At 41.1% G+C, this 144,179-nt stretch overlaps 1 protein-coding gene across 2 annotated transcripts; it reads left to right on the top strand.

The window, feature by feature from the left end:
- The first annotated feature begins 40,161 nt into the window (after positions 1-40,161).
- On the top strand, positions 40,162-115,550 carry LOC124612560. 2 transcript variants are annotated; one of them, XR_006979547.1, is made up of 6 exons: positions 40,162-40,340; positions 58,105-58,998; positions 78,298-78,474; positions 106,898-107,026; positions 113,859-115,150; positions 115,266-115,550. XR_006979547.1 is itself a non-coding variant. In XM_047140835.1 (5 exons), exons 2-5 carry the CDS (start codon positions 58,127-58,129, stop codon positions 114,022-114,024), a joined length of 1,344 nt encoding a protein of 447 aa, XP_046996791.1. In that variant the 5' UTR covers positions 40,162-40,340; positions 58,105-58,126; the 3' UTR covers positions 114,025-115,245. The 2 variants fall into 2 exon arrangements, 1 of the variants encoding a protein (XP_046996791.1); XM_047140835.1 differs by lacking the exon at positions 115,266-115,550 and having other exon boundaries at positions 113,859-115,245.
- Positions 115,551-144,179: the final 28,629 nt, after the last annotated feature.

The raw sequence follows: 144,179 nt of genomic DNA, 5'->3' as shown, positions 1-144,179 counted from the left end.
ACGCCAGTCAACTGCTGTTTGTGTATGAGAAATCGGTTGGAAACTTTCCTTATGTCAGCACGTATATATATATATATATATATATATATATATATATATATATATGTGTGTGTGTGTGTGTGTGTGTGTGTGTGTAAGTGTGTCCAGACAGCCAAGGAGCAATGTGGGACTACTGGTCTTGCCAATGCAGCACGTACTAGTCTGCCGTTTCATGGTGGTTACTCTGGACCAAGCCTGCTGTCTGGAAGAGCTTGATTGGCTATGGTAGAATCCTGACTGCATGAAGGCGACTTTTCATGGACTTCTATTACAGTGTTCTACAAGAATGTTCCTTATTGCCACACTCTCCACCATGGCAGACGATGTTGAGTCGTTCCAAAGCCCATATCACAACACTCAAACGCTGCCACCTCGAGGCAGCGATTGTCAGGGAATACACTGAAGACTGAGTAGCTCATGTGGGACCGTCACTGTATCATATCATTGCAGAAAGACAATACCAGCGACGAGCCTTGATCTACATCACTATGATAGATGATGGATGGCGCCTAGATACTCAGTGTGATATAGGAAACGCCCTTAATGCAAACTACACTAGGCTGTATTCAGAGCATTGTCATCCCCAGAGGCGATCGCAGAGATCTCACAGCTAACTTTTGGAAGATCTAAGGTCCTTGAGGAGATACAGATGGGATCCACTCATAAGTCGACAGGGCCCAACGGCCTCCCTCTGGAGTTCTACTGGGCTTTCGAACAATTGCTGGCGCTGACCTGAGCGTCATCTGCCATGATCTACTGTCTCCTATAGTGTAGCTCCTGGGGCCTTCCTTGAAGGATTGTTGTACCCATACATAAACCATGAGACAGTTCCAGGTTCTGCTATTATCACCCCTTGACCTTACTTAATAGTGACATGATGATTTTCGCTTTACTGCTGGCAGCACGTCTCAACTGGACAGTTCTTATGTCATTTCACAGTACCAGGCATCGTTAGGAGGTAATAACATCCGCACTGCACTCCATCGGTATCGTGATATGATTGCTCCCGCCAAGGCTCGCCAAATGCCTGGCGTCTTGGCCTTCATCGACTTCAGTCAGACCTTTAATAGGGTGGAGAACGCGTTTTTGGCGGCGTTACTACGACAAACTGGGGCCTGTGACACTATTGTAGAGATCGTGATGGGTCTTCTTTTTTGGGCAATGTCGAGGGTGTTGTGTAACAGGTATGTCATGCAGCTGATCCTGATCCAGTGCTCGGTGAGACAGGGCTGGCTGCGATGTTGTACGCCTTCACCTTGCAGACGCTCCTCTGTGCCTCCAATGACCTCCAACAGCGCTTGGCGTGGATAACAATCGACGCACACTCTTTTTGTTCCACTGCCTCTGTACTCTTCTTTTATGGCGGCGATGATGTCCATGCGGCATTGGCTTGGGTGGCGACCGACGGCGCGGCATCGGGTATAGTCCAAAAATCTCATGCTCCGTGTTTAGATAAGGGGCTGCCCGATGCGTATGTCGCCCCTCTACGAGTAAGTTACGCAGTATGTTGCTTGAACACTGATTTCGTAATTGACCTGTGGCACTCGATAGCCCTCAATTGCAGACGTCTGTTAAACCAAATAATAGCAGGGGTATGTGCTCACTGTCTGCAGCAGCTAGGCATCCTGCAACGAAAGCGATATGCCATTGTCTATTTGGGGTTGTGCATTCCCCATATTGTACAGAAGCTTCCGATGCCGCCGTTTCTGGCTTGCCACAAGCTGGCGGCTTGGGGATCCTTTGTTAGTATGAGGATACTGTTGAAGATCCGCTACGAGTCCCTCACCGTCCTGAGGTACAGGGGGGAGGGGGGTGGCTTAGGCCTTTTTTAGTTCAGGACAAAGCAAAGGCCCTATTTATAAGCTGTCACATGACGATGTGGCTATAATGTCCGACAGGTCTTTCACAGGCTTGCTACTGGAGACTTTAGTGCCGATCTCAGTCTCTCTCTTCCACAGTGCTGCTATTGTACATTCCAGCGTCACAGTGTTGCATTCTTCTCTCAGTATCATATCTCCCATCTCATATTCATCTCTGTCCTCTTCCACTTCTATAATATTGTGTTCATGTTCATCTCCCTTGTATAGACTCTCTACATACTCCTTCCAGCTTTCACTTTCTCTTCTTTTCTTAGAACTAGTTTGTTTCTGTCTTGGCTACAATAATGTTTTCATTATGTTGTTTACAGTAGCTCACCAACACTCGCATTTTCTTATTCATTATTAAACTTACTCCCCCATTACCACTATTTGATTTTGTACTTATAACCCCCTATTCACCTGGCCAGAAGTCCTGTTCCTCCTGCCACCGAACTCGCTAATTCTCAATATCTTTAGCTACACATTTCTCTTTTTAAATTTTCTAACCTACCTGTGTGATTAAGGGATCTCCGATCTGTAGAAGGCCCGATTTGTTTCTCCTGATGATGACGTCTTTCTGAGTAGCCCCTGACCAGAGGCCTGAGTGGGGGACTATTTTACCTTCAGAATATTTTAGCCAAGATTATGCATTCATCATTTAACCATACAGTAGAGCTGCAAGCTCTCAGGATAAGTCATGGCCTTTTTTTTCATTGTTTTCAGCCATTCACAGCACCAGCTCAGTAAATCCGTTTTGGTTGATATTACAAGGCCAGATCAGTCAGTTACCCATACTCTTGCAATTACTGAAAAGGATACAGCTCCTCTTCAGGAACCACATGTTTGTCTAGCTTCTCAACAGATATCCCTCCATTGCAGTTGATTCTGCAGAACAGCTATCTGTGTAGCTGTGGTATGCAAGCTACCCTACCAATGGCAAGGTCCTTAGTTCATGGAGGGTTCAAAGTTTCAAAAACGTTAATTATCCTTTAAAGTTACATCTTCGTCTTTCATCAGTAACTGGCAGATATTTAAGCATTTAACATTATTAAGAAACCAAAGCTTCATTACAAAATTATACACAAGATTATTTAATTAACTTATTATTATAAAATTTGCTTATGTCTTGAACATCATTTTTCCTGCAAATGTCAACTTAAGCTTTCTGTAAGTCTTTGTTGCTGGCTCATTGCACCAATGAGTCATGCTACCTTTGTTTACTGGCTGGGTGACTACAGTAGTCTTTGGTGAGTCCTGGTAGAGGGTACAGGTGATAAAGCAAGTCTGCGGTTTGCTGTCATGTAAGATGGATGTAACTTTTATTTTGTGAACTGAATAATGTGAAAAAGTTCGTATTTTCAGTTTTTAACTTATTTATGTCATCAACTATGTGAAACAGTTTGGAAACCAGTGTTTATTTTCAAAAGTTAACCATCTGCATCCAGTTTATTGTACAATAACAATGAGAAATGAATTATTGTCTGTGAAGAAGCTATAATAAAAGCTATGACAATTTATTCTTTAACAACTTGATATCTTTTTAGAAACTTACCAGGCTTGTGCCTCAAATGGATCATGCCCCAACAAATTAGTGGATGACTTCTGAAGCACATGTTCTACAAGAAAATCATGATGAGTATCTCCATTGTTTTATACTTCATATAAGAACCGTTTTAAACTGAATCTCTGCAGTGCCGTTACCCATCAAATGTCATAGACTTATGTGTCAGATTGTACTAACAAACATATGTTACAAAAGTTACACTTCATGATTTTTATTATCTGACTGTTAATTACATTAATGGGATGGGGTGTATAAATGTGTGATGTTGTGCTGGGAGCACTTTGTTGTTGTGAAAGCACTAACGCCGATTTGTATCAGATAATAAGAAAAAATATATTGCAAAGTTATATTTACTAAAAAATGAGATTCCACCATGAAAAAAAACGTAAAAACTCTCAACTGGAAGTACATTATTGTAAACAATGCTGGTTTCAAGAATAATGGATAATGATGAATGAAAAAAAGGATAACAGAGGACTTGCAAACAATGAACTGGAACAGAAACTAAAATAAATACTTTGTTGTTGTGAAAGCACTAACGCCGTTTTGTATCAGATAATAAGAAAAAAAATATTGCAAAGTTATATTTACTAAAAAATGAGATTCCACCATGAAAAAAAACGTAAAAACTCTCAACTGGAAGTACATTATTGTAAACAATGCTGGTTTCAAGAATAATGGATAATGATGAATGAAAAAAAGGGTAACAGAGGACTTGCAAACAATGAACTGGAACAGAAACTAAAATAAATATACTAAAATCAAAACATTTCAGTGTTGGGTCAAATAGTTTGTGATTACATTACCAAAAATGATAAAAAGTGAACTGTTGAATGCAATTTCATCTCAATTAGATGACATAAAGACTACATTGAAACTCGGTTATGACTGTTTAGAAGGTAGTTTGTAGAGGTTAGAATCGACAGTGAAAACTAACAGTGACTCTTTAAAATCGGAATTGAATTAGAGTCTAGAATAGTAGTCAGTTATAACTCTAGGATATGAGATGAAAAAGTGTAGTGAGCTAACAAGCACCAACTAATAGAAACAAATACTTCTTTGAATAGGATAACAGAAGGGACTAATTCTAAAATCAGTCCTGTCGTACAAGAGGAACGTGTGATTGAAACATACAGTAGTGCTTTTGCTGTATAGGAATCCTGTGTGAGCACAATCCCATTATCGATGAGTGTATACATGGTTGAATGAAATAATTCTTTATACCATAATAATAAATTTAGCAAAAGAAGCAAAATCAGAGGAAAAAGTGAAGTAAAAGCGGAACTGTATTTGGCAAATGTTTGTAGGACAATTGAAGTCTGTATCTTTAAGCTGACAAACACATTAGTAAGACTTCATCTATAGCAGGTTACAGTGAGAATTTTGATTTGGATAATATTTGGAGAAACTTGAAAGTTGGAAAATGGGATTTTGCATATATTGCCAGTGCTGTTAATACTATGATTTGCTACATATTTTGAACAAATGCTGAAAGAAGAAAGCTTAAGTATTGTTATAGGCAACATGTGATCAAAGTATTTAACAGTAATGTGATGCAAATAGGGCTTGCAAATGAATCAGTGACAATATTTGAAAGAAAAGGTAACCAGGAAATACCTGATGTAGAACTGAAGCAATGATACTCCCAATGTGTCAGAAGCTATTTTTGTGACATAGGGACAACAAATCCATAGCTTCATTGCTTGTGCAGAATTATTTCAGAAATTATGTTTTATTGATGGCATATTTTCCTCCAGTTCATCAATTTTTCACAATTATCTTCCACTGTCATCCTATTTTCTTCTATTTTGTAGAAAAATTACGTTATGAATGCTTAGATGTCTTAGGATACAAATAAAAATAATCTTACGGTACCAGAAAATACTATTTTAAAATACAGATGCTAAAACCAAAAACGTTTTCATGTTATAGTGAAAGAAACAATATTTATTACTTTTAACGTTAGAAATTATTTTAATCCATGGACAGCCACGCTGACTTCTGTGACGCCACTGGTGCCTGATTCAACGGCATGTAAGGCAATGCTTTCATTGCGCGCCTGCCACGCCCACTTCAATCTTCTGATGGCCGGGTCCCAAGCCATGCTTAGCTGTCTTCAGGGCCCCAACAACAATTCGGCAACTCATGAGGCCTGTGAAAAACAATGTAGAGCTCAGAACGCCGGTAGTATATAGAATAACACATGTTGTGGACAGTTCTATGTTGGACACACTGTAGAACAGGAGAGATGCTTTCGCCTTCTGTACTCTGAGAAATTAGTGGTAGCGGAGTATACTGGTTCAAATGGCTCTGAGCACTATGGGACTTAATATCTATGGTCATCAGTCCCCTAGAACTCAGAACTATTTAAACCTAACTAACCTAAGGACATCACACAACACCCAGTCATCACGAGGCAGAGAAAATCCCTGACCCCGCTGGGAATCAAACCCGGGCGCGGGAAGCGAGAACGCTACCTCAGGACCACGAGCTGCGGACGCGGAGTATACTCTAGAAAAAGGATACTGTATTGCTTTTGAAGAGACATCAGTTATTATGAGGACTAGTAGTTTCTGGGATAGCATAATTAAAGAAGCGATTGAGACAAAAATCTGTGACAACACCCTCAATAAAAGACAGTGGCCTACAGCTAAGCATGGCTTGTGACACAGTCATCACAACGTCGAAGTGGACGCACAACGAAGACATTACCATATATACCATTGAAATGGGCACCAGTAGCGACACAGATTGCAGTGCGAGTATGTGAGGATGGGAGCAATAACCAAAAAATAGTCACCACTTGACAATGGCCGAGGAGTGCTCAGCCCAAAGCTCATGGATTTTAAACCACTTGACACAGCTAGAAGCTCAAAAGAATTTTATCAGAATTTACTTCTTATCAGTGCTATTAAAACGAAGTTATAGTGTGCTGTATTTTTGCTGTCTTGAAAGAGTAAAGATAAGCAGCTATGAAATACCAATATTTCGGGAATGGGAAGTCAGACTCGAAAACGATTTTTCTTGTTGTATAGTAATTATAACCAGCAACTGTTACCAATAAAATTAAAATATCTAAAATTGTAGTGAGTGGAAGATGATGGTGGGAAATGAAAATAGTGAAACTACACTCCTGGAAATGGAAAAAAGAACACATTGACACCGGTGTGTCAGACCCACCATACTTGCTCCGGACACTGCGAGAGGGCTGTACAAGCAATGATCACACACACGGCCGCGACAGCGTGGACGTGAACCGTATGTGCAGTTGACGGACTTTGAGCGAGGGCGTATAGTGGACATGCGGGAGGCCAGGTGGACGTACCGCCGAATTGCTCAACACGTGGGGCGTGAGGTCTCCACAGTACATCGATGTTGTCGCCAGTGGTCGGCGGAAGGTGCACGTGCCCGTCGACCTGGGACCGGACCGCAGCGACGCACGGATGCACGCCAAGACCGTAGGATCCTACACAGTGCCGTAGGGGACCGCACCGCCACTTCCCAGCAAATTAGGGACACTGTTGCTCCTGGGTATCGGCGAGGACCATTCGCAACCGTCTCCATGAAGCTGGGCTACGGTCCCGCACACCGTTAGGCCATCTTCCGCTCACGCCCCAACATCGTGCAGCCCGCCTCCAGTGGTGTCGCGACAGGCGTGAATGGAGGGACGAATGGGGACGTGTCGTCTTCAGCGATGAGAGTCGCTTCTGCCTTGGTGCCAATGATGGTCGTATGCGTGTTTGGCGCCGTGCAGGTGAGCGCCACAATCAGGACTGCATATGACCGAGGCACACAGGGCCAACACCCGGCATCATGGTGTGGGGAGCGATCTCCTACACTGGCCGTACACCACTGGTGATCGTCGAGGGGACACTGAATAGTGCACAGTACATCCAAACCGTCATCGAACCCATCGTTCTACCATTCCTAGACCGGCAAGGGAACTTGCTGTTCCAACAGGACAATGCACGTCCGCATGTATCCCGTGCCACCCAACGTGCTCTAGAAGGTGTAAGTCAACTACCCTGGCCAGCAAGATCTCCGGATCTGTCCCCCATTGAGCATGTTTGGGACTGGATGAAGCGTCGTCTCACGCGGTCTGCACGTCCAGCACGAACGCTGGTCCAACTGAGGCGCCAGGTGGAAATGGCATGGCAAGCCGTTCCACAGGACTACATCCAGCATCTCTACGATCGTCTCCATGGGAGAATAGCAGCCTGCATTGCTGCGAAGGGTGGATATACACTGTACTAGTGCCGACATTGTGCACGCTCTGTTGCCTGTGTCTATGTGCCTGTGGTTCTGTCAGTGTGATCATGTGATGTATCTGACCCCAGGAATGTGTCAATAAAGTTTCCCCTTCCTGGGACAATGAATTCACGGTGTTCTTATTTCAATTTCCAGGTGTGTATTTTCTTAAAACATATCCATTGTGTGCCTATTTACATCATTGAGATAGGAAAATGTTACTTGAGAAGAAGGTTTTATAAAATCATAAAAGCAAAATGAATTATGAAACCTGGAAGTTATATAATTATGACATATTGCTTGATAGGTCAGTTACTGTGTACATTTTATCTTGGTTCGGAACAAGTACTGTGTTTCGTGGGTGAGGTATATGAATTATATTCAGAGCCAATTTTTAATTAGGGGTAATGCAATGATTTTTAGGGTACTGTGGAGATATAACTCGTGAAATTGTTTTGTGACATCAGATACTGGTCGCTCCACATTGGGCGCCAAAAATGTAGTGATCAACTCGGAAAATTATTTTGTAGTAGTAGTAGTGGTAGTAGTAGTAGCTTTATTCATCCGTAGATCTCTTTTTGCAAGGATATAGGACATGTCAAAGTATTTACAAATTTAGATCAATTTAAAGTAAGCTGATTCGTATACACATATATTTACAGACTTCTAGCTAGAGACAATCATTAGATTTACTCCTGGTATAGATCAATTCATGTGACATCAGATACCGGTCGCCCCAGTTGGGCGCCAAAACTGTAGTGAATTCGAGAAATTAAATGAAATCAAACACAAAGGGCGCAAAATTAAAGGGTTCCTGTACGAATATAAGAAATGTATTTATTTTCGTGCTGTTTACACATAACAGAACAAAATTATAAATCTCAGGGCCGATTTCACTGCACGTGGACACGACTCAGTTATTAAGGGGAAGGAGGAGGGAACGAATCGTCTCACCATTCTTGTAATCGTCCATCGTTACTGCTGTCGGCGGCAGGCTCTGCGTCGGTGCGGCGCGACGCGTCGGAGCTGTGCTGCACGGGTTGACTGCCATCAGCAATCGCGGCTTTGCGGCGGGGCCTCCGCGTTGTCTGCCCACCGTCGGTTGCGTGGCAGAAGCTGTGCTGTCACGGTGTCGGAAGGCGGATGTTCGCGCTGTGTGGAAGAGCGCCCATGTCCTCTCGCTTCCGCGGTGTCTCCACCACTCCCCCTTTCACTTCTCATCCATCTCGCAGCTCAACTCCTCTTCGAAACAGTATTCCTTTCGGCGTTGTCATTGGCGGACGAAATCTTCAATGTAGCCCAATGACAGATCGCCATTTCATCGCCACGCCTCTCCATGCAGGGTGGAAATTATCTATCTGGCGTGTGCCTCGTCAATTGGCATCCTTCTCTCGATTTCACCATTCTTAAGATGTTTTCCTGCATTCCGAGGCTGTTGGGAGAGCAGCTACACAGCACTCCTTTATCACCGCTCTCTCTGCGTGAGCTCTGGACAGACTCATGTTTGGGCTCCATTTCAAAATCTGCCGGCGTCTGTCAAATGGTTCAAATGGCTCTGAGCACTATGGGACTCAACTGCTGAGGTCATTAGTCCCATAGAACTTAGAACTAGTTAAACCTAACTAACCTAAGGACATCACAAACATCCATGCCCGAGGCAGGATTCGAACCTGCGACCGTAGCGGTCTTGCGGTTCCAGACTGCAGCGCCTTTAACCGCACGGCCACTTCGGCCGGCCCCGGCGTCTGTCATTTGTAAGGAAACATCTTCTTAAGAATGCTGGTTTCTTTCACTCGCCTACCTGCGCCGATTCCCCGCGCTTTTCTTCATGCTGCTCCCTGTATCCGTGGGGTGCTGGAATTGTCGGCACATCCCTGTTTTCTAGGGCAGGTACAATGACTGCCGCAAGGCCAGAAGAACTCAGATGCTTTCGCGCTTGCATTCTTGGCGTTCCATCCTAATAGCTGCAGATGTCCATCAGCTCTCGGCATGCTTCACGTTGTCAGACGGGCCCTTCGCATCGTGTCCCTTCTTGAGTGAGGCGAGGATGTCGGCCCGGCTTCCCGCTGTGTCCTCGCAGAATGACTGCACCTGGTGGCTCGCCCCAAGGAGTCCGGCCCCTTCCTTCTCCACGGTTGCTCGCTGTGACTTGGCGAAAGCGGCTGCGGTATTACACTAGAGATATTAAGATGAAGTTTTGTGAAGTATTCTGTGATGATTATACTGATGTTACGAAGGAGGTATATAGAGGACTTATTTGTGCCTGGTATGAAATTTATTTTACTCTTGTTTATGTCAGTATGAACCATGGACCTTGCCGTTAGTGTGGAGGCTTGCGTGCCTCAGCGATACAGATGGCCGTACCGTAGGTGCAACCACAACGAAGGGGTATCTGTTGAGAGGCCAGACAAACGTGTGGTTCCTGAAGAGGGGCAGCAGCCTTTTCAGTAGTTGTAGGGGCAACAGTGTGGATGATTGACTGACATTAACCAAAACGGCCTTGCTGTGCTGGTACTGCGAATGGCTGAAAGTAAGGGGAAACTACGGCCGTAATTTTTCCTGAGGGCATGCAGCTTTACTGTATGGATAAATGATGATGGCGTCCTCTTGGGTAAAATATTCCGGAGGTAAAATAGTCCCCCATTCGGATCTCCGGGAGGGGACTACTCAGGAGGACGTCGTTATCAGGAAAAAGAAAACTGGCGTTCTACGGATCGGAGCGTGGAATGTCATATCCCTTAACCGGGCAGGTAGGTTAGAAAATTTAAAAAGGGAAATGGATAGGTTAAAGTTAGATATAGTGGGAATTAGTGAAGTTCGGTGGCAGGAGGAACAAGACTTCTCGTCAGGTGACTACAGGGTTATAAACACAAAACCAAATAGGGGTAGTGCAGGAGTAGGTTTAATAATGAATAAAAAAATAGGAGTGCAGGTAAGCTACTACAAACAGCATAGTGAACGCATTCTTGTGGCCAAGATAGACACGAAGCCCACGCCTACTACAGTAGTACAAGTTTATATGCCAACTAGCTCTGCAGATGATGAAGAAATTAAAGAAATGTATGATGAGGTAAAAGAAATTATTCAGGTAGTGAAGGGAGACGAAAATTTAATAGTCATGGGTGACTGGAATTCGAGAGTAGGAAAAGGGAGAGAAGGAAACATAGTAGGTGAATATGGATTGGGGCTAAGAAATGAAAGAGGAAGCCACCTGGTAGAGTTTTGCACAGAGCATAACTCAATCATAGCTAACACTTGATTCAAGAATCATCAAAGAAGGTTGTATACATGGAAGAATCCTAGAGATACTAGAAGGTATCAGATAGATTATATAATGGTAAGACAGAGATTTAGGAACCAGGTTTTAAATTGTAAGACATTTCCAGGGGCAGATGTGGACTCTGACCACAATCTATTGGTTATGAACTGTAGATTGAAACTGAAGAAACTGTAAAAAGTTGGGAGTTTAAGGAGATGGGACCTGGATAAACTGAAAGAACCAGAGGTTGCACAGAGTTTCAGGGAGAGCATAAGGGAACAATTGACAAGAATGGGGGAAAGAAGTACAGTAGAAGAAGTAGTGAAGGCAGCAGTGGATCAAGTAGGTATAAAGACGAGGGCTAGTAGAACTCCTTGGGTAACAGAAGAAATATTGCACTTAATTTACGAAATGAGAAAATACAAAAATGCAGTAAATGAAGTAGGCAAAATGGAATACAGACGTCTCAAAAATAAGATCGACAGGAAGTGCAAAATGGCTAAGCAGGGATGGCTATAGGACAAATGTAAGGATGTAGAGGCTTGTCTCACTAGGGCTAAGATAGATATTGCCAACAGGAAAATTAAAGAGACCTTTGGAGAAAAGAGAACCACTTGTATGAATATCAAGAGCTCAGATGGAAACACAGTTCTAAGCAAAGAAGGGAAAGCAGAAAGGTGGAAGGAGTATATAGAGGGTCTATACAAGGGCGATGTACTTGAGGACAATATTATGGAAATGGAAGAGGATGTAGATAAAGATGAAATTGGAGATACGATACTGCGTGAACAGTTTGACAGAGCACTGAAAGACCTGAGTCGAAACAAGGCCCGGGGAGTAGACAACATTCCATTAGAACTACTGATGGCCTTGGGAGAGCCAGTCCTGACAAAACTCTACCATCTGGTGAGCAAGATGTATTAGACAGGCGAAATACCCTCAGACTTCAAGAAGAATATAATAATTCCAATTCCAAAGAAAACAGGTGTTGACAGATGTGAAAATTACCGAACTATCAGTTTAATAAGTCACAGCTGCAAAATACTAACGCGAATTCTTTACAGATGAATGGAAAAACTAGTAGAAGCCGACCTCGGGGAAGATCAGTTTGGATTCCGTAGAAATATTGGAACACGTGAGGCAATACTGACCTTACGACTTATCTTAGAAGAAAGATTAAGGAAAGGCAAACCTACGTTTCTAGCATTTGTAGACTTAGAGAAAGCTTTTGACAATGTTGACTGAAATACTCTCTTTCAAATTCTAAAGGTGGCAGGGGTAAAATACAGGGAGCGAAAGGCTATTTACAATGTGTACAGAAACAAGATGGCAGTTATAAGAGTCGAGGCACATGAATGGGAAGCAGTGGTTCGGAAGGGAGTGAGACAGGGTTGTATCCTGTCCCCGATGTTATTCAGTCTGTATATTGAGCAAGCAGTAAAGGAAACAAAAGAAAAATTCGGAGTAGGTATTAAAATCCATGGAGAAGAAATAAAAACTTTGGGGTTCGCCGATGACATTGTAATTCTATCAGAGACAGCTAAGGACTTGGAAGAGCAGTTGAACGGAATGGACAGTGTCTTGAAAGGAGGATATAAGATGAACATCAACAAAAGCAAAACGAGGATAATGGAATGTAGTCGAATTAAGTCAGGTGATGCTGAGGGAATTAGATTAGGAAAAGAGATACTTAAAGTAGTAAAGGAGTTTTGCTATTTGGGGAGCAAAATAACTGATGATGGTCGAAGTAGAGAAGATATAAAATGTATACTGGCAATGGCAAGGAAATCGTTTTTGAAGAAGAGAAATTTGTTAACATCGAGTATAGATTTAAGTGTCAGGAAGTCGTTTCTAAAAGTATTTGTATGGAGTGTAGCCATGTATGGAAGTGAAACATGGACGATAAATAGTTTGGACAAGAAGAGAACAGAAGCTTTCGAAATGTGGTGCTACAGAAGAATGCTGAAGATTAGATGGGTGGATCACTTAACTAATGATGAAGTATTGAATAGAATTGGGGAGAAGAGGAGTATGTGGCACAACTTGACAAAAAGAAGGGACCGGTTAGTAGGACATGTTCTGAGGCATCAAGGTATCACCAGTTTAGCATTGGAGGGCAGCGTGGAGGGTAAAAATCGTAGAGGGAGACCAAGAGATGAATACACTAAGAAGATTCAGAAGGATGTGGGTTGCAGTAAGTACTGGGAGTTGAAGGAGCTTGCACAGGATAGGGTAGCATGGAGAGCTGCATCAACCCAGTCTCAGGACTGAAGACCACAACAACAACAACATGTCAGTATGCAGTGTATGGTTTTGAGAATAGGGTAAAGTGAGTTTATACTATCCGTTGAAGTAATTTTTGATCTAGGATCATGTTGAGGAATGATTGAAAATCTTGCTGTGGGTCTGACGTACTTTTGGTATGTAAATTTTGAATGCTAACCTTATTGTGATGGCATAATATTAAAATGATGGAAATAACTGGAATGATTCGTATGAGAAGTTGAACATAATGGGTAAAAAATTAACACCAAAGGATAAACTTTAGAATCTGTCAGACTTATTAAATGCACAACTGAAAATAAATAAAAATTAAGTGTTTTTGAGTATTCAGGTACTATACGCAGTTGATGTATAACAGAAATACTGCAGTTTGGATAAACACGTTTTATTAACGATGGATTATAGAACAGAGTAAAAGCACGCACATACTAAGTCAGTCAAGAAAGAATTGTCCAAAGACAGCCAACCTCTGAGAGATCACTCGAGTTAGCGACGTAGATAGTCGATCCACTGTCGATTGCAGCCAGAGAGTCCCTCCCCCCCCCCCCCCCCCCCCCGTAGCGCAGAGCACATGGGAAATGATGTGTACAACTGGGGCCAGAGTGAGGCCACATAAGTCGTAATGGCGTCGGCGAGGTGGCGAGGCATGTTTGCCTGACCAGCCGTGATTCCTTCAGAAGGCATAAAAAAGAAAGGACCGAATGGCATTGCTGGCCGAGAGGCCCCATCCCGGGAAGTTCGGCTGCCGAGTGTGAGTCTTATTGCAGTCAACGCCACATTGGGCAACTCGCGTGCTGGTGATGAGGATGAAATGATGATGAGGACAACACAACACCCAGTCCACAAGTGGAGAAAATCTCCAACCCGGCCGGGAACTGAATCCGGGGCCGCTGCATAGTAGGCAAGTGCGTTACCATCAGCTAAACAGGCGGACACAGAAGGCACAGCTGGACCATTTTTCGATACATCAGTGTGCCTGTAACCTGTCATGCTGGGACTGGCACTTGCTTGAGAAATGACTGGACCATTTCTCGGAGACTGGAGGTTGTCTGATGTGTGTGTATCCGCCAGGACAAAATCATGCAGCCAAACAGGTGGGCGTAAACGTTGGCCCACACGAGAGCATGAGAGGCCCATCGAGGTACTTCATTTCTGTGCAGTAGCCCATGATGGGACGGTGACATGAAGGTAGCTGTCCTTAGTGAAGTGGGCTGCGATGCTACCATCATCCTGGTATTTAGGAAGCCGGCGGGAGTCAGTGGTCTAAAGGCACTTGTGTAGCTCCACACCCTGGAGGGGGGTGTCACTCTTAGAGGCGATCTCGACTCATAAACCAGAAAGGGTATCACTAGTAGAGTAGTGGCACACAAGTTCGCATTATCATTGGCCATCCCCTCCAGAGCAGTGTCTGTGCCTAGAGGCCGTTCATCATCCAATGTCCATGCAAGTTTAATTCTACTGAGTGAGATAGTTTGACGCTTTCTGTTTAGAAGAATGTTTAAGGCGTTGGCTGAACGGCTGAGAACCTTGTAGAGACCTGAAGACGGAGGTTGAACGACCAACTGAATGGTGTCGTCGCAAAACATAATGTATTCGCAATGCACTAAGTCACTGTGAGCAAACAGTCGTGTGAGCATTTGTGCACGTGGGGCTGAGGTACCAATGTTTGAAATGTGAGAACAAATGCATTTGACTAGCTCAGGATGGGCATCTTGAGGTAGAATAGGGGTCTCTTAGATGAATTTGGCGGAAAAAACGAACGACTCGCCATAGACTACTTCTGCGAGGAAAGCCTTTAAATCATCTTTACGGGCTGCGTGAAGTCCCATTAGGACTCAGGGCAAACCCTCTAAACATGAACGTCTCTGGCACATTAGGGCTCCTTTAAGTGTACAATGCTATTTTTCAACTAGCCTGTTGCTTTGTTGGTGATAAGCCATGGTATGGAATCTGTCCACGCCACATGAAGTGCACAACTTGGAGAACAGTAGAGATTCAAATTGAATCTCCATCGTAATGGAAGAGGGACAGCCAAAGTGTGCAATCCACACAGAAACAAAGGCTTGGGCGACTAAGTCTGCAGGAATGTCAGCCAGAGGAGCTGCTTCAACACATCTGGTAGTATGATCAATCACAGAAAGAATATATTTTTACCCATCTGAAAGGGGAAGGGGCTTCATTAAATCGAAATAAAGTTTTGTAAGCAGGCCTTCGTGGTGTGAAAAGCGCACAATGGTGGTTTTATGTGTAGTCTGGCATGACTATGTTGGCATGGAATGCAAGCACTATCCCAAAACCGACAGTCCTTCTGTACTCCAGGCCAAACAGAATGTTTGGCAACCAGCTGTGTAGTGGCCTTGAAGTCCGGGTGTGCGAGGTCATGTAGGGCTAAACAACAGTCTGGCATAGGAGGCTGGGACGAATGAGTAGAGTTTATCAGTGGAGCCAGCCGCGGTGGTCGTGCAGTTCTAGCGCTGCAGTTCGGAACCACGGGCCTGCTACAGTCGCAGGTTCGAATCCTGCCTCGGGCATGGATGTGTGTGATGTCCTTAGGTTAGTTAGGTTGAAGTAGTTCTAAGTTCTAGGGGACTGATGACCACAGATGTTAAGTCCCATAGTGCTCAGAGCCATTTGAACCATTTTTATCAGTGGAGGAATTGCACCACACAGGGGAGGGCGAACCGGGAAGCTGACGAGACATGAAGTGTAATACTGAATTGGCAAATCGGCGCAAATTTTGTAGTTCGTCGTCGTCAGCTTGTAATTTAACCATCTCATCCAGGTCGAGTGAGCCAGTGATTGCATTGGTCCTGGAGAGATAATCCGCTACCACGTTGGCTGCCCCACATATATGTTTGACGTCCATAGAGTATTGACAGATAAGGTCTATAGGGCAAAAATTTCCTTAGAGGAAGGGCCTGCACTGGGTTTTCGATTACATTGACGAGTGACTTATGATCTGTATAAATGGTAACAGCATGTGGTTCAAATGGCTCTGAGCACTATGGGACTTAACATCTGTGGTCATCAGTCCCCTAGAACTTAGAACTAATTAAACCTAACTAACCTAATGACATCACACACATCCATGCCCGAGGCAGGATTCGAACCTGCGACCGTAGCAGTCGCGCGGTTCCTGACTGAGCGCCTAGAACCGCGAGACCACCGCAGCCGGCGTAACAGCCTGTCCCTCAATATCATCGCGGAAGTATCTCACTGCTTCATATACTGCAAGTGATTCTCTGCCAAATGCTGACTACTGATGTTGATAGGAGGTAAGTTTCTCCAAAAAGAACCTAAAGGGTTAAGTAGAGTCTCCCACATGTTGTGGAAGTACAGCGGTGATCGACATGTCGCTCACGTCGGCTGTGATGGAAATGAAGCAACTCGTATCAGGTATGCAAGCATGATGGTGTTTGCTAGTGCCATTTTCAGACTGCCTAATGCCTGAACAGTTTCCTCTGACTGTAGAACCTTACACTTCTTGAAGTGTTCTGGCCCACCTGAATGGAGACAGTGAGTGGTAGGTGCTTACTACGTCAAATCCGAGATTTGTCAGTGTTTATTTCGTCGCTGTTGGCAGATAGGGCAGCTCATTCCTGATTGACATGTTGTTTATTATGTCAATTGAGGAAGAAACTGTAAGGATGTCCTCAAGATACGCCATCAATGCGAGTATCCCAACAAGATGGAATCAATGAAGTGTTGCCGGGTTTGGGCCACATTCTTGAGACCGTGTGGCATAAAACAGAATTCAGTAGGCCTGAGCAGAGTAATGATTGCTGTTTTGGGAATGTCATTGCTAAACATGGAGATCTGTAAGTATACCTTCCGACAATACAGTACGCTGCACACTTGTGCCCCGTGAAGGAGATCCATGAAATCCTAAATATGAGAGGTAGGATAATTGTGAAAGATAGTGTGGGCATTCAACTGGCAATAGACCACACACAAATGGAATGAATCATCTTACTTAGGCATAAGTGAATAGGCGAAGACCAGCTACTGTCTAATGGTTGCACAATCCCAGCAGATATAAAATCTGTTAACAATAGCTTTTGGGTGGAGCACAGAAGACCCTCCATAGTGTTTATCCTATGGCAGGTACTGTCAGTGATCGCTCCTACCTATACATCCATCACACACATGGAGCAATACGTTTTCGCTAGGGGCTACCTATCGATCAGACGGGAGTGGGAGAGGAAATGTCACAAACCTTTGTGCCCAGTGGCTGAGATTCCATCACTGTGCATAAATAGTAGTCAGTGAGGTGATGCCATGTGGAGGGTGAGCCACTGAGATTGCATACTGTCCGGCACCCCCATGTCAGGTTAACCGTCATGGTGTTGATCATCTCTGTGAGTTCGCCATTTTGAGCTCACAGGGTGTAGACCTCCAGTAGCTTGCGGGAGAGCTCGACAAGTAAGAAACCCAAGCAATGATTCAAAGAGAGCACTCAGAAAGCACGGACAGGAATGTGTCACAAAGAGAAGGAACAGTTTTGAAGGGTGGCCAAAAGATCCAATATATGTGAACTGGTATCATGGTATAGTAAAGTAACAGTTTATAGGTCTGAATTCGATGCCTATGACCAGTTCTTTAATGTTGGCCACATGGAATGTCTGCTGAAACATTTTGTCAAGCGTGAAGCAACACGAACCCCAATAGCGCCAAGCACATTGATGAGGGACATATTGGCAGCACATAATAACAGTTTAGTGGGGAGAGGTTGTGAGGGTGCAAGATGAGGTAGAATAACACTTGCATCTGCTCCAGTATCAATAAGGAAGTGCCTGCTAGATACAAGGTCCTGAAAAAAAGTCGTCGAGTGGGTCTGATGGATGTATTAGCTGACTGTTAATGACGATGATACTATAAGGAGTGTGGAGTGTACCTGCAGTATTGTCCTCCTCACATCTCCTAGCAGTCATGACGCTTTTGGGTGTCTGCTCGTGTGGAGTCAGTGGCAGTCAGGGTTCTGGTGCTGGTAGCGCGAGCTGGTGGCCACCAAGTGGCAGCACGCTGTGTTGTTGTTGTGCAGCTGACCTTACAAAAGTCCTGCTGCTGAATCAAGGAAGCAGAGGGTCAGGATGCACATCGTTAACAACCATGTTCCCACCCTTGAAGCGATAGCCAGTAGAAGGTGCCTGTGTCTTATAATTCTCAGGGCCTGGTCAGTCAAGCAGAGCTTTTCTCGTCAGGCTCGAATGCATGTGATAAGAGCTGGAGTTGCAGCTCATGAGAGATCTTAAAACCACAAAGCTCACAGGGCTATGTCTGGCATGTGTTCAGGATCAATGAGGGAATGGAGGTGTCACTGAAGTTTGGATCCGAGGCGCTCGTTCTGGATGATATGCTTGATGGCTTCAGCCAGAGGCGCAACACCAAGGAAGAGCTATGCATCATAAACCAAAGTTGGTAGGCGTGTTTCTACATCTGAAACATGATATCTATTAAACTTTCACCCCAGCCCCATAAGAGTGAGTGGCGCTAATAGCTCATAAGAGTGAGTGGTGCTAATAGCGCCATTATGAGAATGCAAATCAGGTTTGCTTAGAAAACATGCTCTAACGGTCGTGAGCGTTTGTTACCTTTGAGGATGGACGTGGTGAGTTGATGGTAATCAAGAATGACTTTAAAATGACAAAGACGTCATTGTCAATACCTCACTGAGTTTGAACGTGGTCTTGTAATAGTGCTACAAGAAGCTGGATGTTCCTTCTGCTACACTGCAGAAAGACTTGGCAAAATGTAACCACTGTACGTGACTGCTGGCAGCAGTGGTCCGAGAATGTACAGTCGCAAGAAGACTGGGCTCTGGATGGCCATGTGGCACTACCAAAATTGAAGACCACCGTGTTTGGCATATGGCTCTGGCACATCATACTGCATCTGCAGCAGCAATTTGAGCAGCAGTTGGCATCACAGAGACACAACGAACTATTACAAATCCGTTGCTTCCAGGACAGACTCGAGCCAGTCACCCTGTAGCATGTATTCCGCTGCCCCCAAACCACCGCCATTTGCGACTTCAATGGTGTCATGCGAGAACTCATTGGAGGCCAAGATGGAGGTCTGTTGTGTTTTCTGGTGAAAGCCAATTCTGTCTCAGTGCCAGTCATGGCTGTATGTTGGTTTGATTTTGTATGACAGCAGGAGCACTCTCGTGCTTATGCCATGCACACTGACTGAAAATTTGTACTCCAGTCTGGTGATTCGACCTGTTGTGTTGCCATTCACGAACAGAGTTTCAGGGAGTGTTTTCCAACTGCATAACTCGCCCACATACCGCTGCTGAAACCCAACACACTCCACAGAGTATCGATATTTTGCTTTGACCTGCTTGATCATTAGATCTGTCTCCATTCGAGCACATATGGGTCATCATTGGTCGAAACTCCAATGTCATTCACAAACAGCATTAACCATTCCTGTAATGACCGACCAAGTGCAAGAAGCGTGGAACTCCATCCTACAAACTGACCTCCAGCAACTGTACAACACATGCTCATCTGAATGGTTGCGTTCAACATTCTGGCAGTCACATTGGTTATTAGTGTACCGGCATTTCTCAGTTGCAAAAGTTCATTTCGCACTTACATTAACCTGTGATCTTGCAATATTAATCATTTCAATATGTCACCTAGACAAATGTAATCCCGAAATTTCATTAGTCTACTTTAATTATTTTTTGATGCTGCAATTTTTTTCCTTATTTTATATAGCTTCTAGCTTGTTTTTCTTGGCCTTTGTACTTTGGTAACGATTTTTGCCACAACCACCTCACAGTCGCTGATACGAGGGACATTTGAAAAGTCCGTGTTTGGGGTAAGCATTCTTTTATTTTTGACATAGTCTCCTTATAGACTTATGCACTTCGTCCAACGATGTTCAATTTTGTTGATCCCTTCCGAATAATAGGAATCGTCCAAGTGTGCAAAATAGCTATTAGTTGCTGCAATCACCTCCTCGTCTGAATAAAATATTTGTCCCGCAAGCCATTTCTTCAAATTGGGGAACAAATAGTAGTCCGAGGGAGCCAAGTCTGAAGAATAGGAGGGATGTGAAACGAGTTGGAACCCTATTTCCATTAATTTTGCGACCACAACTGCTGAGGTGTGTGCTGGTGCATTGTTGTGATGGAATAGGACAATTTTGCGGTCCAATCGCCGGTGTTTTTCTTGTAACTCGGTTTTCAAACGGTCCAATAACGACGAATAATAGGCACCTATAATAGTTTTACCCTTTCCCAGATAGTCAATGAGGATTATCCCTTGCAAATACCAAAAGACAGTCGCCATAACCTTTCCGGCCAAAGGAATGGTCTTCGCCTTTTTTGGTGCAGATTCTCCCTTGGTAACCCATTGTTTAGACTGTTCTTTGGTCTCAGGAGTATAGTAATGTATCCATGTTTCATTCACAGTGACGAAACGACGCTTAAAATCCTGCGGATTCTTCCTGAACAGCTGCAGACCATCCTTGCAACACTTCACACGATTCCGTTTTTGGTCAAGCGTGAGCAATAGCGGAACCCCTCTTGCGGATAGCTTTCTCATGTCCAAATGTTTCTGCAAAATATTATGTAATTGGTCATTCGAGATGCCCACAGCACTAGCAATCTCACACATCTTGACTCTTCTGTCATCCATCACCATATCATGTATTTTATCAATGATATCTGGAGTCGTAACCTCCACAGGGCGTCCAGAATGTTCAGCATCACTTGTGCCGATATGGCCACTCCGAAAATTTTGAAACCACTTATAAACTATTATAACCGAAGGTGCAAAGTCACTGTAATGTTTATCAAGCTTCTCTTTAGACTCCTGAGGCGTTTTGCCTTTCATAAAGTAATGTTTAATCACCACAAGAAATTCTTTTTCGTCCATTTTTTTGACAATCACTCGACCTCCTTCATTCCCGCGAATGCCAAACGCAAAGAACTAGACCAATATTGCTGAAACTTGGAGTGAGTTCTTTCCAAAGATGCTACTGACTAAACATGACCTCGATACGCACCGGTGATGCCATCTCTCGGACTTTGCACGGACTTTTTAAACGCCCCTCGTACAAGTTTTGAAGAGGACATCCTCAAAGAGGTCAGCTCTGTATGTTGCCATTAGATCTAATACACTGAGATGAGAAAAGTCATAGGAAACCTCCAAAAAAATATCGTGTCCGACCTCCTTTTCCTCTCACATATACCGAGCGAGGTGGTGCAGTGGTTAGACACAGGACTCGCATTCGGGAGGACGACGGTTCAATCCTGCGTCCGGCCATCCTGATTTAGGTTTTCTGTGATTTCCCTAAATCGCTCCAGGCAAATGCCGGGATGGGTCCTTTCAAAGGGCATGGCCTACTTCCTTCCCCGTCCTTCCCTAATCCGATGAGATCGATGACCTTGCTGTCTGGTCTCCTTCCCCAAACCAACCAACCAACCAACCAACCTCTCACATAGTGCAGCAACTTGAAGTGCCATGGGCTCAACAAGTCGTCCCCTGCACAAATATTGAGCCACGCAGTCCCTGTAACTGTCCATAACTGCGATACTGTGTTACCAGTGCAGGATTTTGTACATGAACTGATCTCTCTATTACGTCCAATAAAAGTTCGATGGGATTCATGTTGGGTGATCTGAGTAGTCAAATAATTCACTCTAATTTTCAGAATGTTCTTCAAACCAGTTGTGAACAATTGTGGCCCAGTGACATAGCACATTGTCATCCACAAAAATTTTATTGTAGTTTCGGGACGTGAAGTCCGTTAATGGCCACAAATGGTCTCCAAGCAGCCGAATATAGCCAGTCAATGATCGGCTCATTTGGACCAGAGGACCCTGTCCAGTTCATGTCAACACAGCCCACACCATTATGGAGCCACCGCTAGACTGCACAGTTTCTACTTGACAACTTGGCTCCATGGCTTCATGGGTTCCGTGCCACACTCGAACACTAACATCAGCTTTTACCAAATGAAATTGGGACTCATCTGACCCGACCATGGTTTTCCGGTCGTCTATGGTTAAACCAATATGGTCACGAACCCAGGAGAGGCGCTGCAGGGGATACGATGCTGTTACAAAAAGGCACTCTCGTCGGTCGTCTGCTGCCATAGCCCATTAACGCCAAATTTCACCACACTGTCCTAACAGATTCTTTCGTCATACGTCCCACATTGATTTCACGCAGTTTTTCTTGTATGTGAGCACTGACAACTCTACACAAACGCTGCTGCTCTTGGTCGTTAAGTGAATGGGGTCGTGGTGAGAGGTAATGCCTGAAGTGTGGTATTCTTGGCACAGTATTGACAAATAGGATCTCGGAATGTTGCATTCCCTCACGATATCTGAACTGGAAAGTCCCATGTGTCTAGCTCTAACTACCACTTTCTTCTCAAAGTCTGTTAATTACTGTTGTGCGATCATAATCACGTCGACAACCTGGACATGCTAATGGGAAATTGAGGTGATGCCTAATATCGTGTAGGGCCATGTGAGCATGCAGAAGTGCCTCAACACGAGATTACGTGGACTCGACCAATATCTGAAGTACTGCTGGAGGGAACTGACACCACGAATCCTGCAGGGTTGTCCGCAAATCCATGAATACGAAGGCATGGAGACTTCTGAACAGCACATTCAAGGCATCCAATTTAAGCTCGATAATTTTCATGTCTGGGGATTGGGTGGCCAGCGGAAGCGTTTAAACTCAGAAGAGTGTTTCTGGAGCTACTCTGTAGCAATTTTGGACGTGTTGGGTGTCGCATTGTCATGCTGGAATTGCCCAATTCCATTGGAATGCACAAAGGACATGAATGGATGCAGGCGATCAGACAGGATGCTTACGTTCATGTTATCTGTCAGAGTCGTATCTAGAGGTATCAGGGATCCCAAATCACTCCAACTGCACGTACCCCACACCATTACAGAGCCTCCTCCAGCCTGAGTAGTACCCTGCTGACATGCAGGGGCCATGGATTCAGGAAGTTGTCTCGATACCCGTACACGTCCATCCGCTCGATACAATTTGAAACGACTCTCGTCTGACTAGGCAACATGTTTCTGTCATCAACAGCCCAATATCGGTGTTGACGGACAAGACTGGCGTAAAACTTTGTGTCGTGCAGTCATCAAGGGTACATGAGTGGGCCTTTGGCTCCGAAAGCACATGTCGATAGTATTTTGTTGAATGCTTCACATGCTGACACTTCTTGATGGACCAGCATTGAAATCTGCAGCAAGTTGCGGAAGGATTGCACTTCTGTCACGTTGAACGAATCTCTTCAGCCGTCGTTGGTCCCATTCTTGCAGGATCTTTTTACAGCCGCAGCGATGTCTGAGATTGTATGTTTTACCGGATTCCTGATATTCACGGTGCACTCATGAAATGGTGGTACGGGAAAATCCCCACTTCACCCCTACCTCAGAGATGCTGTGTCCCATCGCTCGTGCGCCAACTATAACACTACAGTCAAACTCATTTAAATCTTGATATCCTGCTATTATACCAGCAGTAACTGATCTAACAACTGCGCCAGACACTTTTTGTCTTGTCGACCGCAGCGCCGTATTTTGCCTGTTTACGCAACTCTCTATCTGAATACGCATGCCTACACCAGTTTCCTTTGGCTTCAGTGTATATTTCCATCGTAAGTGGGTTTCGAACTATCTGTTCTAAGTGGTTCTCAGAGAAGGCGCTTAGTAATGTTTAACAGGATGTCTTGTCACAGTCTACCACTAAACACTAGGAACAGAAAGCTGGTTAAAACCTGAAGCTGATAGCAGTGAGAATTTTGGGAACATTTTAAGTGTATATCGAATGGACATGCTAATGGAAAATTGAGGTGATGTATTTTTCACAGTAGACAAGAAACTCAAATCCACTGACATAGAAATTGAAGCTGCATATGAGTTTGTTTGGGCAAGACTTGGTGCCAAGAGTGGGCATAAAATTCTAACTGGCTCCTTCTACCGACCACTAGACACACCTACTGATGTAACTTGTACATAAGGTACAGTATGATTGTGACATACTGTAATCACCCAATAATAAATTGGGACAGTTACAGTTTTGTTAAGTCTACATCTACAACTACATCTATATTTACATTTATACTCCGCAAGCCACCCAACGGTGCGTGGCGGAGGGCACTTTACATGCCACTGTCATTACCTCCCTTTCCTGTTCCATTCGCGTATGGTTCGCGGGAAGAACGACTGTCTGAAAGCCTCCGTGCGCGCTCTAATCTCTCTAATTTTACATTCGTGATCTCCTCGGGAGGTATAAGTAGGGGGAAGCAATATATTCGATACCTCATCCAGAAACGCACCCTCTCGAAACCTGGCGAGCAAGCTACACCGCGATGCAGAGCGCCTCTCTTGCAGAGTCTGCCACTTGAGTTTGTTAAACATCTCCGTAACGCTATCACGGTTACCAAATAACCCTGTGACGAAACGCGCCGCTCTTCTTTGGATCTTCTCTATCTCCTCCGTCAACCCAATCTGGTACGGATCCCACACTGATGAGCAATACTCAAGTATAGGTCGAACGAGTGTTTTGTAAGCCACCTCCTTTGTTGATGGACTACATTTTCTAAGCACTCTCCCAATGAATCTCAACCTGGTACTCGCCTTACCAACAATTAATTTTATATGATCATTCCACTTCAAATCGTTCCGCACGCATACTCCCAGATATTTTACTGAAGTAACTGCTACCAGTGTTTGTTCCACTATCATATAATCATACAATAAAGGATCCTTCTTTCTATGTATTCGCAATACATTACATTTGTCTATGTTAAGGGTCAGTTGCCACTCCCTGCACCAAGTGCCTATCCGCTGCAGATCTTCCTGCATTTTGCTACAATTTTCTAATGCTGCAACTTCTGTGTTTACTACAGCATCATCCGCGAAAAGCCGCATGAAACTTCCGACACTAGCTTGAATTCCTTACACATACATCCTTCCACCACTACACTTACATGCACGCTAGCATTTCGACATGTCGAAGTTGGAAACACTACTTACGCGGCTTTCGGTATGGCGACAAGCGAAATTATTGGTGCAGTAATTTAGCAAAAGGGAGTTATCTGCTGAGGACGAGTAAAAGCAATTTTGAAATCTTTTTGAGCCATATTTTTGGCTCTGAACAAAAGTCTAATACACTTATGCAAGATGCCATGCCAACTCACATTAATTTACAAGTAACATTAAAATATCTAGCAACTTGAGTCAAAGTAATATATATAACGCACATTGAAGACCATGGTTCCTAAATTTTTATTTTTTGTACAGTACACTGAAGGTACATAAAAGTAAGGTTTTTGTCTGAACAGTTTAGTTTGGTTTTTATTTCTGGGTTAGTCCAGGTTTTGACAGGTCACAGGTGTTGGAAATATAGGTTTGTTTCACCAGCGCATTACTTAATTTTGCAACCAAGCTTCATACCACTGTGTAGAAAAGTCGTTACTCAATGACAGCGCCAATATGGACACTATTATGTTTGCATAGGGCTTCAATGAAGATCAAGACTAGTTTTAAATCTCCAAAGACACAAATAAATTTTCATTTCTACATGATTTTCACACTCAATGACTAAAGAAAAAAATAATTATCATTATACTGAAATTAAAAAAATACCTTTACAGTATTGACTGTTCTGTAGTATTATGAACCTCAGTAAGTTCATAATCTCAGTTACAATACTTTCTAATCCATTTCATCAGTTCAAATAGTGTTGTGTTATTATGTTAGGAATGAGTGATTATAAAGAGTTGCTTAATGTAAGAAAGATGTTCCTAACGCATTGTTTAGGGACACTTTGCCACTTTTACTTAGTTGAAGACTAAAGCCAGGTTCACACACTCAACAGAAGTGTCGCCACGACTAGTGGCATATTGCAGTTGCATTGCACTTGCATGTGTTGTAACTAAGTAAAATTAAAATAACATACTATTATGCTACTTCTTAAATGTCTTGTGTGGTGGGAGACTGTAGATATTGCTGTCAGTGAACTAGCAACAATGAAGTTTATGAGGGAAACTGCCCAAAAGTGGACACCTGTTTGGTTTTGATTTTTTAGAAAATAGAAAATAGTAAAATATTATGTTTTAAAAGTATGTAATACTTACTTTATAATGTTATGTACCACTTATTCTTTTATGTGTAAATATGATGTCTGGGTATCCTAAAACTGACAAGAACAGATACAACACGGGATCTAGCAGTATCCCCACCACACTCTCTGAGCTCTAACGAAGCGATCAATGAAAAGTCAGAACTGTAAGACAAATCGAAAAGCGCCATATTTCGTCAGGATGCAGGTTTATATTCATTCTATTACTAAAGCTGTTTTTGTAACACTGAAGTTTTATCACAGATGTGTCACACTTGGTAGGATTTCTTACAGTTAAATATGACTTGACAATGCATCGGTGGTAAAAGTCATCAGGAGATCCTAGCATGAGCTACAACTTTCTTACAATCCCACACTGTTCGGTGTGGCCATGTGGTTAAAAGAATCATACTTCCATGTCAAAAGAAACAGGTTCAAGGTTGCAGGCTCATACTTTATTTTTTTCATTTTCACATTAGTGACAGAGTCTGAGACTAGCAATGATTTTTGTGTTGTCACAAATATTTGAAGGCTTTTTCCTACTATGTCGAGATTTCCATGGGTGTGGTGAGGCAAGAATCTAAGAGTACTGCTTAAATTACCGTGAGTGAACGAGCAGCAATTAAATTTATGAGGGAAAGTGCCTAAAAGCAGACGCCTATTTCGTTGTTACAATAGTAAATTGTAAAATAGTACGTTCTAAAAGCATGTAATTTTACTTTACAATGTCATGCACCATTTATATTTTAGTAAAAGAAAGTGTACCAAAAAGTTATTACGAAAAATTATTTTAAAAAAGAACTTTACATTTAGTGAGCTTAGTAAAGACTGTCAAAACTAGACGCCTTGTAAAAGTAATCAAAATAACAGTAAACAAAATTAGAAGAAAGGTATTAAATCAGAGAAAACATTATCTAGTTTCAAAGTAGGTATAATACAACATCTACCAGAAGGTTATAAAATTCCTCTGCCTTTTCCTTCCTGAACCGGAGAGCCCTGCTACATGCTGAGACCAAGAGTTCTGCTGTGTTATGTAACTGTAGAAGTCCTTCCTGACGTTTTGGTTTTGTAACTGATGCAAATTTTCCCAGTAATTTCGTCTTCTGAAGGGAGTTCTGTCATTTCTCTCTTCTGAGTCATTGCGAGTAAGCATAAAGAAAGAAGCTTCCATAGCATGACAATACCAAACAAACTCTTCTTCACGATCTTGCCCCAAAGTTGAAGGAGTCTCTCTTTTTGTTGTTGCTGCTTGCTTAGGTGTACTGTACTTCATATTGGACACCCTTATAAGAGTTGATTTTGGAACATTAAACTGTTTATTGACCTCCTTCCAACTTACCTGTATTTGAACTGCATCAACAGCTTTAGTCATTTTAAATAGACTTTTTTGAGCAATTCTCCCTGCTTTCCTCTTGAAATCAGCAAGAGAATTCCGAGAGAATAAGAGTGTGCTCTAATACCAGCAGACTTTAAACATGAAAAATTAATGGATCCAATTTAAACAATTTCAGGGGGGTCAAGTTTACGTGACTAAAGCCTACATTTTCTAACGGAATAATTACTAAACAAAACATCTACATCAAATGGCTTAATCATAACCATTAAACATAGACCTTACTGTTAAAGGATAGATATATGCTGAAATGTTTACCCATTAGTATCTAGTAGAAACGGCGAAAAACGTAGAATATTGAAAAACTTTTCCATAGACAGAATGTGCACTGGCGAACTGATAAGCACAGCTTAAATGACATTTATATTCTTCTTTGTCACAAATATTTAGCTGTTTGTTGCAGATATCTTGCGATTCACAAGATCCACTCATTCAAGTTGTTTCACTCTTTTATTCATCCACGATGTTATCACTAAAATTAATCATGCTAAATTAGATGCGAGACACAACAGGAAAAATCAAAGAGAGAATACAAAGCTTGTGTAACTTTGTTTAAAATATAAACCTGTAAGTGAGTGAAGTATGCGCTTTTCGATGGCCTTCCCACTCAGACTTTTCATTGGTCACTTGGTTAGAGCTCTGACAGTATGGTGGAGATACTGCTAAACCCTGTGCTGTTTCCATTCTTACTTAAAGCTTAACGAAATAAAAAATACATAACAGTTCTGAGTAGTAATCATTGTTTTCATACTGTATTTCTATACATAGAATTATGAAAGTTATGGACTTTTATTCCTAATAGGTCAACCCCAAGCTAAAGCTGAGGAAACTTGTTATGTGGTATTTCTTTGAAATTATCGAATGAACAATCACGGTGTCTCCTGCACTAACTCTATGGGACTTTTTTAATGTCATTTCGAAGAGATGCAGATCCTGTTTTGCTGATAAAATTCACTCACTGATTGTTGGTGAAGCCAACTACAACTTTCTACTACATCAGCTTCAATTATTCCTGAAGGTCATTTTTACTAATTATTTGAAAATGTGACATGACTCAGGATATCCAAATAATGCACATGACTCTTAATAACATTTTGCTTTGAAATTATATCTTCAACTTCAATATACTTACATGAACCAGCAATGAGCAATAAGAATAGCAATCTCAGTAGGAACTGAAAGAAGAATGGATGTTTTTAGTTGTTATGTTGTTTCATCACATTTACACTTTTACAAATTAAACCATTTGCACCTAGTTCACTTACAGTTCTTTTCTCTGTAACTTTACTGTCTCATGCACCTTACCCCTTCATTAATTATGATTTCTTCTTCATAGGAAAGAAAACATGAATAAAAATACAAAAAAATAACAAATCTAGAAAAGAGACGCCACACAGCCCCCTTGAATGATGAAAGCACGAGTGTGAAACACCTTGCTTTCAACATTCTTAATCCAAAATTAATTATGTACTGCATTTTTAAGATTACTAATCAATAGTTATTTAAAATTGGATGACTAAGGTTGTTTAAGTTTGGTAATTATTGTCTTTCCATACAAATTATGCTTTCCTACATAATTTTCAGTTTCTTTAATCAAATGATGCATTAAGTTCTAAAGATTTGTGTTGCAAACTGTTTTATTTAATAACCTGCATGATATTTAAATATCACTGTCTTACCACACAATCACCACAATGAAAGTGTTTATTATTGTTGTAAAGCGTTAATGTGTAGACTTTTAATAATTCGGTGTTTTTGAACGAAGGAAAACTTGTATTATTCCTCAATAATCAAACAGGTTATGGGCCCAGTGTGCTATTGCATAATTTAAAGTGAACTGAAGAAACGTAAGTAGTAAATTTCATACACAAACGAAGCATAAATTTTGAAATTAGCTTATTGCGACTTTTGTATGTTGGACTAACTTCTAGAGTCAGTTTGTGAATTTCGACTATGGAACTGACAAAAATGTTAAGGATTGGTTTAATGGGAGGACAGTCAAATTGGAATACATCGAAATACAAAGTAAATAGTGCTTGATGTTATTGAAGGGCGGTTGGTTAAACCTTTAGAAACTGTGGAAGATGCTACTGTTTGAGTAAAAGAGGCATATATGAACAAACTAAATAATTATCTTAAGGCTGGCAGCAAAGCTTTAATTGTATTTTAATACAATCACAGAGGAAACTTGAAGAGAATAGTTCATATTCATACATCATGAGAAGTATGAGCAGAATTGCAGAAATTATTTTACAGCTTTTCTGAAGATAAAGGTTATAAGTCTTTGTTTAAGATTTTTTAGATTTATAAAATAATCTACTATTAAAGCAAGAAATGGCCAAAGAGGGAGAAAATAATCCAGAATTACCCAATTTATTTTTAATTTGTAAAATTTTAGGTCACTACCAGATGGGTATTTTTCATTCGAATCAAGTTAAATGCTTATGTCAAAAAGTGATAGGATTGTTGATAACTTGACAACTCAACTTTGTGCCTATGAGAAAGCTTTGTCGAGTAAAGGAGGAGATTCTACATCTCAAGAGGCACTTGTAAGTAACTCATTTATTAACCACAGTGGAGAAATAAAATTGTAGTCATTATTGTAAGAAGCCAAATCATGTGATCAAGAAATGCCAAATGTGGATTGTGAAGCCTCAGAAAAGTGATGTGCTGGAAGCTGCTGAAATTTCAGATATGGAAATAGTTCTCTTTGCTAAAATGTTGGTTGCTTTGTCATCTGAGTGTGATACTGGCAGTTGCTTTGTAGGTAATGGTGCAACGAGTCACATCACAATACAAACTTTTTTCAAGACATTTGAACCATTTACATCAACACATACAGTTATATCAGCAGATGCTGATAGTATTGAGACTGTTGGCAAGGGCACCTTAGAAATCGAAGCAGAAGTAAACGGAAAGTTGGACAAAATCACTTTGAGGGACATATGGAATGTACCAAAAATTAAAAAGAATCTATTTTCTGTTTTAGTGGCATAAGATAAAAACCCAAAAAGTACAATTTTATCCACAACAGGTAGGGGTTATTTTAAAAATGGTGAAGTCACAAAACTAGCTGCAGTCTTGATCGTTATGGAAGACTATATAAATTGAGGATGAGAATCATCAAACCTCCTGTTCCTGCTGAAGCAAATGAAATCAGTCGAGAAAACTTAACTAAAGATGTATCATGGATTAATATTTGCACATCAAAGTAACAGACATGCCAAGATGTTAATCTACAAGATCTTAGGCATAAACTTGGAATTGTACCCTGGACACTGTGAAGGCTACATGTATCATAAAGCACACCAACTTCCATTTGGCACCTGGAAGAGAGATTCTGAACTGGGAGAGCTGATTCATTCAGATGTCAGTGGTCGTTTTGAAAGTCTAAGTCAGGATATCGTTGCTTTGTTTTGTTCAAAGATGGTTGCAGTAAATTTCGAGATGTTTACTTAATCGTGGAAAAGTCAGAAGTTCTTAATAAAATAAGTCAATTTATAATCAAAATAAGGACTTCTGGGCGTGTAACTACAAGTGTCTTAAGCAAAAATGGAGGATAGTTCATAAACAGAAAAGGATGGTACTACAGAAGGAGGGCATAAAAAATCCAGCATTTCACTATGTCATACACTCTGCAGTCAAATGGATGGAATGAAAGAGAAACTCACACTGAGTCTGATGATGACAGGACTGATCCATAGCTATGTGAACATTTAACACTAAAAAGGACTTTGAGGCTAATGACATTTGAGGAATCAGAATCTTACTGTGACCCCATGAATATGAGTTAATGAGATGACTGGAAAGCAGCAATGGTCTAAGAAATCGTGGCATATCAAGAAAATGTAACTTGGACTCATCGCCTGGAAAAAGGGGAATTGACATGCGCAGAAAAATGGGCTAACCCTCTAATGTAAAAACTTAGAGATAAGGGCTGCCATCTTATGCTGGATACAGGAACTATCAAAACCGACATTGGTCTCACTCCTAAATATAACATTAGGGTGTAACATAGTGCAGAGAATTTCTTACGTTTCACTTGATATGATTTCTATAATGTCCAAAACTGGCTAACCATCCACTGTACTCTGGCTTACCTTCAGTGGAAAGAACCTGAATAGCTAAGAAGCGGGATGGCCAGTACTGCGCCATATAATAAACGGGCAACAGATAATTGACTGTAATTTGAAAAGGTTTGGGGGCTGAGGTAGATTACATTGGAATTAATAAAAGTGTAAACATGACATATATAATCCTTCTCTAATATGTAATATTAATCGCTTTATGAACCTAGTTTAGAGTTTTTGGACTGTTCAGTTGGCTCATTCAGTACAGAATACAAATACCGGTAATGAAAATTGTGGATATAGAAATGGGAAAAGTTGACAAAAGTGTGAAAAATATACGGAAATTATCGAAAGAGGAAGCGTAATCCACAGAGCTGGTGCAAAGAAGTTGAGATAAACAAGGAAACAATGATAAAGAATAAACTTATTATAAGGGTATAGCGGAAAAGCAGATTGAACCTATACGAGAAAAGGCTTCGATAATGTATTTATTAGCACATGGGAGAAGTTACGTTGTGATTTCCCAAATCTAAATAACAATCATCTTGAAAATTCTTATATATTTGGATGTAGAAATATGAATCGAGTCAAGCTGAGATATACTGAAGACGCAGAGAAGTGTAGATGGCATACAATCAACATTTACAATGTTACTGTAGGTGAAGCAGACGTTCAGATTTGTGTGAAATTCTTTCTAGCAGTATTCAGTACAAGCAACAGAGACCTATCCCATGTGAGTCAACAAAAGAAAAATCTGAAACTCTTGAAGTTAGTTGCTGTGTATCATCAAGCAACAAAACACTAGGTGTACTTTCACAACAGTAGATTTATCTGTAACATGACATTAAAAGCTAAATATTTTATATAAGGTGGATAAGTGGGGAGACGTAACACTTGCCCAAATAAATGTGGCAAGAAGGACCAGGAATTTGCATGGACTCGTGTACAACTAAATAGTTCTCCTACGCAGTCAAGTCACTACTCCAGGAAGAAGAATCTCAACACGACGTATCTGTGTGCAGATCGAAACATTAGCAAGATGTACGGTCTTTATCAAGATAAGTGCAAAGACAGCAACAAGGTACCTCTTAGTGTTGGCATGTATTGTAAAATATTTTATCATTTTTTCATTACTGGCTTTATAGAACCACGTAGTGGCAGAGACTCAAATTTCATGTGAGAAAAACGGTCAGAAAAAGAAACAACTAGACGAAAAACTGAACTTCCATTTTATGCAGGCTATCACTGCCTATGAAAATCTGAAAATTGACTCAGAATATTTAAAAACTTGTAAATCTGTTATAGTCATTGCTTTCATCAATGGGTGCCATTTTTTGTGACATCAGACTATGATAGTGGCCATTGGCTAGATCTTCTTCAGCCATACGAGATGTTTTATCGCCAATTTTCCCTCTTACAGGACTCTTTACTACAGTGGCTGCGGCTGTGAATGCTTGATAAGGTACAAAACAAATCTTTAGATATTATTGTTCTTCATTGTTAATTATTATTTTTCGTGTTTCTTTCTAATATAAAGCATGTGACATATTAGAAACAGTAACTGGTCCACACTATAGAATTTCCGTTAAAAAGTAAGAATAAAATAGTTTGGTATATTTTTTCTAGCCTCATTTACACAATCACATTTTTCTCCATTTCTAAATACGAGGTGCATTCAAGTTCTAAGGCCTCCAATTTTTTTTCTCCGGACTGGAAAGAGTTAGAAACATGCGCATCGTTTTAAAATGAGGCCGCGTTCATTGTCAATACGTCCCAGAGATGGCAGCACCATACGGCAGATGGAATTTTACCGCCAGCGGCGAGAATGAGAACTGTTTTAAATACTTAATACGGCGACGTTTTCCTTACTTGAACAGCGTGCAATCATTCGTTTTCTGAATTTGCATGGTGCGAAACCAATTGAAATTCATCGACAGTTGAAGGAGACATGTGGTGATCGAGTTATGGATGTGTCGAAAGTTCGTTCGTGGGTGCTGCAGTTTAATGAAGGCAGAACATCGTGTGACAACAAACCGAAACAACCTCGGGCTCGCACAAGCCGGTCTGACGACATGATCGAGAAAGTGGAGAGAATTGTTTTGGGGGATCGCTGAATGACTGTTGAACAGATCGCCTCCAGAGTTGATATTTCTGTGGGTTCTGTGCACACAATCCTGCATGACGACCTGAAAATGCGAAAAGTGTCATCCAGGTGGGTGCCACGAATGCTGACGGACGACCACATGGCTGCCCGTGTGGCATGTTGCCAAGCAATGTTGACGCGCAACGACAGCATGAATGGGACTTTCTTTTCGTCGGTTGTGACAATGGATGAGATGTGAATGCCATTTTTCAATCCAGAAACAAAGCGCCAGTCAGCTCAATGGAAGCATACAGATTCACCGCCAACAAAACAATTTCGGGTAACTGCCAGTGCTGAAAAAATGATGGTGTCCATGTTCTAAGACAGCGAGGGCGTAATCCTTACCCACTGCGCTCCGAAGGGCACTACGGTAACAGGTGCATCCTACAAAAATGTTTTGAAGAACAAATTCCTTCCTGCACTGCAACAAAAACGTCCGGGAAGGGCTGCGCGTGTGCTGTTTCACCAAGACAACGCACCCGCACATCGAGCTAACGTTACGCAACAGTTTCTTCGTGATAACAACTTTGAAGTGATTCCTCATGCTCCCTACTCACCTGACCTGGCTCCTAGTGACTTTTGGCTTTTTCCAACAATGAATGACACTCTCCGTGGCCGCACATTCACCAGCTGTGCTGCTATTGCCTCAGCGACTTTCCAGTGGTCAAAACAGACTCCTAAAGAAGCCTTCGCCGCTGCCATGGAATCATGGTGTCAGCGTTGTGAAAAATGTGTACGTCTGCAGGGCGATTACGTCGAGAAGTAACGCCAGTTTCATCGATTTCGGGTGAGTAGTTAATTAGAAAAAAAATCGGAGGCCTTAGGACTTGAATGCACCTCGTACTGTGGGTCAGCCAGTTTTTCCGCGAATGTCTTCGATTTGCATAAGTGGATCTACAAACTGAAGAAAATGCTGATGAATTGGTTGACAGATTCAAATAAAGTTTAATCATCAAAGAATTTGCTCCAAAGAAAGGGATTGATTACAAACAAACTTTCAGCTCTATGGCGAGATGTCGACTATTCAGACGTTACTCATCGTTGCCACCAAGGAGAAGATGAACATTGCACAAACTGATGTGACTACTGCTTTTATTTATGGTGTCCTGAAGGAAACGATATTATGACACAGTCCATGGGTTATAATGACGGCTCTAGGAAGGCATATCAATTAATGAAAAACTTATATGGCCTGCAACAGGCACCCCATTGCTGAAATGAGAGATTCACTAATTACATTATGGAATTATGATTTTAGAGAAGTGAAGCTGATCCCTTACTTTTTATGAGACAGAAAAAATTTATTTAAGATCTTGAAAGAGAACTCAAAATAAAAACAAACTTGGCGTTGTATTTCCTAGGATTGAAAACTGATAGAAAAGAAGATGGATCCATTCAAATCAGTCAGAGTCACTACACAAAGAAGATTTTGAAGCACTTTGGCATGAGTAATTTTGGAACTGTTATAAATGCAATGATCAAAGATAATGGCATGGAATAAATCCCTATCAACAATGAATATCCTTACAGTGAGCAGCTGGATTCCTGACATGCTCCACACCTACAAGAATCATCTCATTTTTGGGTCTATGGAACGAAAATTGAATCTAATATACCTGATATCTGGGACAAGACCAGACATAGCATACACTGTTGTAGTAGAATCTAAAAGCCTTGAGAATCTGCAACACATGATTTTATAAGAGTAAAAAGAATCCTTCACAATGGGGCATATCATATGGCTATGGACTTTTTTTTGCAAAAGTGGCGAAGACAAAGGCATTCTTGAATGTTACAGTGGTGTCAGTCTTAAAGGTGATTTAGGGATTGGATGATCTACCTCCACTATACTCTGGTTCCCCTGTCAGTAGGACAGTGACAGAGTTTTGGTGGCAATCTCTACTACAGAAGTTGAAGTTGTAGTGGCTGGTGAAGCAGCACAAGAAATTGATTGGATCAAGAGACTAGTGACTGAACTTTACCAACTATGGGATTCGAAACCTTGCCTAGGTGTGGACAATGAAGTTGCTGTTTGACTCGCACAAAATCCTAAATTTCACCAGCGTACAAAATATATTGAGGGTTAGTTATAGTAGGTGAAATTAGTATTTCAAGACTAAGTTTAGAGAATCAGTTTGTCTATATATTAACTAAACCATTATTTGCTGCCTGACTGTGATAGCTGTGCAATAACATGAGAGTATTTAAGTTATTAAATAAGGGAGAGTACTAAAGTTTTGTGTTGTGAACTGTTTTATTTAGTAACTTGAGTACCATTTAAATATCTCCGACTTACCAGTCATAGATTGTCTTGAGCTCTTTGCCGCAATACAAGTGTTGTATTGTATTGTATTGTATTTTATTGTTCCAGGCAATCATAGTACTGTACAGTTGCACATATGATATTGGACAGGTCAAGAGAGCATATTTACAAGTAATTTTTACAAATTGATTTTTACGTTATTTTGTAGCAAGGAAATTATCTATCTTAAACGAAACAGTCAATACAAATCATAGAATTGTACGGTGGTACATATGATATTGCACAGGTCAAGAGAACTGTAGGCGCCCCGGTGGTCCTAGTCGCCTACAGTGGACTGGATGGCCGAGCGGTGACCTCTCCAGTTGTCAGGATGCTAGGAAATGACTGTGGACGCGTCAGAAACGCCAAAGAAACATTATTAATTCATAACACCTTTATTCCTGCCGAGTACAATGTGGCCCACGTAACACAGGCTGGCTGAGCTTGGTGATATCAACGACCTTCCCCGAGTCCTCGCTGGCTCGTAGCGATGACACCAGCTCCAGGCCGCACAGTCTTGCTAGTGCATCGTCGCGTGTTGTGACGTAGTGAAGGAATGTCCTTACTTCGTACTTCGGCCGCGCGTGGCTGGTGGCACCCGGCTGGCCAGCCGGATTGGCTGCTGACAGCAAGCCGCTGCACATGGGGAGCTCCGGGTTGGAGTACTGGCACTATTGGCATGAGAGGCGTTCTCATAGTGCTGAGTGTACTCTATCCCACCCCGTCTTCTTCCCTGCTCCTCCTGGTGGTTGGTCCGTGGTGGACGGGCGGAACGGGCTGCAGTCCCCCAGCATCGTCAGCTCACCCGGTTGTGACGGCGGATGCACAGGGCCTAGGCCCCGCACAATCTCGACGACGGCTCACTCATGTGGTCAGCATTGGCAGCGAGCGAGTCTGCCGCGATGTCTGCTAATCCTGGGTTGATGATTGACAGCGGCAGCAGAGAGGACCTGAGCTGGTACTGTCCCCTCACTTCTGCTGCTGGATGGGCTGGCCTTACTGCAACATCTCTTTAATAAAGATTAACATGTTGATCACCAAGCTGAGCGCTACGCAGCGACCCAGTACACATATAATTGCAAGTCTAACTGCGAGTGCGCTGTTGCTAATAAAGCTGGCGTATTTAAGGAAGCATTAGCGACGTCCTGACGTCATGCTCGTTTGTAATGAACGCATTCGTTCCACTTATACTGCTGATTCGTCTGTCGTATTCGCCCCTTAGGTGTCCTTGCGACAGAGTTACGTGTTGTTACGGCAGACTTATGCGAAGTTGTGAAATGCAGTACAGCTGACACTATACCTCTGTCTTACACTCTACGAAAGTCTCTGTCTAACACAAACCCGCGTGCTAAGCAATTCACTCTCGCCTGCTGTGTGTAACCAGGTCATTGCCCCTGCGTGACGACACATTCCATACATGTGCAATCCTTTTACCTCTTGGCTAACCTACTGCCTCTGGCTCTCGGCATAGGCAAGAGATATTTTTTTAACTGATGTGTGAAGGCTCATGGGTTCTTTGTTGCTTTGATTTCATTTGGTAATTATTATATATTTGTATCCCAACATTTAAAACACTTTTTTGGTAGCAGGTAGTTCTGGACTGAATCATATGTAGGTCAGATTGCCGCCTTGTTGCATAGTTATGAATATCTCCATTGAATTTTAATGTGCAGTCATTGCTTAACAGGTATGACTTGACAAATGACACGATATTATAAATGTAAGCAGAGGGCAGTGTCATAAAGCCATTTGTTTTGAAATTCGTTATGTCTTAGGTTACATATTGCCTTTTTTTGCATTTTGAAAATATATCTACAAAATATGATTCCATACTGTAATGTAGAGTGGAAGTAAGCATAATATACATGTATGAGAACAGATTTTGTGACTGATTTTATGAGTATCCTTAAAATGTGTATAATCGTTGTTAAGTGTTAATGTGTAGGCTTTTAATTAGCCAATATTTTTGAATGAATAGTAGTTTGTGTTATACCTAAGTAACTGAACATTATCCATGCATAATTAACATAAGTGTCAAAAGCGCCATATGAACTTTTAATTGAACAACATAACCAGAAACTAAAAGAAAATAGAATTATGCTTATGGACGCTCATGGAAAAAAAATCTTATTTTATGCAATTTAATGAAAATTCAATCAAAATGTAATACAAAGTCAATTTTCTTGATGTAGTATTCTCTTTTAAACAGAACTTATCTGAAAATAAAAATTTCGATGAATAACTGATTATGTATGTCATTGTAAAGTAAATGTGAACTATAAGTCTTGCAACTCTGTCCAGGTCTTTAGCTCAGGTTTCTCCAGGAACCTTTCCCAAATGGAGGTGCTTGTTTTTCGATAGATTTTTTCCCCCTACCCTTCAAGATACATAGTGCAATGTAGCCAAACATAGAAGTATAAATATCATAAGGCGTATTTACCCATCTAAAAGTTTTGAGAAGTGAAGGGGTACATACCTGAACAAACATTGAACTTTGAAACAAAGTGAACTAGTGAACTGAATCCATAAGCTAAACTTTACCAGAGGATGCTGCAGACAAAACCGGTTCACAACAATGTACAATAACATTCTTGATGCATAACAAAAGCTGACTATTCATGCAAGTGTATAATAGTAAATATCATGTGATTAAGAGAAACTGAACATTAAGGTGGGTGCACACATGCAACTAATGTGACACTATAGCTTGTGGTTATCTGTAGAGGCACCATGAACCAACATCCACACAGGACACTACAAATTCTACATTGTTGCACATCTTTCAGCATGGTGTGAACTGGTCAGCTGAAATCATATGGGCAGGTAAAATGCAGTTTATGGTATTAGAGCCGTGACAAGAGTAAAATACCAGGGAAACTAAACCAAAATGTTAGATTAGAAAATAGATTTCACTCAAGGATAAATCGGGGATCAGAAACACATTTACAAAAAAGTAACACTCGAAGACGAAAATGCTGTCTGCTATGGCAGATTAACCAACAGCTGACATGTAAATCTAATCTACAGACAAGCCACTCTTCTAAGATTTTAGAATCTTATTGTATTCTTTGCTCGAGGCGTTTCGAATAACTAATTCTTCGTTTAACAGCTGCCACAACATAGTCGAGGGCTATAACCCCATTTAATCAACAATTTATATAGTGCTTGGTTCACAACTCACCAAGTTTTACGAGTCGCTTTTTTAGTTACTTATTAAGTATATTTATTTATTTATCCAAAAATGTTTCAAGATTGCGGGGTGGGCCTACATCATCAGGTTGCAAATATTGGGCACACACACACACACACACACACACACTGTTACAGAAAATTAAAAACTGGTTTTAGAGTGTCTTTCTTGCCGTTCCAGAAGCTGCGAAAGTGTATGTTTTGATCTTCTTAGTAATAAAATGAAAACACATACTAATCGAGTAGGTACAGCAGCAATTACACCAAGATAACTGAGACAGAATACTCGTGTTTCGGCATAGAGCTACTAGGGAGGAGTCGAGGATGGAAAACGGCGTAATAAAGTAAAGCCAAGTCGCACTTTACAGCGACATGACAGAAATTGCGTTTCGTGATTTGCGCCACTGAACACTGGGAGTTCACACATGCAACTGCAGCATGCAATTAACTGTAGGTGACACTTTAGTTGCGTGTATGAACTCGACTTTACGACCAAATATAATGGGTCCATAATGTGTGTGTGGGAAGGCAGTCATTGATGAAACTTTTTTATTCATCAAGTTTTAAATAATTAACCTTTAGCGCTTTTGAACTTTAGCAACGCAAATTGCGTATTTACTTTTTTATCATTTTATTTGGCCCTCGTACACACTTCCGTATTTACTGATTCACATCGGAATGTAAAATCTTTGTATACAGCTTTTATCAAAGATTAGAACAAGGAGCAGACTGACTTCTTTCGCGCCAAATTGGAGTTGAGAAATCGGACCATAAACAAAGTGAATTACGTCAAACAGTATCCTTATAATATGTAATAATATTTACGACGTGGTGTCTTGTGCAGCAGTACACGTGAATTGTTGATATATTCTGCAGGTAACTGTAGACCTTATTAATTTTATGACATCTAGGGCTAATGTAGTAGTACTGCCAGAAGTTCTTAAGGTAATTGTTTTGCAGGTTTTTTTCTGTGGTGTTTCGTGTGAGTCTTTAATTTTACACTTGAAATATTTGACTTGTTCTTCATAATGACGTCGTTACCTCTAATATCCCATTGTGTATAGCACTTCTGTTACTGTAGTCGAGTCCCCTGAACTAATGTTTTGATAACGACATTGCAGCATCACAAACGAATCTGCAGAAAGTCATTATATGACCGCCGTAAATTATAGATATAATAAATTGTCCATTGGGAGAAATCAGAATAAGACTAAAAATTATAATTTTGTGGCACAGTTAGTCGTTTTATAAAATCTGTTAGTACGCTAATGTAAAGTTTGCGACTACACATTGATATCACGTGCGATCAGATACAACATTCGTGGTACAATACGACAGACATGACACAAAACATCAGTAAGGATTCATTGTGCCATTATTGTTTGTTTACATACTATCTACTTGTGGCACATCAGTACCTTTCTTGACGTCGTTCGTAAGATCCCACTGCATGGGAGAGCTAATTACCATCGTCGTTTGAACTCATGACACTTTTATGGCAATTGATAACATACTGGAACAAATGTTTCTGAGTTGTACAGAAATGGATAACTTAAAACATTTTGCAGCATAGATGGAAGAAGTGTAGTTAAGTTAGGATGCATTTAGGCATTACCATATAGGAAACTGCTACTGTACGGAGACAAGGAATAATTAGTAAAGAGCAAAGAAGTATGAAGTAAGAAACTAGCGTTATAAAGGCATTTTTATCCTTTCAGCATTATCCCGGAATTGACCATAGTGTGTGGCAATTACATTATATTAGCTTAAGTTATGTGACAGACATAAGTATTGATGAGTGTAAAATGAACTATGTAGTAATAGTTTTTATTTGTGTAAGGATGCAGAAATGCTACCATAACGAAGTAAATCTGCAAAACTGAAGAATAATTGTAAGTTGTGTAACAACAAAAGGAATTTTTTAGTGGTACTTCCACTGGTACAGTGTTCCTTTATAAACACAAGCAAAAAATCTCATTACAAGCAAACTAGTATTTTATGCATTTCAGTATCAGTGACAGAAAACTTAATATTCATAGCATCTATTAAGTACTTCGTCTTGCCACAGTTCACAGGTGACTGTTAATTACTGGTAGGTGGGAACAGTAGAAATTTGTTCCGAAATGCTGTAAGACTTGTAGGTGATCAGTGTTTAGTTAGACTATTATTGAACCAGAAGAACCAGCAGAGATCAATATAGCATGTTGGGTGACAGTAGCAAAATGAAAGAGAAAAGCAGAGAACAGGTATAGAAGCAGATTATTGAGGAATTCAAGGCTCATCAAGGGCTACAATGGCAAAGAAGAATATGGTCCACATAATTATGATTGATTACATGTTATTGTCAGTCACATTAGGTGAATGAGTATTGATTACCTCAGAGGTTACTCATAATCCAAAACAGTTTGACTGTTTTTATGTTTTGCAGAAACTTCTAATATCACAAATAATAATTTTACTGGAATAATTATGATAAGTCATTATCTTAAAAATTGTTGTAGATATATTTAAATGAGTATTAGTTTAATATATCGTAATATTCTTACATTTGTTTAGTGTTATACTGTTAGGCCTGTACCGTCCGTAGATAATGGCACTGATGCTTACCTGAAAGAAAAGGCATTGAGCAACAGGCAGGTGCATTTAAAACTATACACAGCTGGAAAATAGTTAGAGGGAAGGATGATCAGGGTTTTATGTCCTGTTGACATCTAAGTTGTTAGAGGTGGTGCAGAACTGTTTCAGGGACAGGGAATGATATCGGCCGCGTCTTTTCAAAGTAACTGCCTTCCCATTTGCCTGGAGCGATTGAGGGAAATCACGGAGAATCTAAATTGGTACGGCTGAACAAAGATTTGAACCATCATTCTCCCAAATGTGAGTCCAGTGTGCTAACCACTTCACCACATTGTGCATTGTACGGAGGGAGACTGACACACAGGAGAGAGAGAGAGATATTCATACACATGCAACTTGCGCACGCGCCCACACACACACACACACACACACACACACACACACACACACACGGCATAGAGTATAACATTATTGGAAAAGAGGGGAAGGTGATATTTTGTTGAGAGTTGGCAAAGCTAACGAATGTGAATGTTATAAATAAAGGTTGTGGTAATAGACTGACCTGTTGCATGGCTTAATTTGTGGGTGCGCACGCCATATTTGAACACACTGTGCATCACGAAAAATGAAGCATCAAGGTAAATTCAGAAAACATACAATACTCTAGTATTACGATGTGTGTTATGCACATGTACTTCCCATAAACTACATAAAATGCAAGGAGTTCCACTACATAACTTTTGCGAATTCATGTGACTACATAACTTTAACGAATTCACGTGACATTAAGGGAATTACACAAGACCTAATCAACACAGTTAAGTTCGGTTATATTTGAACCATGCTCCCAACAAATGAGGCTGTGCCATGGCAAGACCCTGGCTTCATATTTGAGTCGTCCTTCCATCCACATTTAGGTTTTCTGTAATATTCCTAAATCATTTAAAGTGGATGATGAAATAATTCTTTTGAAAGGCCATGACTGAGGTCCTCACAAATCCTAAAATATTAATATTTTCTGGTTGGTTTTAATTTAAAGTATTGGTATGTTTAGCATACTTTTTTTGTGTAAAGACTGCCTATACCAGTACCACCGTCATGGAAGTCCCAATTCTCACTCTCTATTTCTCTATCGGGTCACCCTTCTGTTTCTAAGAGACCATATGCGCCAAATGTGCAGCTTTCATTGTGAGGCGAATCACTACTCTGTTCATAGAATGCTTATCAGAGGTGTTAGGAACAAATAGGAAGTTTGGGAAAAAGTATGGGTAGTGGATAAAAGGGATGACATACATAAATAAGTAATGCCTTATGATGAAAACATCAAAACTGTGTGTTTAGAGGTTCTATACAGAATAGGAGGACAGTCTTAAATAGTTAGTTTTCAGTTCACACCAAAAGATCTAGTTTGTCGCTCATGTTTTTCTGTTTTATTGAAAACCCATTGTAAATGGATGCTGTTGAATTGTGCACACTTTACTTTACAAAACTTAAGGAAGTGTTTACCAAATGCAGTTTTTTTGTCTAGTGTTCACTGAATAAATGCTGCTGTTTCCGTCTGTATAATTCCATATCATTAAGCACAAGTCCAGTGGGGAGAATATGGTCTCAGGGATGCAGATTTAAATATGAAGGTTTTGAGAACAACTGGCAAGTTCATGAACGGGCACCAATATCTTTCAGATCCATTATTTTGTGAGCTAAGTGTGTTGTTGGTGAATATAATGAGTTGCCCCATGATGCTTTAAGACAGAAGAGAGCGGAAATAAGCAAAGTACAAAAGTTTTCATGATTCTGTAATAGAGGAGCCCTGTGCAGCACCAGCTATTTTTTGAGTATAGTCCTGAATATGGCACTTGCAAAATATTTTTCATTTAATTTCTGCTTAAAGAATTTAAATTTTCTAATTATTGTTTGATAATTCTACAGTAATCTAATTTCAGTTTTGTGGGAATTTGGTGAAAGAAATTGTATCCACTGTATTATGTTGCAGCAAATTCACAAATTATATCTGTTAGTAATTCATTCATCCAAGTATAATTTTATAATGGTATATGATTTGTCAGCTTGTTACATGGAAAACTATGTCATATAAGATATGTCCAAAAAGTCAATCCTGTTTTGCGAAAGTACCTCATAAAACCAAAATTTCTGAAACTGCTAGTAGGCGACAAGGTGTCCATACCTCACCACAGAATGTGGATGTCAGAGGCCTACCTATTCTGGAAAGCAAGAAAGATGGTAATCTGATGCGACCAAATCCATGCTACACAGAAATGTTGATATACTGCATTCCAAAGATGAATCACGTTATTAAACCGACGGTCTTAATATACCCTGATGCACCGTGAAGGAATTTATCCAAATTGTATGGAAATCTGTAGATGTAACTTACATGCACAGGCACAGACAAACAAATTATTACAATTTCAGAAAAACTGGATGATTTATTCAAGTGAAAGAGCTTTATGAATCGAGCAATTCAATAACGTGTTGGTCCACCTCTGGCCCTTACGCAGGCAGTCATCTAGCTTGGCACTGATTGACAGAGTTGTTGGATGTTCTCCTGAGGGATATTGTGCCAAATTTTGTCCAACTGGCACATCAGAACATCAAAATCCCAAGGTGGTTGAGAGACTTACCCATAATGCTCTAAACATTCTCAATGGGGAAAGCTCTGGCAATCTTGCTGGCCAAGGTAGGGTTTTGCAAGCACAAAGGGAAGCAGTAGAAACTCTTACCTTGTGTGTGTGCAGGCATTATCTTGCTGAAATATAAGCCCAGGATGGCTTGCCATGAGGGTCAACAAAACGAGGCATAGAATATCGTTGACGTGCCACTGTGCTGTAAGGGTGCTGTGGAGGATGACAACGAAAAGAGTTTGCTATGAAATGAAATGCCACCCAAGACCATCACTCCTGGTTGTTGAGCTGTTAGATCAAGTGATAGTCAGGTTGGTATCCCACCACCGTCCAGGCCGTCTCCAGGCACATCTTGGCTGGTCATCAGGGCCTGGAATCTCATTGACAGGAGTGGAATTGTCTTCAGGGATGAGTCCCACTGCGAACCGAGCAACAAAGACATGTCTGGAGACAACCATAGGCGGCAATGGAATACCAGTGTGACTGTTACCCCCTTTGTGACCTGACAACGAGGAGTGATGATCTGGGGTGCCATTTCAGTTCACAGTAGGACCCGTTTGGTTGTCAAACACAGCACCCATACAGCACAGCAGTAAGTTGACATTATTCTATACCCCATTTTGTTCCCCCTTGTGGCCCCAGGGGTTAGAATTGGCCTAAGGTATTCCTGCCTGTTGTAAGAGGTGACTAAAAGGAGTCTCATACCTTTCGGTCTTTATGTGATGGTCCCCTGTTGGGTTTGACCTCCATCTTTGTAAATTTTCCCAAAGAACAAGCCAATTGGGGAAGGGCACCTTACATGGTGCATCGTGTCCATCGTGCATTGAGATATTTAGCCCACTTTCTCGTCATCGTATTGCAGTCCCGCTCATTCTACATATCTTGGGCAAGGACACCTTCCTGGGTGCGTTTTCCACCATTCACTGTGCAGTGTCGCTTTTTGTGCCAGTGATGACCATGGACTTCTCAGCACCTCATATCCAGCACGGTAGCCAGTCCGTTGTTGTGGGGCTGCCATGTACCCTGTTGGTTGTAGCCCCCTGACAACACAGGGATAACTCCGCTGATGCCTGTGCCGTTAACTCCCCACGTATTCCATGGAGTAGATGCCCATCTCCCTGGGGCATTGGGACTCCCGGCAATGGCCATCCCGCCAGGTGATGCTTGCCGAGTCTGGGTGTCACCCGTGGGGGGGGGGGGTCCCTGGTCAGAGTGGGTGGCATCAGGGCAGATTACACGCCATGAAGCATAGTGCATCATATCTTACTGGTGGTCTGCCGCCACCCGTCTCAGGGTGTATACACTCCAGGACAACTGGGAAAAATGGGGAATGTTTTCATCCGAGAGAAAACAGGGAAAAACCCTGGAGTTTTTAAGACTTCTGGGGAATTTCTCGTTGTTTTAGCTTTCAGTTAAATTTTTGTAGTTTTGACTGGCAAGAACTGAGACCTAATAAAGAATTTTACTTTAGCCCATTACTGCATTGTAATATTGCAGCAATAAAACATAAACGAGGAAAAAAAATAAAATTTAAGTTGTAAAGGAAATAAGTCATTTACAGCAACAATACACAGCGTGTGCACAAGCATCTGCCAACAGCAAAATGTGTCGAAGGCTTTAGGGCGAAGACTATGCAATACTTCATAACAACAAACTGCTTCCGATGGGCGTGACGTCACAACGGTTAACATTAGGTTTGTTTGAGCAGTTGCCAGTGGGCTTACGCGCATTCGCAGTTGAGTCGTGTGTGAGCAACACCTCTCCCACTTCTGGCTACTTGAAATGCGGCTGTTAGCTGTATCCTAGGTAACTAGACACGAGCTGTATCAGCAGTAGCTACAAGCAGCCAGATCCTACGCAGAAACATTTTTCTGGTGTAAATGATGACTAACTGACAACCTCAGCTGCCGACAGGTGGTGTTGATATACCTCGATGTGGACAGCTGAAAATGTGTGCCCCAACCGGGACTCGAACCTGGGATCTCCTGCTTACATGGCAGATGCTCCATCCATCTGAGCCACCGAGGACACAGATGAATAGCGCGATTGCAGGAACTTATCCCTTGCACGCTTCCCGTGAGACTCACATTCCCAACTGTCCACAATTCTACATACGAATTGTACCTTATAGACATTTGCCCACCCACTCATTACTCGCGCACGCTTTGGCGATTCCCGTAAGAGTTCGGGCAACCTGTGCGCATACGCACAGACGAAGGTCAATGGCTGGGTAGACTTTAACTATATATACGAAGACAGTAACTTGTTATTGAAAGAACAGTTACTGTTGATGACCGTGCACGGTCCGCATACAAACCCAGAGTCTTTAAGCGGGCAAAGTCTAAATTCAGTGCTAAGAAATATGACCCCAAATCATTCCCCTTCCTGGCCACATAATGGGAGGAACGCCAGGCTAAGGATGGCAGTGAAGCTTATTCGCCCCGGCACCTTGTATGTACGCGAGTTGATGGGGAATCTTTCATGCCCATGAAGCCTCAGTTTTTTGTGGAGCATTTAGAAGACACGTTTGGGGAGGCGGAGGGCATGTCCAAGAGGCGCTCTGGGTCAGTCTTGATGAAAACAGCCCAGCCATGGGCATTACTCATTGTGACACATTGGGGGATGTTTCTGTTACCATCACGCCCCATAAGAGCGTAATATAGTGCAGGGTATTATATTCGACAGGGACCTTCTTTTGCAGTCTGACAACGAGCTGCATGCCAATTTAGAGTGGTGAGGTGTTCGTTTCATCTGGCGCGTCCATCGGGGTCCGAGGGATAATCAGGTTGCCACTGGTGCCTTCATCTGCGCCTTCGAGGGTGACTCATTGCCCGAGAAGGTCAAGGTGATGGTCTACCGCTGTGAGGTCAAGGCATATATATATATATGTGCCCTGCCTCCCATCTGTTTCAGCTGCTAAGAGCATCATTCATTTTGCTTGCCAGACAGCAGGATTTTACAGAAACAGAGAAAAATCATGTAGTATAATACCCTGGGCTGACTGACCTGCACTGAGGCTAAGAGGAAATTTGAGCACCTATATCCTGTGGCTATGACCTCCTCTTACGCTGCCGCTACAAGAACAGTTGTCGCCCCATCAGTTCCTCGCATTCCTGTCACCTCTCGGAACCAGCAGACCACACCTGCCCCCTTGATGGTGGGGGCACTTCCTCCCTGTTGCTCCCGCACCATCTACTTCAGGAGCATAAACCCCCCCCCCCCCCCCAACCATCGGGGATATCAGTCCCCACTTCTGAGCCGGAGAAGCATAAGTCTTCCTTGGCTCCTCTCGCTAGAAAGGGGTCCCTTGAGTCATTCCGCCAGTGGCTGAAGAGCCCAAAAGCAGCTGGTCGTAGGGCTTCACACTCATCCTCAGTCCCAGAGACTGAATCAGTAAAGTCCTCCCAGCCGGGGAATCCAGGGACCAGCAAGAGAAATCCAAAAAGAAAGTCCCCAAGACCAAGGGATTTGCGGTGACACCCACACCACTGCTACCTACAAGCTCTTCATCTGTGGATGAGGTGGAGATTCTGGCGTCCACTGAGGAACTTGAGCTCATCAGACCCTCAGACGATGGATATAGACTGCTCAGGCAATAAGTCGGTGGCAGCAGATCACCCTGAGGCGTAAACTGCCTCATTGAATGTTCCATGCCTTCCCAGCCTTACGATGACATCATCCTCCAGTGGTATTAGCCTGACTGAGCTAAGGCAACTGTTAAGCTTTACATCTGCCCTCTGCATTGCCGTCCAGGAAACATGGTTCCTGACTATGTCCTAAACTCAGTCCATAGTGAAACTGAACCCCTTCCAACCCCTCTTGAAGCTGTGTCTGTCAGAATAAGGATGACACAGGAAATAACTGTCTGCAATGTGTATCTTCCTCCAAATGGTGCAGTATCCCTGAATGAATTAACTGCACTAATTGATCAACACCCTAAACCTTTCCAACTTTTGGGAGATTTTAACGCCCATAACCCCTTGTGGGGTGGCATTGTGCTTACTGGCCGAGGCAGATATGTTGAAACTTTCCTGTCTCAGGTCGACCTCTGCCTCTTAAATATTGGGACTGCCACACATTTCAGTGTGGCTCATGCTAGTTACTCGGTCATTGATTTATCAGTTTGCAACCCAGGACATCTCCCATCTATCCATTGGAGAGCATATGATGACCTGTGTGGTAGTGACCACTTTCCCATCTTCCTGTCACAGCTCCGGCGTCAGGCCCACGGACGCCTGCCCAGACGGGGTTTAAAGAAGGTGGATTGGGAAACTTTCACCTCTACTATCACTGTTGAATCTCCCCCAGGCGGCAACATTGATGTGATGGTTGAGCAGGTGACTACAAAAATTGTTTTTGTGGCGGAAAACAGGATCCCTCGCTCTTTAGGGTGCCCCGGTGAAAGGCAGTCCCTTGGTGGTCGCCAGAAGTTGCTGAAGCAATTAAGGAGTGTCAGTGATCTCTACAGTGGCATAAGTGGCACCCTTCCCTGGAGCACACCAGAGCCTGTAAAAGGCTCTATGCTCATGTTCACCAACTTATCAAACGTCGGAAGCAGGAGTGTTGGTCGAGATATGTCTCGACCATTGAGTGCTTAATGTCACCTTCCCAAGTCTGGGCAAAGAGCAAACGTGTTTTCGGGTACCAGACCTCAACAGGCGTTCCTGGTGTTAATATAAATGGCCTGTTATGTACCAATGCAAACTTGATTGCCGACCAATTTGCTGAACACTATGCTTGAGCCTTTGCATCGGAGAATTACCCCCCCAGCCTTTCGCACACTCAAATGGCGGCTGGAAGGGAAAGTCCTCTCGTTCATTATACGCCACAGTGAATCCTGCAACGCCCCATTTACAGAGTGAGAGTTCCTCAGTGCCCTTGCACATTGCCCTGACATAGCTCCTGGGCCAGATTGGACCGACAGTCAGTTGATTAAACATCTCTCATCTGACTACAAGCAACATCGTCATCTTCAACTGGATCTGGTGTGATGGTGTCTTTCCATCGCAATGGCGGGAGAGCACCATCATTCTGGTACTCAAACCCGGTAAAAACCCGCTTGGTGTGGATAGGTATCGGCCCATCAGCCTCACCAACATTCTTTGTAAGCTGCTGGAACATATGGTGTGTCGGCGGTTGGGTTGGGTCCTGGAGTACGTGGCCTACTGGCTCGGCTCCATGTCAGGCGGCTTCCGCCAGGTTCGCTGTACCGCTGATAAGCTTGTTTCCCTTGAGTCTGCCATCCAAACAGCTTTTTCCAGACACCAACACCTGGTTGCCATCTTTTTTGATTTACGAAAAGCATGTGACACGACTTGGCGCCATCATATCCTTGCCACATTATACGAGTGGGGTCTCTGAGGCCCCACTCCTGATTTTTATCCAAAATTTCCTGTTGCTTCGTACTTTCCATGTCCAAGTAGGTGCCTCCTATAGTTCCCACCATATACGGGAGAATGGGGTCCTGCACAGCTCTGTATTGAGTGTCTCTCTATTTTTAGTGGCAGTTAATGGTCTACCAGCAGCTGTAGGGCCGTCCGTGTCACCTACTCTGTATGCAGACGACTTCTGCATTTCATACTGCTGCACCACTACTGGTGTTTCTGAGTGGCGCCTACAAGGAGCCACCCACAAGGCGCAGTCATGGGTTCTAGTCCATGGTTTCCAGTTTTCAGCCACAAAGTCATGTTATGCATTTCTGTCGTCTTCCTACTGTTCATCCAGAACCAGAACTTTACCTTAATGACGATCCACTCACTGTAGTGGAGACACATCGATTCTTAGGATTGGTTTTTGACACCCAATTGACTTGGCTTCCTCACCTTCGTGGGCTTAAGCAGAAGTGCTGGCAGAACCTCAATGCCCTCCACTGCCTGAGCAACACCAACTGGGCTGCAGATCACTCTACACTGCTGTTGCTCTACAGACCCCTTGTTCAATCCCGTCTTTACTATGGGTGTCTGGTTTATGGTTTGGTGGCACCCTCAGTGTTGCGTTTACTCGACCCATTGCACCGATGTGGAGTTTGCCTAGCAACAGGAGCTTTTGGGACGAGTCTGGTGACAGCTTAGGGGTCCACAAATGCTGCCCAGCTACGTTGCACATGTTCTTAGTTCTCCTGCGCATCCGAATCACCATCTCCTTTTCCCACACAAGGCAGTTCATCTTCCACATCGGCGACCCAGGTCTGGACTTCCAGTTGCAGTTCGTATCCGATCCCTTCTTTCCGAACTGGAGACCTTGACTTTACCACCTATACTGGAGGTTCATTCATGTACACCTCCATGGTGTAAATCTAGGCCGCAGCTTCGCCTGGACCTTTCACATGGCCCTGAGGACTCAGGTAACCCCAAGGCCCTACACTGCCACTTCGTCTCGATTTTTGACATGTACCGAGGCCACAAAGTGTTGTGCACCTATGGCTCGATGGCAGACGGTCATGTTGGTTTTGCATATGTCCATGGAGGACATATTGAACAGCATTCCTTGCGCGCTGGCTGCAGTATTTTCACTGTTAAGCTGGTGGCTATATCTTATGCTTCTGAGCACATCCGTTCATGGCCTGGGGAGTCATTTCTTCTGTGTATTACTGACCCCATGAGCAGCCTACAAGCTATCGACCAGTGCTACCCTTGTCATCCTTTGGTAGCGACTATCCAGGAGTCCCATCTATGCCCTGGAATGGTCCAGTCGTTCAGTGGTGTTTGTCAGGATCCCAGGTAACATTGGAATCCCAAGTAATGAACTTGCCGACAGGCTACGCTGAAACCACTTATGGAGATCGGTTTCTCTGCAACTGACCTGCGTTCAGTACTACGCCACATGGTTTTTCAGCTTTGGGAGACGAAGTGACATAACCTCAGCACACACAACAAGCTGCATGCCATTAATGAAACTGTGAATTTGTGGCAGTCCTCCATGCGGGCCTCTTGCAGGGACTCTGTGGTTCTCTGCCGGCTCTGCATTGGCCACACTTGGGTGACACACGGCTATGATGACCCACCTCAGTGCAGGTACGGCACCTGGCTGGAGGTGGCCCATATCTTTGTGAGATGTCCTTCTTTGTGTGCCCTGCGATGGACTCCTCAGTTACTGGACTCGTTGCCATTAATTTTAGCTGACAACACGTCATTGGCTAATTTAGTTGTACATTTTATATGTGATGGTGGGTTTTATCAAGTTTTAGCGCATGTCCTTTGCCCCTTTGTGTTCTCCACTCTAATTCTTTTAGGGGGGATGTTTTAATGTGTTGCGGAGTGGCTGGCTTTTCCTTTTTATTCTCGTGGTCGGCCAGCCGTGGTCATCTGCTCTCTTGGTTTTACTCTTCTGCCAGTTTCTTGCTTCTCTCTGTGGTTTTCTTTTCCTGTTTTGTCCATAGTATTGTTGGTTGTCGTTCTGTCATTCTTCTGGTTCTTCCATTTTCCTTTTTTCTCTTTTTTCCCATGTATGATTACTTTACTGGGAACACGGCACCAATGACTTCGCAGTTTGGTCCCTTCCCCCACCCTCTTTATACCAACCAACCCATTTAGTTGCCCTTCTTGCCAAGACATCTCGAGTTCTAATTTCTGCAAAATAATGCCCGCCTGCACATTGTAAGGGTTTCTATTGCTTGTCTTCGTGCTTGTGAAACCCCACCTTAGCCAGCAACATTGCCGGTATTCTCCCCAACTGAGAATGTTTAGAGCATTATGGGCAGGTCCCTTCAACTATCTTAGGATTTTGACGATCTGACGCACCAATTGGACGAATTTGGCATGTTATCCCTCAGGAGGACATCCAACAACTCTATCAATCGGTTTGAAGTTGGCTACTGCTTGCATAAAGGCCAGAGGTAGACCAACACATTATTGACTTGCTCGATTTGTGAAGCACTTTCTATTGAATAAATCATCCAATTTTTCTGAAATCATAATCATTTGTTTGTCTTTACGTGTATGTCACATCTATCGATTTACATCCTGTTCAGATAATTCCTCCGTGTTGCATCACTTTTTTGTCTTTGAGCGTATTTGGCTCATCAGGGCACGAGTATAATGTGCAAAGGACAGGGTACTTAATTGTTTACCTACACAAAATCCTTTCAGTAAAATTGAAACTGCTGGCGGTATGTAAATTTACCAATAATTGTCCAAACTCTATAAATTTCTCTTATAGTTTTACATTTTGCTATTTTCTAATTTGTCTGTAAACAGTTCACTTTGAAGAATACATTGTACATGTGACAGTGCAGAAGTTATTCATAAGTATATTCGGAGGACAAATTAATATTGGTTTGATTATCGGTTGTATTACACAGCTCTAGTGGTACTTGACTAATAATTATATTTACCCTCAAAAGTAGACACATTTAGTTCCTGGAAGTTACAACAAAAAAATTGTTACAAACTGAGCTTTCGGCCAGAATCAGTCTCAGAAAAGAAAGGAATCCTATCTTGCTGCTCAGGAAACTGATGACTCCTCACACATTTCACCCAACAGTTTCTGCCCACTCTTTTCTCTCACCTCCTCCCATTTCACATCCCCTCACTCTCATTGTGCACTGCTCTCTGCCACACACCCACCAGTCTTTTGCCCTCTCTGCTCCTCTCCTTCCCTGCTCCCTCCCCCCTCTGCCCCTCTCCCCCAACACCTGCCGACACTGTGCCTGGCAGTCTTCTCCTGCCTCCCAGTTCCTGCACGCTCCGCCAGACGTTGCTCTTCTCCCCACCCGTACCCTGGTATCTCTCCCCCTTCCCTGCCCCACTCAGGATTTCGCAGCCTGGCCAGAGGAGCAGGAGATAGGGATTCCTTTCTTTTCTGAGGAATGCATTGGCCGAAAGCGTGGTGTGAACAGTCTTTTCATTGTGCCTGTCTACAACTCACTGTGTCATTTTTATAGTGACTAGCAATTGTTGATATTCCAACCAGGACTTTCCATTGTTTGATTTTACCCACAAAAAAAGAGGTGTGTGGAACAGTAACTTTCTACACTGATATATCTTTCACAACTGACAACATAGCTTAGTGGAAGGTTATTTACAACTTTTACGGAAACCAGACTGCAGTTATAACAATCGAAAGACTTAAAAGGGAAGCAGAAGTTGAGACAGTTTTGTTGCCTATACCCAGTGTTGTTCAATCTGTACCTTGAACAAGCTGTGGAGAAAAACGAGGAGAAATTAGGAAAGGGAATTAAAATATAGGGACATTGTTATTGTCAGAGACGACAAAAAACTTAATAGAGCAGCTGAATGGAATGGAAATTATCTTGAAAAGAGGTTACAAGATGAACATCAACAATAGTAATGAAATGTAGTGGAATTCAATCTTGTACTGGTTAAGGAATTAAGAATAGGAAATGGGAGACACAGAAAGTGATAGATGAGTTTTGCTATTTGGACGGCAAAGTAACTGATGATGCTCAAACTATAGGGGACAGCACTTCTGAAAAAGAGGAATTTCAAACATTTAATATAAATTTAGGGATTAGAAATCATTTTCTGAGGTTATTTGTCTGGAGTAAGGCCTTGTACAGAAGTGGAACATGGACGACATTTCAGATAAGTAGACATATAATCTTTGTGAAACTACAGAAGAATGCTGAAGGTGAGATGGTTAGATCAAGTAATGAATGAGGATGCATCCAATCAAATTGGGATAAAATGAAATTTATGGCACAGATTGACTAAGAGAAGGGTACGTGTGTAGGACACCTCTTGAGGTGCAAAGGAATCGTATTGGTAATGGAGGGAAGTGTTCAGAGTAAAAATTGTGGGGAGAGGTCAAGGGGTGATTACAGTAAGCAGTTTCAAGTGGAAGTAGGTTACAGTTGTTAACCAGAGATGAAGGCTTGCGCGCGACCCATAAGAAGAGCTGCATCAAACCAGTCTTTGAACTCAAGACCACAGCAACCACATTAATACAGCATTTACCATATTGGGACATGACTGATGTTATTCCTAATGTTATTCTTTCCCATTAATATTTGTGCCTCATGATCTGGCAAATCATTGCTAATTTTTCTCTATATGCACTTCACCTGAAAAAAAAAAGAAAAACTTTCTTGAGCATCTCTTTGGGTGATCCCAGTAGCTGCCTTTCCTGTTCTCCTTATGTTTGTTTTTAAATTAGATTTCTATGTTAAACTAATTGTGTTTATCTCATAGTGTATATGTTGTTTTTAACATGTAAGTGGTGGAACTTAATATTGCATTTTTCACGGTTTTATTGATTCTAAGCAACTGGATATCCTTTCACATTTGTTACCCATTTAATCCATTAATGGAAGCACTTTTTTGACAGCAGAAAATTTGTTCCAAGTCTGAAATATTTACTATGTGTAGTGTAATGCTATGATGGTATGTAAGGGATAATCATTTTACAGGATTTAGTGCAGTACTCTAAAAAGTAATCATCTGATGTGTATGATTACAGAGTCCAGTGGAATAATTGAAATCGAGAACAGAACAGCTGTTAGACCAGGAGGTTGGATGTGTGTTACTTGGCTGTTTAGTAAAAATATTGATATGGTTAAAATGTTGGTTTTATTGTGCTGTTTTATTTAATCTACAGCAGGTATGAAAAGAACAGATAAAAGTTCTCACAATTTTTGTGAAGATATTTTTTACCCTCAGGATAGTGTATTGGGTCTACTTCCGTTCTTAATATATGTCAACGACTTTCCAGGGAGTTATAATAAACAGGGGAAAAGTTCTTTTTACTGATGACAGTAACACCATAGTCACTGTTAAAATACCAGAACTCCTATGAGGAAAAGCAAATAAAACCCTCAAGGATGTTCATGATGGGCAGCATGTAATAAATTAACATTGAACACTAAGAAAACAAACCGTATGCACTTCGGCATGAAAAGGGAAAACAGTTCTACTGCAATAGGCATACATGATAAACCTCTAGGTTGTGTGACAAACATAAAGCTTTTAAAGATGAATATTGTCAGTTAATAAGGAATGAACAAACAAATGTACTGGCAAAAATAATGTCATCACTGTGTTTTGCTCCTAGCATTCTATCATAAGTTTGTAACAGCCAATATTCCTACATACACTCAGTTCTAAGTTGTGAAAGTCTCTTCCGGGCACTGAAGGCACAAAACACACACAATTTTTTAATGACACAAACGCGCAATAAAAACATCAGTTGACTCTTGTCAAGTTATAACAACAGCTCCACTCACTGCCACTGCCTGCCATCATGGTATGAGGTCTGAAGAATTTCAAAAACTGACCGAAGCTGGTTACCACAAAGTAAATGTTTTTTGTGGCCGAGACTGTCCTCATTTTTAATTTACTTTTTGCCAGGCTGTTGTTCTCCACAAGAAGTGTTCTCAAAAATTTCTTACAATAAACTACCCAAGGAGATGAAAAAAGTTACTAGAATACATGTGTTTAAAAATACGGCTAAAATATTCTTTGTAAGTAATGCATACTACCAAGTTAAAGACTACTTAGAGGACTCAGAGTATTTGTTAGTAATGAAAGGATATAACTACAACACCTTGTCACATTATGCTTTATGATAACTGTTTACTGCTTTCACAAGAAAATCATGTGCCATGATGAATAGTGCATGATAGTAATCCCTTGTAATTCTCCTGAGTTCACCGTCTCTCTCATCAGGGGGATGCTGACTCAAACATTCAGATTGATGGAGGGGAGGACGTGAACACGTGCAGAGGGATGGAATCAGTTTTCTAAGCAGAGTAGAATTAGTTCATGTGGCATGTCTCAGGACTCACCCGTGGGTGTTCGGTAATGAAGAGCAAAACTGTGTTTCATGTTATAAGTTGTCTCGAGCAGGTTGTGTGTAAATCAAAGAACATTGTACTGTAGATTCCTACCAAATGAAGCAATGACTTCATATTTGTGAGGTTGGCATTTACACTGTCTGGCCATCCTGATTTAGGTTTTCTGTGGTTTTCGTAAATCATGCCAGACAAATGCTAGGACAGTTCCATCATAAAGGCCGACCATCTGTCCTATCTTTACAAAGCATATTTATATATACTGTATGTATGCATGTTCTTCAGTTATTAATTTTCATTGTATTACAGTGTCTCCAGTATCATTGTAAGATGATCCCTGGATGAATAAATAAACAAATGGGAATAGCCTGTCATTATTCACTACTTAATATGTCATTTAACGGTCTTCAACTTCACTGTCCATTTGCATCATGTATGAAACAGTCTGAGACATAGAAATAAAGTCACTCTTTTTTTGCCATTTGGTGGGCAGTTGGGATGAAATTCCATAGATCTTCTCAGGATTATGTCATCGGGTCTTGTTATTATTCTTGCACCATCTATTTATCTTGATCCATTCATTTTCGGTGGGATAAAAAAATAGGGCTAGAGTGTAGTTTGTTGCCATTCTTTTCAGTTTTGGTACATTTCTTAGATATTTTTGCAGAAAGTTCCAACACCAACATGAACAAGTTACAATCACTTTGATCATAAGAGATTGAGTGCTTTAATGTAGTATATTGATTAATAAAAAAAATATATATGTACTTTGATATCACAGTTGATTCAAGAGTTTAAATGGTTAAATAGCAACAAAATTACACGCCCTTCTGCATACTATCATTTGCTAAAAAACCTTGCTTTGACATCTTGCACTGTTAGTGAACCGGAAGAGGTGTTGAGTCTTACTTGACTCACTATCTACGCACACATTTAATACTGATCCACTCATTCTGGAAATTAGTTGAAATAACTGCTGTATAATCAAATAATCATTACCACATATGCTGTGAGATGTTAATTGGATGTCATCGTATCCAGTGGTTGTGTTTGATGCAGATGTGTAAGAACATCATAGATGTGCAGTTGTGTAATCAGAAGGAAGTTTATCTTTGTACACAAAAAGGGATGAGAGGTACTGTAACCTGTAGTCAAGATGGCACTATCGAAAGCTTGGATGTTGAACATACAGCTGTAGGCCACTAGCAACAGACAAATTACCACACACACTTGCCACCTCAGTTCAGTATCTGTAGAATAGTGACAGGCAAATTATGTGTAATATTCAAGAACTGTTACCTCTTCTTGGTGCCCCATTATAAATTTGCTGTATTGGACTGGACTTCAATTGGGGCAGCAATATTCTCTGGCCTATTTTTGTGGCATTAAGTGTACTTTTGACAGTATCTGTCACATGGTCTGGGAGATTGCTGAAGTTAAATAAAAATTTGATATTCATTTACCACTTAAGTTACTTTTTAAAATAACAACACTCACCTACATGTTAATAACTGTAATTGTGTTTCATTTTAAGATACATTGGGAGATACGTTCTCCTGATAAGTATGTATTGTGATCATTATGGACTTTTAAAGTCTTTATCATTCTACCTGTTCAGTCTGTAATGAAAGTATTGTGTTATGCTTGAAGAATTTTGATTTATCTTTCTTTTCAGAAACAGTCATTCACCTCCAGAAATGGCCAAAGAATATATTACAGGCAAAAGCTGGGTTGAGTTAATGGAGGAAGAGGAAGAAACCTCAGGAGAAGAACTACAATCTCGGGATAAAGAATTATCCGAGGAAGAGAGGCTTCTAGCTGAGGACGACTTGGATACCATGGGAGAAAGGCTAGAAGCTAAAAAAGAAAATTTTGATGCTGATGAGGTGACTAAGAAAAGTGAAGAACAAAAGCTACATGAAGAAAGCTGTTTGGATGTACAAGAGCATTCCAGAACTGAATTGAAGGGAAAACTTGAAGTTTCTGATATTAAAGTGAAAACAGAAATGGAAGCTTCTTCAACCCATGAGTTGTCTACAAAAGCTATTTTGCCAAATGATAAAATCAAGACTGAGCCAGGCACTCACACTAGATGCAATGGGGATGCTTTAGTTGCTGGTATCAAGCAAGAGACAAATGTGTGTACTATAAAGATAAAAAGTGAAGTTGAGGAAATTGATGATGATAATGATCGAATTTCAAAAGAACTGGATCTCATGGAAAATGAGCTGTTTAATGTACAAGAGGAAAACAGTGATTCCGTAAAAGACAGGGTTAGTGATTTTGTAAAAGTTGGCATTAGTGATTCTGTAAAAGATAATGTTGTTATGAAATGTAAAGACAGTCTCATTGTAGAGAGCAGTGCAAATAGTGTAGCTAAGGAAACTGAAACACACACATTTGTACACCCAGAAACAATGGTTAATGGTGATCATAAAGCTTCTGATAAGATGGATGATACGAGACATGTTTCAACTAGCACACAGACTTCACCAAGGAAAAATAGAAATACTCGTAAAAGGAAAAGTTCGTCCAATGTAGGAAACAACAGGAGGAAATATTCTTGCAGGTTGGTGGTAATAATTTCTTTGGTTAAATTTAGTTACTTTTATTAATAATTTCCTGTTAAATATGTTCCACATCCATATATTATGCTAAAAACTATTCAAAAGTAACAGCACCATTTACGTACCCAAAAAAAAAAAAAAGTTTAAGGCATTAGGGGCCTAGTGCCTAAAAGGTTTTGAGTGCTTTCAAATACTTTTCAGTTATGACTGAACGCGTGTAACACATTAAGTAAAATTTTTGAACACTTACTAATCAGGAACACAGATACCACTTCATCATGTTATAGTCCATTTCCAGTATTGGGGAGGGGACCCTCTGAAATATTTCATGATTCTGGCTGTAAAAATTTAATTCTAAGAACAGTTGGTAGAGCCCTTCTCTTCAGGCCCCAATTACCCATAAAGTAGTCAGTTTGTAGCACTGCTTAGTGGGGAATAAATATAGATGGACTGCTCATTAATCAACCATATAGATCATAGTGTGGTGAGTCAGTGTCTGCAACATTTTAAGCATGATATGCTGACACACTGCTAAGTGACAGTATTAACAGAGGTCTATGCTATCAAGTGATAAACAAGAAAATTGATAGTATCGATCCTATGCTGTGACATTTACAAGAATTCGTTTTTGATAGAGATTGCTGTGAGCTTAGCCCAGACAGGGTTTAGTGCTGTTCACATTTCTCACCAAACACTAGGAACCATGGTAGAGAAGTGCATCTTGTCATTGGCCCTCCTTCCATTTGCTAGTTCCTGTGAAATTTGGATTCCACCCCAAGAGAAAATTTATTGAGATTCGGAGACTGAAACTTCAGTAGTGCCTTAGAAGCCGTTAGGCACTCCCAACAATTACCACACCCTCCTCGCTGTTCTTAAGTTTGGCTGAATAAACAATAACTTGACTCCTAGAAATGCACCTTGGAATGTAGTATAGTTATAATTATTGAGGGAATAGTAGAGCAGAATGTAATTAAAATTAGATCTTTTTTATTACAAAAGAACTGAACAAGGAGGAAACTAATGTGCAGGCTATATTGTATTTGAAGAAAACTAAAATTATTGTCACATATATGGAAGGAATCTTCAACATAATAACAGGACTTGTTTAAAGACTGAATAAATGATATTCTAAGGAATTAATTCAGGTCAATGCAACAAGATGTTATAATTCTGATAATGTAGTTACAGGAACTGGTAAATAACAGCCGATCCCATTGCGAGACAATAAAGGGGTTTTCGAGTACAGTAACGGAACAAAAACTAAAGAATGATTCCTCATTGGAAAAAAAGGTGTGAAAACAGAAATGATGCTATTTTCCCAAGATCACAGAATTTGCCATGAAGGGCATGTTTTACTTTAACAAACAAGAGAGTCTCACTGACATGATACATAATTTGGGGTTGACATCATTTTTCTTTCTGGCAGAATCTTCTCACGAAATTTCAGTCATCATCTTTCTCCTCCGAATGTGAAAATATTTTGTTGACACCGACCTATACAGGGAGAAGCAATCATCATAATAAAATAAGGGAAATCGGAGGTTACACAGAAAGATACAGGTGTTCGTTTTATTCGTGCGCTGTTCGAGATTGAAATAATTGAGAATTACTGTGAGGCTGTTTCAGTGAACATTCTTCCAGGCACCTAAGTGTGATTTGCAGAGTATCCATGTAGATATAGAAATTGTTCTAGAAGAAAAAAAATAGACTTGGCAAACACAGACACCTAAATAAGCAACTGATTTTATCACACAATAAAGAAGTATTACAGGATGGTCCTAAACTACTTTCAAATTGCAGATTAGATTAGATTAATACTTGTTCGATAGATCATGAATACGACACTTCGTAATGATGTGGAACGTGTCAGGTTAATAAAAGATGTCTGTACAAGATATTACATTACACAAAATATTGCATGACATAAATTTTTAAGTTGGTTTTTTTCCCCCTCCCTTAATTTATATCTAAAAATTCAGCCAATGAGTAGAAGGAGTTATCATCTAGAAATTCTTTTAATTTATTTTTAAATGTTGGTTGACTATCTGTCAGACTTTTGATGCTGTTTGGTAGGTGACCAAAGACTTTTGTGGCAGCATAATTTACCCCTTTCTGTGCCAAAGTCAGATTTAACCCTGCATAGTGAAGATCATCCTTTCTCCTGGTGTTATAGCTATGCACACTGCTATTCCTTTTGAACTGGGTTGGATTATTAACAACAAATTTCATAAGTGAATATATATACTGTGATGTTACTGTGAGGATCCCTAGATCCTTAAATAGATGTCTGCAGGATCACCGTGGGTGGCTCCAGCAATTATTCTGATTACACGTTTTTGAGCAATGAATACTTTTCTACTCAACGATGAATTGCCCCAGAATATGCCGCCATACGAAAGTAGTGAGTGAAAGTAGGCATAGTAAGCTAATTTACTGAGATTCTTATCACCAGAATTTGCAATAACCCTAATAGCATACGTAGCTGAACTCAGCCGTTTCAGCAGACCATCAATGTGGTGCTTCCAGTTTAACCTCTCATCAATGGACACACCTAAAAATTTTGAAAATTCTACCTTAGCTACAGACTTCTGTTCAAAGTCTTATATTTATTACTGGAGTTGTGCCATTTACTGTATGGAACTGTATATACTGTGTTTTATCAAAATTTAAAGAGAGTCCGTTTGCTGAGAACCACTTAATAATTTTGTGAAAAACATCATTTACAATTAAATCACTTGGTTCTTGGTTTTTGTATGTTATTACTATACTTGTATCATCAGCAAAAAGAACTAACTTTGAATCTTCATCAATGTGGAATGGTAAGTCATTAATGTATATCAAGAACAGTAAAAGACCTAAGACCGAACCCTGTGGGACCCCGTACTTGATAGCCCTCTAGTTTGAGGAATCAGCTGTTGTTTTAACATTACATGAACCACTTATTTCAACTTTCTGCATTCTTCCAGTTAAGTATGAATTAAACCATTTGTGCACTGCCCCCCTCAAACCATAATGATTTAGCTTATCTAAAAGAATTCCATGATTTACACAATCAAAGGCCTTTGAGAGATCACAAAAAATACCAATGGGTGATGATGTCAGGTTATTCAGAGCATTTAATATTTGATCAGTGAAAGCGTATATAGCATTTTCTGTTGAAAAGCCTTTCTGAAAACCAAATTGACATTCTGTTAGCACTTTATTTTTACAAATATGGGAGGCTACTCTTGAATACATTACTTTCTCAAAATATTTCGATAGAGCTGTCAGGAGAGAGATTGGGCGATAGTTGTTGACATCCGACATATCCCCCTTTTTATGCAGTGGTTTTACAATGGCATATTTCAGTCTATCGGGGAAAACACCCTGCTCCAAAGAGCTATTACATACGTGGCTGAGAATCCTACTTATCTGTGGGGAACAAGCTTTAAGTATCTTGCTGGAAATGCCATCAATTCCGTAAGAGCTTTTACTTTTCAGTGAGTTTATTATTTTACTGATTTCAGAGGGGGAGGTTGGTGGAAATACAGTTGTTTCAAACTGCACAGGTATGGCCTCTTCTATTAGAAGCCTTGCCTCTTCTAGTGAAGATCTAGAACCTATTTTCTCCAGAACATTTAAAAAATGATTATTGAAAATATTTTCAATTTCTGATTGTTTGTTAGTACACTTATCATTCAGTTTTATGGCACTAAAGTCTTCCTGTGCTCTTGGTTGCCCTGTTTCCCTTTCAATAATATTCCAAATTGCTTTAATTTTACTATCAGAGTTTCTGATCTCAGACATGATACACATGCTTCTGGACTTTTTAATAACTTTTCTTAGTACCGCACAATATTGAACAATTTCGGGGACAGTACTCCCTCTTGCTGTTAGATACAATTCTCTTTTACGGTTGCAAGATATTCTTATTCCTTTAGTTAGCCAAGGTCTTTTATATGTTTTCTTGGAATTATGTTTAATCATTTTCTTGGGAAAACAATTTTCAAATACCCTTAAAAATGTATCGTGAAATAAGTTGTATTTCAAGTTTGCATCGGGTTCCTTATACACTTCATCCCAGTCTAGCTGCTTTAGGCTTTCCCTAAAGTTTGCAATATTTATATTGTTAATTGAACGCACTGCTTTGAAATTCTGATTTGATATATTGCATGGAGCTATGTCATGTACTGTAACTAGCTGTGCACCATGATCTGAAAGACCATTGTCCTTAAACTTATCTTGGTCTATAAAAAAAGTTATCTATCAATGTCCTGCTGTTCTTTGTTATCCGATTAGGAAAATCAATGACAGAGCTCAAATTGAAAGAACTGAGTAATACTACAAGGTCATTCTTCCTATTACACTCTTTCAGGGAATCAACATTGAAATCCCCACAAATGATAATTTGCTTCCCCCTGTCTGACAGATAGCACAACAAAGCATCCAAGTGTTCTAGAAATAGCTGGAAATTCCCTGAGGGGGACCTATACACTGTTAAAATTATGAAAGTGCCGTCATTTAGTTTTAGTTCAGTGGCACATGCTTCCATATGTTGCTCTACACAAAATTTTTTAGTTTCTAAATTTTTTACACTGTGGAAGCTTTTGACATATATGGCAACTCCTCCTCTCATCATATTATCTCTACTTACATGTGCAGCTAATTGGTACCCATTGATGCTAACCTTTTGCGTATCAGTGACAATGTGATGCTCAGACAGGCATAGTACATCTATTACATTCTCAGTTTCTATATCTTCTAAACAAAGCAGAAGCTCATCAATTTTATTCTTCAATCCCCCAATATTTTGATGAAATATATTAATGTTATTTTTCACTTTACTTTTGTGAGTATCTTGAACTTTTTTAACATCTTTAGTACTTGCCTGGCTGAGTTTCCCACTGGACACTGATCTTACACTAAAAAAGAGGTTCCACCATGAGATGTAGTTCCTCCCCCCTTTAAATTTCCTGCTATCAGCCCAGCCAGTTTACCCTTCCCTTTCTTGTTGAGGTGTAGGCCATGTCTAGTATAGTCCCACCTACAGAGTGAATCAACAGGAACCACACCAATGTGTGACCCTGCACCAGATCCAAGTAGCCATTCCAACTCCAAATTAACTCTCCTGACAGAAGAGCTCAAATGAGGTTGGTCGTGGCACTCCAGAACCGACACAAACCCAACACTGGTATGACTCGATGTTAATGCAATCTTTGCCAGGTCACACTCTATGCTGTACCCCGGATCTCTGTCAATACTGTTGCCCGGCCCACCCACAATAACCACGGTATCTTCCTTAGTAAAGCCTCTACATAGTGAACCTAAATCCTCTGTAACCTGCCCCAGTCCAGCACTAGGTTTGAAAAAAACTTGTGACCTGGTATTCTGACCCTAATTCATCCTGCAGAAGTTGGCCCACACCCCTAGCATGCGAACTACCTAGCAACAAGACTTTCTTTCTCTTTGCAGACTTCCCTACCTTCTTATTCAATTTGCTGCTGAAAGCTTGTTGAGCCCTGTCTACATCTACTTCTGTGAGAGGCTCATCAGTTTCTGACTGAGGCAACAGGTCAAACCTATTTTGTGCATTAATAACAAAGCTGTCAGAAGAATTTCTTGGCCTGTTCCTTATGCCTGTTGCCACTTCCCACCCCTGTTTACCCTTCTCCCCCCTTAACCTGCCCAGTTCTCGCCTAGCTTTGTCTAACTCAGCCTGAAGGGCAGCAATTTTCCCCTCCTGTTCCACAATCTTTCTATCTCTACTGCATAGCCTACAGAACCACTGATGAGTCTCGCTCATTTTCCCAATTCCCACGCCACTACAATCGCCCCAATGAAAAAAGTTACTACATCCATCACACCAGACCCTGGAGCTAACGATTCTATGGCATGTCAGGCACTTTACACTCATGGTACAAATCGATTTTAGTGACAGAAAGACAATTAAGTTACCAGAAAACAATGAAAATACGTGTACGAAAAATTAGGCCTATTTGCGACAATGTAAACAATGGTTCAGAAGTTTATTACTGGAAATTACTTAAGAGATGATGATACTCTACAGATATAAAGGGGCAGCAAACGTATTTAGCACACTAAACTATCAGTAAATGCACTTAAAATTGCGGTATGAAGTTCCATCTGAAAGCTCAAAAGTTTGGCCTGGCCGCGATATGTAAACAAAACGAACTTTATGTAATTACTGTGAAAATACGCAAGTAAGACAAAAACCTTTAATGGTACGCTTGAAGAGCACTATAATTAACGTAATAAATTAGTTTAAAGTGTTAAGAACAGTTTATTACTACTTAAATTACTTATCTCGTACGAGAGCTGTGACTCAGACGTCCGTATAGCAGGCACAGGGCTACCAACTGTGACCACTGACAAGTAACAGACAGAAAGAAAGATATAAAGTTGGGAAAGGAATGAATTTGTGAGACCAGAATTCATATATGTTAATTGTAAGACTTTAGTAAATAGTTAGGGAGATTTATAGATACTTGTGTATACAAAAACATCACATGATTGGAGATCTCCATTGAGTTAGGTAACTATTAAAGAAGTGAGGAGAGTTTTCATCAAAACAGAACAGGGTCATAATTGAAATTGTTGAATTGAACAAAACTATTCATAACTGCCTGTTAGAGGATGTAAGAAGATAAAATGAAGATTTGTTTAGAAAAACAGTTGAAAAATAAATAGGTGCTACAGGATTATTCCTTTGTCTCTTTAGCTGATGCATTGCAGAAATAAAGAATGTGTGTTCAGATTCGACATTGGCTACAAGCTTATTCCGGAAGACCAGTTTTAAAGATTATCTTAACAGATGCGTCAGACCATACAATAAAATAGCTCAAAAAATTGGCACTTGAGAGAATTGCCACAAAGTACGGCTGGAAAATATGAAATCTTAACACTTATGTCACATTCTGCAGTACTGTGCAAAGATAACACTACAGTGTTGCAGTTTTTTTTCCACGCAGCCCCCCTGTGGGCCCTGAGGTTAGAATAGGCTCAAGGTATTCCTGGCTGTCATAAGAGGCGACTAAAACGAGTCTCTCACCTTTCGGCCGTTATATGATGGTCCTCTGTGGGGTTTGACCCCCATTTTTCAAAATTTTCCCAAAGAACGAGCCAATTGGGGAAGGGTGCCTTACATGTGCTTCGTGTCCGTCATGCATTGAGATCTTTACCCCAGATTTCTCATTGAGGCATTGCAGTTCTGCTCATCCTCGCATCTTATGCGCAAGGACACCTTCCTGGGTGTGTTTTACTCCACCCACTATCCAGTGTCTTTTCTGCGCTGACGATGACCATGGAATTCTTTGCACCTCATATCCAGCACGGCAGCCAGTCTGTTGCGTTGGGGCCTCCATGTACCCTGGTTGGTTTGTAGCTGCCTGACTACACAGGGATCGCTCTGCTGATGCCTGCACCGTTAACTCCCACATATGCTATGGAGTAGATGCCCGTCACCCTGGGGCATCGGGACTCCCAGCAATGGCCATCCTGCCAGGTGGCCTTTGCTGCAGCTGGGTGGTGCCCGTGGAGAGAGCCCCTGGTCGGAATGGGTGGCATCAGAGCAGATGACACGCCATGAAGTGTAGTACATCATCTCTTGCTAGTGGTCCGGTGCCAGCAGTCTCTAAGTGGGCAAAGTCTAACTTCAATGCTAAGAAATGACCCCAAATCGTTTACCTCCCTGGCCACACCATGGGAGGAGCGCCAGGCTAAGGATGGCAGTGAAGCTTATTCACCCCGGTACCTTGTATGTACGAGAGTTGATGGGGGATCTTTCCTGTCCATGAAGCCTCAGTTTTTTGTGGAGCATTTAGAAGACAAGTTTGGGGAGGTGGAGGGCTTGTCCAAAATGCGCTCTGGGTCAGTCTTGATAAAAACAGCATCCTCTGTCCAGTCACGGGCATTACTGGCTTGTGACAAGTTGGGGGATGTTTCTGTTACCATCACACCCCATAAGAGCTTAAATATGGTCCGGGGTATTATATTCCACAGGGATCTGCGCGCCAATTTAGAGCGGTGAGGTGTTAATTTCATTCGGTGTGTCCATCGGGGTCCGAGGGGTAATCAGGTTGCCACTGGTGCCTTCATCTTGGCCTTCGAGGGTGACACATTGTCAAAGAAGGTCAAGGTGATGGTCTACCGCTGTGACATCAAGTCACATATACCTCCTCCGATGCGGTGCTTTAAGTGTTGGAAGTTCGGCCATGTGTCTTCCCGCTGTACTTCCAGCTTCACATGTTGAGATTGTGGACGTCCACCACATCCCAATACTCCACGTGCGCCACCTCCCATCTGTGTTATGTGCGGAGAGCATCATTCACATTGTTCACCAGACTGCAGGATTTTACAGAAAGATAGGAAAATCATGGAATATAAGATTGTGGACCAACTGACCTACACAGGCTAAGAGGAAATTTGAGCACCTACATCCTGTGGCTATGACAACCACTGCTGCTGCTACGAGAACAGTTGTCGCCCCTTTGGTTCCTCGTATTCCTGTCTCCTCTCAGAACCAGAAGACGTACACCCACCCCTTTGATGGTGGGTGGCACTTCCCTCCCTGTTTCTCCCGCGCCACCTACATCAGGAGCAACCCCTCCCCCCCTTCCCCCCCCCCCCCCCCCCCCCAACTATCAGGGATATCAGTTCCCACTTTTGAGCCGGAGAAGCATAAGTCTTCTTTGGCTCCTCTCGCTAGAAATGGGTCCCTTAAGTCATTCCCTTCCCTGGTTTCTGCTAGTGGGAGAGATGACACCCGCCAGTGGCTGAAGAGCCCAAAAGCAGCTGGTCATAGGGCTTCACAGTCATTCTCAGTCCCAGAGACTGAATCAGTGAAGTCCTCCCAGCCAGGGAAACCCAGGGAGCAGCAAGAGAAATCCAAAAATAATGTCCCCAAGATCAAGGCAATTGCACTGGCACCCACACCACCGCTACCTACAACCTCTTCGTCTGCAGATGAGGTGGAGATTCTGGCGTCCACTTAGGGCTTGGATATCTCCGGACCCTCAGACACAATGGATATATACTGCTCAGGCAATAAGTCGGTGGCAGCAGGTGACCCTGAGGTGTAAACTGCCACATTGAATGTTCCATGCCTTCCCAGTCACACGATTACGTCATCCTCCAGTGGAATTGCGACACTGATTGATCATCACCCTAAACCTTTCCAACTTTTGGGAGATTTTAATGCCCATAACACCTTTTGAGGTGGCACCGTGCTTACTGGCCGAGGCAGAGATGTTGAAACTTTACTGTCTCAGTTCGACCTCTGCCTCTTAAATACTGGTGTCGCCACACATTTCAGTATGGCTCATGGTAGTTACTTGGCCACTGATTTATCAGTTTGCAGCCCAGGACTTCTCCCATCTATCCACCAGAGAGCACGTGATGACCTGTGTGGTAGTGACCACTTCCCCATCTTCCTGTCACTGCTCACAGACGCCTGCCCAGATGGGCTTTAAACAAGGCAGACTGGGAAACTTTCACATCTGCACCCCGCCCCCCCCCCCCCCGGTGAAAGGCAGTCCCATGGTGCTCGCTGGAAGTCACTGAACCAATTACAGAATGTCGGTGAGCACTACAGTGGCACCCTTCCCTGGAACACCTCATAGCCTTTAAACAGCTCTGTGCCCGCGTTTACCACCTTCTCAAACATCAGAAGCAGGAGCGTTGGGAGAGAGATGTGTTGACCATTGTGTGCCATAAGTCACCTTCCCAAGCTTGGGCAAAGATCAGACGTGTTTTTGGGTACCGGACCCAAACAGGTATTCCCAGTGCTAACGTAAATGGCATGTTATGTACCGATGCCAAAGCAATTGCGAAGCACTTGGCTGAGCACCAACATCCTTGGTAAGCTGCTGGAACGTATGGTTTGTCGGCGGTTGGGTTTGGTCCTGGAGTCACGTGGCCTACTGGCTCCATGTCAGAGCAGCTTCCGCCAGGGTCGCTCTACCAGCGATAATCTTGTGTCCCTTGAGTCTGTCATCTGAACAGCCTTTTCCAGACGCCAACACCTGGTTGCTGTCTTTTTTTATTTATGAAAAGGATATGACACGACCTGGCGACATTATACGAGTGGGGTCTCCAAGGCTCACTCCCGATTTTTATCCAAAATTTCCTGTTGCTTCGTACTGTCCGTGTACAAGTCGGTGCCTCCCATAGTTCCTGCCATAACCAGGAGAATGGCGTCCTGCAGGTCTCTGTATTGGTTGTATCTCTATTCTTATTGGCTATTAATGGTCTAGCAACAGCTGTAGGGCCTTCCGTCTCACCTTCTCTGTGTGCAGACAACTGCATTTCATACTGCTCCACCAGTACTGGTGTTGCTGAGCGGCACCTATAGAGAGCCATCCACAAGGTGCAGTCATGCACTCTAGCCCCTAGTTCCCAGTTTTCGGCCACAAAGTCGTGTGTTATGCACTTCTGTTGGCGTCTTACCGCTCATCCAGAACCAGAACTTTCCCTGAATGACGATCCACTCACTGTAGTGGAGATTTATCGATTTTTAGGACTGGTTTTCGACACCTGATTGACTTTGCTTCCTCACCGTCAGCTTAAGCGAAAGTGCTGGCAGCACCTCAATGCTCTCTGCTGCCTAAGCAACACCAACTGGGGTACAGATCGCTCTATGCTGCTGCAGCTCTGCAGGGCACTTGTTCAATCCCACCTTGACTATGGGAGTCATGTTTATGGTTAGGCGGCGCCCTCAGCGTTGCGTTTACTCGGCCCAGTGAACCACTGTGGCGTTCACCTAGCAGCAGGAGCTTTTGGGATAAGTCTGGTGAACAGCGGCCTTGTGGAGGCCAGAGTTCCTCTGTTGCAGGTTAGGCGTGCACAAATGCTGGCCAATTATGTTGCTCATGTTCGTAGATCTCCTGCGCATCCGAATCACCGTCTCCTTTTCCCACACCAGGCAGTTCATCTTCGGCATCGGCGACCCAGGTCTGGGCTTCCAAATTCAGTTAGTGTCCGATCCCTTTTTTCCGAACTGGAGACCTTGACTTTACCACCTATACTTGAGGTCCATTCACGTACAACTCCATGGTGTACATCAAGACCATGGCTTCCCCTGGACCTTTCACATGACCCTAAGGAATCCGTTAACTCCAAGGTTCTCCGCTGCCACTTCCTCTCTATTCTTGATATGTACCAAGGCCACAAAGTGGTTTACACCAGTGAGTAGATGCCTGATGCTCACGTCAGCTTCGTGTATGTCCATGGAGGACATATTAAACGGCATTCCTTGCCTGCTGGCTGCAGTGTTTTCGTTGCTAAGCTGGTGGATATATCTCGTGCTCTTGAGCACATCCGTTCATGCCCTGGGGAGTAATTTCTTCTGTGTACTGACTCCTTGAGCAGCCTACAAGCTATCAGCCAGTGCTACCCTCGTCATCCTTTGGTAGCGACCATCCAGGAGTCCATCTATGCCCTGAAACAGTCCAGTCGTTCAGTGGTGCTTGTCTGGACCCCAGGTAACATCGGAATCCAGCCAATGCACTTGCTGACAGGCTGGCCAAACAGGCTACACAGAAACCGCTTGTGGAGATCGGCTTCTCTGCAATTGACCTGCGTTCAGCACTATGCTGCAGGGTTTTGCGGCTTTGGGAGACAAAGTGGCATAACCTCAGCACGCACAACAAACTGCGTGCCATTAAGGAGACTGCAAATTTGTGGCAGTCCTCCATGCGGGCCTCTTGCAGGGACGCTGTGGTTCTCTGCATTGGCCACACTTGCGTGACACATGGCTATGATGACCCACCTCAGTGTAGGTACCGCACCTGGCTGACAGTGGCCCTTATCTTGGTGAATTGTCCTCCTTTGTCTGTCCTGTGGCGGACTCTTCAGTTACAGGACTCGTTGCCATTAATTTTAGCTGACAAAGCCTCATCGGCTATTTTAGATGTACGTTCTATACATGACGGTGGGTATTATCATTCTATATAAGTTTTAGTTCATGTCCTTTGTCCCTTTGTGTTCTCCACTCTAATTATTTTAGGGGGGATAATTTAATGTGTCGCAGAGTGGCTGGATTTTCCTTTTTATTCTCGTGTTCATCTGCTCTCTTGTTTTTACCCCGTCTACTTGTTTCTTTTCCTGTACATTGTCCATAGTATTGTTGGTTGTCCTGTCATTCTTCTGGTTCTTCCTTTCTCCTGTTATTGTACTGTACATCTCCTTCTTTTCTCTTCTTTCCCTTGTGTAATTATTTTACCGGGAACAAGAGATTGATGACCTTGCAGTTTGGTCGTGTCCCCCCCCCCTGCCCCCCCCCCCCCTTTCTGCTCTTTTAAACCGACCAATCCACACCGTATATGCTGCGAGACTTTCCCAACTGAGACAAACAGCAATTGTAGGACTGTAAGTACGCACACAGAAATTGTTTTAAATGGAAGGTGGGCCTTTTGGCATATTACTTCCTGTATTTGGTGGGAATGTGTTTCATTGTTCAGCAGATGACAGGCTGCTGGTGGCCATGTGTGTTTCATTGTGTTCTATGTTGTTATATTGTAAGGTGCATTATGTGCAGTGATGGCTGTTGGCCCTTTAAGAAAGTACATTGAAATTCAGAGGTGGCTAGTGACCTGCCCTGACTTCACTGGGGTAGCACTAAATATCTACGGCCAGATGATTTGTTTGTAATAAGTGGTGATATACATAAACCTTCCTTATGAATCAGTCTATCTGTTAATGAAAACCATATCAAAATCCCTACAGTAATACCTGAGGTTATTCATAATTTGGAAACAAAATCAGGTGGGGGCTTTAATTTACACTACTGGCCATTAAAATTGCTACACCAAGAAGAAATGCAGATGATAAACGGATATTCATTGGATAAATAAATTATACTATAACTGACATGTGATTACATTTTCACGCAATTTGGGTGCTTAGATCGTGAGAAATCAGTACCTTGATACGCCTGGGCATTGAGTCAAAAAGAGCCTGGATGGCGTGTATAGGTACAGCTGCCCATGCAGCTTCAACATGATACCACAGTTCATCAAGAGTAGTTGACTGGCGTATTGTGACGAGCCAGTTGCTCGGCCACCACTGACGAGACGTTTTCAATTGGTAAAAAAATTGGTGAGAGATCTGGAGAATGTGCTGGCCAGGGCAGCAGTCGAACATTTTCTGTATCCAGAAAGGACCGTACATGACCTGCAACATGCGGTCGTGCATTATCCTGCTGAAATGTAGGGTTTTGCAGGGATCGAATGAAGGGTAGAGCCACAGGTCGTAACACATCTAAAATGTAACGTCCACTGTTCAGTGTGCCGTTAATGCGAACAAGAGGTGACAGACGTGTAACCAGTGGCACCCCATACCATCACGCCGGATGATACGCCAGTATGGCGATGACGAATACACGCTTCCAATGTGCGTTCACCGCGGTGTCGCTAAACACAGATGCGACCATCATGATGATGTAAACAGAACCTGGATTCATCTGAAAAAATGGCATTTTGCCATCCGTGCACCCATGTTCGTCATCAAGTACACCATCGCAGGCGCTCCTGTCTGTGATGCAGCGTCAAGGGTAACTGCAGCCATGGTCTGAGCTGATAGTCAATGCTGCTGCAAACGTCGTCGAACTGTTCGTGCAAATGGTTGTTGTCTTGCGAACATCCCAATCTGTTGACTCAGGGATTGAGACGTGGCTGCACGATCCGTTACAGCCATGGGGATTAGATGCCTGTCATCTTGACTGCTAGTGATACAAGGCCGTTGGGATCCAGCACGGTGTTTTGTATTACCCTCCTTAACCCACCGATTCCATATTCTGCTAACAGTCATTGGATCTTGACCAAAGCGAGCAGCAGTGTCGTGATACGATAAACCGCAATCGCGATAGGCCACAATCCGACCTTTATCAAAGTCGGAAACGTGATGATATGCATTTCTCCTCCTTACACGAGGCATCACAACAACGTTTCACCAGGCAACGCCAGTCAACTGCTGTTTGTGTATGAGAAATCGGTTGGGAACTTTCGTCATGTCAGCACGTTGTAGGTGTCGCCACTGGCGTCAGCCTTGTGTGAATGCTCTGAAAAGCTAATCATTTGCATATCACAGCATCTTCTTCATGTCGGTTAAAGTTCGCGTCTGCAGCACGTCATCTCCGTGGTGTAGCAGTTTTAATGGCCAGTAGTGTATAACATGTACAGATAACAAAAAAAAGAAAAGTAATATGGAAGTCTGCTTTCGAAGATTATTTGAACAATAATTTGAGATGCAGTGGCTTGAGTTCTAACTATGTGCTTGACTTAATAGAAACTAAGAATAAAAAGTCTCTGCGAAGTATATCGAAGAATAAAATAAGGCTCAAAGCAGACAACCATAAGAAACAGCCTACAAATTTATGTAAAGTGCATGTAAAAACTGTGGACAAATATTCGTGCTTTGCTGACTTACAGCATAATAGTTGAGGAGTCTGCCATCAGATCAACTGAAAAAGATGACATAGGTGGAACAGCTCAACAGACTACTAGAAATTGAAATGGAGGGGGAAGCAAACTATTCACATTTGATAGCAAGACATCATTTGTAGTGGTTTGTGCCATTCCCAAATTTGTAATGTCCGATGTTAATCTATTATCATTTTTTGTTGAAGTTTTGAAAACAATTTTTTGTCTAAAATAAAATTATGCAATGAAAGCCATTCAACCTTCAAATGCCTGTTTAAGAACATTCCTTAAGTATTTTGCAGTTTCAGGAATAACCACTGAAATGCATTTGTTTTAAAATGTGAAATAAATAGCTCAAATGGGTATGACAGTTGCTGGTTATTAGATAACAGAATATTATTGCCTTCCTTGTAGCTGCAGACAATACATTAAGCATAGCAGCCTTGCATAACAATCAAACAGAGATACTCTCACTGTTTTCGAAGCACAAAGTCAAAATCTTGCCACAATATTCTTCTGAAATTTGCAAATAAAAAACATTGCTGTCACTTTATATTTCTCGCACATAGTACCTCTTTTATTGAGAAACTATTTTATTCACAGCCACTTCCGTCTTTTTCTGTCACATTTCATCACAATCAACACACCACAAATTGCCAAACAAAGAAGTGGTTGCGTAGCAGACTGTGTGAACAGTGAGGCAATGTGTTCACAAGTGCTGTTGTTCCAATGAGTTTATGCTTGCATACGAGGAAGAAGGCATCATATAGATATACTTGAAATGGAAGAGATAGACAGTGCGAGAAATTATAAGAGAAGTGACTTGATTTTATTCCCTAAAAACAAAACATTTGCACAAGTATAAAGCTTGCCTAAGCAATGTCTATAAATGCACATGCAAAAATAAACAATGAATACATATATCATTAGTCTAACAATATTTTGAAAAGGATAGATTGCAACTCACGACATAGAGGAGACATTCAGTCACCCAACGGAAAGGCTGCTATACATTTAAGCTTTCGGCCAAAAGGCCTCCTTCTGAAGTAGAACACACACAAAGACATATGCAGCGATCAGACACAGTGCCCCTATGAATGTGAGTGGTGCTTGTGTGAATGTGTGTATTTTCTATTTCAGAAGAAGGCCTTTTGGCCAAAAGCTTAAATATGTAGCAATCTTTCTGTTGTGACTGTCTGCAACTTGTCTCCTCTACATGGTGGGTATCAATCTATCTATAATACACATTGTTGTACTTCATCCTGGCTTCCAGTTGTAATATAATTAATCTGTAATTAAAAACTATGCTTATAGAATACTTCCAGGATACAAAAACAGTTTTGGATTAATGAATTCCTTGCACATTTCCTAAAATTCCTCAGCTCCATACTCTTAACTGAGTGTGACACATCTATTTTATAATAATAATAATAATATTATTTATTCAACATCGAATAATCAAATACAATCCCTAGAAATAATACAGTTTCAGGACATAATACAGATTATTCTTCTGAATAGGTTTTGCATTTCAACAAGGCTTGGATATTTCCCTTAAATGTGAAAGGTGCAAGGGGTAAAGAATCAAGGTCAACTTTTTAATATTTTCTAGCAGTGTCATGTGTTATTGGGTCCTGTTAATTAACAGTGAAAAGTCAAGGCACACGTTTGTAAACAAAACAACCACAGTCTATTTACTTTATGGAATGTATTACATTATACATAGCTATTTGTCATAGAAAAATGTAAACACCACCAATAACGTAGGGCTCCTGGGAGCCATTGTAAGTGGTGTGACTGTTGTGGTTCTAGAAAAAGTTCTGGCAACTTCCGTTTCTCATATTTATCTTACCTTCATTGGACATTTCTTTCTGTATTCTTTACTTGAACCTGTCTTGGAAACATTCGATGACATTGAAGGGGCTTGGTTTTATGCAGCATCTTTTCATTTGCTCATTCCAGTTGCTGGTTGATTAAATGTGAGCTTTCTGATTTATGAAACCCATTCCATGTACTGTGCCCTTCAGTGGGAAAGGTACTTTGATTCAGATCTGTTGTAGTTATGAACCATAGCATGGATGAGGTGAATAACCACAATTTTTATTCTGGCAAGGGTAAGAAGTGCAAATGTTGAACTGAAGAGCCCAGAATATAAAAGCAGAAGTCAAACAACACTTCGTCAGCTCTGCTTTTGGCTATGGTCTCATCATAGGCATAAAAGTATACTTCTCTGGAAGTGAAAACATGCACATTAAACGTGTAAAAAAAGACAGTTGTCACTTGCAGTATACATCATTAGAGGTAATATTAGGTACCGGAAGATTTTTCATGAAAGCTATTCATATTTCCCCATTTTCATCATTTTGCCTAGATTTAATTTTGGCTTCACGTTTTCCTGGTAAAAAACTTAAAGCTTTTTCTTATGTAATAAATCAAGAGCTTACAGCCACTTAGTTTCTTCATTAACTTCTTTTGCACTACTGCTACACTATGTGATCAAAAGTATCCGGACACCTGGCTGAAAATGACTTACGACTTCATGGCGCCCTCCATCAGTAATGCTGGAATTCAATATGGTGTTGGCCCACCCTTAGCCTTGAAGACCGCTTCCACTCTTGCAGGCATACGTTCAGTCAGGTGCTGGAAGGTTTCTTGGGGAATGGCAGCCTATTCTACACAGAGTGCTGCGCTGAAGAGAGGTATCGATGTTGCTCGGTGAGGCCTGGCACGAAGTCGGCGTTCCAAAACATCTCAAAGGTGCTCTATAGGGCTCAGGTCAGGACTCTGTGCAGGCCAGTCCATTACAGGGATGTTATTGTCGTGTAACCACTCCACCACAGGCTGTGCATTATGAACAGGTGCTTGATCGTGTTGAAAGATGCAATTGCCATCCCTGAACTGCTTTTGAACAGTGGGAAACAAGAAGGTGCTTAAAACATCAATGTAAGCCTGTGCTGTGATAGTGCCATGCAAAACAACAAGGGGTGCAAGCCCCCTGCTTGAAAAACATGACCACACCATAACACCACCGTCTCTGAGTTTTACTGTTGGCTCTACGCGTTCTGGCAGATGACGTTCATGGGCATTCGCCATACCCACACCCTTCCATGGGATAGCTGCATTGTGTATCATGATTCATCACTCTACACAATGTTTTTCCACTGTTCAGTCGTCCAATATTTATGCTCCTTACACGAAGCAAGGCATCGTTTGGCATTTACTAGCATGACATGTGGCTTATGAGCAGCCGATCGACCATGAAATCCAAGTTTTCTCACCTCCCTCCTAACTGTCATAGTACTTGCAGTGGATCCTGATGCAATTTGGAATTCCTGTTTGATGGTCTGTATAGATGTCTGTGTATTACACATTATGACCCTCTTCAACTGTCGGCGGTTTCATGTCAGTCAACAGACGAGGTCCGCCTGTACAGTTTTGTGCTGTACGTGTGTACAGTTTTGTGCTGTACGTGTCCCTACACGTTTTCACTTCACTTCACTATCACATTGGAAGCATTGGACCTAAGGATGTTTAGTAGTGTGGGAACCTCACATACAGGCGTATGACGCAAGTGACTCCCAATTACCTGACCATGTTAGAAGTCCGTGAGTTCTGCGGAGTGCCCCATTCTGCTCTCTCACTATGTATAATGACTACTGAGGTCGCTGATATGGAGTACCCAGCAGTTGGTGGCAGCACAATGCACCTAATATGAAAAACATTTGTTTCTGGGGGTGTCCAGCTACTTTTGATCACACGGTGTATTTAAGTTTCCTTGCAAGAAGAAACTGCTTTTTTACTTTGAATTCATTGCAAGCAGAGCAAGTATCTGACGTGAGTTACCCAAAAGCAATATTAAATTTTGTCTGAAATATATCCTGATAAGGCAAAATCAAAAAGCAAAAAATCCAGGAATAATGACAATAGCCAGAGATGTGGTCGTGTGCCTGTGTGTGTGTGTGTGTGTGTGTGTGTGTGTGTGTTGTCTAATTCAGAAGTGATGGTGAGTAGCAATCTTATCATAATATTGTCACGTATTCTGATTAAATTCTTAAGAAATGAGAAAATACTGGAAATGTCTCTTGGTGCAATATTATAATGTTTAATTTTTCAGGTAGATAAATTTTAGATGCATCATGAGGGCTGTAGGGAGAAGGATAGCCTTGCAGCGAACTGATGTGGTTCGTTAAATTTTCAGCGGCCTCAGGTGTCGTTTCTCATTGATCAAGTAGAATGTACCTCACCAGTCAGTATGAGCATAACCACTAGTAGAAAGATATTTCTTGAGTGTTAACATATTCTGGTTTTTTAACCTGTGAACGCTCATGGAGGCATTGCAACAAACTACAATTTCAGTAACTTTTAGTCTTTCTGGTTCCCGTGGTCTTCCTCATTTCACAGGCAAATACTTCATTGAACAATAATGCAGTTTGCTACCAGTAAAAATATAAGCCACAATAATGCATAGGTATGTAACAAATTCAAAAAAACCCGAGCTGACTGACATTTAAAACAATAAACTCTCCTGAAATAGTACAGAATTAGTTTCATTTAAAATGCGTGTGGACTCTGACTTTTTCCACTTCTCAGAGTACTTGTTTTTCCCCTAGATACTTTTTTTCTAATGCTGTTTTTTTTAATGCTTTTTTTTTATATGCTAATTTCTTAAGGGCTATGTGTGGTTTTTTTCCTCATATGAAGCTTCATGAATGTAATGCTACAAGCATGGAATCCATTGCTACCAGGATCTCATATTTCACCAAAAGTAAACTTTGATTGCTTTTCCCCTATACCCTTCATGTGTATTGATCCAGGATTTCTGTTTAACAGCTGATGCAGTTTGTTGCATGATGTACTGTAATAATATCAATCTTTCCTCATTTCCAGGGATCCATCTGCAAGCAGTAGTAGCAGTGGTCGCAGCAGCAATGCTACGACACCTCGTAAAGAGAAGAAGCCAGTTGAGTACGAAAATGACCCTGAAATTCTAGCTAGGAGGCAGAAACAAATTGATTATGGGAAGAATACAATAGGCTATGATCGCTACAGGCAGCTAGTACCGAAGTAAGTACTTCATAGGCAATACAATATACACAGGATTTGAACATAATGGGTAACATTTTTTAAATATCTGTAAAACTAGTCATATTTGTGTGCCTAGTGACATAAGACTCTCAGAGGAGTATTTCTTTTCAATTTATCCTTTTCAGACCCAGGATCAATTTCTCTGACATAGTATCAGAGTTTATACAAACGTTCCTTTACGTTTTAATTAAGAGGCGTGTTATTGTTAGTCTCCGTGCAGTTGTGTTGACTTCCTTATTTAACACACACACACATATATATATATATTTAAAAACAAAGATGATGTGACTTACCAAACGAAAGCGCTGGCACGTCTATAGACACACAAACAAACACAAACATACACACAAAATTCAAGCTTTCGCAACAAACTGTTGCCTCATCAGGAAAGAGGGAAAGACGAAAGGATGTGGGTTTTAAGGGGGAGGGTAAGGAGTCATTCCAATCCTGAGACCGGAAAGACTTACCTTAGGGGGAAAAAAGGACGGGTATACACTCGCGCGCACACACACACACACACACACATATATCCATCCACACATATACAGACACCAGTATATGTGTGGACACCTGTATATGTGTGGATGGATATGTGTGTGTGTGCGAGTGTATACCCGTCCTTTTTTTCCCCTAAGGTAAGTCTTTCCGCTCCCAGGATTGGAATGACTCCTTACCCTCTCCCTTAAAACCCACATCCTTTCGTCTTTCCCTCTCCTTCCCTCTTTCCTGATGAGGCAACAGTTTGTTGCGAAAGCTTGAATTTTGTGTGTATGTTTGTGTTTGTTTGTGTGTCTATCGACGTGCCAGCGCTTTCGTTTGGTAAGTCACATCATCTTTGTTTTTATATATATATATTTCCAAGTATGGGTAGTCCTATTCGTTCAGATGACTTAAAAAGTTCTGAGTATTCATGGAAAACTTACCTGTACGCATTGATAGAAAGCCATAGCAGTTTAATAAGGCATAGTTGTAAAACACTTACACATTTTTTTGCAGTAGAATGGAAAAATTTGTAGAAGTCAACCTCTGGAACGATCATTTTGGCTCTGGGGATTGTTTCGAAACACTGAACGCATTACTGACACTGCAACTTGTCATAAGAGATAGTTTGAGGAAAGGCAAACCGACATTTATATAATTTTAGATTTAAAGTAACCTTTCGACAGTATTGACTGGACTACGCACTTTGAAGTTTTGTAGGTAGCAGGTATAAAATACAGTGGCTGAAAAGTTTTTTACAGTTATCAGACTACAATTATACAAGTTGAAGTACACGAAAGGCAAGCAGAAGTGGAGAAGTGAGATAGGGTTGTAGCCCATCTTTGATGTTATTTAGTCTGTACGCTGAGAAAGCTGTGAAGGAAAGCACAAAGAAATTTGGAAATGAAATGAAAATTCAGGGAGAGAAATAAAAACTGTGTGGTTTATGTGTGACATTGTAATTCTGTCAGAGATAGCAAAGACAGGGTGTATACGATCCGGGAAAAACCCAGGAGTTTTTCGTCCTGGAGAAAACCGTGAAAAACTCAGGAATTTTCATTGTTTTAGTTACCAGTTAAATTTTTGTGATTTTGACTGGTAAGAACCAATATTCTAACAAAGGATATTACTGTATCCCGCTTCTGCAGAATAATACTGCAGCAACAAAACATGAACGAGAGAAAAAAAAATGAAAATAAAACTTAAGTCGCAAAGGAAATGCGCCATATACAACAACAAAACACAGTGCTCATACAAGCGTCTACCAACCAAAATGTGTCAAAGGCTTTAGGAAGAATATGCAGTGCTTCCTAACAACAAATTGCCTCTGATGAGCATGACGTGACAGCTGTTTACATTAGATTCATTTGAGCACTTGCGGACGGGCTCTTGCGCATGCGCAGTTGAGTCACGTATGAGTAGTACCTTCTCCCGCTTCTGGCTACAGATGTGTGGCTGGGTGCTCCGGTTCGGAAATATCGTAGATCCGGACCTGATGCACAGAGCAGTCTGAGTTGTAGTGGGGAGGTGGGTAGTCTCCAGTGATTTTGCTGTTTCCTCTTCGTTTATTGCTCTCACATTAAATGAAAACAAAACGGATTTCTGTGGCCAGGAGCTACCAGATGAATTAAAATACATTCGCATAATTACAGATGGCTAAAATATGTTGTTACTTTCAGGTTTTATTTCCACCTTTCTGACAGTCAAGCATTAATCGCCTTGCAGGACAATGAAGTTATTTTTGTCGGTTTGCTAAAGAGATTTGGCTTTTATTAATCTTTTGCGCTGAGGCAGTCAATTTGTTTGAAACGAAGTGTTTAATTTCACACTGTTGGCTAGTTTCAACTGTTCGCTGCATTTCAAGTGCAAGTTGTAATGGTACTTGAATTACGTAACCATTACGGCACCTCACCTGAACCTCTCGATACTAGTAATATTCTACTGTGTTTCTGTAAAGTAGTTGACATATTTCTGAGACAACATTCAGATTTGATTTCATTTGTGATACATCGATATGTTTATATTGCAATGATATTATTCTTATGTGTATTCTTTCTTTTGTCACTATGATCTTTGACGTACTTGTAACTCTGATTTTTGGCCGCGTAAGCGATAGTTAGTTAGTTGTTGAGTTGTTAGAGAGTCAAACCTTGAGAAAGTCAAGTCTTGGACGTCATGTTGGAAAGATGCATTTTGTAGTTGGCTTATAAAATGTGAGGAAGATGTTTTCAAGTATGTTTTGTATTGTGAAGTGATGTTTTTGTGATATGTGATATTGCAATAAAAGCAGTTAAAAGAAAGTGTAACTTAAATTTGGAGTGCTGATTATTTTTTTTTTTTTTTTTTTTTTTTTTTTTTTTTTTTTTTTTACATCACCATTGTGCTAACTTTGAAAGGTTTAATCTCCAAGAATGGTTTGAGAAGCGCATCTACAAAACTTTTGAATATAGCGGAATAAAACCTAGGCCTTTTTGCATCCGAGCTTGGAATCATAACCACCTAGGTTTTCAACGATTGAGCCATGATTTTACGATGCGACCAGCGTGGGAAACACACAAAGATGAGTGCCTTGAAAGGAGCTTATTAGATGATCATCAACAAAAGCAAAATGATATCAATAGAATATAGTCAGATTAAATCATGCTATGCTTTGGGAAATGGATTAGGAAATGAGGCTTAAAAGTAGTCAATGGATTTTGGTGCTGATGGATGAAGCAGAGAAGCTATAAAGTAGTGTGAAAGTGTTTGTGGAAAAGAGGAATTTGTTAACACTGGGCCGGCCGCGGTGGTCTCGCGGTTAAGCCGCTCAGTTCAGAACCGCGCGACTGCTATGGTCGCAGGTTCGAATCCTGCCTCGGGCATGGATGTGTGTGATGTCCTTAGGTTAGTTAGGTTAAAGTAGTTCTAAGTTCTAGGGGACTGATGACCACAGATGTTAAGTCCCATAGAGCTCAGAGCCATTTGAACCATTTTTTGTTAACACTGGATAGCATTAGAACATCTTTCCTGACATTATTTGTTTGGTGTGTAGACATGTACAGAGCTGAAATATGGACAGTAAACAGTTCAGACAAGAAGAGAATAGAAGCTATTGAAATGCAGTGCTGTATGAGAATGCTGTTAATTAGATGGTTAGATTTAATAACAATTGAGGAAGTACTGAACTGAATTGGGGAAAAGAGAAATTTATGACATGTTGTTGTTGTTGTTGTTGTGGTCTTCAGTCCTGAGACTGGTTTGATGCAGCTCTCCATGCTACTCTCTCCTGTGCAAGCTTCTTCATCTCCCAGTACCTACTGCAACCTACATCCTTCTGAATCTGCTTAGTGTATTCATCTCTTGGTCTCCCCCTACGATTTTTACCCTCCACACTGCCCTCCAATACTAAATTGGTGATCCCTTGATGCCTCAGAACATGTCCTACCAACCGATCCCTTCTACTGGTCAAGTTGTGCCACAAGCTTCTCTTCTCCCCAATCCTATTCAATACTTCCTCATTAGTTATGTGATCTACCCATCTAATCTTCAGCATTCTTCTGTAGCACCACATTTCAAAAGCTTCTATTCTCTTCTTGTCCAAACTATTTACCGTCCATGTTTCACTTCCATACATGGCTACACTCCATACAAATACTTTCAGAAATGACTTCCTGACACTTAAATCTATACTCGAAGTTAACAAATTTCTCTTCTTCAGAAACGCTTTCCTTGCCATTGCCAGTCTACATTTTATATCCTCTCTACTTCGACCATCATCAGTTATTTTGCTCCCCAAATAGCAAAACTCCTTTACTATTTTAAGTGTCTCATTTCCTGATCTAATACCCTCAACATCACCCGACTTAATTCGACTACATTCCATTATCCTCGTTTTGCTTTTGTTGATGTTCATCTTATATCCTCCCTTCAAGACACTGTCCATTCCGTTCAACTGCTCTTCCAAGTCCTTTGCTGTCTCTGACAGAATTACAATGTCATTGGCGAACCTCAAAGTTTTTATTTCTTCTCCATGAATTTTAATACCTACTCCGAATTTTTCTTTTGTTTCCTTTACTGCTTGCTCAATATACAGATTGAATAACACTGGGGAGAGGCTACTACCCTGTCTTACTCCCTTCCCAATCACTGCTTCCCTTTCATGTCCCTCGACTCTTATAACTACCATCTGGTTTCTGTACAAATTGTAAATAGCCTTTCGCTCCCTGTATTTTACCCCTGCCACCTTTAGAATTTGAAAGACAGTATTCCAATCAACATTGTCAAAATCTTTCTCTAAGTCTACAAATGCTAGAAACGTAGGTTTGCCTTTCCTTAATCTTTCTTCTAAGATAAGTCGTAAGGTCAGTATTGCCTCACGTGTTCCAGTATTTCTACGGAATTCAAACTGATCTTCCCCGAGGTCGGCTTCTACTAGTTTTTCCATTCGTCTGTAAAGAATTCGTGTTAGTATTTTGCAGCTGTGGCTTATTAAACTGATCGTTCAGTAATTTTCACACCTGCTTTCTTTGGGATTGGTATTATTATATTCTTCTTGAAGTCTAAGGGTATTTTGCCTGTTTCATACATCTTGCTCACCAGATGGTAGAGTTTTGTCAGGACTGGCTCTCCCAAGACTGTCAGTAGTTCTAATGGAATGTCGTCTACTCCCGGGGCCTTGTTTCGACTCAGGTCTTTCAGTGCTCTGTCAAACTCTTCACGCAGTATCGTATCTCCCATTTCATCTTCATCTACATCCTCTTTCATTTCCATAATATTGTCCTCAAGTACATCGCCCTTGTATAGACTCTCTATATACTCCTTCCACCTTTCTGCTTTCCCTTCTTTGCTTAGAACTGGGTTTCCATCTGAACTCTTGATGTTCATACAAGTGGTTCTCTTATCTCCAAAGGTCTCTTTAATTTTCCTGTAGGCAGTATCTATCTTACCCCTAGTGAGATAAGCCTCTACATCCTTACATTTGTCCTCTAGCCATCCCTGTTTAGCCATTTTGCACTTCCTGTCGATCTCGTTTTTGTGACGTTTGTATTCCTTTTTGCCTGCTTCATTTACTGAATTTTTATATTTTCTCCTTTCATCAATTAAATTCAATATTTCTTCTGTTACCCAAGGATTTCTACTAGCCCTCGTCTTTTTACCTACTTGATCCTCTGCTGCCTTCACTATTTCATCCCTCAAAGCTACCCATTCTTCTTCTATTGTATTTCTTTCCCCCGTTCCTGTCAATTGTTCCCTTATGCTCTCCCTGAAACTCTCTACAACCTTTGGTTCTTTCAGTTTATCTAGGTCCCATCTCCTTAAATTCCCACCTTTTTGCAGTTTCTTCAGTTTTAATCTACAGGCCATAACCAATACATTGTGGTCAGAGTCCACATCTGCCTCTGGAAATGTCTTACAATTTAAAACCTGGTTCCTAAATATCTGTCTTACCATTATATAATGTATCTGATACCTCTTAGTATCTCCAGGGTTCTTCCATGTATACAACCTTCTATCATGATTCTTAAACCAAGTGTTAGCTATGATTAAGTTGTGCTCTGTGCAAAATTCAACCAGGCGGCTTCCTCTTTCATTTCTCTCCCCCAGTCCATATTCACCCACTATGTTTCCTTCTCTCCCTTTTCCTACTCTCGAATTCCAGTCACCCATGACTATTAAATTTTCGTCTCCCTTCACTATCTGAATAATTTCTTTTATTTCATCATACATTTCTTCAATTTCTTCGTCATCTGCAGAGCTAGTTGGCATATAAACTTGTACTACTGTAGTAGGTGTGGGCTTTGTATCTATCTTGGCCACAATAATGTGTTCACTATGCTGTTTGTAGTATCTTACCCGCATTCCTATTTTCCTATTCATTATTAAACCTACTCCTGCATTACCCCTATTTGACTTTGTGTTTATAACCCTGTAGTCACCTGACCAGAAGTCTTGTTCCTCCTGCCACCGAACTTCACTAATTCCCACTATATCTAACTTTAACCTATCCATTTCCCTTTTTAAATTTTCTAACCTACCTGCCCGATTAAGGGATCTGACATTCCACGCTCCGATCCGTAGAACGCCAGTTTTCTTTCTCCTGATAACGACATCCTCTTGAGTAGTCCCCACCCGGAGATCTGAATGGGGGACTATTTTACCTCCGGAATATTTTACCCAAGAGGACGCCATCATCATTTGATCATACAGTAAAGCTGCATGCCCTCGGGAAAAATTACGGCCGTAGTTTCCCCTTACTTTCAGCCGTTCGCAGTACCAGCACAGCAAGGCCGTTTTGGTTATTGTTACAAGGCCAAATCAGTCAATCATCCAGACTGTTGCCCTTGCAACTACTGAAAAGGCTGCTGCCCCTCTTCAGGAACCACATGTTTGTCTGGCCTCTCAACAGATACCCCTCCGTTGTGGTTGCACCTACGGTACGGCCATCTGTATCGCTGAGGCACGCAAGCCTCCCCACCAACAGCAAGGTCCATGGTTCATGGGGGGGATTTATGACATAACGTGACTAAAAGAAGGGCTCAGTTGATACGTCATGTTCAGAGGCATCAAGAGACAGTCACTTTGGTGATGGAAGGGGAAGCGGTGGAGGGTAACCTGTAGAGAAAGATGTAGGCATGAATACAATAAGCAGGTTCAAATGGATGTAGGGTGCAGTATATATCCAGAAATGAAGAGGTTTGTGCAGTATAGAGTAGCATGGAGAGCTTCATCAAACCACTACCACCACAACAACTGTACCAGAGTAAAACTGTATTCTTCAAAATATTACTAGGATGAGGTAAAGGTGCAACCATAATAACGTTGAATAGGTAGAACAAAATTGGACAAATCTGCTAGACAGTTTTTCATTAGGTTGAGCAGGCATCAGTGTCAGTGTTTAAAATTAGCATCTTTTTTAATTATTTCTAACTAAAGTGAAGTGTAATTCTATTTTGCACAATTTGACAAAGATAATTAAACAGTGATATTTCATGAACCTAAAATATTTGTGTACCATTGTTTTAAGAAGTTTAGGGAGAGCCATCTGGATGAAGTTGTCACCAGTTATTTTAACTAGTGTAACATTTCAGATACTGAACATTTCTGTCTGCTTAAAAACCACACACACATGAGCATAATGAAAGCTAATGCTGTTTATCTTGGTTTGTATTGCTGTATGATATTTACATGTTTTTTTGCACCTGTTCCATACTGAAACAGAATCAGGAAATAAAATAGGTAAATATATGGTTGCAAAAGGGAAAAAAGCTCCAGTCCTATCACAGAAGAAAAATCACTGGCAGTATTGGAAATTGAACCCTCCTCAGTTACAGAAGCAGACATTCAAATCTAGAATATTATTAATAAATTGGTCAAGGAAGACAAATAAATGTAGGAAACCTAAGGGACGTAAAGCAGGAGAAAAAATGAGAGATAAGAGGTGCGAGGGAGTGAAAGAAGAAAGGTGATGGGGGGAAGTATAATTTGAAAGTGATAAATATTATTGAGAGAGACTGGTTGGGAGCAAAAGAAATACAGTGCAAAACGTAAATAGAGATGGAAGTAAGGAAGGTGTGGAACAGGATTGATGCACTGAGGGGAAGAAAATGGTAGAAATAATGATTCGTTGGGTGGTGAGAGTCAAGTGCATGCTGGAGAAGCATCCCAGGAGTTCAGAAGCTAGTCTTGGAATTAATGAATCACAGTAAATGGAATGTTTGCACATATTTGTTACTTTGGTTTCCAGTTTCAGTGATTATTAAATTGTACATGCCAACAGAAACAGAAAAGGTGTTCAATTCTTATAATTCAGTTGCAGAACAAATTGGATGACGTTGTAGGAAAGAAATACTTGGTTGGCCAGACAGATTTTTAAGGCAAATGTTAGGATGCAAGCAGAGAAGAAGCACTTGCCAATTTCCTATTCTTGTCCAGTCTCATTAAAGACCATTGAGGATTGGACATGCTGCTATAATCTTCTTTCCTTCCCCAAATGCAGCTTCTAAATTTATGAAAGCGTGTGTATCTATATCAGTTTTCACTCTGCAGCAGTGTGTGCATTTGAATCTTTGTGGCAGATTGAAACTGTGTGTCAGGCAGGGACTCAGTCCTGTTCAGAAAGTAGGAGAGAGGTATTGGTTGAAGTAAAACTGTGAGTTGTGATAGTTGTGATGGGACAACCAACTGGTTTTAACAAACAATTGGTTAGTTGATTGCTTTTTCGTTCAGTCAGTTTTTTTGATTGAATGAAAGGACTCTGTAGCCCTGCCGGCAATATGAGTGTTAACTCATTCTCTTGAGTTGAGTGGTTCCACGTACACATTTTGTAGTCTTCATTGTTATATATGAACCGTGGCTAGGTTGCCATGTTTATTAGAGACAAGTATCATATCGTATTTCAAGGAGAGGTAACTAAAAAGTATGTTTCTAAATGTATTAGTTTTTTGGCAGAAAACGTCATTTTACAGGAATTCTGGGTAGACAACTATTGGATACTGTAAGAGCTGTGAACACCAACAGATATGTTGAGAGCCGCGTCGTATGAGGAGGTGGTTACATAATACTCACACTTTCCCATTCCCCCTTTTCTGGCAATTTGCGCGCATGTCGTGCCAAACGGATTGCATGGCCGTTTGGTCATCCAGAAGAGCAAGCAAACATAGGAGGTAGTGAGTGCCTGCTGCTAACAGGCAGCAGACAAAACACACAACTTCTTCACTGCCCTGGTCAGTGACATAGCGCATCTCTGTCAGCAGTCCAGAGATGTGCAAGCATGGTGTCAAAATTTGAAATTAAAGGACCGATATATGAATATGAATGGTACCTGTACTTTTGAATATCCATGAAATACTGTCCCTGCTATTTTCCAAACACTGCAAAATGTAAATAGGTTTGTGTGAATGAGTGTAATTTGTATATATGTAACCAGTAGCATAATTTTCTGCATAAAGTATTTTCCTTCCACACAAACAAATTGTTGAATAACTGGTTGAAGGCTACTTTCAAATGGATTTTAATTAATGGACACCATCACACCTCTTCAGGAAAACAGAGTGCAAACAGTCACTAAAGTCAGACGCTGTTGTTTTCTTCTTCACATACCATATTTGCGTGAATATAGGCTGCATGGGAATATAGGCCATACCTAAATTTTTGACACGAGATTATAATAAAAAATAAATCTCGAATATAAGCCACACTAATGAATTTACGTAAAAGTTCAATTAAATAGTACTTTCTCCCACCCTTCTTCATCTCCCACATAACTAATGGTGAGTCATCACTAAAAGGACAGATTTAAATAGTAAGTTCAAATAGAAAAGAGTTGAGGCACTGAACCATAAGGACCCAAAGCACAGACATGAATTTTTGAGGAAAATAACTGTTTGTGAAAATAAAGTTTGTAGGCAAACCACCTCTCATACGTTTTTTTAAAGCCAAGTGTCAACTTCCTTTGTTTGCTATGAAAAAATGAAGTACCCTTTCATGTTATGAAATTATTAATTAATATTTAGGATTATATTTATTATTATTCTTAATTCACAATATTTCCATATAAAGGCTAGTGACTGTAGTGTGTTTTGACAGTTGTAAAGTTTGTAATTAATGAGAAACTAGAATCAGAACATAAAGAACAGATACTAAACATACCAGACACACAGTTATGACCTATTCCAACACTTCATGGTCCTCATTATAATTTTTACCAAGCACATTCCGTGGCTTGATATTCAGATAAAACTGACAGTATACCTCCAATTATGAAGTGCTGCTACAACTAACATGATCCAGACACTTAATTTTGTTGGCAATCCTCCGTAACAGTTGAACAGTGCAGACCAACAACATTATGCTTTGTGCCTTGACCCATGAGGAAATGAGTATCAGAGAAATTTGTGAGACTGATTTTTCATGAATGTTCATATATACAATGTGGACCAGCAGTATAGACTAAGTTTGTTCACCTTAAGATTCACCAATGTCAGGAGCATGCATACATGCTACAATCTCAAAAACAAGAACAGTGTGCTTTAGGCCCTTATGGTTCTCAGGGCCTGTCTATCTCCCTCCCTTCACCTACCTTATAACAGAGGATGACTCATCATCAGCAGGACAGGTTTTGCGTGTTGGTAGGTCTGGTGACATGATTAATTTGAGAGACAGTATAAGTTGAGGGTGAGAGAAAAGTTAATCATTTGGCTCTTTGATTGCCAGTTACATAGCAAAATTTCATCAAGATATCAGCTATGTGAAAGAACATGGAAAGCGTGAAGCTGGATGCAGGTTTCATGTTGATGAAGAAAATATTCACTGAGGTGTGCAAGTGAATAGAAACGTGTAAATAATTCAAAAAGTCGAAGTTCATTTCAAGGGCAAACATGCAGGTATCCAGATGTGGGAAAAGACTTGCTTGATTTTGTATTTCAAAACAGAAAATGTGGATATGCTGTGACAGCTGAAATAACTCAGATTGAAGACTGCAAAATAAAACAGTAACATTTCACCAGTGGAATTCAAAGTTTCATTTGGGTGTTTCAGAAATTTATGCAATGAAATAATCTGTTTGTCACAGAATTACTGTTGTGCAAAAACTGCCTCAAGTTTGCGCTAACAGCTTGATATCTTTTCAAACAATGGAAAATCCAGGATAGAATGTAACAATATTATGAGAAGGAAAGTTGCTACTCACCATCTAGCGAAGATGCTGAGTCACAGATAGGCACAACAAAAAGATTGTCACACTTAAACTTTTCGGCCAATGCCCTCTGTCAACATTTGTGTGTGTGTGTGTGTGTGTGTGTGTGTGTGTGTGTGTGTGTGTGTGTGTGTGTGTGTGCGCGCGCGCGCGCATACACACACACACACACACACACACACACACACACAGAGGCTCACGCAAACGCAATTCACACGCACGACTGCAGTCTCAGGCAACTGAAACCACACTGCGAGCAGCAACACCAGTGCTTGATGGGAGAGGTGAGTGGGTGGGGGAAAGGAGGAAGCTAGGGGGGGGGGATGTGTGTGGTGGGGATGGTGGATAGTGAGGTGCTGGATTGGCCTACAAGCTAAGCAGCAGCCACTGTGCTGCATTCTATGTAGGCATGACAACCAACAAGCTATCTGTCTGCATGAATGCCGCTGACAAACGTACCCATCCAGCCCCTTCCCTGCTCCCATTCCAGCACTACACAGCCGTCATTCCAGTGGATTGGTGGGTGGGGGGCAACAGAAAAGGAGAGAAATAAATAAATATAAAAGAGACTGGGTGTGGTGGTGGAATGACGGCTGTGTAGTGCTGGAATGGGACCAGGCAAGAGATTGGATAGGTGAGGACAGCGACTAACGAAGAGGGTTATGGGAACTTGGGATGTATTGCAGGGAAGTTCCCACCTGCGCAGTTCAGAAAAGCTGGTGTTGGGGAGGATGATCGTGCCCTCAAATGAGAAATGCCCTGCCCACTATCCTTGCCACCCCTTCCTACAGTGGTATTCTGCCGCCCACCAACCCTACACAATATACTGGTCCAGCCTTACATAATCCCTGCCCCCATTCCCTTGCCTCATATCCCATACCCCTGTAATAGACCTAGATGCAAGACCTGTCCCATACATCCTCCCACCACCACCTACTCCAGTCTGGTCACTGACATCACCTATCCCATCAGAGGCAGGGCTACCTGTGAAACCAGTCATGTGGTCTACAAGCTAAGCAGCAGCCACTGTGCTGCATTCTATGTAGGCATGACAACCAACAAGCTATCTGTCCGCATGAATGCCACTGACAAACGTACCCATCTAGCCCCTTCCCTGCTCCCATTCCAGCACTACACAGCCGTCATTCCACCACCACACCAAGGCTTTTTTTTTATTTATTTCTCTCCTTTTCCATTATCCACCCTCACCACCACCACCACTCCACTGCCCACCTCCCAACGTGCAGCACTTCACTGTCCGCCATCCCCAACATACATCCCTCTCCCTCCCTACCCCAGCCTCCTCCCTTCCCCCACCCAGTCGCCACTCCCATTATGCACTGGTGCTGCTGCTCGCAGTGTGGTTTCGGTTGCCTGAGACTGCAGTCGTGTGTGTGTGTGCCTGTGTGTGTGTGTGTGTCCATTGTTGACAAAGGCCATTGGCCAAAAGCTTTAAGTGTGAAAATCTTTTTATTGTGCCTATTTGGGACTCAGCATCTCCACTATATGATATCTTTTCAGCTTCATGTGATCCAACTTTGATGCAAAAATGTTTATTAACATTCTCAAATAGGAAATGCAGACGAAACACTGGTCTATTTTGATTTGCTGAACAATGTTACAGTAAACAATGTAGGGGAACATTGTGTGCAAGTACGTACAAGCGGTGATGCAAAACAACAGTGCACAGTAATTCTGAGCATGACAGCTGATGGGCGAAAATTGCCCCGTACATGGTTTCTAGTTGGAAAACCTTTCCCAAGAGAGAAAGCTTCCCAGCTTATATTCTGCAAGAGTTCGTGACAGTGGGTGGATAACAAAGGAACTAATACTAGACTGGATTTCAGCAGAGTGGAATAGTGGCTAGAAGATCTTCATCACTCAGAAATAAATGCTTTTGTTGATACTTGTAGTGGGCCCACAGGTGTTCAAGTGAAACAAAAAAATCAAAGAAGGAAACTGTACCTAGTGATTTTTCCTGTCAGCATGACATGGATGTTGCAGCCTTTGAATGCGTGTATCGTCATCCATTCAAAGCTGATGTAAGACATCATCATCATCATCATTTAAGACTGATTATGCCTTTCAGCGTTCAGTCTGTAGCATAGCCCCCCTTATAAAATTCCTCCATGATCCCCTATTCAGTGCTAACATTGGTGCCTCTTCTGATGTTAAACCTATTACTTCAAAATCATTCTTAACCGAATCCAGGTACCTTCTCCTTGGTCTGCCCCGACTCCTCCTACCCTCTACTGCTGAACCCATGAGTCTCTTGGGTAACCTTGCTTCTCCCATGCGTGTAACATGACCCCACCATCTAAGCCTGTTCGCCCTGACTGCTACATCTATAGAGTTCGTTCCCAGTTTTTCTTTGATTTCCTCATTGTGGACACCCTCCTGCCATTGTTCCCATCTACTAGTACCTGCAATCATCCTAGCTACTTTCATATCCGTAACCTCAACCTTATTGATAAGGTAACCTGAATCCACCCAGCTTTCGCTCCCATACAACAAAGTTGGTCGAAAGATTGAACGGTGCACAGATAACTTAGTCTTGGTACTGACTTCCTTCTTGCAGAAGAGAGTAGATCGTAGCTGAGCGCTCACTGCATTAGCCTTGCTACACCTCGCTTCCAGTTCTTTCACTATGTTGCCATCCTGTGAGAATATGCATCCTAAGTACTTGAAACCGTCCACCTGTTCTAACTTTGTTCCTCCTATTTGGCACTCAATCCGTTTATATTTCTTTCACACTGACATTACTTTCGTTTTGGAGATGCTAATCTTCATACCATAGTCCTTACATTTCTGATCTAGCTCTGAAATATTACTCTGCAAACTTTCAATCGAATCTGCCATCACAACTAAGTCATCCGCATATGCAAGACTGCATATTTTGTGTTCACATATCTTAATCACACCCAGCCAGTCTATTGTTTTCAACATATGATCCATAAATAATATGAACAACAGTGGAGACAGGTTGCAGCCTCGTCTTACCCCTGAAACTACTCTGAACCATGAACTCAGTTTACCGTCAACTCTAACTGCTGCCTGACTATCCATGTAAAGACCTTTAATTGCTTGCAAAAGTTTGCCTCCTATTCCATAAGCTCGTAGAACAGACAATAACTTCCTCCTAGGAACCCGGTCATATGCCTTTTCTAGATCTATAAAGCATAGATACAATTCCCTGTTCCACTCATAACACTTCTCCATTATTTGTCGTAAGCTAAAGATCTGGTCCTGACAACCTCTAAGAGGCCTAAACCCACACTGATTTTCATCCAATTGCTCCTCAACTAATACTCGCACTTTCCTTTCAACAATACCTGAGAAGATTTTACCCACAATGCTGATTAAAGAGATACCTCTGTAGTTGTTACAATTTTTTCTGTTTCCATGTTTAAAGATTGGTGTGATTACTGCTTTTGTCCAGTCTGATGGAACCTGTCCAGACTCCCAGGCCATTTCAATTATCCTGTGTAGCCATTTAAGACCTGACATTCCACTGTACTTGATGAGTTCCGACTTAATTTCATCCACCCCAGCTGCTTTATTGCACTGCAATCTATTGACCATTTTCTCCACTTCCTCAAACGTGATCCTATTTCCATCATCATTCCTATCCCATTCTACCTCGAAATCTGAAACATTACTGATCGTATTTTCACCTACATTGAGCAGCTCTTCAAAATATTCCCTCCATCTGCCCAAGGCATCCACAGGATTCATCAGCAGTTTTCCTGACCTCTCCAAAATACTTGTCATTTCCTTCTTACCTCCCTTTCGAAGACTGCTAATTACACTCCAGAATGGTTTTCCAGCAGCTTGACCCAATGTCTCCAACCTGTTTCCAAAGTCTTCCCAAGATTTCTTCTTGGATGCTGCAATTATCTGTTTGGCTTTGTTTCTTTCTTCAACATAACTTTCTCTGTCTACCTGAGTTCTAGTATGTAGCCATTTTTGATACGCCTTCTTTTTCCTTTTACAGGCTGCCTTGACTGTGTCATTCCACCAAGCTGTTTGCTTCCTCCTACTTTTACACACTACTGTTCCAAGACATTCTTTAGCCACTTCTAGTACTGTGTCCCTGTACCTTGTCCATTCCTTTTCCAATGACTATAATTGACTACATTCAACTAACTGGTACATTTCTGAGATCGCTGTTATGTACTTGTGCCTGATTTCCTTATCCTGAAGTTTCTCCACTCTTATCCTCCTACATATGGACCTGACCTCCTGCACTTACGGCCTCACAATCCCAATTTCACTGCAGATTAAATAATGATCAGTGTCATCAAAGAATCCCCTGAATACACGTGTGTCCCTCACAGCCTTCCTGAATTCCTGATCTGTTATTATATAGTCAATGACAGATCTGGTTCCCCTGCTTTCCCAAGTATACCGGTGAATGTTCTTATGTTTAAAAAAGGAGTTTGTGATTACTAAGCCCATACTGGCACAGAAATCCAAGAGTTGCTGCCCGTTCCTGTTGGCCTCCATATCCTCTCCAAATTTACCCATAACCTTTTCATACCCTTCTGTTCGATTTCCAATCCTGGCGTTAAAATCACCCATGAGCAGAACACTGTCCTTGTCCTTTACTCTAACAACTACATCACTGAGTGCCTCATAAAAACTATCCATCTTATCTTGATCAGTCCCTTCACAATGCGAATATACTGACACAATCTTAATTTTCTTGCTAGACACTGTCAAATCTATCCACATCAGTTGTTCGTTTACATACCTTATTGCAACTACGCTGGGTTCCATTTCTTTCCTGATGTAAAGCCCTACACCCCATTGTGCTATTCCTGCTTTGATTCCTGACAAGTAGACCTTGTATTCTCCCACTTCTTCTTCTTTCTCACCCCTTACCCGAATGTCACTAACAGCTAAGACGTCCAGCCCCATCTTACTTGCAGCCTCTGCCAGCTCTACCTTCTTCCAAGAGTAGCCCCCATTGATATTAATAGCTCCCCATCTCATTACCATTTGTTTGCCAAGTCGTATCTTAGGAGTCCCTGGTTTGTCAGTTAGAGGTGGGACTCCGTCACCTCCAAAGGTCCGAGGCTGATTGTTGCCAGCATCATATTTAAAGTACAAGGGAAGCAGGTTGCTAGCCTTACTTGCCCTGAGTCCCATTGGGTTTTACCCCTAACGGCTGAGGGACTAACCAGTGGATTTGGTAGTCTTTGCCGTATGAGCACAAAGGTGACCACGACTCAGAATATGTCCGAGATGCCCAGCCTGATTCCAAAGTAACTGTATAACTGTATCCCGACTGTCGGGACCACTTACTTGGCCACTCATACGTTGCCCGTGGTTCATGAACTAGGACATGACTACAGGAACCCACACCATGAACCACCGATTCTATAGAAATTACATCATGAACAAAACTACTTAAATGCCAGGTGCATCTGTGTCAAAGCCTACTGTTGGATTTTGACTGGCGGGGCACTATCAGAGGAGCTAGTCATGGGGGAAAAAAAAAAAGTTTCCATAAATCTTGATGGGATTGAAGATGACTGCCTTTGTGACAGTGACTCGAGCAGCACTGTGGATCATCTAGTGAGGGTGAAGAATTGGATGCTGATGGGTCATTTGGGTAGCAACAAACAAGCTGATGTGATTTTGCGAAACAAAGTTGCTTTTTTTTTTTTTTTTTTTTTTTTTAAAAAAAAAGAAAGCTGCTGTATTTGTGAACAAGGTGTAAGTGTTTCTGCTTTTTTCTTCTTAAGTCTTTGATGGTTTACAAAAGTAACTGCAGTAATTTCTAATGGCATTAATTTCAACCCACAAGATATGTGTAATGGTCATTTTCAAATTGACGATTTATGATCTGACGGGAAAAATCTCAATTATATGGCGCACCATAGTTTTTTAATCCAAAACTAACAAACAAGTCTGGCCTATCCTTACACAAATACAATACTCCTAAGGGAACTTTAATGTTCAGCATTGCAGCCCCAATGACACTTTGGCTTAATTAACTACATCTGATACAACTACAGCAATACATTAACCAGTTTTAAATGATGAAAAGAAGAATTAGTCCATTCAGTAAATAATTAAATAAATGTGTGTAATATTTATTTTAACTTTGGCATGCTCCCAGATGTACCTCGGTTGTATGCCACTGCTTTAGTTAAAACTAATAAAAGTTCTAAGGCTAGTTTCACTCAGAAGAATGAGTGAATAGCTTATTTAGCTGAAACCCTAAAGCGGGGTTTCAGTTTAAAGGAACAAATATGTGGTTCAACCGACAGAAAAAACCTAAGATTGGTTTCACTTGAAAAAGAAGGAATCAATAATTCAGTCCCTATGCAAAAGTGCAACAAATGTATCAGCTGTTTTCATTCAGTTACACCTGTATGCTGGGTTCACTCAAAAGAAGTGAATGAATAATAATTGGAACACTAGGTAAAACAACAACTCACTTGATTGTTTTCATTTGCTTGCTCCCACAGACTGAGTTCTCTCAAAATAATGAATCAATAATTCAACCGATACATAATACTGCAGCCAAGAGGTCATGTCGTGATCCTCAGTTCAGTGAGCCATCCCCCTACATGTTATCACCTCACTGTTGAGGTACAAAGTCATGTGTCGATGGAAATGAGAGTGGATGAAGTGGCAGACAGTAACCTGTGTCTTTGCCCACAGTGTGGCTGTGGCATTTCTCCAGCCAGCCACGCAGGTGGGATGATGTCCTCCTTACTTGTCGTCACATAGGCCAGAGCACTATGTTGCACAGCTTCGTCCTCTGATGAGAGGACCCACTAAGGTGTGTCATACAGATTACTGTGCGCCACTTTTACTAGACTGTGTTTTGTTTTCAGACCAGTGAGAATTGGAAGATTTGTCTACAGATCTGCCCACTATTTTAAGTGACATTCGAATGAATATGATATGCCCAGCATGTTTCCTAAAATTTTAGGGAGGTGCTCTTAATGTGGTAACGGCGTGACTGGCTCAACAAAGTTTTTTATTATTGGGTCAGCCAGTCACATTTCCCTATGCTGTTATTTTAACACTCTTGTCTTTTTTTTATGTCTTTATACCAAGAAAAGCACCTTACACCATTTCTCTATTGTATCGCGTGCACACACACACACACACACACACACACACACACACACACACACACACACCCACACACACAAGAATGAGTCGAGTGTGTTCCAGGTTCCAACTGGATCAGTTGATTTCATTCCCATCTTTAGCTGTGAGGGCGCAATTTAAGCTGTGCCTGGGTGGCTCAGTCGGTAAACTAGTTCATTGGTTTCTGGCCCCTTTTGGGACTTGTTCATTTTTACTCACTGTTCCTTCAATTTTCTAATTATGTAATAGTGTACGTCTGCATTAAGTTTTAATTTACTTTCATATGACCAGTAATTAAAAATAAAGAGGTGTTACTTTTATTAAAAAGTTGCAATTCAGTATTTGTAAATTAAAGTTTCCATTTGTTAATATATGTGGAATTTAAATGAAACTAAAAAACCTTTCTAATAGTGAGATTCAAAACAATGGTTACATAATCATAACCATTGAAATGAAAGTGTTCTTTTGACATTCATTTACTTTCATGAAACATAATAATGTTAGTTGTTCATAGAATTTACACTTAACAGAATAATTCGTATAAAATTTGTGACTTTTGTCGCGATACTGTCCCCTTCTCCTAGAATCAGCACTTCTTCCTTGCTTGTGGGTTGACCTTATGAGAGCACTTCCTCTTTCCGTTCTGGTAGGTACGCACGCCCCTTACAAAACATCTCTATTCTTTAGGCCACAGATCGTCCTATCTCCACATAGGTACGTCTGCCCTTTATACTTAGTGAATGCCAGGTACGCCCCCCTTATCCTTTCTGAGTAGGTCTCACGATTCATTACCCTAGTATACATTTCTTTGTATACCATAATTAAGTATCTTCTGGTAAAGCTATAGATCTATCTTAAACTTCGCATTCTTTCTTTAATATATCGTTTACTCCCTACAGTCCTCCTCTACGTATCTACTTCTACACTTTCAATAGCTATTACATCTGTATATATACTACTTACATCCCACTATCCTTCAATTCATCAGAGGTTTTATGGCACTGACATTGCTCATGCCTTTTTCTTTTTTATCCATTACTCATTACTATTTGATAGTTATTCGTTATGTATGTGTTATGTATATTCAATGTAGAACCATCACAACTCTCCATATATGTGTGCATAATTCCCTATGTACACACCTTTTCTCCTACAACACCTGGCGGTTCTTACATCGTGACAGGCTTTGTCTTTTATAATTTAATGTTTGCGTAGAGGTGTATATTTGTGTATATGTGGATGTGTTTTTGTGTAGTCTGGTTCTTCGGCCTTCGTATCTAAAGATAAGATGCAGGTTATTAGTAACCACGGAAATAAATAAGGACTTCAGCAATAGAAGTTTATGAATATGGAAAGAGGGAAAAGATATACAGGTCCTCAAGATGAGTAAGAAAGGAAAAAAAGATATGGATGCTAGGATCGAAGAAGAGAAAGAAGATAGCCCCAAAAACAGGAAACCCTTCCCACCCCCCTTCCCCAGGATCCCTACCTCTCAGGCACTTGAGTGAGATGCCGGAGGAGGTTTGGTGTTAAATCGTCTCCTACAGAATGGACTTGTCCCACCTTCACCCTTTGAGGTCCCCGAAGGAAATCATGCTTTTAGCTACAATACCCACCCCTTTCAAAAGTTATACAAACCCTACCATCTATATCAAATCTCATAAAAGTTATAAAATACTCTACACAAAATAGAAAATCTATATAGTTGTTCAGCTAGTCGCATCTTATTAGATTTTCCACAAATATAATTCTCTATTCAGTTTATTTCATTTAGATATCACTTTATTTCTGTGATTCTCTTATGTTGTTCTCTATTTTGTAGTCATATCTGGTTTTCCGGGTAATAAGATTACAGGATAGTTCTAGATTTTAAAGGAATTCACTGCAGGAAACTGTTTTGAAAAACACCGAAAACAACTCAGGATCCAACGGTCGTCACTCTGCCCATTAACTCAGAATGTTAACATCCCTGGGGGATAGATGACTCTGCCCAAGTCCATGGATCTGATATTAACATTTCTTGAACACTGGCAGACCAGTAACTTTCTTTAAATTTCTTTTGAGAGTCTTCCCAAGAGGAAAAATTCTCAATATTTACTGTTCCCCATTCTGAGGCCTCCCCTAAAATGTACCCCACAGCAAATTCGATCTTCTTGAAATCTTCCCAATTTTTTTTATAAAGCTTGGTTACATCTTTTTAAAAAATGGGTCAGATGTAGATCTCATTCTGGCTTGAATTTAGGGAATTGTCTGGATAACCCTGAATTAGCTCCCCATTGTAAATCAGTCACAGTTTCACTGGTTAATACAACATTAGGTAAAGATACCCTTTTTTCTACTTTATCTTGGATAAGCTTAACCTCTTTCCACAGGTCATCTATACCCTTCCTGGTATCATTAAGTTCAGAAGAAGGAATAGGCGCTACATTCCCGGATGTTATTCTCTCGGTAACTTTGGTTGGTTTGTGGGGATTAAAGGGACCAGACTGCTACGGTCATCGGTCCCTCGGTAACTTTCCAATCTATAGTTTCCCCAAATTGTTCCTCAAAACTAATTACATTTACAATATCAGAGTTAGCTATTTTCTCTTTGAAATTCCTTTCTACATTGTCTACCCGTGTATTGACACCTGTAATTTGTGACTGAATGATTGGCATTAACTCATTCTGCTTATCTACACTCTCTTGCAAAGTGTACAACCCATGCCTTACATCATTATACCTAATATTGTACACATTTTCTAAAGATCCTAACTGTTCAATAAGTTCTGATTCTGCATTATTACATTTGTTCTCAATGTTAAGTTATAACCTTTTTAATAAATCCTGAAAGGTATCATTCTGATTCTAAGGTCGGTAAACATATGATTTATATGAGTAATTAAAGAATTTCTCAACTCGTTCTTTAAGTCCATTTTTAAATTTTCTACTTTAGTACTTACAGCATTGAACTCAGTCTTCAAAGCACCCATGACTTCGTTTTTTTTAGTACTTACAGCATAGATTACTAAATTCTTTACTTTGAGAGTCGACTTTGGCGTTTAACAGACCTGGTTCTTTACTTAGTCGCATTCTGAGGATTTAGCTGAGAATTTACCGAACTTAGAGTCGAACCCTGAGCTTTGATTAAATTTACCAACTCAGCCGAGTCAGGTATTTCTTTGCTAACTTTCATTGTTGTAGCTGGGTCTTGAGTTTCTCCAACCAGTTGTATGTTTTCCATACTCTTGTATGCTTTACCCCTTGTAAGTCTTTAAAACTAACTTTAAATACTATAATCACACAATAAACTTTCACTCAACAATACGTATCACTTCGTACTAAAGTAATAGAGTTTTGTTTCACACTCGCCTGGCGTAGAATTCTCATTGTGCTGGTGAGCGGATGTGGCGGCAGGTGAGCACCAGTGAACAGCAGCTGGTGCCGGCAGCGTCGGATGTAGGTTGGTTTCCGTGTCTGCGTCCCCGCAATGTGTGTGAGAGCTGTATACTCCCCACACTGGATTGTTTTGGTTGAAGTGTTCTAGTCGAACTTCTTCTTAGACAAATACGTCAAAATCTTCTTTGCTGTTTTTATTGTTGTGAATTTTTCAAGTCTTCACCATTTTACATTCAAATTTTGCTCCATAGGATACTTGAACATATTCCAATGTCTCAAGGTAAGTCCCTTGTCTTATTGTGTTTGGTTGCTATGGCAACACACAACTACTTTTTTTCTCGTTTTCAACTGAAAATTCATGTTTTTTTGGTCCTTTCACACAGGTCGCCACGTTCTAATGCTTTGACGACTTAAAGTGTGAAAGTAGACATATAAACTTTACTTTTCATCAATCAACGATGTATTTGACTTTCAAGCACAATAACAAATTCTCACTTTCAACAAAATATGTAACTTACAGCAAGTCTCTCGTACAGTTGTGCTTTAGAAACAAATTGTTTTACATTCAAAAGAAAGTCTGCTTGGACACCATGACTTTCAGAAAAAGAGTCTGAAAATACATCTTGCCTGTAACAAGGCAGTCAAGAGTCTACAAGAGTACTATTCTTGTTTCACATAACAATAGTCAGTGACACAATATGCACAGAGTTGCATATAAACTCCATGGTTCTTCCGTACACAATCACTACCACATTTATGGATTGCTCTACACCTACTTGTTGGTGCCCTTCAACAGCCGCGTCTACTTTCTTCCGCGACTGATTGTAAACCTGCATACACAAACATGTGATGCACAGTAGGTAGGATTCTACCATCCCACACTTATATCTAGAATATCGTGTGTTCGAGATGGTAGAAGGCTGAGTGGTTCTAGAATTTACACAGAAATTCCCGAATCACTACAAAGTCTTTTTGAGAACTCCACCATACTTCCAAAAAATATCAAGAATTTTGAAGAGGGCTACTCCGTAAAGCTCCCTTCTTAAGTAAACATTGTATATATGTGAAACTCAAGTGGTATTAGAAATTCAGACTAAAATTTGTGAGTTGAATGATGGACTCCAAGTAGTCTGACTACCCTGTAATCCCTTGAAAGGATTACCAAAATTTATCTCTCTCTCTCTCTCTCTCTCTCTCTCTCTCTCTCTCTCTCTCTCTCTCTCTCTGTGTGTGTGTGTGTGTGTGTGTGTGTGTGTGTGTGTGTGTGTGTGTGTGTGTTAATTTTAATACAATGTGTAAGTACAGCAAAGTTATAAATTACCAGCCATTGATGCTGAACAGGATATGCAATGAATTAATAGTCTTTGGTGTGATGTCACGTGTGCTGCACTGCTATTGAAATAGCTCGTTAATATTTTATAAATTTTAGACTTCATTTACTTATTTTAATGTTTATTTGTGTAAATATTTGCCATAAAAGTAACTTATTAGTGGATTTTCATTAATCTCAGTCTTTCTTCCTGTGTTATTGACTCGAGTGGTCTATTATTTGTGAGTGTGCTTTCGTCGTTCGTCTAAGCCTCGCGCCTCAGTAGTGTGTTTACATTTTGCGGCGTGCGCTGCAGCTGTAGCGGTTATAAGCTAAGTAGTGACAAACTTATTTGTGCTCTGTAATACAATTATTAAATTTAATAGATTTCAGCGGTGTTGCATGCCGTTTGTGGCGAAATAATGACTTAATAAACTTTTTTAATCACTCGCTGTGTTTTTTAGAGTTTTCATTGTGTTGAAGTCGTTTAGTAAATTTCGTGCTTTAGTTTTCAACTAACATTTATTTTTCTTTCTAGTAAAATAAAACTTCACTTAGTGTTACAGTGGCCGTTTTAACTTTTTGGTTTTAGCTAGTAATTTTGTGAATTTTTGCTGGTATTGGTATTGGCTGTGTCGTAGTAGTATTAATACAAGTAGGTGCTTCCTTAGTAGGCAGAGAATTTCGAGACCATTATTGTTAGTTCTTAAATAGTTCTACTGGTGTAACTGAACTTTGGTAACATAGACTATAGTTTTTTTTTTTTTCAGTAACTGTAAAATTTTACCGTGAATGAAAAGTGTGGGCTCTGTCATAGGTTTGTGAGTAGTGGATTACGGTGTGGGATTTGTTCAAAGTATTTTCATTGGGGGAATGCAGTGGGGTAGCCAGTGGTCATTTTAGGGAGATCCTCTCCTGGGAATGTGGAATCTGTAGTAGAAGCAAGTTAATAGAGGAGCAGGAGCGTAAGATCTGCGCCCTTCAGGTGCAGTTACAGTGCGCAAAGGAGGAACTAGATTGGCTGAGGAGGGTGGAGGGTGGTGGGGAATGGGAACTGGCAGTTGGCAAGAAGTAGGAAGAGGAGGTATTAAGACAGTTTTACTTTGCATACATACAATAGATACGACCAACTGTCAGAGTTGAGTGGAGAGGAGCCTCATGTAGCTGTAGATGTAGGGAACTTGCAGCAGTCCTCAGCAATTAGGAGGCCTAGGTTAGTTGCAAAGCCTAGCAGAAAGAAGGTTCTGCTGCTAGGTAGTTCCCACGGTAGAGATGTGGGCCAGCAGTTGCAGGAAGTGTTGGGGAGTGAGTACCAGGTCACCAGCATTGTGAAGCCTAGTGCAGGGTTGGCTCAGGTGACTGAAAGCATAGGGGAGTTATGTAAGAATTTTATGAAGGAGGATCAGGTAGTGATAGTGGGTGGAGCAGGGAACAGTCTCGATAGGTATGGGGAATATGATGGCAGTGGTGACTTGGTTATGATAGCTACTCAAACTGGTGGCTCTAATGTGCATTTCATGCAACTGTTTCAGCGTCATGATCGGCCTCACCTTAATGCGGCTGTTAGGCATGTTAATGAGGGGCTGGCGAGGGCACTGATGGCGGAGGGCATGGATCACATCTCAGTGGTGCCAGTTGGATCCATCAGTAGATGGGGTTTCACTAGGCATGGCCTGCACCTCAATAGGTATGGGAAGGGGAGGCTGGCTAAGCTTATAGGTGACAGTGTAGTGGGTGGTGGTGGTAGTGGTGTCACTCATGGAAAAATTCCTGTAGTAGTTGGTGTTAGAGCTGCACCTTTTTTATATTGAAGTCAGCTGATAGGTATACCTGCTTAAAGGAAGTTCCTCTAACAAAGAGCTCACCGTCAGAGGATGTAATGTTTCCAAGTAGAGAAGGAATTAGCATATTTCATCAAAATATAAGAGGTATTAGAGATAAAGTTAGTGAACTGCTAATAGATGTTAACTCTGAAGTTATTGGTATATCGGAGCACCACTTAAATAATTTGATAATTCAGGCTACCGATTAGCTGGCTGTTTCTCAAGGAGTTCCTTGTGGGGTGGGGAGTAGCTCTATACGTAAAAAATAGTATTTCATTTGAGTCCATAGACATATCACGACACTGCACTGAACAGATATTTGAAAGTTGTGCAGCATTAGTTGAATTTAGTGAAACTAAACTTTTAATTGTTGTTGTTTATGGGTCTCCTATCTCCGGCTTCAGAGCATTTTTGCTTAAGCTAGAGAGAGTTCTTGATTCACTTTGTAGGAAGTACCAGAAAGTAGTTATATGTGGTGACTTCAGTATTAATTTTGTATATGATTGTGCAAGAAAAAGGATGTTGGCAGATCTCCTAAATTCATATGATCTGATGCAAACTGTGTTTATTCCAACTAGGGTGCAGGGCTACAGTAGCACAGTCATAGACAATATTTTTATTCATTCTTCATTCCTAGATGGGCATTCTGTTAGTAAAAGGATGAATGTCCTTTCAGACCATGATGCACAAATTTTAACACTAAAAGGCTTTTGTACTCAAATCAATGTCATATTTAATTACAAACTATGTAGGAAAGTTAATCCAACAGCAATAGAGAGTTTTTTAAAACTTGTCAAGGAACAAGAGTGACAAGATGTTTATAGTGCCGATAATATAGATGATAAATACAATGCTTTCCATAACACATTTCTCATGCTCTTTGAGAGTTGCTTTCCATTAGAACATTCTAAATGGGGTACTAGCAGTAATGGACAGCCTGGTTGGCTGACTAGTGGGATAAGGATATAACGTAGAACAAAGCGGGAATTATATAAAAATGTTAGAAGTAGTCACAATCAAGCTACAGTAGCCCATTACAAACAGTATTGTAAGGTGCTTAAAAATGTTATTAGCAAGGCAAAGAGTATTTGGTATGCAAATAGAATAGCTAATTCACAGGATAAAATCAAAGCCATATGGTCAGTTGTGAAGGAAGTGTCTGGTCAGCAGCACAAGATCGATGATAGAACGTCAGTTCACAGTAATAACATTTCTGTTACTGATAAATCAGATATATGTACAGTATTTAAAATCATTTTGAGCATTGCTGGTGAATTAAATAAAAATTTAGTTTCTAGAGGAAATCATATAAATTTCTTAGCAAATGTCTTTCCGAGATTGATGTCTGAAATACTCCTCTGTGATACAGACAAGATGGAGATTGAGTCAATAATTAAATCACTGAAGACTAAGGACTCTCATGGTTATGATGGAGTGTCTAGCAGAATATTAAAGTATTGTGCTGCACATGTTAGCCCTGTCTTTAGCCATATTTGTAATTTTTCCTTTAGGAATGGTCAGTTTCCTGAGCGATTAAAGTACTCACTAGTAAAGCCGCTTTATAAAAAGGTAGAAAGAGATACTGTAGATAATTTTAGACCTATTTCTATGCCATCAGTATTTGCAAAAGTTGTTGAAAAGGCTGTATATGTAAGGTTAATTGATCATTTTATATCACACGATTTGTTATCAAATGTACAGTCCGGCTTTAGAAGTGGTCTAACAACTGAAAACGCTATATTCTATTTTCTCTGTGAGGTACTGGATGGGCTAAACAAAAGTTTCGAACGCTTGGCGTATTTTTTGATTTGGCTAAGGCATTTGACTGTGTTGATCTCACAGTATTGCTCCAGAAGTTGGACCATTACGGAATAAGGGGAGTAGCTCACAATTGGTTCACCTCTTACTTTATCAACAGGCAGCAAAAGGTCATTATTTACAATGTTGGTAACAGCTGTGATGTGGGATCTGGGCGGAGCACTGTCAAGTGGGGGGTGCCTCAGGGATCAGTATTGGGGCCACTCCTGTTCCTTCTTTATATAAATGATATGTCCTGTAGTATTATGGGTAACTCTAAAACATTTCTGTTTGCTGATGACACTAGCTTGGTAGTAAAGGATGTTGTGTGCAACATTGACTCGGTTTCAAATAGTGCAGTACATGACCTCAGTTCATGGCGTGTAGAAAATAAACTAACATTAAATAACAAAATTCATCAACCGACCACGGCATAACAGCCCAGATAATTATAATGGACATAACATTAAATCACAGTAAGACTCAGTTTTTACAGTTTCTAACACACAATTCAACAAAACCTGACGTTTTAATCTCACGGAACGGGCATATGATTAGTGAAACTGAGCAGTTCACATTTCTAGGTGTTCAGATAGATAGTAAGCTGTCATGGAAAGCCCATGTTCAGGATCTTGTTCAGAGACTTAATACTGCCATTTTTACTATTTGAACGGTATCAAAAGTGAGTGATACTTCGATGAGTAAATTAGTCTACTTTGCTTACTTTCATTGACTTATGTCGTATGGTATTATGTTTTGGGGTAACTCTTCCCATTCCAGAAGGATATTTTTGGCTCAGAAACGGGCAGTTCGGGCAATAAGTGGTGTGAGTTCACGAACCTCTTGTCAACCTCTGTTCACGAGTCTGAGTATTTTGACATTGGCCTCTCAATATGTATATTCCTTATTGTCGTTACTTGTTACCAATATTAGTTTATTCCCAAGAATAAGCAGTTTTCACTCGGTTAATTCTCGGCAGAAATCAAACCTCCATTTGGATCGGACTTCCTTAACTCTTGTGCAAAAAGGTGTGCAGTATACTGCTGCATCCATTTTCAATAAGCTGCCACTCGAATTGAAAAATCTTAGCAGGAATCCATGCGCTTTCAAATCGAAACTGTAGAGTTTCCTCATGGGTCACTCCTATTCTGTCGAGGAGTTACTTGAAAAATTAAGCTGATTCTTATTGTATTTCTGATAGCGTTTACTTAAACTTATGGACAACTTTTTTTCAGATTCATGAACATTTATTTTTATGTGTTATTACTTTTATGTTGTAAGTTCATGTACTGACACATTCCATGACCTTGGAGATTTGCTCCTCAATTTGGTCCTACAGAACTTTATGAGTAAATAAAAAATAAAATAAAATTAAACAAGAAAGGGTGAACACAGTGAGTGAAACACAGCCTGGTGGAATAATGTCCTCAAATTTATTGAGGCTGTGGAGTCCACCCAGAAGAAAATGAAAGGGAGCACAAATGAATGACGAACAGTAAACTCTGAATGAGGAATGAGTGTCCACACAGAAAAGAACGAGATTGAAGCAAGAATGGTTGAACTGGAGTGAGACCGACCTGAAGGGAACAGTGAATGACCATTTCTTAGACGTCATTTCTCTGTCCTTCCACTCCATTTATCAGACTGTTCCTTTGATCCCTTGCCTTTGCAAATGACTTTCCCTTGTAGAGCACGTGACTGTGAAAGACGTGTGTCCCAGATTCGAGTTCTGGTCTGACACACAGTTTTAATCTGCCAGGAAGTTTCACTTTATAGCAGTTAATGAAAGCACATCCTTGAGCGTTGATTCTGTTTCTTTGTTCTCTTTAGGGAGAAGCGTACCAACAGGGATCCACGGACTCCACCTAAGCACGTAAAATATAGCCGACGTGCCTGGGACGGCATGGTGAGAATCTGGAGACAACAGTTACATGCTTGGGACCCTACTCCTGATGACAAGTAAGTTTCAGATAGCACTTGTAATATTTGTATAAGCTGTGCTCCCAGAGTTTTAAGTTTCAAGAAATGATTGAGCATTTCGTTCTTCACTAAACATTTTACATGTTAGGTTAAGGATGGTATGTTTTTTTTTTTCTAAAGCTGTATATTTCTCATCTCAGGCTTTTAACTGTCATTTAAGGTTATTTTTTAAATAATTTTTTTCCCTATTTTTGACAAATATCACATTTAAAAGTAATGTATTGCCAAAAATGTCAGTGTGAACAGCTGTACAGGTTACAGCTGTTTCAGCCTAATCATAACTGAAATGTGTTGTCATTTAGGTATCCTGCAAATGCTAGGTCTCAGGCAACTTTGCAGGGGACTATCAGAGAATCTCATGTCTCTGTGAGGAACTCTGATAGCTGTTTTCCCATAAATACACAGGAAGACCACTGATTTTTCTTAAGTGCCCCGCATACAAGCAGCAGATGGCAGCGAACCATCACATGTGACGTTTTTCAGCCAATATTACAAATGGCACTGTGTTAAAAAGATCTGCTATGAAAAGGAACTGCTATGTTTAGCAGCAGTCACAGTGTATCACTATATCCCTACAAATACTTACATTTGAACTAGTTTCGAAATACTTGTTTTGGGAATTGTAGGTTACTTTACAGAATAATTTATCACTGATGGCGAGTGTATTGTGTACATCTTTCCACTCTGTTAATACAGTTCATATTTCTTTTATTAACCGTAAATTCAGTTTTCATTCATTAACCTTACAGTTTAACTTCAAGTATGTACACAGTTTTGTTTACCAATCTTGATGTGTCTATAGGAATGTTGTCAGTAGCTACAGTACTTATCATCAAAAATCTTGTTATTATCTGTATGAAGGAGGGTCAGATTATATGAAAAGATAAGGGGCGTATTGAATATTATTTTGTTTAGAAATTAAAAACTTTAATAATGAATGTGACTGTTCGATGAATAACAGTAACTATTCAACCTTTGTGTGACATTTCCTTTCAATAGGCAGATTCATAAGTTGCGTGTAGAGGTATTGCATGCTCTAATTAAAAGCAACAAAAATCAAAGTGGCGACTATTACTGCGTTCTTCTTTAAAGTCACTGTTCATTCATTGAGTATTCCTGTGCAATATTGTTAGTAGTGACAAACTATGGTGCCTTAATATTAAAGTTTTTTGGAAGAAATGGCCGAACTCAAACAAAAGACATCTTCCCAAGCAAAGGCCAGTGTCTGCAGATAATATAATTTGCATTTGGTGGCTCAAGAAAGGGTTTTGTACACCACAAACTCCTCCCCAGGTGTATATCCACAGCAGCTGGTATTTATTGCCAACAGCTGAGACCTTTTTCAGTTGCTGTGTAAGAAAAATGACTTAACAAAACTGCAGCATGTGTTGTTGCTTTATGACAACACACTGTGCTGGTTTCAAAAACAAAAGTATCCAGGAGTTCATTTGGTTTAGTCATCCCTTACACACTTATTCTCCTGATCTTATGCCCTCAAATGCTAGCCTTTCCTTATCGATTAACCATCAAGAAGTCCTCTTTCTGGGGGGCCTTAAAATTTGTCTCGATGACATTTTTAATTCAGAACCAATATGTTCCTGCAAGCGTGAGTTGGTTACTACCTGAGCATAATGAGACTGTTTTGGACAGTGTTGGAGAATAAACTATTGATGATTAATTTCTCTTTTACATTTTATGTTCAATAAACTTCTGCAAAAATGGGTCAATTTCTGTGTGGAATGATCTTACTGGAATCAAACTCATAAACCGATAACCTTATGTCAGATTTTCAGTGAAAATCACTCATATTATTCAGTTCAAATGACAATATAATATCAGGTGAATTTTGCTGCATAATTATGTGCCATCTGAGAAGTAACTCAATGATCACACAGTTGCCAAACACATTCTGTGTTATTGGCAAGCTTCAGTTCAGCACATTCCTGGTTTATTTGTGTTGCACCCTGCCAAGTATGGTGTGGCTTTCCCTTTCATCACCTGTATTGTCATCATCATCTCATCATCATTCGAGACATGGTGAGACTGGAAAAGGGAAGTTTGGGAACTTGTATGGGCACTGATGACCATGATGTTGAGTGCCGTCCCACAAACCACCACCACCACCACCACCACCACCACCACCACCACCACCATCATCATAACTACAGTTCCTTTCTTTTTTACATTTGTATTAAGTTGTTGTTCAGCAACAGTTACTGGCTCACTATTTTGCACTATTCAGTTTCCTGGTCTTAAGCTTAGTATATTGCTGTATGCACAAGAGTGTAAAATAAAGTATGTATGTATCACCTAATCTACTTCTTAAAATAGTAACAAATTGCTATGGGTCATTCCCTGTATTAACTTAGGCTGTGGGTAGAAATCATTTTTTAAGAAATGAGTTCTGAAACTCAGTGTGTGACTATTTCCATGTGCAATAAACATTTGATGATTACAGTGTTTGACAATCATCTGAGAGGATCTATATTTACGACCTGTTTTTCCCAATCTCAGCCGCAGTTATCCCTGCATAACAATTTGTGTACTGATTATTGATATTTTGCTTTGTCCTTGTGAATTGCCTGGAAATAACATTTTGATATTGACTTCCCCAACCTGTTCAGTTGACTTTGCTGGTTACAACTTAGTAACTTTGGCAAAGTTCAGTAGCTGTGTTTTTTCAAGCTGATGTAGTGAGCTGTGAATTAACAGTTCAGTCGAAGACTCCATTACGTTTTTGTTTAAATTTAAATCTGTTCAAGGAAGATTATTTGTTTCCCTTCCTGAAAAGAATGCTGCTATTGAACTTGATGTGGTTTTCAAATTCTAGTTTTATTTTGTAGGGTATCTTGAAATGATTCTTATTATCTGTCTCAATACAAAAAGGATAACCTTAAAAAATTTCTTAAAATATCTCTTAAAATGCTAAATACTGTTAATGGATGCCTGTGTTATTGTTTTGGAGTTTCTGTTGCAAAATTATCTTACTAATTTTTGAGGAAGATTAAATATCAGGCTCTCAGTGCACAACATTAATCAAAGATCATGTAGTAGAAGAGATCACATACTTAACATTCACTTCAAGGAGCAACCACTGTGATGGTATGAGTGTGTTAAATCCAGTTGCCAGTTTAACAGTATAGTCCTTCCCATTGTTATGACTTTTTTTGTTTTGTTTTTTCAAGCAAATAATTTTAAGCTGCATATAAAATATATAAAATATTTATTCCTCAACTAGTGTTTGGAAGTATATAGTGGCATTAATCACATCCAAGTAGACAATTTACACTCTGCTTAGTACTGGTTAACATTACTTTTGTCAGAGGTAACTTGAAAATAACCAGGTACAAACAGGCAAACTAGTTAGCAGCACAAGAGGGAACAAAAACTCTTGTTGCTCTCCATAAGATGATCAGTTGAATGGAAATAGATTCCAATGCTCCACTGTTGATGCTATTCCCAGAGCCAACTAGTGAACACACACCTCAACCATGTTTTAGAGATTAAGGTTCCGTAGGTCTTTAAATCTGAATGGTTACAATAATTTGATTTCAGTTGAGCAGATGGTATCCTTCTGGATTTTCTGAAAGCCAGACTATTCCTTGTTTGGACACAATACTCAATGACTGACTTGTTATTTCTGTAGCGCTACAAGTAATTCAACAATCGAAGCAGAAAGCGCACACAAAACTACCACTAAAAAAACTTGAAGAAAGTGGTTTGGTTACTCGTCAAAAAGTTGCATACAAATATGAAATGGTCAGTTTGGTGGTATACGTGGAAACGTACCATCAATGAGTTGGGTGCTGAAAAAATTTCTGTAATCACTTTGAGAGCTCTTCAACACTATATTGCTAACCGGTAGAGTCTGGGACTTGACTTCAGTTTTTGTGTACAATGCCACTTCCACATTTACTGTTTCTAAAGTAGGATATTAACTTGCCGTCATATGTATGTACCTGTTAAATTCAATCATTTCTGTGTAATGTTCTCATAAAGACATGTTTTGACCTTCCATTTACCATTTAGTTTTCCATTATTGGTATTCAAATTTTGTCCTTTATATATGAGGATTCTTACTTCTTGATGGTAAAGATTAAATGAGTGTTCTTTAATGTCAGTGGTTTTACCAATCTGCATTGTGTTACTTTTCTATATGCTTTATCTGTATACATCACATTTGCAACAGATCACAGTACATTTTAATGGTTGTAGTTACGAAGATTTTGTGTTATCCAGCTAATGGTTTTACAGGGCCTTTCCATGTGACGGTATGGGACATTTGGATGGTTTTTTTTCCTTCTGTATTGTTACAAAAATAACACTTAAAACACATTATAAATGTTTTATTCCTAACAGATAACTTCAATCCTAAGGCTGATACAAGAAGTGTAAAAGGTAAAATATCTTGTTAACTGAACTAAAAATTTGAAATACTACTCCTGTGACGGAAAGGGAGTCATACAAAATGAAATTTTCGTCTGAGTTAAAACATCTCTGAAGTTCTATGAAACTATAGAAATGCGCTGTCTCGTGATTTCAGTAATTAATAGCTACATATGAAGTATTAATGTATGGAGAATTATACGGAAATCATTGGTTTTTTTGTTATCGTTTTTTGTTTGTGTGGTGGAAGGTGACAGTGTGACAGAAAGGGACGGATACCAGATGAAAACTTATATAAAATAATTATATTACTGGTGTCACAGTGTCAGTATTCTTTATCGGAACTCACATTATGATGTATAAGTTATGTCTACACCAGGAAATGAAGACCTCTGGCGATTATCAATACCAGGAACCGGAAGTACTTTCAATGTGTCAGAAAGTTGAACTGATGACATTCATTGCTTTTGAGTGCAAATTTGAGATCAGAGTTGTTTTTTCTCATAAGACGGATTTCACGTTCAGTATTGTCAAGTTTTAAGGTTTGTCCTATGACATTTTTAGCTGTCTTTTTGTCATAAACTCCATCACTATAAAAGCACATACTTGAATGTTCGAATGTAGTTCCAGTGTTTCAATCTGGACACATTTGCCTATCATAAAATTAAAGTTGAAACATGTTTTTGGACAAAGCATGCTCTTTGTCAATCACATTATATGGGGATACAATTTCAGTGTAGTGTTTAGAGTGAGTGCAGGTATCACTTTAATGTCTTTAACGTTGGCATCAAATTGTGGTTTCTGTTGATCCATTTCATCTTTAGAACAAAATATCATCTCCAGTGATTTTGATACTTTCTTGACACATTAGTAAAATGGATCTGCATCGGTAACCAGATGTCTTCCACTTAATACTGAATGCTTACTAATCTCTTCAGTTCCTCGCCAACACAATCAACACTGTCCTTCCCATGACCTGTAGCTAGAAAGTTCCATCTTAACAGAACTTCAAATTCTTCCTGAAGGTGAGTTAAATTACAGAGAGAATAACACTGTTTAAAGTAGCTTGCAGCACTGTCTGAAAAAAAATTTTTTGTTGATGCCTCTGGGGAAGTCTCCCTGATCACAGAAATCAGTCTTCGAAGGAATGTGCAGTCAGCCTATTTATCATGTGATATTTCATAACCAACAGTTGCATAGCTTTGTACCATTTCAGGACTTGTCCAGGCAACTGATCTGAAGATTTGTAAACTGTTGAGAGTTCCAGTATGCAGATTGAATTTTGATTTGAAATCTGGCAGTGTAGTTTTTGGCGAAATCAATCTGTACTAAGATTGCTTTACCATCTACAGCACCTTTGTTGTCTGGAAGATATGTACCCTGAGTTTTTACCAAGAAGCAGTGTTTTAAGAACTGGGGTATTTTTTCAACAAGTTCTTCAAATACTTCAGAGACAGTGTTTTCCTCCGGAACTTTTCAGTTTTTCCAGTAACAGTTTTCCAAACAAACCGTGCTAAGTCATTTGTATCAACTGTTAAGGAATTAAGGTGACAGCAGATTTCTGATACCACAACTACCACATGTGTTTGACATGGAGATATGATTTTCAGGATTGCATACTAATGTAGGGTTAGTTCTGATGACATTTTAGGAAAATCCTCCTTATATCCACATAGAACAGTCAAGAGCAAATTGATGTTCTCATGATAGCGACACAAGCAACTGTGGTGAGGTATTTCACTGATTCGAAGGACAAGTTTTGGTCACAGTGAAAAGGATTTTTACTTCTCCAGTTTCTTGTCAGGGTTTACCTTTTTAAATATTTCATATGCCTCTGAAATAGTCTTGTACATAAATCTCTCCTAAAATTTTTCTCTATTCTTCATTTGCTCTTATTGTCACAGTATCCTTCTTCCCAGGAGCCTTTGATAAAATTGCTTGACTAAATCATTAATCTCACACAGGACGTTGCTGTTCTGTAATCATTGTCACCATGCAGTAATATAACAATAATAAATATGTAACAGTGTTTCCACATGTTGTTTATACAATTTCACAGAGTTAGGTCCATTTTACTTCAAATTTAACACATACTGACCTTCACTTAGAGAAAGAAAATTCCTTCTTGGTTTAAGTTTTCAAGAAATGGCCCTACAGCGAACACTGATTAGGGAAGGTACATTTGAGGTATAGTCTTACACTCATGGGAGAACGTGGAAGAGCTTGATCTTGTTGGAAGTTCAGTGCAGCATTCCGTATGGCTACTGAACGTCGCTAGCTGTTCAGTTAAAAATAGGAATAAAATAACTGTGTATGGACTATCTTAAAACCATTACGTACAGAGCATATTTTTGACTTCCTTCATGGACAACCTCCGTATATTTATTTAGAGAAGAAAATGTTTACGTTTAAATTAATTTTACAGAGAGTCCACAACGCTGCCCGAATTGAATGTGTCCGTGGATGTGAGTTCTATGCCATACAAGAGGAGAATACATTCTTGTACTGCATCCTCTGCCTCTGGAAGCACAGAAGATGTTGGAGCTGATGATTTTATCTCACTTGACTATGAGGATGGTGATTTAGAATGATTATGTCAATTGTGTTTGTACTGTGTAGTGAAGACACAACTCTCAGTTCAAGCCTGATGCTGTTTTTTTATTGCTGGAATGAACTCTGCGTACTGCAGAGATATTTTTGTGCATCAGTTATTTTGTCTGGACTTGCATGTATTATAAATTTTAGTAGCTTATTTTTGTACAATAGCTAGGTAATATACAGCTGTAAGCCAGATGAAGGCAAGTTGCAATGTATTGGACTGTAAATAGCTCTTTTGTTTGTGTGACTTTAATGTAACCTGGAGTTTTAACGTATCTCCATGACTGAGATGAAAAATATAATATGCATAGGGAGTTGCTTGTAAAGCCAGGCTGTGCCATGGTCTTATGTATACTCCTCTCCATTGAGAAACTGACATTACCAATTTGTGTAGAAAAATACTGACACATGTTTTAGTTGTTAATTTCAAAAGATCACAAATGCCATATCTTCAGATTTGTGCACCTTAAGACATAGGCGCTAAAATGACAAAGTAAAATATTTCTTGTTTTTTTTATTTACTATTTTTTTCATAATTCTTGGAGCATATCTGATCTGTTTTTATTTAAGATGGATGAAAATGATTCATTGGCTCTGTTTGTTATAAAATTTGTACATGTTGATGTAAGTAGATTTTTCTTTTATAATTTAGGAATTATTTTGTAATACAATTGCATCAGAAAAAACTTTATATAGGGATCTATTTATTCATATATTCGATTATCGTAGTAAAAAGATATCAGCTTCTTGAACCAGTCATACATGACAGTGCCTTGATATTTTGTTGATTAAATTATTTAAGTGTATGAGTATTAAAACTGTTAACAAAAGACCAATTTATAGAGACTACATATTTTACAAATGTGTGCAATAGCCTACAGTTAGAAATATCAAGCTGCTGGTTGAAATTTCTGAAAGTGATAGAAGATATAACTACAGAAAGTGTTGACGTAAATGTGTAAATATGAACTTGTGTGTCTTGCACTTTCTGTACGCATTAATAGTGCAAGTTGCAGAATTATAAATGTCATGTTGTACAACAGTTCAAGAATTGTAATCGTTGGACATGGGAGTCAGTTCTAATGAGAGTTGTACAGGACTGTCCATCAAAGGTAACAGGTAATGACACGCTTCCTACATATTGCTTTATGTTTTATTATTTATTATCTAATATTTTTGTAAGAGGGCATGTCAATAAAAACTGATAAAAAACTTTCCTTGGTTTTTATTGCAGTGCTGACACTATAATGAATGTTGTGTGAAAACAGTCATGGGCTTGAGAGCAAACTACAACCTACAGCTGTTGACCATATGAAAACTCGAAGAAGATTCTTGACGAGTTGACTGATGGTAATAGTTGAATCAGTAAAAATTGACTGACATAAGTTGGTAATCAGTACCAGCACACTCTGCTTGATGCCAAACTGAATCAACAGACAAACTGTTTTTAGTGGCTTTGCATTTGTGAAAACAGAAGTGACATGTTAAATAAATGACTGCTGAATGTTTTTGTAATTTATTTCAAAATAGTTTTATTTATTGATGTTCTAGGTGCATAATACTCTGTGTTGTATGCCAACTGAAGTTGATAGCGGCTGGCAAGCATTTGGAGACAGTCAACTAATTTCAGTTTCTAGTGATTCTGCTACTCCCATATGCCACCTCAGCAATACCTTTCTCTGAGTGAAGATATAGTACTGTGGCTGCCATCTCACACAGGAGTTATTTTAATCTGCTTGTTTTACAAACTAAGTACAAAAATCTTCAAAACTTCTTAAAAGTGAACTGAAAAATACTCATTCACTAATTAGTTGGTAAATGAATGGCAGTTCTGCACCATTGGGGATCTGTTGTATCTGTGAACTGGCGTTACCATTCCTGCTTTCCTTTAAATATTGAACCTGTTCTATGCTCCACTCAGTCTACATCCAGAAATCACATTGTAAATAACATAAGTCTATTAAATTCGTTCAAAGTAAATGAATCAGTATGTTTAAATATGGACCAAGAACATCATACATATCCGCTTATTTTGTGGGAAGTGTTATACCCCAGCTGATTTGTGTAGTCCGCTTCATTTTTCGTATAGCTCAGCAACAGTTTGGCAAACAGCTCAAGCTCATTTCAGTGCTTTAAACTATTTGAAGAGTAATATTCTCACTTAATACATAGATGTCTAGTTATGTAGACCATTTCAATAAATGCGACCTTAATTGACATAGCTGCAGCTGTTGTTTTAAAAGGCTAACTGAATAGTGGCATTGCCAGGTTTTTGTTTACCCAGTCTTATATCGGATAGGAAAAGGAATGAAATAAGTCTTGTTGTTATATAGTCTTAAGTTAGAAGACTGGTTTGAAGCAGCCCTCCACCCTGGAGTATCGTATGAAAGTCTTTTGGTCTCTGCAGAACTACTACAACCTAAATCAGTTTGAACCTTCTTACTATATTCAAACCTTGATCTCTCTTTACAATAATTGCCCCCCCCCCTCCTCCCCAAACACACACACACACACACACACACCATATGTTAACTGTAACTTGATATGTCAGGATGTGTCCTGTACACCTATCCCTTCTTCTAGCCATATTGTGGTAATTTCATTAGTTATTGTATCCTATCTACCCACCTAATTTTCAGCATTCTTCCATAACCCCCCCCACATTTCCAAGCATCTCATCTCCTCTTATTTGTACTTTTTATCATCCACATTTCAGTTCCATATGGGGCTACTCTTCAAGACAAATACATCCAGGAAAGACTTCCTATTATTTAAATTACACTCTTGAGGCAAAATTGTTACAACCACTGCTCAGTGGGAGAATGGCTGCTGCGTGGGGGCAGAGCATGCAACTGGCAGTAAGGAAAGTACATAGTGGAGCAGAGATGAATGGTGATAATGTTACTGGTAATAATACCGTACACAAGCAGAGAAATACAGTGACATAAGTGACCAGCAGATGAACCCTATATTTTTCCATGTCTGCCCAATGATTTTGTGAGTTAAGATTGCAATGGGCGTGGGATTGTCAAGATCAGACTGTGGTTAATAGAAATGTATCGCCTGGTCAGATGTATCACATTTCATCTACATCTGTACTCTACAAATCACTCTGAAGTTCATGGTGGAGGGTATGCCCCATTGTACCAGTTATTAAGTTTCTTCCTATATGTATGACACATGGATAGAATGATTGTTTAAGTGCCTCTGTACGTGCTGTAATGAATCTATCTCCTCACAATTCATGTATAAGTGATATATTGGTGGTTGTAGTACTCATATGTACATAGTCTGTAACTAAAGGTGGTTCTTGAAACTTTGCAAGTAAGTTTTCACAGTATAGTTTGTCTATCTTCAAAAACCTGTCAGTTCAGTTTTTTTTTTTTTCAGCATCTTTGTGACACATTCCCACTGGTGAAACAAATTTATGACCATTTGTGCTGCCCTTCTCTGTTTATGTTCAATATCACCTGTAAGTCCCATTTGGTACAAGTCCTGCACACTTGAGCAGTATTGTAAAACGGGTTGCATGAGTTACTCTCCTTTGTAGCCCGAATGCATTTCCCAAGTATCCTGTGAATAAACTGAAATCTACCACCTGCTTTTCCTACAACTGAGCCTATGTGATCTTTCTGTCTCGTGAATGAAATTTTCACTCTGCAGTGGAGGGTGTGCTGCTATGAAACTTCCTGGCAGATTAAAACTGTGTGCCGAACCAAGACTCAAACTCGGAAGAGCACTTGCCTGCAAAAGGCAGATGTTGCGAGTTTGAGTCTAGGTCCGGCACACAGTTTTCATTTGCTAGGAAGTTTTCATTCTGTTTCATATCTGTACAAAGTGTTCCAACCAGGTATTTATATGAGTTGACAGACTTAAACTGTGATTCATTGATATTAAATCATAGGATACTATATTTTCTTCAACATTTAAAGCAAGTTTCCAATCTTGGCACCACTCTAAATTCTTATCAAGATCTGACTGAATATTTATGCAGCTTCTGTTTGGCAGTACTTCATTATAGATAACTGCATCATCTGAAAAAATCTGAGGTTACTGTATTCCACAAGATCACTTAATATACATTATGAACAGCAAGGGACCCAACACACTTCCCTGGGGCACACTTGAAGTTACGTCTACATCTGACAATGACTCTCCATCCGAGATAACTTTTATGTCCTCCCTACCAAAAACTCCTCAATCCAGTCACAGATTTGTCTTGCTACACCATTTTATCGTACATTCAACAGTAAATGTAGATGTACTGAGTGAAATGCTTTTCAGAAATCAAGAAATAATGCATCTACTTGACCAACTTGATCCAAAGCTTTCATTCAAAGTTCCTCATTCGGACATGATACTACTGCTTTTTTATCTAATGTACTGAACATATATATCTTTCTGCTTGTTCTAGTTGTACTTTGGTGATCATTGTTGCCACAACTGTGCTGTGGTCAGTGATTCCATTTTCAATGTGGATATTCTGAAAGAGGTCAGGTCTATTTGTTGCCATTAGATTGTTTTTTTCTCCAACAGTGTATTTCCATCATGAGTGGGTTTCTGAACTATCTGTTCTAGGTAGTTTTCAAAGAAAGCATTTGGAAATGTTTCATGGGATATCTTGTCATATCACAAAACTGTTAATTTTTCCAGTTGAGTGTGGATGATTAACATAACCACTGTTGATTACATTGACTGGGGAATGTGCCTACAAGTACCTGAGATTTTCTATAAGGTTTTTGGTTGTATCAGAAGATGAATCTGCGTGGTTTGTTATACCAGGTCAGTGGTTGCGTCCACGTACTCCTTCACCTAGGAAAATGGTGATTTGAAATGTGGAACCATGCAATGGACAGAAGTGCGTGCTTGCAGTAATATGCTGTAAGGGATGTTCTGCTGTGCTTCCATGGGACCTGTGATATTAATCAAAGACACCATAACAGCTGTGTACTACATGAACATTATTGCAGACCACCTACATCTCTTCAGGCTTATTGTCTTCCTTGACAGAGACGGCATTGTATAGCATGGTAACTGTCTGTGCCGCAAGGTGAGAACTGTGGTACACTGGCTGAAGGCGCAGGAAAATGAACATTGATGGCATTCCGGCCAAGTTCCCTTGATTTGAACCTGATGACACACTATTGGGTGCCAGCTCTGCACCCACAAATGACTGGCCATAATTTACAGGAATTGTGTGACCTGTACATATACATCTGGTGCCACAGACCTCTCCAAACCCACCAGCGACTTCTCGAATCAATGTCATCCGGAGTTATTGCTGTATTGCATTCAAAATGTTGACCAACACACTGTTGAGCAGATGGTCACAATGCTGGGGCTTGTCATTGTATTTCCAATGTTAACATAGTTCTCTTTTTTTCAGAAAAGCCTTTCTTGCTATTGCCCATCTTCATTTTATGTACTGTTCTGTTATCGCAGTTAATTTGCTACCCAAATAGCAAAACGTATGCACTACTTTTTGTGCTCTGTTTACTAGTCTATTTTCTTAGTATTATAAAATTTAATTCGAACACACTTGGCCCTTGTTTTAATTTTGTTGGTGTCACGGTATAACCTCCTTTCAAGAAACCATCAGTTCCACATATATTTAAAGTCCATTGTTATTCTGACTGCTATATCATCATCAGCAAACCTCAAAGTTTTTATTTCTGCTCCCTGAACATTAATTCCCTTTCCAAATTTCTGCGAGGTATCTGTAATTGTTTACACGATGGAAAAATTGAGTAACACAGGCCTTCTCAACTACAGACTTCCTTTCACGTCCTATGACTCGTTTACTGTGAATGATCTTAGAAGATAAGTCATATAGCCAGTGTGCCTCACATGTTTTTACATTGCTCCAGAAGCCAAACTGATCTAGGTTGCTTTCTACCATCTTTTAGTAAATAACTGATGTTACTATTTTGCAAACATGACATTATACTGATGGTTTGGTAATACAACTGTCAGCACCTGCTGTCTTCGGTATTGCAATTATTGCATTCATTAGTATAACTCATATATATCACCAAATTCTTTTGCCAGGATCTCATCTTCATCCATGTCCTCACCCCTTTCTACGATATTGTCTTCTAGTTCCTTTGCTTTATGTAGCACTTGTATACATTCATTCCATCTTTCAGCCTTTTCGTCATTGGTGGCGGTGGTGGTGGTGGTGGTGGTGGTGGTAGTAGTAGTAGTAGTAGTAGTAGAACTGACTTGTCATCTTAGCTCTTGATGTTTGTCGGGCTACTTCTCTTTGCTCCTTTAATTTTCCTGCATTTAGGATCTCTCTTTCACATAGTAATGTATGCACCTAGAGCTTTTTAAAGGTTGTATGAGATTGTCGATGATTCATTCTTCACCTTGTTAATAAAACTGGTTGCATTTACCTACAGCTGACATCTAAAGAAGATATTGCATGGTTCTCATGTCACAAAATGCCAAGTTTAGTTGTAGTGATATGGCAGTGTACCAGCACAAGGAAATTATATTCATATCCACTTTGTTCAGGTGTTGTCTGATAAACTTTACTCATCCTAATGCCTGACTTGCATAATCTAGAATTTGTGGTTAAATTTGTAGCAGAAAATGAAGTGCATATTTTACACCTGTTTGCCACCAACATAATAAAAGTTTGTACTGCATGATAAATGTATAATTTTGATAGCCATATGTGTTTAGTCAGCATTCTGTTAAGAAACGACCACGTCAAAATAACTGTAGATATGTACAAAATAGCACTTTTATGCAGAGAGTATTGTGATAATTTGTTCAGAACAACAAAAAAGGGCAAAGATAGATTGGTATCATAACATTAAGAAGATAGAAACTACTAACCTCTTGCACAAGACAAAATAGCTTTCAAAATGCATTGAGTCAGATTTTATGACATTCAGCAAAATGTGATTATTCATATGGAAGTGTTTTAAATGTTAAAGGATCAGTGTGAATTTCTAGAGAGATTAAAAAGACTGAGTAACCTTGTGGCACATAGTGTCCGCTACAGTAGACAGCTATTAATTGTCATTTCTTTGGTGTTTTCAATCAGTAAATGCACACAATCCACTGCAGTAAGCACTTTCTACTGGTGGTGTACCCTGCATGCATTTGGAGCCTCATGCCTGAATGGAAACACCAGAGATGTGACCATTAAAAACTGTTCACTGCAGTGGAATTCATGCACCACCGGGTTAAGCAACTAGTGAATGAAATTTTGCACTCACCCAATTACAAATGTTATGCTCAAGATAGCTAAAAGACTGCTTGAATCCATCCCTGCTTTTTACTCAATGTAGAACAAAGATGTGTTGTTCTAGGAAAGGAAAGCCAGCAAATAATTATGCAGGCATTGCAGATAACTGAGAAAATGCAGCAGTGATAAGTAAAAGTTTACTTCCACTTTCCGTAAGCCTTGTTAGGTGAGAAACCAGAGATTCAAGGGTGACACGAACCGAAGGTGATGTGGCAGAGCAAAAGCAGAATTGCTGAACTCAGTTTTGAGAGAGAGAGAGTGAGTGAGTGAATGCATGAGTGGGGGCAGGGGGAGTGTAAGCCACAAGTGCATTGTTTTGGATGTACTTACGCATTAGTTCAAATCACAACAGATACTGGAGCAAATACTACTGAAAAAACTATAATGTTCAAATCAAAAATTAATATTTACTGTAATCACAGATTTCGCTGGCCAAAAAAAAAAATTGCACAAGTTATTCTGAACTCATTCGTATTCAATATATGTTCAAGACATTGTACATGACATACTGAAAGCTGTGGATCAAGGCAATCAGATAGATACAGCATTTCTTGATCTCCAAAAAGCATTTGACTCAGTATAACATCCACACTTATCGTCAAAAATTCGATCATATGGGGTATCAAGTAGAATTTGTGACTGGACTGAGGACTTTTTAGAAGGGAGGACACAGCATGTTATCTTGGATGGAGAACCATTGTCAGATATAGAAGTAATTTTAGGTGTATCCCAGGGAGGTGCATTGGGACCCTTGTTGTTCATGTTTTATATTAATGGCCTTGCATACAATATTATTAATAATAATACTAGGCTTTTTGCAGGTGATGCAGTTATCTATAATAAAGTACTATCTGATAGAAGCTGCATAAATATTCAGTCAGATGTTAATAAGATTTCAATGTAATGCAAAGCCTGGCAACTTGCTTTAAATGTCCAGAAATGTAAAACTGGGCATTTTTACAGACCAAAAAGCGTGATATCCTATGACTGTAATATCAATGAGTCACTGCTGGAATTGCCCAACTCATACAAATACCTGGGTGTAACACTATGTAGGGGTATGAAATGGAATGATCACATATGCTCAGTCATGGGTAAAGCAGGTGATAGATCTCAGATTGCTGGTAGAATACCAGGGACGTGCAATATGTCTACAAAGGAGATTTCTTACAAATCACATGTGCAACCCATCCTAGAATATTGCTGAAGTGTGTGGGACCCATACCAAATAGGATTTACAGGGGACATTGAACATTTATAGCACAAATGGTCACAGTTGTTTAATCCATGGGAGAGTGTCATGGAAATACTGGAGGAACTGAACTGAAAGACAGACAAAAACAACCCTAAGAAAGCCTACTAACAAAGCTTTAAATGGCGACTCTAGGAATATACCACAATCCCCCATGTATCACTCACACAGTTATCATGAGAATAAGATTAGAATAATTACGGCACACAAAGAGGCATTCAGTATGTGAATGGAACAGGAAGAAACCTTAATAACTGGTACAATGGAACAAAGTCTCTGCCATGTATGTCACTGTGGTTTGCAGAATATAGATGTTGATGTAGATATAGACTTAGTTACAGAGTGATGAAAAGAGAACAGCAAAGAAACACTTGTGATCTCTGCCACATAACTATTTATATTTCTTAAATATTCAGATTATTGTGAAATATATCTCAGTGCTTTAGGCCCTCAGCTGTCACCTGTCCTCATCTCCAGAATGGCAACCTACATATTTACCTTTCTTGTGTTCTTCTATTAGTATATTTCACCCATGTTTACTATTTGAGAGGTTTAGTCACACATTTTTAATTGGAAGTGTAAGTTCAGGCAGAATGTAGCACACCATAGGTGTTACTTATTTTACCCATTGCCTCTGCTCCCAAGGCACCTCCTAGTGTACCGATACATTGAATTTGACCTCACTGCAGGGTGAGTGGCAGGTGGTAATGTATTTACATCCCTCCAAGTGCAGGGCCACAGGTGGCCGTTTCTTCAGCAGGGCCTGAGCAGGCACAAGTGGGTGGGGCTTTGCTAGGAAGTGGGAGCTCCAATGTTAGGTGTGTTACAGACCCCCTTAGGAAGATAGCACTCAGGGCTGGGAGGAAAGCCAATGTGCACTCGGTATGTCTGCTCGAGGGGAGGGGATTTCATCCAAGATGTGGAGGCAGCCTGGCCTGTGGCTATCGAGTGTGCAGGGTGCAGTAGTCTGCAAGTTGTGGCTCGTGTCGGCACTGACATCTGTCACGTGGGTTCAGAGGCCATCCAGTTCATCATGGCACTGGCAGAGGTGGTAAAGGTTGATGGCGTGTTGTGTGGGGTGCAAGCACAGCTCATAATTTACAGCGTTGTTCCCAGAGTTGATCAGGGTCATTTGGTTTGGAGCCAAGTGGAGGGTCTTGACGAAAGGTTTTGTCAACTGTGCGACATTCTTGGCTTCTGATGTCTGGACGTGCGTTATTGAATGGAGAATTGTAGGACTCCCCTTGATAGGTCAGGAATGCACAATGCAAAGGAAGCAGCTATTTGGGTAGTGGGGTACTTGTGAAGTGCACGTGGTGGTATTTTAGGCTAGGCGGTAGTTTAAATTCCTCTGATGAACACTCACTGGTTGATATGCAGTTAGTGAAATAAGACCATGTTCAATGTAAAGACACCTTTTGACTGATATAATTTTATTGGTAAATTGTCAAATTATTCATAACAAACATTCTGAATTTACTGCCCTCCAGGAAAGTCCACATGTTCAAATTGTTCTTGGAGCCGAGAGCTAGCTGAAACCCAACATAGAAAGCTCCGAGATGCTTAGCGAGACACGGAACATATGTCGAAAAGACATATTATGATCCATAATGAATGCTGAAGATAAGGTGGGTAGATCACGTAACTAATGAGGAGGTATTGAATAGGATTGGGGAGAAGAGAAGTTTGTGGCACAACTTGACTAGAAGAAGGGATCGGTTGGTAGGACATATTTTGAGGCATCAAGGGATCACAAATTTAGCATTGGAGGGCAGCGTGGTGGGTAAAAATCGTAGAGGGAGACCAAGAGATCAATACACTAAGCAGATTCAGAAGGATGTAGGTTGCAGTAGGTACTGGGAGATGATGAAGCTTGCACAGGATAGAGTAGCATGGAGAGCTGCATCAAACCAGTCTCAGGACTGAAGACCACAACAACAACATGATCCATAGGAGGGGGAGTGTTTGCTGCAACTGACAAAAATATTGTCTCTATTGAAATTGTGTCTGACAGAGAAGTCATCTGGTTGCATATAAGAGGTCTAGGTGAAACCAAGTTAAGTATTGGATGTTTTTACCAGTGACCTGATCCACTGTGACAGTTCTAGAGCCATTCAAAGAAAGTCTATGGTTAGTAGTGCGTAAATGCCCGGATCTAGCAATACTAGTTGGAAACAACTTTAACCTCAAAGTATGGACTGGGGAATCTATGAATTCACTGCAGGGGGTACAGACAGACACTCTTGCGAAGTACTTTTGAACACATTTTTGATAAATAGTCTTGAGCAGCTAGTTTGGCAGCTTACATGCAATGGACAGATCATAGACCTTGTAGCTACAACCAGGCCAAACCTTATCAATGGCATCAGTATAGAGATGGAGATTAGTGTTCATGATGTCATCATACCAGCTATGGATACAAAAGTTAATAAATCATCAAGAAGGCTAGGAGACTGTTTGTGCTGGAAAGAGCAGATAAGTAGTTGTTAGCATCTCACTCAGCCAATGAATTGAGATCCTTTAGTTCTGGTACGATTGATGTGGAGGAATTGTGGGCAACGTTTAAATAGATTGTAAATCATGCTCTAGAGAATTATGTGCCTAGTTAGTGGATTAAGGATGGAAAAGACCCACTGCAGTTTAACAATGAAATTTGGAAAATGCTGAGGAAGCAAAGGATGTTGCACTTCTGGTTCAAAAGAAAAAGTTCGGATGAAGACAGGCACAGATTAGTAGAGATTCATGCACCTGTGAAAAGATCTATGCTTAAAGCATACAGCAACTACCAGTGTCATGCCTTACCAAAAGACCTGGCCAATACCCCGAGAAAATTCTGGTCCCATGTAAAATCAGTAAGCAAGTCTACAGCTTCCATCCAGTCATTCAGTGACCAGTCTGGTATAGCAGTAGAAGATAGCATAACAAAAGCCGAAGTTTTAAATTTTGTGTTTAAGAAATTGTTCATGCAGCAGTTGTTGACCATCGCACAGAGTCCTTTATGGATGACATAGTAATAAGCATTCCTGACAGAGAGAAATAACCGAAAGAGTTGAAAACAAGTAAGTCAACAGGTCTGGATGGCATACCAGTTTGGTTTTACAAAGTGTTCTCTATGGCATTGGCCTCTTACTTAGCTTGCATTTATTGCCAATCTCTCGCCCAGCGCAAATTCCCAAGTGACTGGAAAAAAGTGCAAGTGGCTCCAGTATACAGGATGAAAATTATTTAAACCAACAAACTCTGAGAGATTGGATGGGTCACTGAAATGCATATTTTTCTCTAATATCATATCTTCCTGTGAGGATTTTTTAAACTGTTAGAGGAAGTTTTCTGTAGAAGAAAATTAAACTAACATATTCTGGGAGGGTACATGGATCAATGAAAATACTTTTTCTAGTGTGTTTTGTCTGTGAGGACAAAAAGTAACACAAACAAGTTTGGACAAAAGCATTAACATAACATAGTTACTTCAATTGCAGTAGAGGTTCAAAAGATGACTCTACTGACTTTTAAACAGAGGTTACTCCAGTGGGTCATGTTCTATCTAACACATTCAAAGAGTGCATGAGTCTCCTTAATTCATACTGCTACTGCTACTGTTTTGGCAACCAGATCCTCTTCTGATTCAACAAGGATTTTTGAATCAGGTTGCACACCTCTCATCACACAAAACAAGTCCAGAGCAGTCAAATCAGGGAATGGGATAGGCAATGGTACAAGACCATAGCTGTCACCACTTTTCTGGAATTTCTTTTCAAGAATCAGTGCACAGGACGACTGAAATGTGCCAGTGCCCCATCATGCTGGAACCATTTGCCCTGTCTTGTAGTGAGTGGCACATCATCCAGCAACTGTGGTGAGGAAATTGTAATGATGCCTGTCATAATGGCCTAAGTAGGGGATGTGGCCCAATTAAACAGTCACCAATAACATTTGCCACCACATTCCCATAGAACCACAACTGATGAGCACAAGTAAATGTGGCATGTGGATTTATCTCACTCAAAACATGCAAATTGTGAATGTTGAAGACTCCATCATGCCACAATGTTGCTTCATATGTAAACAGCACAGAGGATGGAAATGTAGGTTGTGTTTGACACAGTCCCAGGTACCACTGCGAAAACTGTGCTCTGCATGGATAAACATCCGATTACAGATTGTGCACACACTGTAAATGAAATGGATTAACTATTGCTCATGAAAGACATTATTAATATTCATCTGATTCGTCCCCATGTTATGCCCAATTGATACAATTGCGAGTGCCAAGAGCAACTATGCCTCTACCAGATTAGATATTAGAGAAAAACTTTTGTTTTGGTGTCCCATGCAACCTCCCAGAGTTTGTCAGTTTAAATAATTGCGATACTTGGACACTCAAGGCCACAGACAAACAGCGCATTGATGCGTTTGATCTTTGGTGCTGGTGTAGGATGCTACACATAAAATGGAGTGAAAAAATAACAAATATGTCCATTATGGAACAACTTGATATCTCCAGATGCCTTTCTTCTTGAGTCACAAAAAAAATTCTCCAGTTCTTTGGCATATTGTGAGAAGAGATGGAGAAAATCTTGCAAGGAAAGATTGAGGGAATGAGACTAAGAGGAAGAGCAGCAAATAGATCAAATCAAGATGATCTCTGGTCTGCCTCTTCAGCAGACACTAAGAGAAGCTGGCAACCGCCCGAGGTGGAGACGCTTGGCTCACAGGGTCACGATGCTCAGCAGTGAGCACAACTTATGATGATGACGATAATGATGATGAAGGGCAAAAGAATGGGCTGGCAAAATTACCGACCAAAATGCTTAGTATTGGTTTGCATCAGCATATTTTATCTTAAGTATCCCTGATGCCAAAAACCTTATATCCATGAATCAGCATAGTTTTAGAAAACTCTGCTCCTGTGAAACTTAAGTTGCCTTCTTCTCACATGATATACTGCAAACTGTGGATGAAGGGCAACAGGCAGATCCCATGCTCCTAGATTTCGAAAAAACACCTCACATGATGCTCCACTGCAGACTGTTGATGAAGGTACGAGCACAGCATTAGTAGTGTCCTGCCTGGCACCATCATGTCATTTAAATATCTGGGTGTAATGTTGCAAAGTGATACGAACTTGAATGAACATCTGGGGATTGTGGTGGGGAAGGCAAGTGGTCGACTTTGGTTTATTGGGAGAATTTTGGGAAAGTTTGGTTTATCTGCAAAGGAGACTACATACAGGACACTATTGCAACCTATTCTTGAGTACGGTTTGAGTGTTTCGGATCTGCAGCACCAAATTTGACTTAAAGGAAGACATGGAAGTAATTCAGAGGTGGGCTGCTATATTTGATACTGGCTTGTTCAAACAAAATGTAAGTACTATGGATATGCTTCGGGAACAAATGGGAAACCATGGAGGGAAGGCAACGTTGTTTTTGAGGAACATTATTGAGAAAATTTTATAGAACCAGCATTTGAAGCTGAGTGATGAACATTTCTCCTCCACGCTCATAATTTCTGATAAGGAACATAAAGATATGACACGAGCAATTAGGGCTTATTTGGAGGCATAAAGACAGTTATTTTTCCCTCATTCTATTTGCAAGGGGAACAGGAAAGGAAATGACCCTCTCCCATAAACTGCGTGGTGGCTTGTGGAGTGTGCACATAGATGTGGATGACAAAAATATGACTATTGTATACTTCCCCTAACCACTATATCATATACTGGTACTATATAATTCTCTTGATTAGTCAGTTATCTTTTACTCTGCAACGAAGAGTTATGTAGACATTAGTGTCAGTGCCATTGAGGAACTGCTGAAAATCAAATAAGGTTCCACAGCCCAATGTCATTCCATCAGATTTATACATAATTTAAGCTGAGTATACTGTATATCCCTTGAAAAAACTGCTGTTCCCAGTGGTTGGAAGAGAGCACAGGTCATAACAGTATTACAAAAAGATTAGCAGAAAAGAAAACTCAAGATAGTTACAGTTACATGGGAGTAAAACTATTTAACATGTTGCCAATAGAGGCACATAATGTGTCACTGAATGAGTTTAAAAGTGTCACAAAGAAATGGCTTAGAGAAAAAGCTTTTTATACAATAGAAGAGTTTATAATGTGCACTAAAGATGATCTTAAGTACCAGTACTAATATAGTTTCACTTAGATTAAACTTACACATGTAAATATAATGCGAATAACTTGTGCAGCATGTAAACTGTATATGCACACAAATGACGACATCAAAGGCATTTTTAATGCCTAAAGATGGATAATAAAATAAATAAATAGATCCACAAAACTATCAATCATTATCATTGACTTTCATCTGTTCTAGAATCTTAGAATATATTCTGAACTCAGACATTTCAAGTTATCTCAAACAGAATGGCCTGAACACATTGATTCTAGAATAGAATAATTTTATTGTCATTAGGCCATTAAGGCAATAGACAAAGTCATACATATAAAACCATATAATGCATGTTGCAATAGAACAATAGGTTTGTGATTACAGTGTAATATTACAATTGATGAAATCCTACAAAGTCATACTTATAACACAATATAATTCCTGTTGCAAAAGAGCAATAGATTTGTTATTACAGTATAATATTACAGTTGACAAGGTCACACATATGATACAATATAATTCATGTTGCAAAAGAACAATAGGTTTGTTATTACATGGTTATATTATGATTAATGAAATCCTACAAAGTCATAGTTATATTACTATATAATTCCTTCGGCAAAAGAGTAGTTGGTTTGTTATTACAGTATAATTTTTACAATTGATAAAATCCTTTATGTTGTAGAATGGGTGGGCAACTAACCAGTCATACAGTGCTTGTTTGAATGGTTGCTCTGATAAATCTTGCATAGCTAGTGTAAGTTTATTATAGGTTTACTACTGTCATAATTTTTTGCTCAGAAAACAAAGGTTTACAGTGTGCCTTATATGATGAGCCTGTAATTACCCTAATAGCTTTCTTCTGCAGTAGAAGGATGTCACACACACAAGTGGAGTTTCCCCATAAAGTGATACCACAGGTTATTATGCTTTGGCAGAATGAGAGAGAGGATATTCTAACATAATTTTTAGGTACAAAATCCATTAGTCGCCTTAACAGATAGATTACCGTAGGCAACTTACCACTAAGATACTTGACTTGTTGACCCCAAGATAATTTGTGATCCAAATATACCCCTAAAAACTTAACATAACAAGGATCATCAGATGCTAGCTTGTCTTTTAGACTAAATACTACCCGCTGAGTTTTATTTTTACTAAATGCAAAAATCCATTTGCTTTAAACCAGTATGATGCTTGAGCAATTGTCTGTGCAACACAAGCTTTAAGGCTATTGAGGTCATTACTGCTGTTCAGAAAAGTTGTACCATTTGCACATAGTGCACTTTCTGTTTTAATACATGATGGCAGGTCGTTAATCATTATTAGGAACAGGAAAGGGCCCAGTACAGATCCCTGTGGGACACCTACCTTAACTAGTTCTACACTGGACAATTCTTTGCCAACACAGACAGCTTGCTTACGGTTCTGTAAAAATGATCTTAATAGTTTAAAGCTATTACCTCTAACTCCATAGAAGTCCAATTTTTCAAGTAGTAGTGTATATTCTACACAGTCAAAGGCTTTGCTTAGGTCACAAAAAGTGACTTGAGCAAAGTCTTTATCCTCAAATACTTGATGGATGTATTTTACAATAGCATCGATCACATCAATTGTTGACAAGTTTTTCCTAAAACCATATTGAGATCCACTAATAATTCCTATATTAGCAAAGTAATCAGATAATTGCAAATTGTGCATTCCAGAACTTTAGCAAAAGATGGGACTATGGTAATTGGCCCATAACTTGAGGCAGAGTCTTTATCCCCTTTTTTATAAACTAGAACTACCCAAGACAGTTTAAGCTCATCAGGAAAATATCCTTCAGCAAGACATTTGTTTATACATTGTGTTAAGAGGTACACTGTACTGCCTATGACTTTCTTCAGTATGTTACAGGATAAGTCATATATATCTACACTGTCTGATGATTTTAACTGTTACACTATTATTAATACAAAATCTGGTGAGACCTCAGAGAAACTGAAGATACTTGTATTTGTTGTTGATCTACAACTATTTTTTGACAGTAACTGTGATGAGAACTGGGTTTCCATCTGGGCTCTTGATATTCATACAAGTGGTTCTCTTTTCTCGAAATGATTCTTTAATATTCCTGTAGGCAGTATCTATCTTACCCCTAGTGAGATATGCCTCTACATCCTTACATTTGTCCTCTAGCCATCCCAACTTAGCCATTTTGCACTTCCTGTTGATCTCATTTTTGAGGCGTTTGTATTCCCTTTTGCCCGCTTCTAAGCAAAGAAGAGAAAGTAGACAGGTGGAAGGAGTATATAGAGGGCCTGTACAAGGGTGATGCACTTGAGGACAATATTATGGAAATGGAAGAGGATGTAGATGTAGATGAAATGGGAAATACGATACTGCGTGAAGAGTTTGACAGGGCACTGAAAGACCTAAGCCAAAACAAGGCCCCGGGAGTAGACAACATTCCATTAGAACAACTGGTAGCCTTGGGAGAGCCAGCCCTGACAAAACTCTACCATCTGGTGAGCAAGATGTATGAGACAGACCCTCAGACTTAAAGAAGAATAGAATAATTCCAATCCCAATGAAAGCAGGTGTTGACAGATATGCAAATTACCAAACTACCAGTTTAATAAGCTATGTCTGCAAAATACTAAGACTAATTCTTTGCAGATGAATGGAAAAACCATTAAAGCCGACCTTGGGGAAGATCAGTTTGGATTCCGTAGAAATGTTGGAACATGTGAGGCAATACTGACCCTACGACTTATCTTAGAAAATAGATTAAGGAAAGGCAAACCTATGTTTCTAGCATTTGTAGACTTAGAGAAAGCTTTTGACAATGTTGACTGGAATATTCTCTTTCAAATTCTGAAGGTGGCAGGGCTAAAATACAGGGAGCGAAAGGCTATTTACAATTTGTTCAGGAACCAAATGGCAGTTCTAAGAGTTGAGGGGCATGAAAGGGAAGCAGTGGTTGGGAAGGGAATGATACAGGGTTGTAGCCTCTCCCTGATGTTGTTCAATCTGTTTATTGAGCAAGCACTAAAGGAAACAAAAGAAAAATTCGGAGTAGGAATTAAAATCCATGGAGAAGAAATAAAAACTCTGAGGTTCGTCGTTGATATTGTAATTCTGTCAGAGACTGGAAGAGCAGCTGAACGGAATGGACAGTGTCTTGAAAGGAGGATATAAGATGAACATCAACAAAAGCAAAACGAGGATAATGGAATGTAGTCGAATTAAATCAGGTGATTCTGAGGGTATTAGATTAGGAAATGAGACGCTTACAGCAGTAAAGAAGTTTTGCTTTTTGGGGAGCAAAATAACTGATGGTGGTCGAAGTAGAGAGGATATAAAATGTAGACTGGCAATGGCAAGGAAAGCTTTCCTGAAGAAGAGAAATTTGTTAACATTGAGTACAGATTTAAGTGCCAGGAAGTTGTCTCTGAAAGTATTTGTATGGAGTGTGGCCATGTATGGAAGTGAAACGTGGACGTTAAATAGTTTGGACAAGAAGGGAATAGAAGCTTTCAAAATTTTGTGCTACAGAAGAATGCTGAAGATTAGATGGGTAGATCACATAACTAATGAGGAGGTATTGAATAGAATTATGGAGAAGAGAAATTTGTGGCACACCTTGACTAGAAGAAGGGATCGGTTAGTAGGACACGTTCTGAGGCATCAAGGGATCACCAATTTAGTATTGGAGGGCAGCGTGGAGGGTAAAAATCGTAGAGGGAGACCAAGAGATGAATACACTAAGCAGATTCAGAAGGATGTAGATTGCAGTAGGTACTGGGAGATGAAGAAGCTTGCGCAGGACAGAGTAGCATGGAGAGCTGCATCAAACCAGTCTCTGGACTCAAGACCACAATAACCGTGATGAGCTGATTTCGAGTTTAGCAATACTACTTCCTTCTTCTTCAACTGTGGATTTCTCAGTACTTTTGAGATTGTGTGCTTTTTTGGCTTCTATGATCGCTTTTTTATATTCATTCCTACATGTAACATAGGCTAGTTTAGCTTGATTAGCCTTCAATCTACAATAAACATTGTGCAACAACATAACTTGGTTGTTCAGAGTGGTCAGCTGTTCTGTATACCATGTATTTTGTCTTTTTGGAACTTTATTTTTCAGGACTTGATCAGTTAGGCCTACTTTGAATTTCTTTGTTGGAATGCAGTCATCAAAGTGTGCCAAAAATACTTTAAAAAACCTATCCTATAGTATAGTGTCACCATAACATATCAAAATACCATGCACTAAAGCAACTGGGATGCAGTATTTATTCAGTATTTGGCACTGTATTACACCAACATAATATTGGGTATCAAATGAAATTAATGACTGGGTTGAGGATGTCTTGCTAGGAAGGACACAGTATATTATCTTTCTTGTAGAGTCATCAGCAAAAGTAGAAGAAATTTCAACCATGCCCTAGGAAAGTGTATTGACAACCTGCTGTTCACACTGTAAATTAATTGACAGATAATAGTAACTGTAAAGTTTTTGAAAGTAAGTGCAATGAGGTAGTATCTGAAAATAATTGCAAACTATCCACATAGATCTTGGTAAGCTTTCAAAGTGGTGCAAAGGCTGATCACTAGCTTTAAATGTAGGGAAATGTAAAACTGTGCACATCACAAAACATAGAATAATAATATTCCATGACTACAGTACCAGTCACAATTGGAATCAGTCAACTCATATAAATAACTGTGTGTAACAGTTTATGGAAATAGGTAAAGCAGGTGGCAGAAATCAGTTCAGTCGTAGGGTGCTTTGAAAATGTGAACTGTCTACAAAAGAGGATAGTTATTAAACTCTGTGTGACCCTTCCTAGAATACCGCTAAAGTGTTGGGGACCAGTGTCGAATAAGGCTAACAGAGCGAAACGAGCATATGCAGAAAAGGGCAGCTCAAATCATCACAGGTTTGTTTGATTCAAGAGAGAGCATGACAGAAATGCTGGAAAACCTGGATTGGGTGATGCCAATTATTTTATGGAAGCACGCTTCCAAAGTTTCAAGTATGTAGGAGTGTACTACATTCCCCTACATATCGCTCATGCAAGGATGGTGAAGATAAAATTTGCTAATTATGGTGCGTACAGTCCCAGTTAAGAACTCTTCAATGCATACTGAAGTGTAAGAAACTTTAGTATGGTATATGTTCCAATGGGAAATACTATCTGCCATGCACTTCACAGCAGTCTGCAGAGTAGATTTTTGGCAGTACTTCAGGACACAAGAATCTTGTGACATGATAATCGGTTCATAAGAAAAGACTTAAGTAAATGTTAAAATGGAACTCATTCTAATTCTTTTACATTAGCTGTGAGCTTGCATCAAGGATTATTTTGTCTCTGTCTCTTTTCATTGCATATACTGAGGTAATATTGAATAATTATGGTGGAGGCGATTACGAGACGTTATCACTATTGCATACAATGATTTGGAGTGCAGAACATTGTGAGTGCAAGAAAATACAGAGTACTACTCAGTAGAGATGAGATTTGCACAATAATAAATTGATGATTTTCAAATACCAAAGCAGGTGCATAAAATGACAGTTTAAGTACTCAATAACAAAGACACATGTGATAAAAGAGATTGTTCAATGGTTCAATACTCTTATAAACTATGATGCTATCACTAAGCAACCCATAATTTAATAAGCACACATTCCTATATAACTAACTTAAGTTCTAGGCATGCATTGCCAGCTGCCACTTCAACCTCGTAAACTGGGGTGTTGAACTCTGATAGAAGAAAAGTCTTTATGCTCAAATGTGAGTATAGGGAAGGAAGTAATGTTATTGTTCACATCTAAGTCAACAAACCACTGGAAAGTGCAGAGCAGAAGGTATTTGTCATTGTATCACATATTAGGATAACTTCCCATTTAATTAGTGTATGTGGTGTGAGAATAATGACTGCTTAAATATCTTGTGGCGCTGATGAGGTCAACACCAGCATTGATCTGAGTATCATCTTTGAACTAAGCTAAGCATTATTTTTGGGCAGTTCCACCACATCAGTTCTTTGTGAGCCTTTGATGTGTTTAGGTGAATAAACGAACTACTGTTAAATTGGTGTTGTTTGGTGTAACCAACCCGAACATACACATTACTGGTGATCCCGAGTTGTAACGTCTTCTGTTTTCGCCATTTTACTGTGCCCACGGCCTCCGCATTGGTTATTTTCGCGTGTATTACATCGACACAGCATTCAAACAATGACTTCGGCCCAATGCCTAACACCGGATTTTGTGATCGACATGCATCGTGTTGCGGGCGATGTACACCCACCAGGACTGTAACACGATACCTCTCACTCGATGATTACGCTGATTTCGCCAGACGTTTTCGAACCTACAACAATAAGTGAGGTTAGGAGAGCAAATGACTCCGGCTATCAGACGCCTTTGTTCCCACCACATGTGCCCTCCCTCATCGACGGTGCAGTTACCTCTTACGGATCTCCGTGCAGTGCGGGACCAATGCCAATTTCTGCAAATGCTTCGTTGGACAACCTACCACGGTCAGGAAAATGATTTGCCACACCGAAATCCATGCAGTACCACGCAAATTCCTGCCACGTGGCCGGAACTGCTTCGTTCACAGGTCAACCTCCTCAGCATCTGACCACGGCCACGCCTGCCTCGGTTCAGCATCAGCACATGCCTTCCTGCTTTGATACCTCGGCCTGCAACAGGAACAATAACTTGTTATCTGTGCCTGACCTCCATCTCCATTCCACTGCTACGCCTCAGTGTTTTGTGCCACGACATTCACCTTATCCGCACACCGTTTTGAGTGGAGTGACTATGAACAGTGAACATTCACACATTCCGTCCCACGTTCGACATCATTTCCCACACTATGCTTCTGGACAGCCCGCACCTCCGCAGCCTCCCTGCAACACAGGTGGCTCCAGCTCTGATCATCCATCGAGCTTTCCGCAGACTGACACGAGTTCTCAAACTTTGAACTTTTTCTCACCTGTCGCCCCCGTGCCGGCTCCAGTCGAGCTTCCGCTACCATTCTCGGCACATCTCTGTGCCTCATCCGCATCGGTCTACCGCAACGCATCAATCCGAACACACCCACAGTGTGTAGAGCTTCCGCAACCACAATCGACACATTACGGTGTCTCACCCGCGTCGGCCTTCCGCCTCGCAACGGATCGCGCTCAACCACAACGTGTCACCTTCACACTGCCACCCGACCAGTCGTCATCGCCAAATCCCCTGGAGACACACTCTCCTGGAATACTACAGCAACAACAGCTCGTTTCAGGCAGTGCCCCGATGAATTCAACTCAACATGTTCTTCCGAACATTGTACAATGCTTACCAACACTGCCGCCGTTTAATCCCGACAGAGCAACAACCTGGTTCAAAATTGTGGACCAAGTGTTTGACAACTACAAACTCGACGAGTCAACCAGGTTTCTGTGCCTCATCACCCACATGCACGACCAGGAGGACGTGATTGCTGACCTGGTCGATGCCCTGGATTCATCTACCCGGTACACTCTAGCCAAAACGACAGTTCTACGTCGGCTTGCATGCAGGTCGGCAAGTGCTCCACGTCGAGCAACTAGGCAACAACAAACCTTCCCAGCTCTGGAGACGGCTACGTGCCCTGGTCAGTGACGATCTACTCTCTGACACAGCTCTCCTCACCATCTGGTCAGATAAACTATCTCCTCACATCCGCTTTGCTCTGGCTCAGAGGTCTCCCGAACCTGTCGAGCAACGAATGACGATTGCTGACAAGCTACATGATGCATCACTGCTCTATTTCGCCAGCCACTGCCTACCTGGCAAGTCTCAGGTTCAGGCTCATCGTCCTGCGGCCGGACGCGGCCAGTGCCGCACTGTACCGACTGCTCTGCTTGCTCCGGGAAACAGTAAACAAGCAGCTGGTACATCACCAGCTCCACCCACGGTCACGCCGCCTTCTGCAACCAAACCTGCTGCGGCCACCGAACCTCGGCCACCACCCCTGGCAACGAACTTTCCACAGGAAATGCAACCACACTACCCATACTGTTACTTCCACACACGGTTTGGTGAGGCAGCACAGAACTGCAGACCACCCTGCTACTTCCCAAACGTCAATCACAAGTAGGTCTGGGTGCCGCCTCCTGCGCACAACGTGACAGGCACCCCCCAGTGCTCCATTCTGTCTGGGAACGACCAGATAATTGTGGACGACTTTATATTGAAGACATTTCGTCGTGATACTTTTTCCTAGTGGACACAGGCGCCGATGTTTCGCTGCTGCCTATGTCCTTAGTGTCGTTGAACATCCGCCCTCATCATACTTCACTGCAAGCCATGAATTCAACTAAACTACAATGCTCGGCTGAAGCCACATTTCTCATTCTCCGCAAACTGCAAACTCGAGTGGACTATTTTAGTGTGCGAATTTGACGAACCTATACTAGGCATTGACTTTTTGCGATACCACAAACTTTCACCAGACCTAGTGCAAAACACCGTGTTTCATCACCCATCCAAGACACACTTCCCCTGTTCTCCGTCGAGCAAAGCCCCCCGTGACACATTGGTCTGGGCTCATCTCATCCGTACATGCTCGTCTCTGTCGACGACGTTACAAGAAACAATGCACAAGTGCCTTGTCGAGCTTGAAAACGTCGCTCGCCTACGCAAGGAAAACTCTGAGCTCTCCCTCTGGCTCCACGAAACTCATCTCCAACTCTCCGATGCAGCAAAGGAATTACAGACACTACAGCAAGGACAAAGCAAGGTCAGTAAGTGCGCCAAATCTGCTTGCAGTCCCAGCAATCGAGCCTCCGTGTGCTTACCTCCCGCTACCCCTCGCAACTGTGCTGTCAAGTCTGCCATAACGCGTACTGACAGTTCTACAGGGCCACACACCCCTAACACGGCAGCGTTTGACACTTGGCTGGACACAAGTGCGCTTGTGTGACGAGCGTCACGTGTTCCCGAACTGATGGCTCCTACCCCGCCCCTTGCGGACAGCACCTCAGACTATGCAACTTCGGCTCGTGTGTGCCACCATGTGACTGTCACTGACAACACAAACACTGCACTCACCCCAAGCGCTTCGCCCATGACCGTGCTGCCACAGTCCACGCCCTTGGACAATGGACTCACTAACAGCTCACGAGCTCTACCGAGCTCACCTAACCTTGGTGCCACTGCTTTGAGCCGGCGGCCATCTTGTCACGTTGACTCCTGGGACACTTTGCCGGCTCGGCTCCCGTCGGATCCACTGAGTGGCTCCGAACACCACGACCGTGCCTCGCCTGCCCCGCCCACCACACATTGTAAACAAACCACCTCCTGCACTGCCGGCAACATTTCTGTTGTCACCAATGGCACGGTTCACAAGCTTTGCCTCACGCTAGGTCCCCTGATCTCCAGTAAACCACGTTGACTTTGTCCCGAGTGCCTCTCCGACCTTAAAAATCAGATTTCTGAACTACTAAGCTCCGGCGTCATTGAACCCTCTGCCAGTAGCTGGTCCACGCCCATACATATGACACCCAAGAAAGACGGGTCCTGGCGCATGTGCGGAGACTACCGTTGTCTAAACGCATGAACAATTATGGACACCTACCGCACATCCAACATTGCCGACTTTACCAGTTCCCTCGCAGGTGCGACCACGTTCTCTGTCATTGATTGCAAACGGGCCTACCACCAGATCACCATGGCACCTGAAGACATAGAGAAGACAGCAATCACCACCCCGATTGGGTTATTTCAGTTTCAATTCATGCCCTTCGGTCTGAAAAACGCAACCCAGACCTGGCAATGCTTCATCAACGAAGTGCTATTCGACCTAAAATTATGCTTTGCATATCTGGATGACATTTTTGTGTTCAGCTCCTCCATCGAGGACAACATTCGATATGTGCAAACTGTTATGAACACTCCCGAGGCAGCAGGCATCGAGACCAACCAGGACAAATTGCAGCTACATCAACCCGCTGTCACTTTTCTTGGTTTTCGGGTCTCTGCTGACGGCATTTCACCGCCCCCTGAGATGTACAAACAATACTAAACCTACCCAGACCTTCGTCATTCAAAGAGCTCCGGCGCTTTCTGGAGACGGTTAATTATTATTGCTGACATCTACCTCAGGCTGCGGAGATTCAGGCTCCACTGAAGGACGCCTTGGCAGGCACCAACACTTCTGGATCTCGGCTCATTCCATGGACCCCTGCTATGACTGGCTCTTTCACTGCCCTCAAAAATCTTCTTGCCGAGGCCTGCACCATCACGCATCCTCATCCAAATGCGCAGCTTTTCAGCACCACAGATGCAAGTGATACTGCCATCGGCGCTGTCCTTAGCCAGACTATCGACGGCCAAACTACGCCTCTGCAGTTCTTCTTGCGCAAGCTCACCAATGCACAACGGAAATATTCCGTGTTTGACAGGGAGTTGCTCGTGATCTACGAAGCAATCAAGCATTTTAAGACTGACGTTGAGGGATGCCCTTTCTATGTTTTAACGGACCACAAGCCCCTGCCTGCGGCCATTACAAACCCGCCAGCTGACCCGCCTCCTCGCCACTTCAGATACATGGACTTCATATCCCAGTTCACCACCGATGTCAGACACATAAAGGGTGTTGACAATATAGTTGCTGATTTCCTTTCACGAGTCGACGCCGTCCATTCGCTGTTAGACCTCTCTGAACTGCCTGACCTTCAACCCGCCGACGAGGACTCGCAAAACCTGATTTCAGACTCTACCTCTTCAGTACACTTTGTCCGCACCACCTTCCCTGGCACTTCTGGTGAGATCTGGTGCGACGACAGTACAGGCACGCTATGCCCCCTCATTCCAACCACGCTCTGTCCAGCTGTCTTCAACGCATTGCATAATTTAGCCCACCCCAGTGTTCGTGCGTCTGCCCGCCTCATAGCAGAGCTCTCTGTGTGGAGAAATGTCAACAAGGACTGCCAGAAATGGGCACGCTCCTCCGTTGCGTGCCAATGCTGCAAAGTACACAAGCACACTTCACCCCCCCCCTCCCACGGCGCCTATTCGATCCCTCCTGGGCGTTTTCCAGTATATTCATATTGACATTGTCAGCCCTCTCACCCCCCCACCCCCCCCGCCCTCTAACTGCTTTTGTTATGTCCTCTCGTCTATCGACCGAACAACTTGCTAGGTCAAGGCTGCCCCCTCCCCAATATTACGACAGTAACTGTTGCTCGAGCTTTCATTGAGTCATGGGTATTGCATTTCGGATGTCCAGCTATCATCATGACTGACCAGGGCAGACAATTTAAGTTGGTCCTTCATCAACCTCCACATCCCTCAGCCCGCCAGCCATTCCCACCCTAAGGTTCAAGTCCCGAAATCTCTGGACAATGGTATGTCATGCTTTGAGATGACACTGTCCATGCTCCCTCCAACCTCCATATACCGGCCTGTACCGAGTTATCTGGCGCTCAGCCAACACCTATGACATCCAGATGAAAGATTCAGCTGTCACAGTCTCTCTCAACAGACTTAAGCCTGCTCATGTCGAGCCTTCTTCTACCCCCCTTCAGGCCACAACCACGCCACTCACTGTCGTGGCTCACACCGCTCCATCCGTCCCTCCACGTCGGACTTACACACTCAATCGAGTGACTTCCAGCTCCAATTGTCGAGCTCTCCTCCGACCTCACCCCCTACTCCAGTCTCACGCACTCCATTGAGTGACCACCTCCTCCCCACGTCGAGCTTACCTACGATCACGCCCTCGCCGCCAGGCCCTTCGCCGGTCCCTTCGACCTCTCCCCCGTCGCCTGCCTCGCCCTGTCAAGGTTTCTCACTCCCCCCATCTTGAAAGTGCCCTCGCTCGAGGTGTTTGTGCCTGTCCCTCCGGACATAATCCACGACATCTCAATAATATTACCCGATTATACACTGTTTGTTGTGTGTTTCCCTTCATCTAGTGCTCATGACACAACATCCGCCATTCCCTGCCAGCTGGTTAAATGTGTTCCCCTCTCGCCTGACATCGACCTGGACATGCTTCGTGTGTTTGCCATGCCCACCGGAGACATCGTCGTCGTCGCTCCGTTACACCCGCAAACTGCCAGCCTACATGTCGCTGCACGACCAGCACGCCAAGTACGATGCCCGGCTCGCTTCAACGACTTCCAGGTTCATGACATCTACCCACACAGCTCCCCGACGACGCTGTCGAGCTGACCGTGGTCCGACTCCCGCAGACCACCTTGCCGACGCCATAGTCACCCCCCCCCCCCCCCCCGGCCTCTCAAGAGTACTCCGTACTGCGGGGGGGAGGGGGGGGGTCTATTTGGCGCTGATGAGGTCAACACCAGCATCAATCTGAGTATCGTCTTTGAACTAAGCTAAGCATTATCTTTGGGCAGTTCCAATCAAGTCAGACACGGCTTTCCATCAGGATGAGTTGCTTTGTTTCTACTTAGAGACTGAGAACTAGAGCATGATAGATGGTCTTCCCATCACTAGTGCCATGATAGCAATGGCTTTTCACATGGATCATGTATTTAGTCAGGTCCTCTCTTTTGTGCAGCACAGTTGAGCAGAAAAAGCCTCGGCCTGTGCCTCGGATGTGTTGTGTAATTACTTCTCTCTCCAACACCGTGTGATGAAGGAAGTTGAGATCTCTTTAGAACCTCTCTTTAAATTCATTTTATTTTCATATTTGCCCAATTACCATTAACATGCATGAGTATTATCTGCATTTCCATAAAAGAGAAAGGCTGGCCCTCAGTCTTAAGGAATATAGCACCACGTCTAATTTTGACTTAGTTTTGCATATGTAATTAATTTCATAATTTATTTTGACCATTCCTAGTTAATACTTTCGTTATAGTTAGAAATTGGTATTGTTTCAGGATTGTTGACTTAGAAGCAAATATAAATTCTGTACTAATTGGAAACATTTAGTTAGTATCTTTGATGTGGGATACTGGCTTTTGGGCAGTCATTTGTAGGTGCTGGTCAACAAGAGTGGAAATTCTTCCAATGGGAACTCAAAAGGCAGCTACAACAGGGTGTCCAAGATTTTTGGATTTGTGGATTTTGGGGAGCATGTAGAAGATAGGTGTGTTGAATGTTTTGGGGTGAGGAGGAGAAGGAGTTTGGGGAGAGCTTCTGGGAAGGTTCTAAGGATTTCAGTATGGATTTCAGGTTATGTTGGAGTTCTGGAATGGGATCATTACAGGAGAGCTTGCAGGTGGATGAGTCAGGCAGTTGGCAGAAGCATTCTGCCAGGTAGTCATTGCAGTACATTACAACAGTAGTGGAGCTTAGAAATCCAATTATGAAAGCATAGCTCTGTTGAAATCGTTCATCTATAAAATGCTTTTTTAGTGATCTTGGCTTGTGAAATTTTCTTCAATTACCATATATCCCCCCATGAACCATGGACCTTGCCGTTGGTCGGGATGCTTGCGTGCCTCAACGATACTGATAGCCGTACCGTAGGTGCAACCACAATGGAGGGGTATCTGTTGAGAGGCCAGACAAACTTGTGGTTCCTGAAGAGGGGCAGCAGCCTTTTCAGTAGTTGCAGGGGCAACAGTCTGGATGATTGACTGATCTGGCCTTGTAACACTAACCAAAACGGCCTTGCTCTGCTGGTACTGCGAACGGCTGAAAGCAAGTGGAAACTACAGCTCTAATTTTTCCCGAGGGCATGCAGGAGTCCTCAATGACAAGGCTAGATACATCAGTTTACTCTGCAATCTAGAAGTCAAGCAGATGTCAACAGTGATGTCATATTGTTACCACCTAAAATGAACAAATGCAACACAGTGAAACTTAGACTCCTACAATGCCTCTCAAGAACCCCTCAACAACAAGTGCAGGAGGCTTTGTATGAGCAACAGCTACACAATAACAATCCATTACACCTCTGGTGGCATCTCCACGCAAACGTTGACAATGCCCTCATGCTGGACATGGTACTATGGACACTGCGGGTGTTAAACTACCAACGGAACTACAACTAACGATGATTATGCATGAGTCTGGATCTCTTGACAAATGACTCATATTAACTGACCGTATGTTCTCCATCATCCTTTACTGTCGATTAATAAACAACCAGGATGATGACACCCCAGGCAGCACATGGGTGTTATCATCTTCAAGGCCACCACTGCTAGGCATACCAGCTTGATGCATCTTGAGTGCGACGTCATACCACACTATCCAGCTCCAACAAGCTGTAGCAAGAACACGCCATCCCTGCCATGCGACAAGGACACATCCAGCAACATGACCTCATCACGATAGTTCTGCTACTTTCATACAACCTTCAGGCACACAGCTCCAAAATGTAGAAAACCGTGTGAGTTCCCAAATGTCTTCAGTGAAATGAAGTTTGAGCTTCAGCCCACTCATCACAATATAGTCACCTATCACCCTCACATGTTGCACAGACTCACTTCACATATATGGCACCTATGGACAGATGTCTCTTCATTCAAGAACTAACTACAAAACAATTCTTTCTTATGAATATGGGCTCTGTCAGTTCCCTGCCCTTTGACGGCATGGCCATTTCAAGCCATCATTGATTATTAGTCTACACACAGGAGATGATTCAGGAATCGCCATCCATGACACCCTTCGTGCACTGTTCAGCTTACACTGGATTTACAATGCACCTGGACATTTTAGAGCATGGACATGTGTGAACCTATTATCGACATGGGCTTCCTATATAACCATAAACTGTTGCCTGATGTAGGGCACACAGCATTAATGTTCCACATTAGTGGGGCTCAGGCTCAAGGACGATTCTCTAAGACTATTCTCACTACACCTCGTTCTACCATACCCATTTCTACTCATTAGTCTATGACAGAAACAGCCCACCAGTGCATCACTAAGATTGAAAGCATTCTCTCCACTCAACAGCAATACATTGACTCCTTCACAGAAGCATGATTACTTTGTATCGAAAATTCTGACCTCTACCACTGCATAAACATCTTGGAAGCCATAGATACAACAGCATGCACACAAAAATGTGAGCTTCCTTCAAAATGGCCAGCTATGACAAACAGGATGCCACCCCATGCTCCACACCCCCTCGCAACCATGGCACAGACTTCATAGGCATTCCACTGTGCCACATGCCAATGCTAGATGTCAACAATCACTTCGAACCAGCCACTGCCGACGAGGTGCCCCCCTGTTCCTCATCACCTGTCTACACACCAGTCTCGGTACAGCACTCCCGCAATGACTGGGGCCATCAATCAACAACATCACACACTTCAAGGCCAGTACGCTGCTACCTGCAGTGTTAGTAAACAGTGCACTGGCCCCAGCAACTGCCCACATTCAGCCTTGTGTCTGTGCAGTATGTGATGTTGCAATGGGCAGGACTGTGACTACAGATGGTCCTCCCATCAGATACAAACCTCGTCGCCTGTGTCCAGCCGATTTACCAACAGCTAAAAATGCCATTCACAGAGTCATACAAGCAGGTATTTTCCACC

The sequence above is a fragment of the Schistocerca americana genome, chromosome 4, assembly GCF_021461395.2.
Source record: "Schistocerca americana isolate TAMUIC-IGC-003095 chromosome 4, iqSchAmer2.1, whole genome shotgun sequence".
Lineage (NCBI taxonomy): Eukaryota > Metazoa > Arthropoda > Insecta > Orthoptera > Acrididae > Schistocerca > Schistocerca americana.
Note: the sequence above shows the minus strand (reverse complement) of the source record. Positions and strands in the feature narration are given on the sequence as shown.

Excerpts from the sequence above, each read along its gene's own strand:
- LOC124612560 (XM_047140835.1), top strand. The coding sequence starts at position 58,127 with ATGGCCAAAGAATATATTACAGGCAAAAGCTGGGTTGAGTTAATGGAG. Across the intron at positions 58,999-78,297 it reads AGGAGGAAATATTCTTGCAG|GGATCCATCTGCAAGCAGTA; the intron begins GTTGGTGGTAAT and ends CCTCATTTCCAG. Across the intron at positions 107,027-113,858 it reads GACCCTACTCCTGATGACAA|AGAGTCCACAACGCTGCCCG; the intron begins GTAAGTTTCAGA and ends TTAATTTTACAG.